This window comes from Mauremys mutica, chromosome 20 (assembly GCF_020497125.1).
Source record: "Mauremys mutica isolate MM-2020 ecotype Southern chromosome 20, ASM2049712v1, whole genome shotgun sequence".
Taxonomy (NCBI): domain Eukaryota; kingdom Metazoa; phylum Chordata; order Testudines; family Geoemydidae; genus Mauremys; species Mauremys mutica.
The window spans coordinates 12,541,167-12,666,902 of NC_059091.1; the positions used below are offsets into that span (position 1 = coordinate 12,541,167).

A 125,736-nucleotide genomic window follows, 5' to 3' on the forward strand; every position below is an offset into this window, starting at 1 on the left:
AGGGGCTGGGGGTTAGAACAGGAGGAGGCTGGCAGCCAGGACTCCTGCAGTCGGTAGTCGGGGGGGGGGGAGGCAGGCGGGTGTAATGGGTGGGCAGCCCCAAACTGGCAGAGGAGTGGGGGTGCCAAAGCAGTGGGGTCTAGCGGTTAGAGCAGGGTGCTGGGAGCCAGGGCTCCTGGGTTCTGTCCCCAGCTCTGGGAAGGCAGTGGTGTCTAGCGGTTAGAGCGGGGGGGGGCTGGGGGCCAGGACTCCTGGGTTCTGTCCCCAGCTCTGGGAAGGCAGTGGAGTCTAGCGGTTAGAGCGGGGGGCTGGGAGCCAGAGCTCCTGGGTTCTGTCCCCAGCTCTAGGAAGGCAGTGGGGTCTAGCGGTTAGAGCACTGGGACACTGGGGGCCAGGACTCCTGGGTTCTATTCCTGGCTCTTCCGAGGCCACCCCAGCAAACTCACATGGTTGCCAACCAAAGGGCTGCACTTCCCCCGGGAAAAGCAGAGGAAGGGAATGCAACTGGCGCATGCCTTCTGCCTCCCCCTTTGAATACACCCCCCAAACTTCCTTCCCCTTCACAGATGCCCCCCCCCAGCCCCTCAGTGTTTAGAACTCTCCCTGCACCGAGTGACTCAGCTGTGAGGGCCAATCTCTGCTAATCCCGCCTGGCGCTGCCTGCGAGTGTAGCTGGGACCCCCCTGTGCCAGGTGCCCTGTGGCAGCCATCGGACTCCCCCCTCCCCCGCCAGGTCACTTTCCCTTGGCACCACGAGCTGTGGCCTCTCGTAGCAGGGGCCCACTGCACAGCTCGAGGTACCAAAGCCTCCTGCTCCCACTAGTGGCATAGCCAGGGCACGGCTGGGTCAGTCACTGATGAGGCTGCTGGACACAGACAGACCCTGTGGGCCCCTCTGGCTGCCCAGCCTGTGCGGTCTGGTGTCGCCATTAGGGGGCTCCCCTAAATCCCAGTCTGGACTCAGCCGTGGAGGGTTACACTACACCCCCGTCAGGTCCTTAAGGGACAGGGTCTTGCTTTCATGGGCGGGGCTAAGATTGGCTCCTCCTCTTGGGAACTGTCCTCTGGCTGAGGAGGGAGGTGAAAACACCCCCCCACACACACACTCCTGTGGGTTGAAGTAGGCAGTGCATGTGCCTTGCTGCCGCCTCCTACCAATCACATCCATCCTCCATGCCTCAGTTTCCCCTCGTGGACTGTGAGCTCTTTGAGGCAGGGCCTGTCTTTCACTCTGCGTCTGTGCAACACCCGGCACAACAGGGGCCCTGATCTTGGTCTCTCTAGGACAGGGGTCGGCAACCTTTACTATCAAAAGAGCCATTTTGCCCCCTCTTCCACTAAAGAAAAATAGTCTGGAGCCGCAAAACATAACACTGCTTATAAACTTTCAAAAGTTTTAATCTTTTTTTAATTTTACCTGTTACAACAACAGAATACAACAAACAGAAGTGCAGTGTGCATGTGTAGGCCTACTTTGAAATAAATTAAACACTGAACTATGCAGGCCTTTTTGAGTCCTTCCCGTATTTGTGTAAAATTAAAATAAAATGTAGCCCACTTTAATATAAAAAAACATATAGTTGCAGCTTAGCAGTTTTAAAAAAGTAAACATAAAATTAGGAACGTTTTTTGACAAGTCCATTTCAGTGTGCTCTCATCCTCTTCGGGTTTCATTCCATTTGTGCTCTTTAGCGAGAGTGGCCTTCTGACGGGCGACTTCTTCGAGATCCGCTGTCAGGCTTTTGAACTTGGACACCCATAAGTCTTTATCCGCTATGTCGGCCAGTTCAATTTCAAGATCGGGCTGACTTATCCCTGTGAATGCGGATATGTTCAGCAGGGATGGGTCGATGTCCAGCGGTGTGACAGGGAAGGACAGAGTGGTTTTTTTCCTTTCTGAACTTGCTGAATCTTTCTCCAAATGCCGCTTGCATTGCCATAATTGCACGGTGTAAATAATCACAATTTATGTGCTTGTTCTCTTCTTTGAACTCTCTCAGGGAGGGGAAGTGAGAGAGCGTACCTCTCTGTACATCTCTGGCAAACACTGTCATCTTGCGCTCAGACGCCAGAACACCCTCCAGCAACTGCAGGGCCGGGCTTCCCTTTCCCTGGAGATTTTTATTCAGCGTGTTTAAGTGACTTGTCATATCCACCATGAAATAAAACTTTTCCAGCCAATTGAGGTCTCCCAGTTCGGGATAGCTGAGGCCTTTGCTTTCCAAGAAGGTTTTCACATGTTCCAGACAAGCAGCGAAGCGTTTCAGCACGTCTCCCCTTGACAGCCACCGAACTCTGTTGTGCAGCAGGAGATCCAAATATGCGCTCTCGACTTCATCTAACCATGAACAAAACTGTCGGTGGTTTAACCCGTTTGCAATTATTTTGTTCACTATCTTAATAACGAGGTTCATCACTTCCACACATTCAGGGGGGAATGTTTGAGCGCACAGTGCTTCTTGGTGCAAGATGCAGTGAAACATCATCAGCTCTCGATCCAGCGACTTTTGAAGTAAATTCACAAAGCCCTTCTGTGCTCCTCTCATACTGGGTGCACCATCAGTAGACACTGACACCAGGTGAGTGGTGTTTATTCCTTTGGCTTTTAGACAACTCAAAACAGCCTCACAAATGTCCTGTCCCCGCGTTTGGCCCTTTAGCGGTATGAGTTCAATCAGTTCTTCCCATCAGAGTTCACATATCTGCATAACAGTGCTGTCTACTCAATATCGTTTACATCACTTGACTCATCACAGGCAATTGAATATGCTTGAGCTGAATTGATGTAATCAATTTGCTTACTGGTGATGTTTGTTGCCATTTTAATGGTCCTGTCCTTGACGGTCTTTGCAGAGAGAGGCATTTCTTTAATTTTCTGAATAATTTCCTGTTTGTTTTTGAATTCGGAGAATAGATGCTCTGATATTTTTATGAACGATTCTTTCATGTATTCTCCGTCTGTGAACGGCTTCCCCCTCCTTACGATTTCATGAGCTGCCACAAAACTAGCAGCTGTAGTTGAGTTTGGAGAGTTGATCCACTTCTTGAAAGTATGTTTGCTCTGCTCAACTTTCCGTAGTAGTTCCGAAATCGCTCTCTTTTGCCCATCTTCAGTTGGGTACTTTTCAGAAAATGCTGAGTGCTTGTTTTGAAAATGTCTTTCAACGTTACATTTTTTGTTGTTTGCTAATTTCTCGCCACATATCAAGCACACAGGTAAGCCAGCATCGTTGGCAGTGAAGGCAAAGGAATCTGTCCATGCAGAATTAAACTCTCTATTTTCTTCTGAGATTTTTCTTTTTTGGGATGTATTCATGGTTAGCTTACCGCGGGGGTCGCACACTCAAGAAGCCGCCTGCAGGTAAAGGCGAGGGCTATAGATGTGGATGTGACGCATATTTTAATTGACAAATTATAAAACTTTTTAAAAATTCGATGTTAAAGTATCACCTCGAACTCCAAGATAACTGTGCAACAAAATAAACAAATAAAATAATATATAAATAAAAATTAAATTAATAAATAACCGTTATTCTTTTTTTTTTTTTTTTTTCTTTTGTCAAGGCCGAAAGGAGCCACAACAAGGAGGCTGAAGAGCCGCATGCGGCTCCGGAGCCGCGGGTTGCAGACCCCTGCTCTAGGAGCTGCTGTAATAATAATAATTCCAGCTGTGGTGGCAAAGTGTAAATGAAGCAGAAGATAAAAGCCCTACTACTGCTGCAGTGAAGGGCAACTCCGCCATTTAGCTTGGGCATCTCGATAGGGCTGTGTTCAATGCCGGACGCTTGCAGAGCAGCCCACCGAGCCACATAAGGTGGCACTCGGAGTTGGGCAAACATCGCCACCTCCCTCCCTGCAGGGGGATTTAGGGGGCTGAATTTCCAGTGGGAGCTGGGAAAGGGGGGAGCCCTCCAGTGCCCAATGGGTTAATTGAACAAGAGAAAGGAAGCTTGGTTGTCTGGTGCCAGTTCACATGCAGGAATCACCAGCCTGCTTTAGGTCAGGGGCCCACCTAGCCCGGTATCCCATCTGCGATGGTGGTCATAAGGAGACCCCCTAGTAGGGCGATTCTAGGACCGCCTGCCCCCAGGGAATATTTCCCCGGGTAGTAGGTAGCAGTTGGCTCAAGGCTCAGATCCCTGCCCAGTAGCTTGGTTCTATTTTAATCCTCATTATTGTACCCCTGGAGAGTCTCCTGTTCTGTATAATTGTCCCAGAGCGCGGTGTTCTGGTGGCAGTGAGTTCCACAGGCCGCCCCCCTCCAAGTTCCTGGGCTCCTGGGGGGATTCTCTGGCTGGAAGAGGTCAAGAGGTCAGACTGGCTGGAAATCTTGGACTTGGGTTTGCCAAGGCCTTGAGAATTTCATCCCCTTATAAAATGCACTGGGTGTTGTCGTCACAATCCATGTCCAACTGTACGGCCTGATGCATGGGGAGGGGGGCTCCCGTGGGGCAGGCTTTGGAGTAGCAGACAAGTGGGCCAGGCCCCCAGCTGGTGTCAATCAGCCGCCACACCCGGGTTCACATGGCCAGAGCATCTGCTTTTCGCGCTGCATCCGCCCAGGCCGGGGGCTGTCCTCCGGCCAGAGCCTGCGCCCTGTGCCCACGGCCTGTTGTGGTGAAGCCGCCCTCACCCCCGGGAACGCCCAAAACAGACACCGCAGAAAGGAAAAAAAAAACAGGAGCTGAGAGCCCTCACCCTCGTCTCAGCCGCCTTCTGCCTTGGCCCTGAACCGGCTGCACTGGGAAGCCAGCCCCGATGCCCCGCACGCCGGGGTGGGGTCATGCCACAGTCGGAGCAGGCCGTTAGCACCCCGGAGGACGGGGAGCGGAGGGATCCCAGCTGGTTACCAACCCCCACCCCACCCCAACACCTCTAGTCTTCATTTCCGGGGGTGACGTTTGATGCTTCCCCCCCCCCCCCGGCGGCTGCCATCCAGGGGTGGTTCTGCAGACAGACAGGGCCAGGAGGGAAGAGATTTTGGGGTGTGGTTGGCAGAGGTGGCGATTTTTAGCCCCAATTCTGGAGCCCGGGGGCTGATCTGCTCCTCCCTGCTTTTCATTGTTGTTATTTAGCTGGCGACAGAGCGGGGGCATCTGCCACCGGTTTCTGGAGCCGCACTACCTGCCTGGCGCCCAGCTCCGGCGCACGGCGAGCGACGGGGGGGGGGGGTGTATTTCCCAGTGGGCCTTCTGCGGTAGCACTGAATGCATTAAGGCCACCTCATCTGCTCATGCACGCACATCTCCGGGGCGGGTGGGGGTGAGCTCTCTGCCCTGGCAGATGTGCCCGGGGAATCACAGGTTTGGAACCACATCGGGGTGGGGCGCCTGTGGAGGGGGGGGGCGGGGGATATAGCATCAGACCATGGGAAGAGAGACAGAAATTAGGGATGGGAGAGAATTGCTGGGCTCTGCCTCTCCACTGATCTCCCCATCGCCATGATATCGGCTCGCTCGCCCCGTCACCCCTGGGTGGGGGAGGGGCTGAAGCTAGGGGGTTGGGGGTGGCAGTGCCTCTTGGCTTGAAGTGCTTTCCGTAGTGTACAGGGTTTACAATGGCTCTCAGCACCTCTGCCAATGCCATGGCCCCCCCCTCGATCTCTGTATCTATCCATCCTCCCATTCCCCCCACACTCCTCGATTTCGGTATCTATCCATCCTCCCATTCCCCCCCCCCGCCCCTCGATATCTGTATCTGTCCCTTCCCCATCCCCGCCACACACCCTTTGATCTCTGTATCTATCTACCCACCCATCCCCCACCCCACCCTGTCTCTGCCCACCCCCTATACCCCCCACACCCTTCGATCTTTGTATCTATCCATCCCCCTAATCCCCCCACACACCCTCAATCTCTGTATCTATCCGTCTACCCATGCCCCCACACCCCTCAATCTCTGCATCTAGCCACCCACCCATCCCCCACCCCAACTCATCTTTGTATCTGTCCAACCCCTATCCCCCCCACACTCCTCGATCTCTTATCTAGCCACCCACCCATCCACCATCCCATCCCATCTCTGTATCTATCCATCCCCCACCTCACCCTATTTCTGAATCTATCCATCCACCCATCCCCCACCTCACCCCATCTCTGTATCCACCCACCCACCCATCCTCCCCCACACCCCTCGATCTCTGTATCTAGCCACCCACCCATCCCCCATCCCATCCCATCTCTGTATCTATCCATCCCCCACCTCACCTTATTTCTGAATCTATCCATCCACCCATCCCCCACTTCACCCCATCTCTGTATCCACCCACCCACCCATCCATCCTCATATACCCCCATCAATTGCTGTACCCAGCTAGGTGCCCAGACAGCAAGGGTGAAAAATCGGGGTGGGAGTGGGGGGTAATAAGCACCTATATAAGACAAAGCCCCAAGTATCAGGACTGTCCCTATAAAATCGGACATCTGGTCACCCTAGTACCCACCCCCCTGTTCTGTTGGGGGTGGGCATTGTCTACATCGGGGCAGTGGGTGGAGCAAGGTGTGGGTCATCCTATTACATCAGGGAGAGAGGGAAATGGGGGGCTTCACCCCACATTTGCTGATAGGGGTCCCCCCATCTCTCCTCTGGTGCCCATAATCTGCTGCCCTCAGGTCTCACCCTCTCCCCCCGATAACGCCGGTGGCCAGGACGAGGTGGATCCGAGCTCGGGAGCGGATCTCCCGGACACAAGGGGCTCTTTCAGAGAGCAGGATCCAGCAGTTTACCCCAGCAAGGGATCTGCCCCATTGACTCCAACGGGGGGGCAGGGATAGCTCAGCAGTTTGAGCATTGGCCTGCTAAACCCAGGGTTGTGAGTTCAATCTATGAGGGGGCCAGTTAGGGATCTGGGGCAAAAATCTGCCTGGGGTTTGGTCCTGCTTTAAGCAGGGGGTTGGACTAGATGATCTCCTAAGCTCCCTTCCAACCCTGATATTCTATGATTCTGTGACCCCAGCCGGGGATCTGGACCCATTGACTTGGGATGAAACAGAGCCTTTCTGAGCTCCTACCCCCATCAGCACCCCGTGCCACCCCCTCGAAACCTGCCACTGGCACAGCGTCCTGGTGTTATTTAGATTTCTGCAGCACTTAGGTTCCAGCTGAGATCGGGGCCCCGTTGTGCTGCCAGGCTCTGCACGGAGCCTGATCTTGAGGGCCCCACTGGGCGGGGCGCTGCATGGACACACAATGAGAGACAGTCCCTCCCTGACCCAAAGAGATTCCAGTTTAAACAAAGGGAGGATTATCCCCCTTCTGTAGGTGGAGAAACTGAGGCACAGAGCAGTGAAACCTCCTGTCCAAAGTCACTCAGTGAGTCAATGGCAGACCCAGGAGCTGAACCCAGACATCCTGAGTCCCAGCCTAGCACCACGAGACCCTCCCTCCTCTTTTTCTGAGCACATGGCCCTGGCAAGACACCCGTTGTCTCCCCCCCCCCCCCGCAGCCCCATGGAGCAGAGCAACGGGCCCATCCTGCCCGGTATCTGGTCTCCACGATGGCTGGGGCTGTCGCCTTTCTCCCAGCAACTGCTTCAGGCTCTCTGCAGACTCAGGCAGGCGCTGATACTGGTAACCCTCAGGTCTCTTGAGTCAACCGTGAAGGCTAGATTCTGGTGGCGACGTTCAGATTGTGACACTGAGTCACCCCAGAAGTAGAGGCCCTGGGAGCGCGCCCCCAGCTGGGGATCTGGTCCCATCGACTCCAGTGGAGCGACACCACTTTACACCTGCGGGGGATCTGGCCCATTGACTGCAGTGGAGCCAGGGCTGGGTTACGCTCGCCGGGGAGCAGGCCGGGGGCACTCCCTGCTACGTACGTCTAGCGGTTGAGATGAGCAGCACTGGAGAAACGGCTGAGATGATTCTTGTCTCTCTGCCATCTTCCATCATCTCTCGCCGCTCCTAATTCAATCATCCTCCCCTCCCCCTCTCTGTTCCCCCGTCCCGTCCCCCCTGCCCCTCTGTAGTTCCTCCACACACCCCTCCCGCCCCCTCCCTCCAGCCGCGGCAACCCCTACCTGTCTCGCAGCCCAGCCCCCGTCCCAGGCGGTGGCTAATTGATATGATAATCCAGTGCAGACTTGATTAGGGAGATAATTGGCTGGTGCCAGGCCGGGGAGCACGGTCCCTGCTCAATTTGGTCGGAGTCCGCAGGGGCCGTGAGAGTTTGGAAAATGCCCTAATCGAATTTCCGCCCCAGCAAACCCAACCCCCGCCCCGGGCACCGCGCTGGATTCGGCCGCTCATGCCTGGGCCCAGCAGCGCCCTCTAGGGGTGAGGGCTGTGGGGCCAGAGCTCTGGGAGTGCCGCTCCCTCGAGGACGACTCACACGCTCGGGGACTAGGAGACTCAAGGTTCAAATCCCCCTTCCGCACTTGGGATTTTTCACCTGCCAGCTGTGATTGGCGGAGCTTCATTCCAGCTTCCTTTTGGCCACTGGTGTGTTGTCCCAATGCCAAACGTGGAGATACAGCTGGGGAGAAACCCAGGAGTCCTGATTCCCAGCCCGCCCCCTCCCCTGCTCTAATCATTAGACCCCACTCCTCTCCCAGAGGTTCACATAAGAGGATAATAGCCTACTACTGCTGCCAGTGAACAGAGTTCCTCCTTTAGCTGAAGCAGTAGAACCCCGCTGGGAGTGCTGGTTGGCGTTCAGGTCTTAGATCTTAATATTAGGTGTATTGGGGGGTGCCAGCCAAGAGCGGGGTGCCAGGTGCTGCACAGACACTGAGCGAGTGAGTCTCGGCCTCAAAGAGCTGCCAGCCTGAACAGAACTAGGGTGGGAGGAGAAACTGAGGCACAGAGAGGGGAGGGGCTTGCCCTAGGTCACCCAGCCAGGCAGCAGCCAAGCCAGGAATAAACCCCGGGTTTCATGGCCTAGCGTCTCCGCCCACTAAGCCTCGCAGCCACGGCCTGCATTGTCTCAGCGCTCGGAGGGGTTAAGCTAAGGCCAGCAGCAAACGTAAATGCAGCCTCCAGCGCGCACAGATCCTGGTGTCCTCCCCCCAACCCGCCACCACCATTCAGCTGGGCCTGTGTGTGATGCTGGCCCTTTAAGACTCCATGGGTCATTGAGTGGCACGGAAGCCTGTGAAGCAGGATGATAAAAGCAAGGGGAGTCCCTGCAGAAGCCAGCCTGGGGCTGGGTGTATTAACGATGGTTAATTAGCGGCATGTGGCCCATCGGAGGCTTCTCGGATAGGACTGAGCCAATCCTTGCGAGCTCAGACTCAATGCTGGCGCACGGGGAGGGAAACTGAGGCACGGGATGAAGCCGTGACTTGCCCAAGGTCATGCAGCAAGGTGCAGCTGGGGAGGGAACCCAGGAGTCTTGATCCCCAGCCCCAACCACTAAACACCACTCCCCTCCCGGAGCCGGGGACAGAAGCCAGGAGTCCTGGCTCCTCCCACCACCACGACCCACTCAGCTTCATTCACATCCGCTATTGGGATAGAACCGGCAGCTCCTGACTCCAAGCCCATCCAGATCTAACCACTAGACCCCTCCCCTGAGGTGGGCATGGAACCCAGGAGTCCTGCCGGCCAGCCCAGCTCCCTCTGTGTATTCCCCGCAGGCCACCTCTGCCACTGAATCCCAGACCCTGGCCCCACATGGCTGCCCCCCAGCTTCCCACACCCAGATGCCACGCGAAACCTGGGAATTTTCCCACCATGTTTGAGGCTGATGTGAGAGACCAAATTCCCCCAAAGCCCTTCCTCTCTGAGCGGTACTGGTGTCTAACACACCCCAAACCCCTCAGCTGAGAGCCCCAACACGTGGCCCCTACTAGCTCACTTGAGCTAAAGGAGGAACTCCACCGGCCAGTAGGAGCTGTAGGCTTTTATCCTCTCTGTGGAGCAGCCACTAGGGGGCAGACTGCAGGTTCTGTGCTGGGCTCTAGAGCTTTTCTAAAGCCGCCACAGAATTCTGGGGGTGTCCCAGAGCAGGGGGCACCCAGCTGGAGACCCCTGGGCCTGATCTCTCAGGGTGCTGACGTCCACGGGAAGCCCGACCCATGGTACGTTGGTTGGAGCAGGGATGAGCTGGGCCCAACCCCCTGGTGCTGAGCGTACCAGCAGGAAGAGACACGGGGAGGGGGAGGCACAAAGTGCCCCAGGAAGGGGGGGGGGTCACAGCTCAGGTTGGGAACCCCATGGTTGAGGCACCCCAGGATCCTTTACCCCGTGCTCCCCCCCCCCCCGGCAAAGGGGTGCAGTTGTCCCTGTTCTGTATCTGTAGCCATGATACCATTGTTCAGAGCCATGGCTCCTTTGTGCCTCCAGAGCAAGCTGGCAGTGGAAGGCTGGGCTTGGGAATAGGCTCTGGACTGGGATCCAGATGATTTGGGGGCAGGTCCCAGATCTGCGCCACCCTGGCTGGGTCACGTCATCCTTCTGTGCCTCGGTTTCCCCATCTGATAAATGGGGAAACTAATCCCTCCTTTGCCTGTTGAGATGGGGACGGACTCTCGCTTCCAGTGGCCCGGCTATCACAGCGCTGATGTGGCCACGTTATGCCAGCGGGAGGGAGCTCCCCCCAGCGACATCATAAAACCAGCTCAACGAGCGGGGGTAGCTATGCCAGGGGGAGAGCATCTCCCGCCAACATGGTGCTGTGGAAACGACCACTTATGCCGGCAAAACGTATGTCTGTCGGGGGGGGGGTGTTTTTCACACCCCTCAGTGACAGAAGTTTTGCTGACATAAGTGCTAGTGTAGACATGGCCTTAGTGTGTGCAGCGCCTGGCACAACAGGGCCCTGATCACGGTCGGGGTCTGTGCAGCGCCCGGCACAAGGGGGCCTTGATCTCGGTCGGGGTCTGGGCAGCGCCCGGCACAAGGGGGCCCTGATCTCGGCCGGGGTCTGTGCAGCGCCTAGCACAAGGGGACCCTGATCTCGGTGGGGTCTGTGCAGCGCGTGGCACAAGGGGGCCCTGATCTCGGTGGGGTTTGTGCAGCGCCTGGCACAGTGGGGTCTTGGCCCATGACTGGGGCTCCTAGACATGCCCCAGCACAAAGAATCACTAATAATAACAGCCCAGAGAAGGGGTGGGGCATGAGGGACTCCGTGGGGGATGGGCTCCCGGGCCCTCAGTCTGGGAAGCTGTCACGTCCCCTGTGTGATCATTTCAGCCCCAGCTCCTCCGTCGGTTCCCTTTGCTGTGGCTGGGGATGGTGGCGTGGGGCGCTCGTCCCGTCTGCGCTGACGACGGCGGGTCTCCGAGTCAGGCTGTTCGCAATCCAGTCACGCCCCCGCCCCAGGGCATGGCTCACCTGCCCACGCCCTCCTGTGTCACAGCCACGGGGCCCTGCCACGGGCCTGGCCGGGCACCTGGGTGCAGGTTTGCTCCGCAGCAGGGCGGGTTCCGGGCCCTGTCGCTGGATCAGAAGCTAGGAAGGAACCAGCCAGATCTGCAGGGTTTTTCCCCATTTCATCAGTGTTTCTAGGAGCAGTGGAGACGTTCCCCCCTCGTGACTTCCCAGGACATTCATTAGGTGTATTATGGTAGCATTTAGAGACCCCAGCTGAGATCGGGGCCCCCTTATGCCAGGTGCTGCACAGACCCCGACCGAGCACAGACCCTGCCCCAGAGAGCCGACAGTCTAAATAGACATAAGAACATAAGAAAGGCCGTACCGGGTCAGACCAAAGGTCCATCTAGCCCAGTATCTGTCTACCGACAGTGGCCAATGCCAGGTGCCCCTGAGGGAGTGAACCTAACAGGCAATGATCAAGTGATCTCTCTCCTGCCATCCATCTCCATCCTCTGACGAACAGAGGCTAGGGACACCATTCTTACCCATCCTGGCTAATAGCCATTTATGGACTTAGCCACCATGAATTTATCCAGACAAGTGGTGGAAGGTGAAACTGAGGCACAGAGAGGGGAAATGAATTTCCCAAGGTACCTAGCAGGTCAGAGATGGAAATAGAACACAGGTGTCCTGAGTCCCAGGCTACTGACCCCTGGTGTCTCCTTTTGTGAATGGAGGGAGAATCTCTGTGTCTCATCATGTCAGTTTCAGCCCTGTTGCATCCTGGGGTTTGTAGTTCCCAGGGGTTCCAGGCATTAGGTTTCCAGCAGGATGAGGACAGTGCAGAGGAAGGGCAGAGTTAAGGGTATCTGGGCAATCTTTGAACTCCCCATTTCCACCCTTGGCCTAGAGCATATCTGTCCACGGGCAGCTCAGAGTTCTCTGCCCACTGCAGCCACAAAGGGGATGGGCATTCGCCCAGTGTCAATCTTCAGTCCCCTCTAGTGGCCACTTGGCACAACAGGACAAGAGCCTACTATTGCAGCTGGGTGGAGGCACCTATCTGTTTCCGCGTGACACTGGCGGCACTTTTGGGGTTCCAGGCTTGCTGACAGCCCAAGCAGGGAGCAGCCTGGCATTGGCAGAACTAATTAGACCCTCTTCCTTCCACCCCCCCGGCCTGTGAGCTGAAAGCAGGTATCCCGGCCTCCCAGGCCCTCGCCACCCGCCCCCACCCTTAATGCCAGATTCATTATTTAAAAGCAGGGTGGAAAGAAGAAAGAAAGCAACCTTCATTATCATATCGAGAAAGTTATCCCCATCCCCTTAACTAGCAATTTTCCTGCCACATAGTTCAGCGCTGACTAGCCCATTAATTATAGAGATGAAAAATCATTTGGAAACCAGAAAGGAAACTAATTGGCTCTTCCCCCAGCTCAAATGAGCCGGTGCTAGCAGGAGAAGGGAGCAGGGATCCCGGACACGAGAGGATCCCGACGGGGTCTCCTCCTTGGGAAGATTTCTCGAGACTCTCCCTTTGCTCGGAGCAGTCTAGGGAGTATGGCATGTGGTCAAGAGGAAAGAGGGGCCTGTGGTTAAGGTGTGGGGCTGGGGGAGATCTGGTTTCACTGCCCTGCCTCAGGATGACCTTGGCTGAGTCAAGTCACCTCTGCGCCTCAGTTTCCCCATCTGTAAAATGGAGATAATAGACCTTCCTTTGTGTATTCAGACTGAGCTCTTCAGAGCAGGGGCTGCCTCTGACTCTGTGTCTGCAGCGCCTGGCACAACGGGGCCCTGATCTTGGTCAGGGTCTGTGCAGCGCCCGGCACAATGGGGCCCTGATCTTCACTGGGGTTTCTAGACGCAAGCATAACGTGCATAACAACAGTGGATCTGAACACTGTCTTGGTTTTAAGACAGCTGGAGTCTAGGTTACTGAGCATTGGCTGAGGATCCAGGACTCCTGGGTTCTACTCCTACTCTGGGAGGGGAGTGGGGTCTAGTGGCTAGAGCAGGAGGGGGCTGGGAGCCAGGACTCCTGGGGTCGTTCCCCAATCTGCCATCGACGTGCTGTGCGTGCCAGGGCCTGCAGCGTGGTTTGCCCACACCCCAGCGCCGAGTGCAGATACTCACCCCACAGAGCCAGCTCCCCAGAGCGGGGGTGGGGCAGCGCATGCCCTCCTCCAGCCCCCCAGCGAAGGGGCATGGCTGGCAGAGCTGCTCTCCGCTGCGAGGCGCAGGCCTGTGAGCGCCAGGGTCATTACAGGCCAGGACCAAGGGGCATTAGCAGGGGCGGCTCTAGGGATTTTGCCGCCCCAAGCACAGCAGGCAGGCTGCCTTCGGCGGTTTGCCTGCTGAGGGTCCGCTGCTCCCGCGGCTTCAGCGGACCTCCTGCAGGCGTCCTCCGACGCCGCGGGACCAGCGGACCCTCCGCAGGGAAACCACCGAAGGCAGCCTGCCTGCCGCCCTTGCGGCGCCAGCAGAGCGCCCCCCGCGGCTTGCCGCCCCCCAGCACGCGCTTGGCATGCTGGGGCCTGGAGCCGCCCCTGGGCATTAGCAGAGCAAAGCCCAGCGAGGAGGAGCCTGGTCAGCACGAAAGCGCGTCAGCAGCGCAGGGATAAGGGAAGAGGCTGCAGGTCGGGAGTGAGGAGCAGCGGCTGAGCTGGGGGAGGGGTTGGGGGGAGTCCCAGTGCTCCTCACTCCCAACCCGCAGCCCCTCCATCCCAGCCCCGGGCGCCCCTGAGCAGGGGACAGGTCCCTTCTCCAGCCTGACCTTCGCTCCGAGGGAAAGTGCTGAGGCGAGAGAACCTAACACCGGGCTGTGGGGACCGAGCGCTGCCTGATCTCCACTCCCCTCCCCTCCTTGTCTTCCAATCCCTCCCCTGGGGGAGCCGCAAGTCAAGGGCGTCCCGGCTCCTGTTTCATGCTGCGGTGTCCCGTGGCCAGGTGAGGCGGCTGGGGTGATGGCCCAGCTCCCCTGGGGTCACCGCGTGATGACTCAGCCCCTCGGGGGCCAGGCCTGCAGCTCTGGAGCTGGGGGGCGGGACGGGACGGTCACTCAGTGTCCTTCCCAAGCTGCTGGGGTTTGGGCCAGGGGAGCAGCGCAGCTGGGGAGGAGCGCGTCTGGGAGCTGTGCACAAGGGGCCCCCAGGCTCCTGGCCTGCAAAGGGGGCCTGGATTCCTGGCCCATGTAAAGGGGGCCAGGTTGGGCCCCACTGGTGTAACAGATGCAAGCCATGCGCCGCGCCTCAGGCTCCGCCATTGTGGCTGCAGCATCTGTAGGGGGCGCTCTCCCCCTCGCCGTCAGTGCTGGCCCCAGGCCAGCTCTAGGGGGTATTGGGCTGGGGGCCGCGTGCCGAGGTTTGGGGGTGGTAAAGCCAAGGGGTCCCCTCCCCCCACCTCAGGGTCTGTCTCAGAAGAGGCTTCTGCCCCCCCGCCCTGGGATGGGCCCAAGCAGCTTTGCCGTCACTCCGGGGGAAGGAGCCTGGTGGGGGGAGATGGTGGAGGAGTCTGGGAAAATGGACCCCAAATGGGGGAGCTGCCTCTTTTCCGGCCGGGGTGGGGGGGGTCCTGCCCCTGCTCCCAAACAGTGGCCCCGTCTGACCCAGATCAGAGCCCGTGTGAGGATGTTGGATGGAACAGGGGCTTCCCGTGGGGGCTGCGTTTCTGGGGGGATCCCCAGGGGGCATGAACAGGGGCTCCCCACATTTCAGCACATTTCTGGGCAGAGCCAGGTAATTGGGGCCGGACCCTGGGCCCGAAGCAGTGGCTGGAAGGACTTCAGTGGGCTTGGGCTCCCACTCCTGTGGTGGAAACACAGGCATAGCCCAGTGTGCCCATCTGCCCCGGCATCCCATCACCACTAGCACCAGCTAGTCCAGTGGAGGGGGGAATACCAGCCCAGGGGAAGCAACTGCCTGACCCCAGTGTTCGGCTCCTGCCCAGAAGCAGGTTTATATCTCTGACCCCCGCATACCTCCCTGCCAGGTGACACATTCCCCTTCCCACGTGAGCCTTCGTTCTGAACCCACTGTGACACCCTGCAGCAGGGAGTTCCACAGGTTGATCAAATGGAGCTGCTTCCAGGAGAGGCCACTTGGAGGTGGTGGCTCGGCATACCTGGGCTCTGTTCTCGTCTGACTCGTTTGCAACCTTGTGCAAGTCCCTGTGCCTTAGCTTCCCATCCATTGTGTGTAAATTATTTGTCAAGGACTGTCTGTCTCACTGGGGGTCTGTGCAGCGTCTGGCGCAGTGAGGCCCTGATCTTGGTCCAGGTCTGTGCTGTGCCTCCATCCCCAAGGTGCTGCTGTGATATAAATAACAATGAGTTTGAAATGTGTTGCCTTTTTGCTGACGCTGTCTTCTCCTGGTTGCTTGCGTCTCTGGAAAGGCACCTTTGCTCTGCCTCCATCCGATCCCAAGTCGGGTGAGATCTGTTCCTGATGGGAGGGAGCATTGAAAATCAGCTGCTTCAGTTGTGGTGTTGTTTGAAATATGGGTTTACCAAAAATGCCAGCGACTCAGTTTCCTTTGTCCCAAGATCCCTGCTGAAGAGAGACAAGAAGTCAGGTGGCATTTTTAGGAAGCAAAAAATATCAACATCTCATCCAAAAAGAACATTAAGGTGGCAAAATCAAAGGGCTACAATGTTGGGAAATGCCAGAATTAAGGTTGCTTGGGTAACCTTAACTCTGCCCTCTGCTGTGTCTGCATTATAAGTCGCTCTTTCATGACATCCAAAGCTATTCTTTTCACAAGACCCCTGCCTCATTCAGTGCACAGGACAGATGGCATTCACTGGATGAGCAGGAATGCCAGCTTTCTTTTTGTCACCCTCATTCAGTGTGTGGCCCCAGGCCCCATTCACTGCCACCGTCCGAACCCAGAGTTATTAATGTCCTCATTGACTTTTCTGTGGCACTCATCCCGGAGGGCTTCTGGGATATGAATGAATTTCTCTTCCCAACACCCCACGAGACGAGTAGTATCCCCACTGCCCAGCTGGGAAACGGCAATGCAGAGATTGAGGTCACCCCTCGCAGTCCCAGCACCCCAGTGGAAGCGGGTGCTGGGATCCTGTCATTCAGCTGCGTTCTGGAATCCTTGTCCCCCCCGTTAGCCATAAGACCTTCCTTGCTATTCACTCAGCATCTTCCAGCTTCTGCAACAGATGAGGCAGGGTCCTACCACAGCTGCCTTCTCTCCCCGCATAAAATGGATCCAGGCCCGGGGCAAGGCCAGCCAGTGCCCTGACTGGGACAGGGTCCTGTGGGTAGAACTGATGTTACTGTGTCACTAAAGAGTGTCTCTTAATGCAGATGCACAAGGCAGCAGGCAGGGCTGGTTCTAGCGTTTTTGTCGCCCCAAGCAAAAAAAAATTTGGCTGCCCCCCGTCCCAGCCCTGGGCTCCTCTCCACACCCCCCTGCTGCCCCAGCCCTGGGCTCTCCCCACCCTTTCACCCCACCCCACTGCCGGTCCAGGCCTGGGCTTCCCCCTTCCCCCCCACCAGTGCCCCCCCCCACACCTCCTGCCACCCCAGCCCTGGGCTCTCCCCCCCCCACACACACCTGCACCCTCCTTCTGCCGCAGCCATGGTAACTCGCTCCCAGGGCGGGTCATTCAGCAGGAATTTTGGATGTGCACAAAACACTGACAGGACTGGTTCCCATATGGTTACAGAGCTGCAGTAAAGTGGAACAATTTTCAGCTTGTGTGATTGGAGGATATCTGGATGCATATTATAAGACTGTCCTACATAATTGAGGAAAAGTTGAGGTGCCTTTATTATTCTTTTGTTCCACTCTTTCTTTCTATGGGGAATTTGCCAATGCAATATCACTGTCTTCCTTTTAAACAAACAAACAAACAAAAGGCAATGGCTGTTGAAAATGGCAATTCCAGTCCTAATAACCACGGGAAGCATTTCTTGCTCAATTTTATCCTACTTTTTCTACAGCAAGTTACAGTGGATCAGTATAATTGATTTGGGAATGAAGTAGCAGCTGCCCAAACTGAGCTTGAGCACTCCTGAATTTTGAGGTGTTCAAATCTGGAAGGCAGGTGCTGGGTGTGTGTGTGGGGGGGAGCTGTGGGCTCCGGGGGGCGGGGCGGAGCACGGCAGCATGTATGCAGCAGCGTGTCTGGCGCTGCGCGGAGCCAGATACGCTGGTCTGAGTGGCACAGTAAGGGGGCTGGAGGGTTGGAGAAGGGATAGGAGGTTACGGGGGGGCAGTCAAGGGACAGGGAGAAGGGGGGTTAGATGGGTCAGGGGTTTGGGGGGCAGTCAGGGGACAGGCAGCGGTTGGATAGGCATGGGAGTCCCAGGGGTTTGTCAGGGGATAGGTAGGGGGTGGGGTGGGGTCCTGGGGGGAAGTTTGAGGGGTCTCAGGAGGGGGCAGTTGGGGACAAGTCAAAAGGAGGCTTAGTTAGGGGCAGGGGTCCCAGGAGGGGGCAGTCAGGGAACAAGGAGCAGAGGTGCTTAGATAGGGGGTGGGGTCCGGGGGGGCAGTTAGGGGCAAAGGTCCCGGGAGGGGGTGATCAGGGGACAGGGAGCAGGGGGGTTGGATGGATTGAGGTTTCTGTGGGGGGGCAGTCGGAGGGAGTGGATGGTGGCAGGTGGGGCTACCCTCCCCTTGGAGTGTCCTGTTTTTTGAATGTTAAAATATGGTCTCTCTCCACTCACAGCACGCTGCTGCATGAGGTCCCCCTCCTTCCTTTCCAGTTGGTAGTGGCCAAGGGAATGCTGGGAAATATAGTTCTTTCCCTGCTCCAGGGCTGGCTCTATAGGCAGGGAGCTAACCAAGGACCTACAGCTCCCAGAGCCCCCTGTTGGTTCTCAGCTTCCCTGCCGCCCCTGCAAATGAGCTGCCCCAAGCAGGTGCTTGCTTTGCTGGTGCCTAGAGCCGCCCCTGGCAGCAGTTACGGGTGCCTGGGTAGCCTCTGTTCTGGTGTTCCCAAAACATGGGTTGCTGCAGGGAGTGGGGTGAGACTCAGCAGGGGGCGCTCTCCGCAGCTGTCAGTGCTGACCCCAGGGCGGCGCTAGGGGGCGCTGTGCTGCAGGGAACAGAGTGGAGGCTCAGAAGGGGGCACTCTCCCTGCACGATCAGGGACCCCCATGCCCCAGTGCTAGGGGGCGCTGTGCTGCTGTCTCCACGTGCAGCTCTGGACGAGAGATTCTGGTTGCTCATGGTCATTAGAGATCGGGGGTGGGGGGAGAGGGGGACGAAGCTGGAGTCTCGGTTAAATCCGGCCGGGGTGATGGACATTCCAGCCGCAGAGAACGGCCCCAGCCAGAGCTGAGAATGAGCCACGACTGACAGTCCAGCCCCATGAACCCCTCTTGTCCGTCCGTCTGTCCACCCCCATCGCCCCCTCCGTCCATCCGTCTGTCCACCCCCATCGCCCCCTCTGTCCATCCGTCCATCCCTATCACCCTGTGTCCATCTTCTCTGTCCAACCCCATCACCCCCTCTGTCATCTGTCTGTCCACCCCCTACACTCACTATGTCCATCCATCTATCCATCCCCGTACACCCCCTCTGTCTGTCTCTCTATCCATCCCATTCACCCCCTATGTCCATCTGTCTATCCAGCTCCAGTCACCCCCTCTGTCCGTCTGTCCATTCCCAGGCACCCCCTGTGTCTGTCTGTCTGTCCACCCCCATCACCCTCTGTGTCCATCCACCCCATTCACCACCCTGTCCATCTATCCATCCCATTCACCCCCTATGTCAGCCTATCCATTCCCAGTCACCCCTCTATCCATCTCTCTATCCATCCCATTCACCCCCTCTGTCCGTCTGTCTGTCCATCCCCATTCACCGCCTCTGTCCCTGTGTCTATTCATCCCCAGTCACCCCCTCTATCTATCTATCTATCTATCTATCTATCTATCTATCTATCTATCTATCTATCCCTATTCACACACCCCTCACTGTAGGCTCTGGTCAGGGCCCCCCACCCTCAGACCCATACGATTTCTGCACCGCGGTGCTGCCCTGACTTGCGCCCATGTGCACCAACGCCAGCAGCTGCCTGTGGCAGTGACTGTTAATCATCCCTCTCTGCCAGGGACGCTCCGTGAGGGGGTTCTCCAGCCAGGCCCTTCCCACCCCGGCCCCTACCCAGCTGGACCCATGCTGGGCACTCAGCACCCTCAGGACAGTCACACAGAGCAGGGCAGGGACAAGGCAGGAGGACACAGTGGTGGGCTGTGGGTCAGGATTGGGGGGCACCGGCAGAGCTCTGATGGAGGAGCTGAGGCTGGGCTAACGGGGGGCTGCGGGTCGGGATTGGGGGGCACCAGCAGAGCTGTGATGGAGGAGCCGAGGCTGGGCTAACGGGGGGCTGCGGGTCGGGATTGGGGGGCACCGGCAGAGCTGTGATGGAGGAGCTGAGGCTGGGCTAACGGGGGGGCTGCGGGTCGGGACGGGGGCACTGGCAGAGCTGTGATGGAGGAGCTGAGGCTGGGCTAACGGGGGGCTGCGGGTCGGGATTGGGGGGCACCGGCAGAGCTCAGGGCGGAGGTTTCTCACTCAGAGCCCCCCCCATTCTCGGGATTAGCAGGATCCCATTTCGCCGGGGGAGGCAGGGACATGTCGCTCCTGCTCAGATTTGTGATTTACGCTGCTCGCTGCTAATGAGGACACGGAGAACGGCCTGTTCCCAGCGAATTCGGCTAATCCTCCCGGCCGCGCTGCGATGCCCAAACAATCCCCCCTCAGCTCCTTCCCGCCCTGACACCGAGCAGCTCCCTCCAGCCCAGGCCCCGGCCGCGGGGCGTCCCACGCCATCTCTGTGGGATCGGCAGAGCGGGGGGGGGGCAGGGCTGCGGGTCGGGATTGAGGGGCACCGGCAGAGCGGGAGGGGGTGAGCCCAGAACCCAAATCCAAAATGTGGATGTGCCATTAACCACCCCCCCGCTTCCTCTGGCTCTCGTCAAACTCTGGCCTCAGCCACAAATGGGGGGTTATAAAGAGCCCCCAGCTGGGGCAGGGACAGAGGTGGGAGATGGAGCAAAACTGCAGAATTTCCAATCCGCACTCGCAGCCCCAGCCCTGCCCCTGCCACAGCTCTGCCGGTGCCCCTCAATCCCGACCCGCAGCCCCCTGCTAGCCCAGCCCTGCCCCCCTCCCCCCAGCTCTGCCGGTGCCCCTCAAGCCTGACCCGCAGCCCCCTGCTAGCCCAGCCCTGCCCCCCCCCGCAGCTCTGCCGGTGCCCCTCAATCCCGACCCGCAGCCCCCTGCTAGCCCAGCCCTGCCCCCCCCCCCCCGCAGCTCTGCCGGTGCCCCTCAATCCCGACCCGCAGCCCCCTGCTAGCCCAGCCCTGCCCCCCTCCCCCCAGCTCTGCCGGTGCCCCTCAATCCCGACCCGCGGCCCCTGCTAGCCCAGCCCTGCCCCCCCCCCCCGCAGCTCTGCCGGTGCCCCTCAATCCCGACCAGCAGCCCCCTGCTAGCCCAGCCCTGCCCCCCTCCCCCCAGCTCTGCCGGTGCCCCTCAATCCCGACCCGCAGCCCCCTGCTAGCCCAGCCCTGGCCCCCCCCCCCCCGCAGCTCTGCCGGTGCCCCTCAATCCCGACCCGCAGCCCCCTGCTAGCCCAGCCCTGCCCCCCTCCCCCCAGCTCTGCCGGTGCCCCTCAATCCCGACCCGCAGCCCCCTGCTAGCCCAGCCCTGCCCCCCTCCCCACAGCTCTGCCGGTGCCCCTCAAGCCCGACCTGCGGCCCCTGCTAGCCCAGCCCTGGGCTCTCAGTCAGTCTGAAGCTGTCTGGGGCTGCAGACATTAACCCTTTCTGTGCCACCCACCGACATCTTCCCCACTTTAGTCTTGCACCGGACCTGGCTCCCCGCCGAGCTGCGCTGGAGGGCTGGGTTCCGGTGCCCATCTGCAGTGGCCTTTGGATGGTGCCTGGTGGGTGAAAGGCTGGGACCAGGACTGGGACCCTGAGCTGAGGGCAGGGTCCCAGCTGCCCCACAGGGGTGCTGATAACAGGGGAACGCCCCCCACGGGGCCCCACTCCAGAGGGGCCAAGCCAGAGCTCTCTGTGGCCCTGAGGGCCTTAGTGATCTTTGCAAAGGCCTTTTGCTCCAGTCTGGTGGCTGCTGAGGCTGGGGGCAGGTGCAGGGAGGCTGCTGGGAGATCCCAGGCCTGTAGCTGAGACAGGTTTGTGCCCCACTGCTGATGGCGCTGGGGGAGTCTGCATGTGACACGGTGCTGTGGATATTGGGGGTACCTGCCCCGTCCTGCACTGCCTGGAGGCTGCTGCCTCTAGCTGCATGGAAAGATTAAAGGGAACTACATTTCCCAGCAGCCCTCTCTCCCTACAACACATGGAAAACTACAGCCCTGCCAATCACTGGCTGTGGGCTCTGAGCTGGCAGCGTAGCCTAGTGGGTAGGGCTCTCCCTTGGGACTCCGGACTCCCGGGTTCTCTTCCTGCCTTTGCTGGGTGACCTTTAGCAAGTCCCTTCCTGTCTCTGTGCCTCAGTTTCCCCTCCATTTAAAGAGTGAGCTTTCGGGGGCAGGGACTGTATCTGTGCAGCGCCCGGCACAAGAGGCCCTGATCTCAATTGCAGCCTCTAGGAGCTCGAGTGAGACTCATTGTGCGAATTGCCCTTTGCTTGGCTACTGCTTCAAGGCCAGTTACAAACATAGATTTCCCCGCCCTCCCCCCCACGTGGCACTGTTTGGCAGGAAGATCACAGCCTTGTGGAGTAGTTGGCAAATCCTGAGAAAGAACATTCCCACGGGGCCCAAAGGGGATTGGCTGGACCATGGCGAGTGGGGCCGGTGGTGCATGGGCAAAATTGAAACTGACCAGCAGCCAAAAGTCCGGGGAGCCCGTCACAACCTCAGGGGCTGCTCCTGGGCCCTTCAAAGCTGCCCCAGCCTGTCCTGATGCTGCAGGGAAAGGTCTCCGTGCTCAGAGCAGGGTGCGAGGGGATGGGCTAAAAGGATCTGTAATAATGCCAAGTGGGGGGGCGGGGAAAAGGGATTAGGAGATTCTGTTCGCTGAAAGGGGCAGATTCAGAACTGACCAAAGAAAATCCCCTTTTCACACCAGGTGGCGTTAGCCTCTGGAACTCTCTGCCACAGGATGTCGGCGAGCCCGAGAGCCTAGCGAGCTTCAAAGAGAGGTTGGACATTTTTTGGAGAAGGAGACTATCCAGAGTTAATCAGTCCAGCCAGCAGCGTATTGGCAGGGAGATAAAACCTCCTGATTTGATGCTTAAGCCGATCTCTGCCTATTAGTGCCCAGGCTAAAACCTGATATGGGCGCAGATTATCTCCCAGCTGCCACTGCAGGGTTCTTACACCTTCCTCTGCAGCAGCTGGCTCCTGTCGGATGTGGGACGCTGGGCTAGATGGGCCGTTCCGGGCTGGAAATGTTTCTATTCATCTCCACAGGAAATTGATTCATAGGTTCCCAGGCCAGAAGGGACCATTGTGATCATCTAGGCCGACCTCCTGCATACCCCAGACCCTGGGGCTTCCCTGGATTCATTCCTGTTGGAACCGGAGCAGGGCTTTTAGGAAACCAGCCACCCGGGGGCCTGCTAGTGTAGACAGAACCTGCACAGCCCAGCCTCGATCAGGGCACTACAAACCCGCCAAGGGTCTTGCTGGGGGATGCCCCTAGCGGGTGATGGGAGGCTGATGTCACTGCCGAGAAGGTTGGGTAGCGAAGGAGAATGGGTGGGGAAGGGATGGCCCAGCAGCTCTGCTCCCAGAGCACGAAGCAACGTGACTCTCATCTGTCCTATGTGGTTCGGTCTCTCTCCAGGGCTAGAGCTGGGTGTGCCGTGCACTGTTTGCTGTGGGAGGAGGGTCTGTTTTATATGCCTGCGCTGCACTTACAGGAGAAGGCTGGTTGGAGGAACGCACCCAGCTCGTGGGGTTGGGCTGGTCCGTAGTTCATGTGGCAGGTAGTTCCGCTGTCCCAACCAGCCCCTGAGAAAGTTCTGTCTCCTGCAGACACCAGCTTTACCCTGAGGTTAGAAAGTTCCTCTCCGCTAAGACCAGTGATCATGCTGGAGGGGGAAACCATGTGATAGTCCAACGGCAGAGTTGGGACATACAGAGATTCCCAGCGGCCAGAAGGAACCATTAGAATGAGATGATCTAGTCTGGCCTCCTGGATATCACAGGCCAGAGAATTTCATCCAGTTTCCCCTTTGATTGAACCCAATAACTAGCCCCGTTCCTAGTTCCCAGGCAAGAACAGCCAAGGCCAGAGACTCCATCCCTGGGCCACTTGTTCCAATGGGAAATTCCCCCTCCTGGTAGAAATTCACACCCGGTTTGGCCCGTTTCAGGCGTTGGATCTGGAGTAGCACAAGCTGGGTGTGAGCAAGCCCTGAACTGGCGATACTCGGCATAGCCAAGCGTGTGACACGCTCGTGGTTCACGATGAAAAATATTGGAGACCAAATATCCAGACGAAGCCAAATGCATAGTGGCTAAAGACAAAACAGCACAGTATGAAAAGACCTTCCCAAGGCCAGATCGGCGCTGGGGGCTGCAACCCGGGGCCTCGGATTTTGAGGACACCCCCGAAATACCCACCATTCACTGCATTGTTCTTCAGTTCCTCTCTCGCAGCATATTCCCCGTGCGTGGAGGATACGCCCTCTAAACCCACGTGTATTTACAGGACACATTAGCAAGCGCCTTACACCTCATCTAAGAGCCGGCCCGCCAGGTTGTACCAGCTCCTGAGCCTGTTCTGGGCTGGGCCTGTCTCCGCTGTGCTTTGGCTGATGCATGCCGGATACCAGTCCGTGACGGTTGCGCCGGGGGCAGGATATTCACGGATTTAGCCTTTGCAAGTTTTCCTCTCCGCTTAGGTCAAATGCTGAGCTGGCCAGTTCCAAGGTATTGTGGGAGATGCCGGTGAACAGCATTGTGGGGAAAAAAAACATCACCCCAGGTCTGGGCACCTCACATTTTGTGGTGTATTTACCCTTCCAACACCCCTGGGAGGCCAGGCAGTGCTAATAGTCCCGTTTGGGGAAACCGAGTCACAGACCGAATCATTGACTTGCCCCAGGAGGCTGCGGCTGGGCAGGAAATTGAACCTGGGTCTCCCACGTCACAGATTCATACTCCAGCCACCGTGTCCCTTTCCTCCTCTGAGAAGTGCTGGCAAATGCTCTGCCAGCCCTGAATTGTTATTGCGAGGTGACGCTTCCGGGACCCTGCCGTACCCAGAGCCAGCTGCACCGTCTGCGTGGTCGGTCGTGAGTGGGTTTCTGGCTGCACACAGAGGCTCCGGCGTGGCAGGTACTGCACAGAAACACAGTCCCGCCCCAACAGCTTTCAGGGAAACTGAGGCACAGAGCCAAGAAAGGACTTGCCCTAGGTCAGAGGTTTCGTGGGAAAAGCACAGCGCCCCCTAGACCTGTTTCCGGAGGGAAAAGCAGCCCCTTCCAGAGCCCCCCGCCCCCTTTTTCCTCACTCTCCCGCCCAAGCACTAACCCCACCCAGCAGCCCCCAGCATGTCACAGCGATAAGAGCGGGGGTCGTCTGCTGCAGGTGACGGCCCCGACCGGGGATCCAGGGACAGGCCGGAGCTGCGAGCAGCCAGGCAGAGACGAGACATAAACACAGACTTCCATACCCAGATGTGGCCCTCAGGCCAAAAGGTTTGTCCACCCCTGAGCTGGCACGTCAGAGCTGGTCTAGACTAGGTGTATTTTAAAAACGGGTTAGCTCCCATGTTTTAGAAGTCCAGTGTGGACAGACCAGGTTGTATTTTAGCTCCTGCTCTCTGCTTTGCTATCCTAGGCTTCATCCTGACTAGCTAATGTCGGTAAAAATACAACTTTCCCGGTCTAAAAGATGTTAACTAACATGGGTTAAAACAAGCCTTCTAGCCCTGTCTAGACACGCCCTTAACTAACAGATATTAGTGAACACGTTTTAACAACAGGAATCGAAATCAGAGAAAACAGCTTTAACTGGAAGGGCAAGGGGGGTGAGGTGTTGCTTCTTTATCAGGGACTTATTTTCTCCCAACTGCTCCTTGGGTGTTTGAGTTCAATAAACATCACCAATACTAAATGCAAACTCTGCTCCTGGTTTATCCAGGACATTGGGAGCTCACTTGCACCAGTGTAAGGGGAGTGTGAAGAGGGGACAGGACTCCTTACCCAGCGAGGTCACATTCTCATAGTTCTGCTGCATGACATCCCTGTAGAGGGCTCTCTGAGTGGGGTCCAGCAGAGCCCATTCCTCCATGGTGAAGTACAAAGCCACCTCCTCGAAGGTCACTGGCCCCTGAAAGAGCTAGAGTCCAACACTCAGTACCTGCTGCCCCACTCACAACCCCACTATTCACGGAACAGCAGCACCAGGGAAATGGAAGCTCCAGGAGGCACATGTTAACAGAGTCCCACCCCACCTAGCTTAGAGCAGCCAGGAAGCATCAGAGGGTAGAAAGAGAGAACCTTTGTGTCTCCCAGCTGACAGACGGAGGCAGGGTCATCACATTTATCACATAGCTACTAGCCAGAGCTTGATATAGGAGATGGGTCCAGAGCCAGCCCTTACTGGTGTCTCCCTGGTAGGAATCCCAACACTCTCCAAATAAAATATATGGAAGAAAGGGGAAGTCAATAGTAAAGAATAGAAGTTAGAAGGTCAGAATTGTAGAAAACTGGTAAAGAAAGCTATCAGAAATCAATGACCAATCAATGAGAAGAAGAAGGAAGATTTTAAAAGTATATTAAGTGCAAACTTAATCCTAACAATGGTACTTTACTAGATAGAAATGGCAGAATTATCAAAAATAATGCAGAAGAGGTAAAAGTCCTCAATAAATATTTCTCTCCTGGATTTGGAGAAAAACAGATGATGTACTCGTATCATAAGATGTTGACAACGACACTCTTTCCATTCTGACAAGAAGTCATGAGGACATTAAACAGCAGCTATTAAAGTCAGGCATGTTTAAATCAGCGGGTCCGGATAACTTGTATCCAAGACTTTCTAAATGACCTGAAGTCTGACATCTATACTCATCAAGAGAATGGAGCAGCCAATACTGGATTTCATTCATTAATAAAGAATCAAAGAAGGGTAATATGATTAGTGCCCACTAACAAAGGTTTAGAGAAAATAGAGCCTATCAAACTAACGGGATATCCTTACCGGAGGAGATCAAAAGTTTGGTTGCAGCTAAAAGTATTGATGTAATATACCTAAACTTCTGTAAGGGATATGACTTGATCAGCACAATATTTTTACTAAAAAAACTAGAATGATACAAAATAAACACGGCATACATTAAATAGATTAAAAACTGTGATAGTAAATGGGGAACCAGGGTCGAGTGGATTTCTTTCTAGCAGGTTCCCGCAGGGATTGGTTCTTGGCCCTGTGCTATTTAACATTCTTATCAATGACCTAGAAGAGAGTATAAAATCATCACTGATAAAGTTTGCAGTTGCCACAACGATTGGGGTTGGTGGTAACTAATGAAATGCCAGTAGATTCAGGCTCCAGCACTGGGAGTCTGGGAAGTTGTCCCAGCCCTGGCTGGAGGGTTATTTCCTGTTCCACAAAGAGGGGAAGTTCCATTCCCAACTCCTGTGCCTTGAAATTAGGCCCTATCTGACACTACACCCCCATATTCATCATAGTGGTATGGTTATAATATGATTAGGACATAATTATGATGTATTTTGTACAAGATGCATTATGTGTGGTGTCACTGGAAAAGTTATGATTTGCTGAATATGATTATCCTATTTGTGTGCACATATCATGTTCCTATCTGAAGTTATGGGTATTGACTCTGTATCTGTATTTCAAATGTGCTTACTCTGGGTAACACCCACAACGAGCCTTTCAGGTACAACAATGAAGAAGCAAGACAGTGCTGATGGCTCATCAACAAAGACAATGGACTGTGGAAGAAGTATGAACAACAAGGGTAATGTCGTGGTGGGAGTCTGCTACAGACCACCGGACCAGGGGGATGAGGTGGACGAGGCTTTCTTCCAGCAACTAACAGAAGTTGCTAGATCACAGGCCCTGGTTCTCATGGGTGACTTTAATCACCCCGATATCTGCTGGGAGAGCAATACAGCGGTGCACAGACAATCTAGGAAGTTTCTGGAAAGTGTAGGGGACAATTTCCTGGTGCAAGTGCTGGAGGAACCAACTAGGGGAAAAGCTCTTCTTGACCTGCTGCTCACAAACAGGGAAGAAATAGTAGAGGAAGCAATAGTGGATGGGAACCTGGAGGGCAGTGACCATGAGATGGTCGAGTTCAGGATCCTGACACAAGGAAAAAGGGAAAGCAGTAGAACAGAGACCCTGGACTTCAGAAAAGCAGACTTTGACTCCCTCAGGGAACTGATGGGCAAGGTCCCCTGGGAGAACAACATGACGGGGAAAGGAGTCGAGGAAAGCTGGCTGTATTTCAAAGAAACCTTATTGAGGTTGCAGGAACAAACCATCCCGATGTGTAGGAAGAGAAGTAAATATGGCAGGCGACCAGCTTGGCTTAACAGTGAAATCCTTGCTCGTCTTAAACACAAAAGAACAGCTTACAAGAAGTGGAAGATTGGACAAATAACCAGGGAGGAGTATAAAAGTATTGCTCAGGCATGCAGGTGTGAAATCAGGAAGGCCAAATCACACTTGGAGTTGCAGGTAGCCGGAGATGTTAGGAGTAACAAGAAGGGTTTCTTTAGGTATGTTAGCAACAGGAAGAAAGTCAAGGAAAGTGTGGGCCCCTTGCTGAATGAGGGAGGGAACCTAGTGACAGAGGATGTGGAGAAAGCTAGTGTACTCAATGCTTTTTTTTGCCTCTGTCTTCACAGACAAGGTCAGCTCCCAGACAGCTGCACTCTGCAGCACGGTATGGGGAGGAGGTGACCAGCTCTCTGTGGAGAAAGAAGTAGTTCGGGGCTATTTAGGAAAGCTGGACGAGCACAAGTCCATGGGGCCGGATGCGCTGCATCCGAGGGTGCTAAAGGAGTTGGCCGATGAGATTGCAGAGCCATTGGCCATTATCTTTGAAAAATCATGGCGATCGGGGGAGGTCCCGGATGACTGGAAAAAAGCTAATGTAGTGCCCATCTTTAAAAAAGGGAAGAAGGAAGATCCAGGGAACTACAGGCCAGTCAGTCTCACCTCAGTCCCTGGAAAAATCATGGAACAGGTCCTCAAGGAATCAATCCTGAACCACTTAAAGGAGGGGAAAGTGATCAGGAACAGTCAGCATGGATTCACCAAGGGCAAGTCATGCCTGACTAACCTAATTGCCTTCTATGACGAGATAACCGGCTCTGTGGATGAGGGGAAAGCAGTGGATGTACTATTTCTGGATTTTAGCAAAGCTTTTGATACAGTCTCCCACAGTATTCTTGCCAGCAAGTTAAAGAAGTCTGGGCTGGATGAATGGACGGTAAGGTGGATAGAAAACTGGCTAGATGGTCGGGCTCAACGGGTAGTGATCAATGGTTCCATGTCTAGATGGCAGCCGGTATCAAGTGGAGTGCCCCAAGGGTCGGTGCTGGGGCCGGTTTTGTTCAATATCTTCATTAACGATCTGGAGGATGGTGTGGACTGCACCCTTAGCAAGTTTGCAGATGACACTAAACTGGGAGGAGTGGTTGATACGCTGGAGGGTAGGGATAGGATACAGAGGGACCTAGACAAATTAGAGGATTGGGCCAAAAGAAATATGATGAGGTTCAACAAGGACAAGTGCAGAGTCCTGCACTTAGGATAGAAGAATCCCATGCACTGCTACAGACTAGGGACCGAATGGCTGGGCAGTAGTTCTGCAGAAAAGGACCTAGGGGTTACGGTGGACGAAAAGCTGAATATGAGTCAACAGTGTGCCCTTGTTGCCAAGAAGGCTAATGGCATTTTGGGTTGTATAAGTAGGGGCATTTCCAGCAGATCGAGGGATGTGATCATCCCCCTCTACTCAGCACTGGTGAGGCCTCATTTGGAGTACTGTGTCCAGTTTTGGGCCCCACACTACAAGAAGGATGTGGATAAATTGGAGGGAGTCCAGCGGAGGGCAACAAAAATGATTAGGGGGCTGGAGCACATGACTTATGAGGAGAGGCTGAGGGAACTGGGATTGTTTAGTCTGCAGAAGAGAAGAATGAGGGGGGATTTGATAGCTGCTTTCAACTACCTGAAAGGGGGTTCCAAAGAGGATGGATCTAGACTGTTCTCAGTGGTAGAAGATGACAGAACAAGGAGTAATGGTCTCAAGTTGCAGAGGGGGAGGTTTAGGTTGGACATTAGGAAAAACTTTTTCACTAGTAGGGTGGTGAAGAACTGGAATGGGTTACCTAGGGAGGTAGTGGAATCTCCTTCCTTAGAGGTTTTTAAGGTCAGGCTTGACAAAGCCCTGGCTGGGATGATTTAGTTGGGTTTGGTCCTGCTTTGAGCAGGGGGTTCGACTAGATGACCTCTTGAGGTCCCTTCCAACCCTGAGATTCTATGATTCTATGATAAGAACTTAGCCTTCCTCTGAATGTTTCAGCCAGCCTATTAGTCATGGATACTATGACGCAGCAGGGCCTGTGACCAGACCACATGACACTAAACTCCATTTTAGTACCTGTATTTTTCCACAAACTGGACTGGGAACTGAGTTTGGAACAAAGGGTTCCCGCCATATGGAAAAGCTACATAAGGTGGGGTGTGACGGCATCTCTTGGTCTCATTCCCCACACAAGAGAACTCCTGGGAACACCTAAGAAACAAAAACTGAAGTGGGGGAAGTGCTGGTCCCAGGGTAAAGAGTTTTCTAGCTTGTGTATGGAAACTTGGTGGACTGCTTGTACCATCAGTCAGGGTGAGAAACTGCTAATTCAAATTCTATCCAGATAGTATGTTAGGCTTAGTTTGAGTTTCGGTATTTGCTAAATAATCTGCTTTGATCTGTTTGTTATCACTTATAATCATTTAATCGACCTTTCTGCAGTTAATAAACTTGTTTTATGCTTTATCTTAACCAGCATATTTTGAGTGACGTGTTTGGGGAAAATCTCAGCTTGGTTAGCACAAACTTGCTGTGCACATCTGTCCCAGATCGAGGGGAAGGCGAACTATATTAATGAGCTTACATTATAGAGATCCCTGTGCACTATAAAATGGTATAATTCTGAATTTATACTACAGCAAGTGTGCAAGGCTGGGGAGCTGAGAAATTGGCTGTTGTCTCTATCTGTCCTTGAGCGGCTTAGGTAAAGCACTCAGGTCGCTTAGTTGGATGTATGGTGCCACCTGCTGTCGTGTTGGGTGATAACAGGGCCTGGAGAGGCTGGCTGAATCTCCAGCAAATCAGTGTGAGAAGGGCCAGCCCAGCTTGAGGGTTAGCGGGCACAGCGGTTCCCAGACTGCCCCCTGGGGGTGACAACCCATCACACCCTAAACTACACTAGTGTCAGCAGGTTTGTCACATCCTGTCCCCTCCTTTTCTCCACCCAAGATATTTCCTGCCTCCTACCACCTCTAGCAATTCCCACCCTCCTATGCATTTACTGCTCCTCTCCCTCCAAGCAGAACCCACCACTAGCTCCCTGGTAATCCCTTACCTGAGCCAGCTCCACTGCAGCCATTTCCTTCCCCCTGTGAGGACAGGATGATCTGGAGCAAAACATGGACATTATTCTGTAGCCTGCTAGGGTGAAAAGGGCAAGGTGTAAGAATTCAGACGGGGCTTTTGTCCATTCCACAAGCCGATTCCCCCCAGGTTTTCCCCTGCTAATGGACATTCTAGGTTCTGCCACACTGTGAAGCACAGACTGACCTTATTCCAGTACAGGCCTAGCGCCCTCCCACCAGGGTGTAACCCTCTGACACATGGTGAAACCCTCCCAATAACAGTCTCTCTGTTACGCTTATCAAGTTTGCGGACAATACCAAGCTGGGAGGGGTTGGAAGTGCTTTGGAGGATTGGATTAAAATTCAAAATGATCTGGCCAAACTGGAGAAATAAGCTGAAGGAAAGAGGATAAAATTCAGTAGGGACAAGTGCAAAGTACTCCACTTCGGAAGGAACAATCAGAGACCAGAGAAGAGCAGAATCCAAGGAGTCACTTTGGGGGATTCTCCCTGTCATTGTCCCCAAGGCAGCTCTCTCAGGCTGACAAAGTTGTTCGATGTTCCGGCCTTTATACAGTCTCTCCTGGGAGTGCCCCTTTCATCAGCTGGGCCTAGTTTTAGTTTTCGGTAGTTAGCAATCTTGGTTTATTGTTTATCTAACCAGTGTGTTTGGATTAAAGTGTGTTGGAAACTCCGTTTGGGCTAACAAGCTGGTGCATGTCCTTTCCCACTGATGAAATGACAGACTTCATATGAGCTTGCGTTGTTCAGCAGCGTGCTGGACAGTGCAAGACACACATTTCTGGGGGAAAGTTGGGCACTTGAGAATTTGCTAGTTTTCTCCTGAGGTGTAATTCATGAGTGGCTGTCTAGCAGCACTCAATACTGTGTAGCTGGGAGAGAGTTAGATGCTGGAGACTGTGTGTTAATTGGCCAAGAGGGGCTGTTCTCACGGGAAAACAGTGGAAAAGGCACCCCAGGTTGGAGAACTGAGGGAACACAGCTATTTACCCAGAGTACAATCTGGACTATTAATGTCACAGACCCTCATTATGACAGAGCCTCTTACAACACAGAGAAAGTAAATCCATGTCCCAGAAATCGAAGACTCCAGACAGAGGGCAAGTGTCCCTGGCACTGCTTCTTGCTGACAGAGAGGTTTAGAGACAGTGAGAGAGTCCTGGGGAAGCTGGGAACAGGAAGCATGGGCTGGTGGGGTTCAGTGGAGAAAGGGAACAGGAAGGGCAGGGATATCTCTGAATGCAGGATCTCAGCAGTACTAGATGACAGGATAGCACATAGTGCAGCCCATTGGAAAACATAATCCCAACTATACATACAGAATGATGGGGTCTAAATTAGCTGTTTCCACTCAAGAGATGGATCTTGGAGTCACTGTGGATAGTTCTCTGAAAACATCCACACAACGTGCAGCAGCAGTGAAAAAAAGCGAGCAATGTTGGAAATAATTAAGAAAGGGACAGATACGACAGAATATATCATATATAATATTTGTAAAAACAGCAAATAAATCCATGATACACCCACATCTTGAATACTGCATGCAGATGTTGTTGCCCCATCTCAAAAAAAGATATACTGGAATTGGAAAAGGTTCAGAAAAGGGCAACAAAAATGATTAGGGGTATGGAACAGTTATGCCAGACCTAACCCCCAGTTTCACTTGAGCAAACAGGAGCTATTTGACACTGTGAGATATGGCTCCTGTGCTCTGTTCCCAAAGTGTTCTGCAGCAGGGGAGGGTCTCTGGTAGTGTGTGTGTGTCACTGGCATATTGGGGTGATGCTGAAACAGGACAGAGTAGAGGTGGCATTGCGGGGCTGGCGTGAACCTTATCTCTTCATTTCCCCTTCCAAGAACCGAGGGGACAGGAACCCTTACCCAGCGAGGTCACAGTCTTATAGTCCTCCTGCATGACATCCCAGTAGAGGGCTCTCTGAGCGGGGTCCAGCAGAGCCCACTCTTCCCTGGTGAAATGCACAGCCACCTCCTCGAAGGTCACCGGCCCCTGAAAGAGCGAGAATCCAACACTCAGGATCTCTTTCCCCACTCACAGCCCCACTATTTGTGGCAGAGAGGAGCCAATCAAATGGAAGCTCTGGGTGGATCGCAGTCAACAGAGTCCCACCCCGACCCCGCTCAGCATATCCAGCAAATACCAGAGTGAGAGGACGAAGAGAGAGCCCCTTGTCTCTCCCAGCAGATCCATCACACACCTACTAGCCACTGACTGATACAGGAGATGGAGCCCCTAGCAGGGTCCAGGGAGAGCTCCCTGGTAGGAAGCCCAATAACCTTCTCATTGTGAGGAGCGGGATATGAAGGGAGAGGCAGCTCCAATAAGCCTGACTCATGGGTGCCCCCTTCATATCTCACAGCAGCCGCTGGTTAGTGAGGTCAGGCTCCAGCACTGGGAGTCTGGTCAGTTTGACTAGCTCCATGTAGGTGGGCTATTTTCTTTCTTCACAAATTAGGGCATTTCCACCTCACAACCTCCTGGGTCTGTTCCTAGAATCTAGGCCACTTATTAAATAACTCCCAGCAGATTTGCCACACCCTGGCCTCCTCCTTTCTCCACCCTGTGAATTTCCTGCCCCGCTCACACCTCCAAACCAAACTGTGCAAACCTTCCCATCTCCGGTGTATTCGCTGTCCCCCTCCTCCAGCAGGAACCCACCAGCAACCCCCCGATAATCTCTACCTGAGTTGGCTCCACTGCAGCCATTTCTCTTCCCTGTCCCACGGCAGGCTGGGATGAGCTGGAGCAAAACATGGACGTCATTCTGCAGCCTGTCTGGGGGAGAAGGGCAGTTGTGGGCATCTTACAACCAGTTTTAGTTAATTTCACATCAGAATTCCCCCAGGTCCTTTCCCTGCACACAGACTTCCTAGATTCTGCCATACTGGGAAATGCTCAATCTGTTTATTACCACGTAGTCCTGGCCCCTGCTGCCAGGCTAAGCCCAGAGAGACATTTTTAACCTCCCTTCTCCCTCCCCTCACCCCGTAACAAAGTCTCTGAACACAAGGCTAGAAAAGAGCAGAACCAAAGGAGTCACTGTGGGGGATTCCCTTGGACACTGACCCCACGGCAGCCACACCCCAGCAGGGGGAATATGGAGTCAGGAACTGGCTTTTCCTCTGTCTGATCCTTTTTTTGTTCACTGGAAAGTGGTTCTGCCCAGGGATTCAGCAATACATGTGTCTGGGTGGACTAGAGAGCTGGAAATCTCTCCTCCCTCATTTCTACCACTGCCCCTTTCAGTCTCTCCTTCCCCTGTCCTCTCTCCCTGCCCCTCTGGCTGGGAAAGTCCCATTCCTGGGGGCTTTGCTCTCCCATGGCTGGATTTTCTCCTGGCAATTGCTACTGGGAGGAGAAATGAGGAGGGGCTGTTTGTGCAGAGTCACTTTCTTGCCAGTCCCCAGCACTTTCCCTGAGGTCTTTCAGTTACCTGGAGACTCTGGCTCAGAATTTAGTATTAACAGGGCCCAGGGCTGCCCTAGGGGGCGAGGACCAGCTGGAGAAAGTCATCCCCTGGGCCAGGCAGAGAAGCAGCTTTAATTAAGGTCATTTCCCAGCACAGAACCCCACTGGGGGAGCAGCAGCAGCTAAGCCTCATCTCCCAGATCACAATGGAGGCTGCAGCATCTGACCCAGGAAGCTGAACCCCAGTATCCTGAGCAGAGAGGGACAGAGCATTTGAGCAGCTTCCCTCCTTTAGCTCTCTGGGGAGAGCAGCTAATGAGAGCCCCTCCTCACAGGGAGAATTGCAAATCTCATTTGCCCCACTGTCCATCTGGAGTCACTCCTTGTCTTTCCATACAGTGACTCTGGATTAACAATGGTCTCAATGAAACCAGATTTCAGAAAGACTGAGTCCAGAACGCTGTGGAAGAGACCATTGTGTGGCAGTGCTGACCCCCTTCCCACCTCCCTCACCCCCAGATCTAGGACAAGGACTGGGGGGCGGGGTGGCATTTTCCCAACGGAACCAGAAGTTCCTGCAGTTTTCAAGAGGGGAGAAAAGCAAAAATCTGTGATTTCACCTCACAGTGTTTGATAAGTGGATAGAAAGTTATCACAGTGACTGGGCCTGGCCGGGGAATGTCAGGCAGTGCTTGGAGCCAGGATTCTGGCATAAGCTAATTAGGGAGAAGAAGCGAGGTCAGGAACAGCCCCCAGAGCCCCAGCCAGTCCCCCCCCCCAGATATTCCCTGGGACCCAGCCCCCAGAGTCCGTAGCCAGGGACCTCAGATACCCCTCAGATCCCCACCGGCCAGAGAACCCCCACCAGACCGTTACTGCCAGGTTGGGAATCCCAAAGGGTTTTCCCCCTCCCCCCAAGAGACCCCAAAAGCCAGAGACCTCCCAAAAGGGACCCCACCACTGGGAACTCAGTCCCTCGCTGCCTGCCTAGGATCGCCCCCCCCCCGCCCTCCAGCAGGATCTGCCCTGCCCTTTGCCTGGCACCCCCTCCTCCCTCCTGCCCCTGATGCTTTACAGGGGCACCCCCTGGCCTAGCATCGGGGATTCTCCCACACACACTCTGTGCACTGGGCATGGCAGCGATCCCAGGAGTCTGCGGGGGAAGCCCAGAGCCCCTGGCACAGCACCAGGCTCCCTTTAACCCCCTGTCCCGCCTCCCCAAGAGACGCCCACCCCTGCTGTTCTGCAGCCACCAGGCCCCCCAGCGATACGCACCTCCAGGACCCATAGCCTCAGGGCTGGGCACATCACAACCACTCCCTGAAATCCCAAGTCTCCAGAACCCACCAACCTAACTAGGGTACCCCCTGCCCAGCCACCCAAACACCTCCCCCTACCACAATCCCCCTTCAGCTGCTATCTCCCCACACAGCCCCAGCCCCACCCAGCACCACTCTTACCTCACAGTGTGTGAAAAGTGGATAGAAAGTTGTCACCGCCCCCTGCTGGCCAGTCACACAGGCAGAGGAAGCCCTGAGGGATGTCTCTTGAACTGGAGTATGGAAGGCCTGGAGGAACAAAATAGGTAAAAAATGTCCATGCCTGTCACTAGCAAATAATGGCCACCATGGATCCACCCCAGAGGTGGCTACATCTTAGCACTGCGGGAAGCAACTCCTCACAGAGGCCATTTGTCATGGGGTTTTGGATACTTCTGGACCCACACTGCACTCAAAGTGACCTCCTCATCCCGTGCCAGCTGGAGAAAAGAAAAGAGTCCAGCCAACTCTCTCGTTACCACTTGGAACCACTGATCCCCCAAACATGGAGAGGACTCTGGCTTTGATGTGTATTAAAGATGTGGCTGGTTTCTTTCATCAGCAAACATTTTAACAGAGATAAAGGAGGGACCAAATTGTTGGTGGCACCAGGCATGGCCCAGTGTTAACAGAGGGGTGAAAAATAACAGTGCCAATAAAGGCTCCCTGTATTAGGCCTCTGCTTGTCCGAACCGCTTTTATGTTTAAACTTTAATTAACCCCACAGGCCAGATGAAAAGAATGGAATGTGTGGCAACTAGTTATCAGTACCAGGAGGCAATTATACAGCCTGCTTGCACCTGGCTGAAAAAAGTAAAACAAAATAACCGGTCAAAAAAAAGTTACTAACGAAATAATATGGTTTTTGCCAAGTATGACTTAACTGCTTCATGTGATTGCTATTGCAAAGTGTATTTGCTGCATGGAAATGAAAGGTGGGGGGGAGAGGAGGAGTGTGAGGAGTGATGGGAATGCTTAGTTAAAATCATGTATAAAAAGAAAGAGAGCTGTTTTGTATCGGTGTGCAGGATTTGAGAATGCTTTTCTCCCTGGCACCTTTTTGGGCTCAAATAAACCTGGTTTTGCTTCTCCACCCTGGTGTAATAATTAGTGCGACGCACACCGGGCAACGAACCCTGCTGTTGCTCCGCCTCGGGCTCTTTGAGCCGGCAACAAAATGATTCGCAAAGGAGTCGGGAAAGATGATCTCTGGGCAATTTCACCCCCTACAACATCCAGGATGGAGAAGAACTCAGGGCAACAGGTTCCCTCGAAGGAAGAAATTGCTGGGATTTAGAAACATGGGGAACAACCCCAAACCCGAAAGGATTTTTAACTGACATTTGATAATGACATAGAAAGAGACAAAACCTGAGGTTTGAGAGCAACGTTCAGAAATGAAAGAGAAAGGGTGGAAATCTGAGAGATTTTGGATCCATTTTGCAAATTATAGAGAGGAAAGTGGAAAATCAGAAGGATTTTATATCAGTTGTTGATAGGAGGTAAAATCTGAGTGTTTCACATCAATATTTGATAAATGAATAAAGAGGAAATGGGCAACATTTGCAAACATTTTATATCCAGGTTCAAGAATCTGAGAAAAGGTGTAAATCTGAGATTTTCTTAGTATTTTATAATTAGAGAGACGGGGAAATCTCAGGGCATATTCAATTAGAAACAGACAACTAGAAAGAATTGCGGCAAACATTTAGGTTATTTTATATGAATCTTTGAGATTTGCAAAGAAAATGTGTCACAAACTGCGTATTTGATAACATGAGAGAAAAACACCAAGATCTGAGGGGATTTTATATTGCTGTTAACCAACTGGTGGAATAGGGGGACTGTTGGACTGGATTTTATACGACTGTCCAATACATAAACACAAAATAATGATTCTCCCCACCCCCATCATTGCCATGGGCAGCAGGGAGCCCTTTGAGGAGCTGATTAAAAGGGCAAGGGAGGGGGAGCTGAAAGGTTCCTGGATAAAAGAAGGGGGCAGCAGTGGGGGATGGACAGGTGACTGGCAACTGATGGTTGGGGGCAACTGTGTTGGTAGTTAGGGGACAACAACTGGGATTGGGAAACTGGGGTCTGGGCAGTCCCCATGGGGGACATGTGCGCCTCCCTTCCCTGCCCTGGCAGAGAACAGGCATCTCATAGAATATCAGGGTTGGAAGGGACCTCAGGAGGTATCTACTCCAACCCCCTGCTCAAAGCAGGACCAATCCCCCACTAAATCCCCAAATGGCCCCCCCTCAAGGAGTCAGCTCACAACCCTGGGTTTAGCAGGCCAGTGCTCAAACCACTGAGCCATCCCATCCCCACTCCAGGGGCAGCCATGTTGTGGGGAATGACTCAGGGCAACAATTTCCCACCTAAACAAGGACAAATCGCTGCAGATGAAATGGGTGGGAAAATGCCCCTCATTAGAAAAGATTTTATATTGACATTTGAGACTCATGGGGAGAACGGGGGAAATCGGGGGAGATGGGAGAGCTGATCATTGGAGGGGAAAGGGGTGAAATCGCCCCAGATTTTATAGCCCCGTGTGAGATACTAAGAGAGAAAAGGGGCAGAACTAGAGAGAATTTGTATCAGGGCGAGAGGCAAGTGGCACAAACAGGGGAAGGATCCAATTAACTCACCTCCCCCCTTCACCTGCCCGCCACTCCCCCCCACCCCGGAATTTCCTGGCTGCACAGAGACAGTTCAACACCCCCCCCCCCCCGCGTCCCACTGACCTTCCCCCTCCCTACAACTCCAGCTTTTCCCCTCCCTGCCTTACACCCCCCATCCCCTCCCACACCACAGGGGATCCCCCCGCCAGGCCCCAGTCTCTGCCCCCCAAATCCCAGCGGTGCCAGGGGCAGATCCTGCTGCAGCTCCACTGGGGCTGAGCCAGCTCTGAGGCTTCTCCCAGGTTCCCTGGGGCAGAGTCACTTTCCTGCCCAGCCCCAGTGCCCCCCCCCCCCGGGGTCTCTCACTCACTGGGGGGCTCCGGCCCAGAGGGCTGGTGCGGGCAGAGCCCGGGGCTGCCCAGGGGACTGGTCCCAGCTGGAGAAAGACCCCCCCACCCCCCGGCCGGGGTAGGAATGTGCTGCTGGCAGCAGCCTGGGGCTGGACGGAGCTGCTGCACACCTTCTCTGAGAGCAAGAGGCTGACCACGGACAAGGTGCAGTGGGGGCTGGGGAGGGGGCGATTGGGGAGTCCAGGCCTGAGGGACAGGGGAACCCATCCCACTGCCACTGATGGGGAGGGGAGGTTGCCATGCTGCACCAGGAGGGGCTGGCGGTTGGGTGCGGGGAGGCTGTCCCATTGCTCCCAGGGTTTGCCTATAAAGGGCTAAGAGATGTATGTGGAGCCCCCTGCCCCCCAGCCAGAGCTCTGGAGCTCCCCACGGTGGGGGAGGGCAGAGGCCCATGGGGTGAGGTCATACAGCAGGATCGGGGCCACGCAGGGAGAGCTGCAGAGAGCCAACGCTGGCATCTCCCCGGCCTGCTGCCGATTTACACCCTGGGGGGCACTCGGGTTGCGGGGCTCCCGGCTTATTCCAGCTGGCCTGAGTGTCCCGCCCTGGCCCTGGCACGCGTGGCTGGGCTGCTGCGGCTGTCCCCAGGCAAGGGCTCTGCCCCGCAGGGGGCTCCGTGCACTGGGAGGGGCCAGGATCTCACCACCGCCTCCCGCCAGGCCAACGTCAAGGACCTGTCGCAGACATAGGTGGCAGGTTCGTATAATTTTTGGTGGGGCCCAAAATGGTGGTGTCCCCCTCCCCGCTCTCACCCTGTAAGCTGACATAAAATGAAGCTACAATGCATCAGCACCACAAGATTACAAGGGTCAATTAAAAGTGGAAAGTCAGAAGCAGCACTTGCCTGCTTCAATATACGGTATTAAATTTTGTTGCACCTGTTGTGACAAAGTGGGAATGTTCTTAATGTTTTCTCTGAATACTGTGTGGGTGCCTCAGTTTCCCCTGCAAAGTACCAACTGACGGTGTTGGGGACAAAGAGATCAGGTGGCCTCCTTGTCCGGAAGAGACACAAAGGCCAGATGAGGGAGTGTCAGTTTGGAGCTGGCTGGGGAAATGGGGAGAGGCCCAGAACTTGGGTCTGGGCTCCCCACCCCCCAAGATGGACCTGACTGAGGGGTCCTGTTTTCTGTACCTACAAGCTCCGTTTTAGACTGTATCCCTGTCATCTAATAAACCTTCTGTTTTACTGTCTGGCTGAGAGTCACATCTGACTGCGGAGTTCGGGTGCAGGGACCTCTGGTTGCCCCAGGACCTGCCTGGGCACACTCGCTGCGGAAAGTGCATGGTGTGGAAGGGCATGCTGAATGCTCCGAGGTCAGACCCAGGAAGGTGTAAGCTTCTTGCCCTGGAGACAGTCTGCTCAGAGAGGAGGCTCCCCCAGAGTCCTGATTGGCTTTGTATGGAGTTGTTCCAAAGCATCACAGCATCCCCTTCCACGCCATGCCCTTCCCAGAAGTCCGCACAGGCACTGACACTCCCTCCTCTGGCCTTTGTCTCTTTTCCAGGCATTAGGAGGCCACCTGATCTCTTTGTTCTCCAACACCTTCAGCTGGCACCTTGCAGGGGGGTGGCCATCAGTTGCCTGGAGGCAGGGTTGCAGCCATTATCTGTGCAGACGGCATCACACTGGCCCTCTAGGGATTTACAACAATCACACCCCCTTATCCCACCATCTAGAGCCTTAAGAAATGCATTGGGGAAACTGAGGCACACAGACAGTATTCAGAGAAAACACCTGTATACGACCAGTTACATACTTTGAAGGGTGTAAAATAATCAAATATTGTGCTAAATACAATGATACTCCAAACTGACCACCAAATTTAAGTTGCATGTTTTTCCCCTCGGGTGAGGGTTCTGGGGTGGGGCTGGGGATGAGGAGTTCACAGTGCAGGAGCGTGCTCGGTGCTGGGGGTGCAGGCTTTGGGGTGAGGCAGGGCTGAGGATGAGGAACTTGGGGTGCAGACAGGCTGCCCCAGGGCTAGGGCCAGAGAGGACTCCCCATCACCACCACTGGCAGCAGCAAGCTCCAGGGGAGGGACCCCTCCTCTCCCCCCCTACCCCCCAGAGCACACTCACTCTGCACCACAGTCACTGCACATGTTCCTAGGCCCCCTCTCAGGTCCAGAAAGCTAACTCACCTCCCCTATGATGGGTACAAGGGGGTGGGGGGTGGGGGTTGCCATCACAGGTGGCCTTCCATGTTGCTGCCCCTCACCATAACTTCACTGTGGATGGGACTGCCCCTTGCCCAGCATGGGGCAGAAGTGGGGTCTGCACGGTGATGGCTATGGGGCAGGGGAGCAGGGTGTCATAAAATTCACCCAAGCCCCAGCTGCTCAGGTAGGTCTATGAATCTCCTCCCCCATCTGCCCTGTGATGGGTGGGTGCTGGAGGGGAGGGGCACTGCCTTCACATATGGCTTCCTGCCTCCCTGACCCCTGCTGCAGGCTGCAGCCTGCTGCCCCTCACCGTAGCTTCACTGGGGGACGGTGGGAGGGGATGGCATGGGGCTGCCCCTTCCCCAGCGTTGGGCAGGAGTGGGGGCTGGGGCTGGGGGGGAATCATAGGGTCAAACACTCATGGAAGCCCCAGCAGCTGCTCAGGTGAGTGAGGTCAGTCTCCGAGTCCTGGCCGGAAGTCCCCTTTGCGTCTCCTCCAGGTAGGGGGAGGGCTGCCAAGCATGGCACAGCCCCCTCCACTCCGCTCCCCTCCCCTGGCCGGTGCTCCAGCAAGCAACAGCAGCTTGCATTGCTGTTATATTAGCCCTTAGGCAGCAGCCGGCAGCAGCAGAGGCAAGGGAGAGAGACACGCTGTCTGCGTTCAGGCAGGGAAGCTCCAGCCTCCGGGGCGGGGCGGGGCGGGGAGGAGGAGAGGGCTGCCGAGCAGGGCCCCCCCCTCCCCTCCCCTCCCCTCCGAGATGCTACAGTCAGCAACAGCAACTTGCACTCACTGCTGTTATACTAGGCAGCGGCAGCAGCGGCAAGGAAGAGAGACACGCTGCGTTCAGGCAGGGAAGCTCTGGGGCCGGGCGGGGAGGGGAGGGGGGAAGCTCCAGCCCTGGTGGCGGCGGCGGCGGCGGGGGGGGTGCTCCAAGCAGGGGAGAAAACATTGGTGGAGCAGAGCCCCTGCTTGGGAATATTCCTGGGGGTAAAGCCCCAGGGAGCCCATATAAGTCGACGCCTATGAATGCTACATATTTAGGGAATGTGAGGGCAGTTCACAGTCTGTGCCTCACGCTCCCAGTCTCCTGCCCAGGCCCTAGCTGTGCTGCAGGGATGCTGTAGGTCAGACACTTGCTCTGGCAGTGGCCACACGCCCTCTGGCTCTAGGTGGCAGGATCCTTCTTCCCAGAGTCAGTCCCCCCGTCAGGGTTATGATCCCCCTCCAAGTCTGGCCTGCAAGGCCTCTTGGCTGGGGGCATCTCCCTGTGCTGCGCCCGCTGCCCAGGGTCCCCCCTCGCTCCCCACAGTGCTCACTGCTCCAGCTTCAGCCCCAGCACTAATGCTCTGCCTCCAGCTCCCTGGGCTGCTCTTCTGGCCCCTCTGGCTCTGGTTGCTGCAGCTCTGCTCCCAGCACAGGTCTGCTCCCTGGGCTGCTTCAATTCATAAGGTAAGTTTGAGTGTTTGCTCTGAAACTGGAAGCCCCCACGGTGAGGAGAGAAACATCACCAGGTTGGAATGCAAGTTTGCCGCAGGAGCTGTCATCTTCTGGCCAACACAAGAAGGCCCCTGGACACCAGACAAACCCTTGTGGAACATCAGAAGACAAAGGACTTTTTTGATTGCTCTCCCCCCCGCCCCCCAAAGAAGGGATGTGCACATGGACTCGTCCCATCACCTTGAACTGTGGGGGAAGGGAATAAAAATCCCCGACAAGAAGAAACGGCACCTTTGTGGCTGTTTGAACTCTGAAGGGCCAGAGACTTGAAACTGAAGCCAGAGATCCCCAGGGGCTGCCTCCTGGGGTGCCCTGAAAGATGCTTTGAATAGACAGATCAGGACAATTCTGTCACTCTCAGGAGTTAGATGGTAACTCATTGGTTGTACAAGTTCGCTTGCTTTGACCTGTAAATGACGCTCTTAGTCCTTTTCCCTAATTAATAAACCTTTAGCTAGTTTCTTACAGGATTGGCTACAGGCATCACTTTGATGCAGGATCGAGGGTGTCAAGTGATCTGGGGTAGGTGACTGGTCTCTTGGGTCTGGAAGCAACCTGAATGTGGTGTCATTTTTGGTGTAAGCAGGGGAGGCTCCAGGCACCAGCATGCCAAGCGCGTGCCTGGGGCAGCAAGCAATGGGGGTCGCTCTGCCAGTTGCCGCAAGGACAGCAGGCAGGTTGCCTTCGGCAGCATGCCTAAGGAGGGTCTGTTGGGCCCACGGCTGAATCCGCAGGACCGGGGACCTCCCGCAGGCAAGCCGCAGAAGGCAGCCTGCCTGCCTGCCATGCTTGGGGCGGCAAAATACCTAGAGCCTCCCCGGGTGTAAGTGACCATTTATCACTAAGTCCAGTTTGTCTGGGTGGCAGGATAGACTGGAGAGTCTAAAGGGACTGCGTGTGACTCCATGGTAAGGCTCGTATAGTGATCCAGGTGTTCACAGTTACTGGCTTGGTGAAATCTGATTGTAGAACACACCACCAGCTTGGGGTGTCTGCCCTGATATTGGCAGTCTGCTCTGAGTTAGGCACTCATGGTCATGAGCCACTCCAGACATGCACTGCACTCTGAATTGACACAAGCGCTCCTGGTGAGGATGCGCAGAGGTGACCGGGAGCATGTGTTCAACTTCCCATAATGCAGTGTTCTGCATCCCATAATATTTCACACCTCGTTTCAAAATCCCCAAAAACCTGTGTGTCCCTTCTCACTGTCTACCATCTCTGACAGAAGCATGGAGCATGCACAGCTCTGCACTACTCTCGTGAGTATTGTGAGCACGGGGCACCTGAGCCTGCAGAATTTGCAGAGTGTGACTCATTTCAGCCCCATGAGGCACTTCAAAAACGTCCCTAATCACTCTGGGCTGGAATGACAGTGAGTGGCACAGTGGGATAGCTGCTCATGGTGCACTCTGCCTTGATACACGCACTCCTGGTGAGGCCACGCACCGCTGACTCAAGGAGTGCAGTGTGCACACGCACAAGCAATGTAATAACTGCGATGGCTGTATGCGTGGGCGGCAAGATATATACCCACATTGTGCCCAGGCACCAGCAATATTCAGAGCCCAGGGGCCCAGCTCCACCAATGTTTGAGGCTGGGTCTCCCCCCAGCCCCACCTACTGCCCCCCCCCCCCGCACCTCCTGAGTGTCCTCCGCTGCCCCCCGCCACTTGCTGACCCAGGAGCAGGGCATCCCTGCTTCTTCTGTGCAGCTCCATGCTGCCCTGCTGCAGGGTCCTAGTGCCCTCCAAATCGACTGCCAGGGCAGACTCTGAGCCTGCCCTTCTACCTCAGACCCTTCCCTTTTCCGGTGGGACCTCTATCAGCACAGGCTCCCTCCACCCACAGTCACCACTCCTGCCCCATGCTGGGCAAGGAGGCAGCCCCATCCCCCGCCCCCAGTGTGGCTACAGTCAGGGAAAACAGCAGGGGAGGGGCAGCACGGAGCACCCCCTGGCACCCACCATGGGGGAGGCGAGGGAGATTCCTGGACCTGAGAGGGGCTCTAGGAGCACATGCAGTGACAGTGCTGGGGGTGAGTGTACTGCTGGGGGGGTGGGAAAGGGGGGCTCCTTCCCCAGAGCTCGCTGCTGCCGGCAGGGAAAGGGCTGGGGGGAGTCCTCCTCTCTGGCCCCTGTCCTGGAGCAGCCTGCCTGCACCCCAAACTCATCCCCAGCCCTGCCCCACCCCAGAGCCCCAAGCCAGAGCTTTCACCCCCCCACCACATCCTCAACCCTAGCCCTGAGCCCCTCCAGCAGCCCAAACCCCTCATCCCCAGCCCCAGCCAGAGCCCTCATCCCCCCACACCCAAACCTTCTGCCCCAGCCCTGAGCCCCCTCCTGCATCATGAACCCCTCATCCCCAGCCCCACCCCACAGCCCTCACCCCAGACCCCTCCCCTCTGCCATAGCCCTGAGCCCCCTCCCACATCCCAAACCCAGCCCCACCCCTGCATCCTCTGCCTTCTCCAAACTCCCTCCCAGCGCCTGCACCCTGCACCCCTCCTGCACTCCAGACCTCCTCCCCCACTCAAAATCCCTCCCAGAGCCTTGGGTAGGTGGGGGGCAGAGTTTTGGGGGGGGCAGAATTTGGGCGGGGGCGGGTTCTAGGCAACACCAAAATGTCTACAAACCTGCCGCCCATGCTCCTGTATGCATAGAATAGATATGGCAGCATAACCTCCCAGTCATTCTGGCGTCTATCCACATACATTTTCAACATAGACTTCAGGGTTCCATTGAACCGTTCTACTAGACCGTTAGTCTGGGGGTGGTAGGAAGCAGCTTTCAGGTGCTTCACCCCAAATAACTCCCACAACTGCTTGAAAACAACCGACATAAAGTTAGACCCACGGTCAGACAACATTTCCATGGGAAAACCCACTCTGCTAAAAATAGAGAACAAGGCCACTGCCACTGTCTCTGCCTCAATATTAGCCAAGGCTACAGCCTCAGGATATCTGGTAGCAAAATCTACCAACACCAGGATGTATTTCTTCCCATTTTTGGAAGGTTTTGGGAGTGGCCCTACAATATCCACAGCCACTCTGGCAAACGCCTCCCCAATAACGGGCAGAGGCTGGAGGGGCACCTTGCTAGGCCCCCTTTAACGCCTTACGCTTCTGGCACAGTTCACAGCTCCTGCAGTAATCTCTCACCGACCCAAAAAGGTGAGGCCAGTAGAAATTTTGTTCTAGCCTGTCACATGTTTTGCCTAGACCCAGATGTCCTGCAAATGGACCATCATGAGCCAACTTCAACAAATCATTGCGGTGACTCTCAGGTACCACAAGATGTTTGCGAACTGCTGCTTGGGAATTCTTCCTTCCCCTGGGCGGCTCCCTATACAACAGCGCACCCTGCATGAAAAACCTGCCTCTCTCTTCACTGGCTGGGACCTGACTCTCTCTAGAGATACATAACTTTGCTGAGCCGCAATGAATTCACTCTGGGTTTTGTTTGAATTCAGAACCATCTCTGATATTTCAGACAAACCCTCACCTGATTCATCTTGAGAGACACTCTCTGTCTGTTTGCCGTTCCCCTCACTGCCATCAGTCAGGGTATTTGCCACAGACCCAAACTCCCTCTGTGACCTGGTCACCACATTAACTTGGCCAGGCACCACCAGTATGTTATTTCCTACCAAAACATCCGCCGGAATTAAATCCCGGACAGCAGCCTTCACATCCCGTTTAAAGCCATCCCACTCAAGGTGGATTCTAGCCATTGGCAGGTCCACAGAGTACTCAGATAGTGCCACTATCGTCACATATTCCCCAGGGAACATGTCCTCTGGCTTCACCAGATGTCCCTTGACTTTAGTTACATCCGAGCCCGTGTCTCGCCATCCCATGCATTCAACGCCATTGACCTTTGCCTCCATAATAAACCTCTCACTCCCTTGCCATGCCTTAGTTCTGACATAACTGGTGAGCTCATCACCTCCTCCCATACCACTGGAGACGATGGGGTTGGCATTAGCCAGTGCTTTGCTTGCACCTGAACTTAAGGTGGTGCTGTTGAGGCTTGGTTCAGCCTGAGTGCTCAGGGTAATGGAGTTGGCATTTACTGCTGGCTTTGGGCTGCCCTTCAGTGTCGGGCAATCTGGTCTCATGTGGCCGAGCATGCCACAGTGATAGCAGGTAACCTGTTCCGTCCTGGGATGCGAGTTCCTACCCTCCAGGCCCCTAGGGCTCCTTTAGAAGAGTCAGGGCCGGTTTACTTTTAAATCCTTCCTTCCTCTTGAACTGGGGAGAATGGTGATTATTTTTCCCCAGGGGTTTACATCCTTCCCGAGCCCTGTTTTGGGTAGGGGCATCCGCAATCTCTGCCGCCCGTAGGACTGACTCAGGGTCCCTATCACACACAGCTGCTCTAACATGGTCAGGCACAATGTCTAGGAACTGTTCCAAAGTTATCAAATCCAGCAGTTTTTCAAAACTCCCATGTGCCTTTGCTCCCATAACCCACTTTTTAACAAAACCCATCAGCTTATGAGCACATTCTACAAAAGTCCAATCCTTAGACATTTTAAACTCTCTAAATTTAACTCTGTAAGATTCAGGAGTAACCTTGAACCACCTTAACACAGAATCTTTAAACTGCTCATAATCTAAGGCTTGTTCCCCCAATTCATTAAATACCTCCCTGGTTTTTCCAGTCAGTCTGGTCAGCAGGACAGGCATTTGCTGACCTTCTGGGATCTGGTACAGATTGCAGAGGCAATTAAAGGTAGACAAAAACTCCTCTATATCCTCAGTATCACTGTAAATGGGACACATCCTTTCCCAGTTTTTCTCATGGTGGTGGGGAAGTGGAGTACCAGGGGGCGATGATTTTCTCTGCTCTTCCATTACTTGGAGCTGAACTTTGGCCATCTCCTGTTCCATCTTGTGAGTCTCCTGTTCAGCAGCCAGCAGCTCCAGACGCCCCTTACGAGCTCTCTCTTCTCTCTCATCAGCCTCCTTCTTTCTCTCATCGGCCTCCTTCTTTCTTTTATCAGCTTCTTTCTCTAGTTCAGCTATTTTTTGCTTCTCCAGCAATCGAAGATCTGCTAGATTCCGTTCATGCTCAAGTTGCAGTTTACTTGTCGTCTTTTGCCCTCTAATTCTTTCTGCATCTTCTGTATCCTCCGGTAAGGGCTGCGCTCTTGCCCCCTGATCACTGGCCATTAACAGATTTCTGAGTTCTTGATTTGTTGATTTCTTTCTAAAGCTTATCCCCTTTTCTGAACACAAATTTTCCAGGGCTTTTTTGTCAAGTCCCCCATATGCTCTTTGCTCAGCCATTGCAGCAGCTCTTTAACCAGTCAAACTCTCCAAACCAAAATTCAGATTTATATAGCGTGGGGTTATGACCCAAAGCTTAATTGACATGATTCTGTGGATCCAAGCATGACTACGCCACTGTGACAGTGCTGGTTCTGGCGGGACCCCACTGAGAGTGCCAATTCAGGACCAATTGCTTAAACAGGGTAGTTACAGCCCAAGGCTGGGGTTCTTCTACAGAACAAGTATTGAGCTAAGTCTTAGCCTAATATCGTGAGACCTGTAGAAGCAGGGCTCACGTCAGAAGCAAGTGGAAAACAGCAGAATAGTCAGTGTGACCTAGGCTTGAGATAACAATGTTTTGAGAAGAGCAAGTGAGAAAATACTGGAATAGATAGCAAATAATCTAAATAAAATGTAAATGTTTTTAATTAATGCACATCACAAAGAGGTATAAATGCTTGTGTGATTTTGCTTGTACTTTGGAGAAACTGAGGCAGAGATGCTCTCTGCCAGCTGTATTCTTCCCCTGCAATTGCCTGAATAAAGCTGTCTCTGATTTGTTGCCTCCAGCCTGAGAGTGGAGTTTTGTTTCTTCCACATGGGATATATGTATTCAAAACCAGTAGAGGGAATTTACGATATTGTACTTACACACAATAAACACAAACTGAGAATATTCTTAATTTGTTAAAACTTAAGTTCTCTTTCCGTGCAGCAGGAAAGTGAACATTTACTTCTCCCTAGATGATGCCGGACAGTAGTGCAACTTGTGCATTTTACAGTTGCACCTCTTACTGTAATATAAAATTCACCTGTTATCACTATAGGTCTCAGTGAGAATATGCACAACTGGTAAGCTGTGACTCTTACTGATGCATGCTGTCTCCGTGTTTAGCACTTCAACATGCAAGTTCTACACTAAGAGAGCACACTTTTGCTGGAAAAAATACGAGACATGCTTTGCTGCCAACTTCCACCTAGGACATGCAACATCTGTACTGGTGCATACCTGTTTAACTGGAATATGCATGCTAATGCAAGCTGATTACTGTAGCATTTAATATTTGCACTAGTACAGATCCTGCTCAGAAATATGCAAAATCTTTCTTGGTCAAATGAGTCCTGTACTAGTTACAAGGTTTATAGGCTTCCAATTGGATTTCTTAGTTCCACAAATCTTTTAACTAATATAAAAACCAAAATTCAATATTGTCTACTCTTAATCAAAAAGGCAATATCTTCTACTTTATTTAAAAACAAACGCTTGAATGATGTTAATGTTATAAAAGGCGTCTGTCAGGATCTGCTGCATGCTTAAAGTGTTTGAGGAGATGAATATCTAATGAATAACTGACTGTGACTATTTAATCACTGTAGGTGATTGACATCATGAGGGTGAATGTGGACAAGGTTTTGGAACGAGATCCAATGCTGTCAGAGTTGGATGATGCACTGCGGGCGGAATTTGAGACCAATGCTACCAAGCTGAAAAAAAGTATTGGTGGAAGAACTGTAAGGTAACCATGACTCGAGTATTTCCAATGCAAATTAATGTGACTAAGAACTATAAGTTGTTGAATACTCCATAAAGGGGAAGAAATCCAAATAACTTTGGCCAATTTCTGCAGCGTTTACTCATGGTGAATAGTATTTAAGATTACAACATCTGGTCCTTAATGAGCATCTGGATAAGTGAAGTAGATGAACTTTCCAAAAGTTGGGTGTCCTGGCCAAGTTCCTTTACACAAAACATTCTCCAAGACACAAATGTGGCTAAGGAGAAATGAATGTACTAGTTGAAGGTGTTGGAGATCTAGAAGGAAGAAATTCAGTGATATGGATTGAATGACGACAAAACACACAACAGCACGGAGAACCTTTAGTCTCTGACAGTCACGTGTGCTAATTACAGGAAGGCCTGGAAGCCTACTCTTTATTTGCTGAGAAGCCAAGACAGAGTGGAAAACATTAATTTGTAAGGCAGGGGAGCAGTAGTTGAGTGTAGAGAAGAAGCTTTTGCCCTCTTTTAAAAATATCTAAGTGAGCTGTTTGTACTAAATTATGTGCTTTTTTTTAACAGATATGGGCAGTGTTGATAGCATTTGTTCGCATCATCATCATCACCATCACTGGTATGTGTTTAGCTAAAGTACTATTTTGTCAGTAGGACTAGAGTACATGGGGCATAAGCTGTAAATCGAATGCAAAAAGTTGTTAATGTAACACACTCTGGTTGTGACTGCTAGTACGTAGGTCATAATTTTCAAAAATTAAGGTTCACACAGTAATGCTAACTTAGCCATATTGCATGCTTGACATATGCAGTAGTTCAAAGTAGTACTTACACTGCTTAACTGATGTTTGAACATAATCTGTGTGATGTGGTGAAGTTATGGCTTCTGTGGGAACCTTAACGGTTGAATCTCAGGCTTTTTTGCATTGAGCAGAAATGGGATCATGCAGGAGACTGGGACCCCTGAGTCCCAGTCCCAGCTCTGCTAGTGACTCTGAGTGTGACCAGGTCACGGGACCACTTCTTTGCCTCAGTTTTTCCAATCTTTAAAATGGGGATAATGACGCATACCTCACAGGGGTTTCCAAAGAGTAACATGAAACGTTTTGAGAACTTAGATAACAGAAGCTGTGGACATACACCTTTCTCAAATTCATCTTTCATGGTATTTCTACATTTATTAATCCTTTAGACTCCAGGTGCAACACCCACATGTAACTTTTTGTTCTTGCAAAGCAGTCTGGCCCTCTTCTATCGGGTCACATCCTTTTCTTAATCCCCAAATGGGTACTCCAGCCAATCAGAGTCCCCTTGCTGTCTTCCAGCCCAGAAGCCAGGCAAAACAAAGAACAAAAAAAGTAGGGAAGCTTCATATGAGACTCCTTCTCCAATCCTCAATAGTGCCAAGATAGTAAGGTAGTTAGGCCAGGTCTACACTTTAAACTTACCCCTGCATGCCATTGATAGAACAATGTGTGAAAAATCCACACCTGTGAGCGACGCAGTTACACCTACCTAACCCCTATTGTAGACAGCGCTATGTGGCCAGGAGAGCTTTTCCCCTTGACATAGCTACTGTCCCTCGTGGAGGTGGATAAACTATGCCAATGGGAGAAGCTGTCCCATCAGGGTAGTATTGTCTTCACTGAAGCGCTACAGCAGTCCAGCTGCACTGGTGCCACTGCTACACTTAAAACCCTGCCCTTAGACTCAGTCCAGGCAAGAGCCTTGATCTGACAAGCCTCACTTGAGTGCAGAAAACACCACTGACTTCATGCACTAGCTTTCCTGCAGGAGCAGAAGCCTGGGAGAGGAGGAGGACAGACAGTTCTCAAGGATTCATCACTGCTGAACAAGCTGTTTAAACAGAAGTATATTGCAGTAGAAGCTGTAAGAGAAAAGAAATTCATGCTCCCTTGTTTGATATCCAGATTTCACTTGTCCCAATTTCTGAATGTTGGCGGATGTACCCGTATGTATACAACAGCCACAAGCCCATCATTATAACTGGTAACAAACCTGTAAATACAAATGCAAGTGGAGATGTTTCTGGTGAGTGCAAGCAGGGCCAGCTCCAGGTTTCTGCTGCCTCAAGTGGCGGGGGAAAAAAAAAGCCAATTGGCAGCACTTCGGCGGCAGCTCAGTAGTGCCGCTCCATTCTTCGGCAGCACTTTGGCAATGGGTCCTTCACTCCCTCTCTTCCTCTTCGGCGGCACTTCGGTGGCAGCTCTAAGAGGAAGAGAGGGACTGAGGGACCCGCCGCCAAATTCCTGCCAAAGACCTGGACTTGCGGCCCCAATAGTGGATGGAGTGCCGCCCCTTTGTATTAGCCGTCCCAAGCACCTGTTTCCTTAGCTGGTGCCCGGAGCCGGCCTTGGGTGCAAGGAAGACTGTGGATTCATATTCTGGTGATAGTAGAGCCAGGGAGCTTATGACTAGTTACACTGCTTGGTGTTCAGCTGTTTGAATTTGTGATGTAGCTGTTAACAAGCTTTCCAGCAGGATTAATTTACTCTCCAACTCTGACAGCATATTCATTTCTCATCTTTGGGCCTGTTTGTAACAATCTACAGCAACTAATTGTAATGCTACAAACAGAATTGTGACCATAGGTGAGAAATACCCAGGACATGAATTCTAAAAGCCAATCCTGTGCAAGAATGAAACTATGGTAAAACAAACACAGGAAATGATTTAGAATTTCCTTTTGTTGAATACTTTGAGTGTTCCGTAGCTCAAGTCTTTAAGTTGCACAATTGTTTTATGCCTCTTTGATGTGGGGCAAGAGGTGTGGAAGTAGGGAAAGAATTAACAAAGATTTGAAGGGGATTTTAATGCATGTCAGTCAGTTAGCAAGTCAGGCTAGTAGTTAGCAAGAGTTAGGCCACACTGTAACCCTAATGACGTGAGACTTGTAGAAGCGAGGATGGTATGAGGCGAGAGGGAAAGAAACGGTGTAAGAAGTTATTACGACCTTGCATCTGATAACCAAATATGTAGACTGGCGTCTCCTAGAAGTGAGAAAAATAAGATAGCAGGATGGCTTATGTGTAAATAAAAATGCAGTTGTTGCTCATTATTGTCTGTATTATTGCTTGTTATTGTCTGTAACAAAGGTATAAATGCTTGCTGTAATTGTTTACCTGTTGAGAGACCTGTCTGGGACTGGGGCGACCCTGTGTCCTAAGACACTCTCTCCCTCTATTGTAATTACTGAAGAAATAATAAAGTATCTGATTTTGCTGCAGAAAAAAAAAAAGCGAGAACTGAGTTTTTCTCTGACAGAGGACTGTCGCTTTTCCAATCCTTATTTTTCTGTTATAGTCTGGAGTGTATCCTCATGAGTTACAAGAAGAAATGCAAACCAGTGGAAGCCATCTCTCTCCTTCAAACCTGCTGTATTCTCAAGCTCTCACCTTCTGATATATAAAGCAAAATTATTTCGATTAGTCATGTGTCATAGGTTTATTCCCCACTTTGAACTTTAGCGTCCAAAAGATGGGGACCTGCATGGATCCTTCTAAGCTTAAATCCTAGCTTAGATCTGGTTCTGCTGCCACCAGCCAGAGATTAGTGTCTGGCACACTTTCTGTTCCCCCAAAACTTTCCCTGGGAACACAGATCCAAACTCCTTGGATCTTAACACAAAGGGAAATAAACCATTCCCCAACCTTCTTCTCCTTCCCCTAGTCGTTGGGAGAGATTACCTTGATTCAGCTCCTTGAATCTAAACAAAGAGGGATTCACCTCCCCCCCACCTGTCCCTGGTGAGTCAAACTAAACCCCTGAGGTTTCAAACAAGGGAAAAAAAACCAAACAGGTTCTTAAAAATAAAAGCTTTAATTAAAGAAAAAAAAAGTAAAAACTATCTCTGTAAAATCAGGATGGAAATGCTTACAGGATATACAGCTTATAAAACTAATTACTGCACCACCAGAAGGGAAGGGCTGGGGCAGGTCTCTGCACTCCACATGTCACACGCAGACAAGGCAAAACAAACCATGTCACAGAATGAATCAATTGCAGAGCCTCGACTAGAACCCAGGAATCCTAACTGCTAGCTCTCTGCTCTGACCATTAGACCCCACTCTGCTTGCAGTCAGGATTGAACCCAGGAGTCCTGACTCCTAGACCCCCCCTCCACCATTCCTCTAATCTAGTGATTCTCAACCAGGGTTACATGTGCCCCTGGGGGTACGCAGAGGGTCTTCCAGGGGTACATCAACAGGCTACATAAAAAGCATTAGTGAAGTCAGTGCAAACTAACATTTCCTACAGACAATGACTTGTTTATACTGCTGGGTGTGTTTTGTTATAGGATTATAGTCTGTTAAAATATGTGTCTATTAAATTCAATGTGTAGTTTGTAAAGCTAAAGCAGCAATCCAAGATGGAGTCTGAACTGCCACCTTGTGACCGCCATCTTGTTGTTTACTGTTATCATGGCCCAGTCCTAACTGGATCCAACCGGTTTTTCCCCCCATTGGCCACTCCAAGGACAATGTCACCCTTGCTGGGACTGTACCATATTTTCCCGCCACTAAAGGGGACTGAGCTCCCTGCCGAGTGGCGCAGTCCATCCCAGTGACTGTGTGCGCGGCTCAGGCCTGCCCAGCACGTTCTGCCCGAAGTGACGAGTGAGGGAAGGAGATTCCATCGAACCCGCTCCTGCTCCTGGTACAGCCCGGGGCCTGGCTGGGGGGCTGGGTGGAGGTGGGGGGGCGAGGGGCCTGGCTGGGGGGCTGGGTGGAGGTGGGGGGCGAGGGGCCTGGCTGGGGGGGGGGCTGGGTGGAGATGGGGGGTGAGGGGCCTGGCTGGGGGGCTGGGTGGAGATGGGGGGTGAGGGGCCTGGCTGGGGGGCTGGGTGGAGGTGGAGGGGCGAGGGGCCTGGCTGGGGGGCTGGGTGGAGGTGGGGGGGCGAGGGGCCTGGCTGGGGGGCTGGGTGGAGGTGGGGGGGCGAGGGGCCTGGCTGGGGGGCTGGGTGGAGGTGGGGGGGCAAGGGGCCTGGCTAGGGGGTTGGGTGGAGGTGGCGGGGCGAGGGGCCTGGCTGGGGGGCTGGGTGGAGGTGGGGGGCGAGGGGCCTGGCTAGGGGGCTGGGTGGAGGTGGCGGGGCGAGGGGCGTGGCGAGGGGGCTGGGTGGAGGAGGGGGGGCGAGGGGCCTGGCTAGGGGGCTGGGTGGAGGTGGCGGGGCGAGGGGCCTGGCTGGGGGGCTGGGTGGAGGTGGGGGGGCAAGGGGCCTGACTGGGGGGCTGGGTGGAGGTGGGGGGCGAGGGGCCTGGCTAGGGGGCTGGGTGGAGGTGGGGGGGCCAGGGGCCTGGCTGGGGGGCTGGGTGGAGGTGGGGGGGCGAGGGGCCACTCTGGGGGGGGCTGGGTGGAGGTGGGGGGGCCAGGGGCCTGGCTAGGGGGCTGGGTGGAGGTGGGGGGGCGAGGGGCCTGGCTGGGGGGCTGGGTGGAGGTGGCGGGGCGAGGGGCCTGGCTGGGGGGGGCTGGGTGGAGGTGGGGGGGCCAGGGGCCTGGCTAGGGGGCTGGGTGGAGGTGGGGGGGCGAGGGGCCTGGCGGGGGGGGCTGGGTGGAGGTGGGGGGGCAAGGGGCCTGGCTAGGGGGCTGGGTGGAGGTGGGGGGGCGAGGGGCCTGGCTGGGGGGGGCTGGGTGGAGGTGGGGGGACACAGCTGAGGGGGGCACTGGTTGGAAGGGGGACTTGCAGCTCGGGGGGGGGCTCTGACCGGAGTGAGCTGAGGCCCCACTACCCGAACCCCGTCCTCGCTTTAAGCCTGCCCGAGGCCCCTGCCTCCCTCTGTGCCCCACGTGACCAGGTGGGGGTTCAGTGGGGACCTGCGTGGCCCTGTCACCAGGCGCCTGCCCATGGGTGCCCGGGCCCGGCCCCCACAGCGCCAGAAGTGGGGGGCTGCGGCGTTCGGCCGTCATCAGCCTTGCAGACATCGACCCACCAGCACCTCAGTTGCTTTATACTGAAATCAGTCACTGGGGGGGCTGGGCCCATCCATCAGTGACACTAGGGGGGGCTGGGTCCATCCATCTGTGAGGGGTCACAGACACTCCCCAGAGCACGGCAGGGAGAGGCCAGGGCGCGCACAAGGGCAGGAACAGAGCAGGGGCGGAACCCAGGAGTCCTGACTCCAGCCCTGCCCCGTGCACAGCTGACTCCCACTTCCCCCCACAGGACTCGAGTGGACGTGACAGGAGGCGAAGATGGCTCCATCCGGGTTGAAGGCAGTGGTGCGTGAGAGTAAGTGCGGAGCCGGGGGCAGGGCCCAGTTGGGGAGGATTAGGTGTCAGTCGGAGCAGAGAGCTCCCCCCATCACCTGCTTGTCACACAGCAGAAGGGGAAGGAGGGTGTCTGCCCCACCCCCAAGGGCTGCCCCCTGCCATAGGAGCTGCACCTTGGGGGAGCATCTCTTTCCATTGGGGTGACTCCCACCAGGGCCAGTGGAAGGATATTTTGTGCCCTAGGCGAAACTTCCAACTTGCGCCCCTCCCTCTCCCCATCAACCACCTCTGAAAACTAGTAATCTTAGTGTTATAAACAGCCTGTCAGAACGGGTAATGGCTGCGTGCGAGGAGAAAAATGACATCATAGCCACTTTGTACCATAGTGAAGCAGTACGCTTCAGCCCAGCCCCATCGCAGAGCTGGCCTAGGCTATAGCTGTAATGTAGGAGAGAACAAGTTAAAGCCTGACACTCGATCAGCATGGCCTCTGCTGCCTTGTGCATGCTGGACTCTGAGGTGTTTGTTAGTCCTTGTCTTCTCACAACACCCTGACCTGCTGTGAGGGCTGCGTTACTTCAGAAGCCCAGGCCACTGCTGAATCTCCAGCCCAGGCTGCAGTGGACGGGGCCTGTGGCTAAATCCAAACCACACACCTGGGGTTTAAAAGGCCAGGGCTGGGCCAGGGCACCGTGAGGCTGAAGAGCAGCTGGTCTGGGGGGCTCTCCAGGTCCTCGGCCACCAGCATGTTGGGGGTGAGGGGGGTGAGCACGAACTGATCCACCTCGGCCACCAGCAGCGCCGCAAAGCCCAGGGAGGAGGCCACGTTCTCCGCGCCACCCCACAGCTGCATCATCACCTGGAAGTACTCCCGCTCCACGCCGCCCAGAAGCTCCACCCGCATGGGGACAGAGTCGCAGCTAGGCCAGGGCTCGGCTGCCGTGTGCTGTTAGCGGATCCCATGTTTGGGGGGGAGCCCAGTGCTGGGATGGCAGGGGGTGTGGGTGGGTGAGTGGAAGAGAGAGCCCAGTGCTGGGGCTGCAGGTAGTGTGGGTAGGGGGGCACTGGTGAGTGGGGGGGAGCTCAGGGATCTGGGGGGGGGGGGGAGCCAAAATTCTTTTGCTTGGGACGGCAAAAAACCTAGAGCCGGCCCTATCTCTTGCTGCACGGGGTCAGATCCTTAGTTCAGCTGCGCTCGTATCTGGCCTGGCAGAAAGGAAAGGTTATCAGAGCCACGGCCCATCTAGCCTGCCAGCCCACCACGGTCGGTGACTGGGGGCTCTGCTAGGAGCACATCATTAGCTGGCCTGAAAGCAGCCTCTGAGCCACTTCCCCGAGGGGTCTTTCCACCAGCCAGTGGGTCCTGGCTCAGGGCACAGCCATCTTGTCCGAGCCCCACCACTAATCCCCGTCTCTTTCCCTCGCAGAGATCTTCAGCGTTGTCTTTCGCAGCGTGAAGAAGGAAGGAGAATGGAAGGTAAGCCGGCCGGGCCTGCTGCCCTGGTGTCCCCCTGGGGATATGCTGTATCCATATATTGTGCTCCTCCCCCTCCAGCCTCTTGGGATTCATTAGAAACCTGAGGTTTTCCAGGCTGGATCAGATCCCTGCTCTGTCTAGCCCATCATCCGTCTCCAGCTAGACTTGGGTATGTCTGTCTTCCCCAGCTTGTCCAGCTAGCCCCATATCCCCCCCACCCCCCCCACCCCCACCGGATCAGACCACTGGGCCCAGTGAGCCAGCCTGGGTGGGAGGAGGAACAGGAGACGCCAAGCATGGGGGCAGTATGCACCATTGGGCAGGCAGGTTATTGAGCCCCCGGCATGGGCTGGGCTGGGGTGTGTGGAGCAGTGGGCTAGGCCGGTGCGGCAGAGGGAGCACAGGGGACTAGCTTTCCCAGTGGCTGGAACTGGTACAGAGGGATGCTGGGCTGCACAGAGCAATGGGTTCATTCGGCACGGAAGGAAGGTGGTGGAGATGTTGGGCCGATGGCCTACAGGGCTTTCCTAGGGGAACATGGAGACTCCTCTCATTCCATTTCTCCGTGCCCTGATCCTGGTTCTGTCCGAGGGCTGGGGACCGGGTATGTGGTGGATCAGAGCAGGGCACTGGGAGCTAGGACTCCTGGGTTCTGTCCCTGCCTCTTGCACTCACCCTGTCACCTGGGCGAAGAGGCTGATCTCCTCCAGTCTAGGAGGGTAGAGCCATTCCGAATGGCCGGGGGTCCCAGGTTTGTCTCCGTCTCCTACATCTCATACCAGCCACTCTGCTCGGAGCCGCTTTCCTTGTCGCTCCTCACGCAGTCCTTAACACGGTCAGCTCAGCCAAGTGCAGGCTTGGTAACGGCCCTGCTGCTCTGCTGTGGAAGGGCTGGGCCGGGAGCCATCGGCTCTGCCGTTAGCAGTCGCTCTGCTCCCTTGGCTGTGCCATGGATGATGATGGTGGGCAGCTGGGCTCAGGGCAGTGACTAGCTCCCCTCTCGCTACCTCAGGTGCTAATCATGGACCACCCGAGCACGCGCATCCTCTCATCATGCTGCAAGATGTCCGACATCGTGGACGAAGGCATCACATGTGAGTGGCCCCTCCCTCCCGTCTGATCCCCCCGCCAGGGCTCCCCTCCCCCTTGGACACACCTCATAGTCGGGGAGTTGACTTGTCTACATTCACGTTTGCATCTAGTTTCCTCCCTTTGCAGCCCCGTAGACGCCCTCCTTGCTATTGGTACCTTCCCAGCCAGCTCTAGTTCCCTTAGCCCGGCGCTTTCAGCCCCTGGAACGTCTTCAGCGCTTTTCTCAGCTCCCGTTAACTCCTCGCTGCTCCTCCCCCACGCTGCAGGCAGGGTCCTGGCTGGGGAGGGGGAATGCTGGCTCCCTGCTCCAGGGTGGAGGGCACAGAGCTGAGCCAGGACTCTAGCGGGGTGTCCCCAGCACAGTACAAAGAGATGTTCCCTCCCTGCTCCATACTGTGGCAGCATCGCAGCCCATGGCCCCACATCAAAGCAGCTGCTGCATTGTAGCCTGCAGAACCCCCCAGCCTGCTGCCAGCGAACATCCCTGTTCCCCTTGGCTTTCCCTCCCCCCATCCCGGTGGAGAGCAGCTGGGGTGGGTGGCTAGGACGCACTGACCCACACCCAGTGTCTGCTCTCTCCTAGCTGTGGAAGATATTGACAAGTGCCGGGAGCCAATCCCCAGCCTGGAGGCCATCTACCTGCTCAGCCCTGTGGAGAAGGTAGGAGCTCGGGCCTGAGGCAGGTGGATGGGGAGCAGGGGAGACCCCGGGGCAGCTCCTTGTGCTGCCTGGAGGTGGCGCTGTCCGGGGGGATGCGCAGCACGACCTCAGGATGGGAATGGGGCTAGTAGGGGCCCCCCAAGAGGCTGCTTCCCCGGAGCTGGGCTTCGTGTTCTTTGCCATGGGAAGCACAGATTGTCCCACAGACCTCTCCGCAGTGCAGTCCCATGGGGGTTGGATGGGATGATGCAGCAGGTGGAGAGAGGCAACCTCAGCTAAGCTGACCAGATAGCAGGTGTGAAAAATCGGGACAGGTGTTGGAGGGGTAATAGGATCCTATAGAAGAAAAAAACGCAAATATTAGGACTGTCCCTATAAAATCGGGACATCTGGTTACCCTAACCTCAGCTGAGACTCAAAGCGAAGGAGAATCGCTGAGGCAGAGGCTCATGTAGCGGGGACTGTGGGGGAGGAGGCTCCTGCATCTGCTGCAGGGAGGTGAGTGGAGGGAGACCAGGGGCAGGGGGCACTGGCGGAGCATGGTGCAGCCCAGAACCCACAGGTGCTGCCCGCGGACGGAGCGCTGGAGTAGAGGCCTGCGAGCTGGGGGCTGGGGCTCGGGACCGGTGTAATGATGCTGGTTCTGGCGGGACCCAACTGAGAGTGCCAATTCAGGACAAATTGCTTAAAACAGGGCAGTTCCAGCCCAAGGCTGGGGGTTTTCCACCTCTAAGGCAAACCAAACCAGCCAGCCAAAGGACTTTGGTCTTACCCCAGTGGCTAACCACAAGTCACACAAGGAATTCCCTTAGACACTCCAGTCTCCCAGTATCACCACAAGTGCCACTCGTTATGGGGACAAATGGTTATGAAAACCAATGCCCTAATAAAAGAAAAAGGGTTCTCCTGATCCCTAAGGACCAAGCCGCAGACCCAGGTCAATATATAAATCAGATCTTACCCACAAATCATGCTGTTGCCAGTCCTTTAGAATCTAAAATCTAAAGGTTTTTCCATAAAAGGAAAAAGATATAGATGAGAGCTAGAATTTGTCAAATGGAATCAATTACATACAGTAACGGCAAGGGTCTTAGTTCAGGCTTGTAGCAGTGATAGAATAAACTGCAGGTTCAAATCAAGTCTCTGGAGTACTGTACATCCACAGCTGGGATGGGTCATTCGGTCCTTTGTGTAGAGCTTCCTTGTAACAAAGTCCCTCCAGAAGTATGAAGCAGGACTGAAGACAAGATGGAGATGAGGCATCAGCCTTTTATAGTCTTTTCCAGGTGTAAGAACACCTCTTTGTTCTTACTGTGGAAAATGACAGCAAAATGGAGTCTGGAGTCACCTAGGCAAGTCTGCCTACATATCTGCCTTCTCTCAATAGGTCAGTTGTTTAGCTGATGATCCTTAGTGAGCCATCAAGCAGGCTAGGCAGAGCTAACTCCAACTTGTCTGAGGTGTCACCCAGAAGCATAGCAGAAGTTTGAAATACACACAGTCTAGAGCCAATATTTGTAACTTCAACTACAAAAATGATACACATATACATCCAGCAAACCACAACCTTGTCTTAGACACCCTATTTGACCCCATTTATACAAGATTTGGTTCCACTACATCCATGTTCTATATGGTCCCTGTTCACGTCAATAACGTCACAACCGGGCAGCCAGGTTCTCACCTGTCACAATGGCCGGTCACGTGGTCCGAACAGCTTCCGAACACCCTGCCTGGCTAGCTGGTGTGGCAAAGCTGCAGGTGCCCAGTGTGGCACCGGGGAAGGGAGCGGGCCCTGATGGCGGCTGCCTGGGATTGCTGCTTGGCCGGCTGTTCCCTGGGCACTGCTCAGAGCCCACTTAGTTCAGCAGCAAGGCCAATGCCAGGTCCCGTCTGTGGCCGAGCACGGACACTTGTGTGCCAGCGAGAGACGGGGCTGGGCCCTGAGGCTGTCCCGGGCACATGGGCACATGCCCTGCTCCAGGTGGGGAGGGAGCCCAGAGCCAGGGGGGTGAAAACCAGCCCACCTCCTGACAGCATCATGCTGGACCCTGAGTCCCCAGGGGCTGGGCATGGGCTGGGCCCTTCGGGAAGCAGGGAGGGGCCTCGGCTGGTGCTGACAACCCCCCTCCCCCCTTTGCAGTCGGTGCAGGCTCTGATCAGTGACTTCCAGGGCACCCCCACCTTCAACTACAAGGCGGCTCACGTCTTCTTCATCAGCCGTGAGTATCAGGAGACAGCGGATTCCCCAGCTGGGAGCCTGGCCAGCGGCACAGTGGGGGTGGGGGGTCTCTCTCTGCCAGCAGGCCAGTGCCCCAGCAGACCAGACCGAACGACCCCACCTACCCCTTCCCCCCTTCTCCCCCACGGGCCTGCCTCCAGCCAACACGGCTCACAGCGTGCGCCCAGAATGGTGGCCTCTGGCTACCATTCCCAGCATGCATTGCTCCATCAGTCCCAACTGGGGTGGGGGGATGGGACACCACCAGAATACTCAGTGTGTCAGGGTCACATCTGCTTCTCCCCATTACAGCGGCAGGGGGAGCCCAAGTCTCCGTTCCTCCTTGTGCATCATCCTGAGCTGAACACTCCAGTCACTTCCCCCTGTGGAGGGGCTGAGGGAGGGTGTGAGACGGGGCTGCACAGGAGAGATTATGGCCCCCCCTCGCTGCTGATGCTGCAGAAGGCGAGAACCCGGGGTGACTCTGGTGGGGCTGGATTCATCGTTGACTCCTGTGTGTCCGCGCTGGCTTGCCCAGGTTCCCCACAGGTGTGCAGCACTACTGCCCCTGCTGTGCCCATCCTGGCCCTGTCTGGGGGGGCTGGCGCTGTGCTGGGGGTCCTGAGCCCTGTGCCTGTCACCCCCACCCACTGCCTTTGCCTTGCAGCCTGTCCTGAGCCTCTAGTCAAGAAGCTGAGGAAGTCACGGGTCACCAAGGCCATCAAAACCCTCAAGGACATCAACGTGGCCTTCCTGCCCTACGAGAGCCAGGTGAGGGGTGGCCGGGCTTTGGAGGAGCTGGGCTGCGGGGCAGACAGTGACGTACGACCCCCCACCCTTAGTGTTCAACGGGGGTGGGGGGAACCTTTCCCTTCTAGGGCCCTAGATTTGATGCCAGCACAGGGCAGCAGGGACTAGCTGGCTGCTCACACCCTGTGAGACGTGGAATCGCTGGCTTAGATGTCTAGGGGAGGAGGGCCCTGCCTCCCCGGCTTTACCAGCTCTTACCGATGGTTTATACCAGGCCTGCAAGACAGCCCGATACTCCACACGCCTGCCCTTTGCCCAACCGCCCCATCCCCTCCTTGTGTCGTCAGTGGATTTCCCCCCTCACGCCCCTGAGGGGAGGGCTGTGTTGTCAGCCCCATTGCATTGATGGGGAAACTGAGGCACAGAGCGATATGAGCCTGGTCTACACACAAAAGCTTTGTTGGTCTGGGTTTGTTATGGGGACATAAGAGAAAAAATCCCCCCAGTAACTGATGCAGCTGTGGTGGCAGAGCCCCTGGGTAGATGCCGATATGCTGGCCAAGCAGTCCTTTCGCCACTGTAGCTTATTTCATCTGGGGTACCGGTGCCAGCTGTGCCAAGAGAAGCTTTGGCAGGTATAAGCTGAGTGTCCGTCAGGAGGCTTTGCTGGTTCACCCGTCCTGTTGCGCCAGCAAACCCTTCATGGCCGATACTGTTTTATTGGTGTCCAAGCACGTTTGCCCCAATGGCTCGTTCTGTTTGGCCAGTGAAATAAGCGACAGCAGCAGACGCGCGTTGATGCCAGGTTTGCCCGTGGCTACACTGGGGCTTTCACCAGACTAGAAGCGTGGCCAAGCCCCCTCCCCCAACATTGACTTCTCCAGGGCAGAGACACACCCCGAGGGCACCTGGGAGTCTGCAGCTCAGTAAGGACCTGAAGACGGGGAGTCTTCATCCCAGGCTGGTGCATGAATCTTTGGGCCACTGTCCCTCTGCCACAACAGGAGTGGCTCTGGCAAAGGGATCTCCCTCACTAGGGGCTCGCTATGGCTCTGCCAGGCTGGTCTGGTCCAACAGCACATCTTAGGGGCGTGGTATGGGGCACAGCTGGCCTGGCTGCGAGCGGTTGGCACCAGGGTCTGATCTCTGCTCCCCTCGCCCCCCAGGTGTACTCCCTGGACAGGCCACAGACCTTCCACATCTGGTTCAGCCACTACCGCGCCTGGGAAAAGAACAAGGAGCAGGAGATGCTGGCAGAGCAGATTGCCACGTTGTGCGAAACCCTGGAGGAGTATCCAGCCATCCGCTACCGGAAGTGAGTGTGCCGGGGGAAGGGGTGTGACGAAGTGGGAATGTTCTTAATGTTTTCTCTGAATACTGCGTGGGTGCCTGTGACGCAGCAGGGAGAGGGGAGTATTGACCTGGGCAGGTTGCAGGGGAGTTTTGCTGGGACTGTCTGCATTGGGGATGGGAAACTTTCCTTGAGGCCAGATACCTGAGCATGTAACCTGAGAACCAGGAGGGGGGTTGGAGCCAGGTGACACCTTTACCCAGGAAATGGACAAAGGCTGGAGGAGGAGTCGGGGGGAGGCTGGGTGAGATGGCTGGAGGGAGTTTCAGTTTGGAGCTGGCTGGGAAAATGGAGGGGAGCCTAGCCAGGGTGCTGGCCTCCCTGGCACCCCCAAGATGGACCTGACTGAGGGGGTCCTGTTGTCTGTACCTGAAAGACCTGCCTTGGACTGTGTTGCTGTCATCTAAACAAACCTGTTTTACTGGCTGGCTGAGAGTCATGGTGAGTCACAGGAAGCCGGGGGTGCAGGGCCTTGTCTCCCCCACACTGTGACAAGGGGAACCCAGCTATCTGCTTCAGGAAGTGAGTGTGCCCGGGGGAAGGGGTACCCAGCTATCCCCTATAGGAAGTGAGTGTGCCGGGGAGGTACCCGGCCATCCGCTACAGGAAGTGAGTGTGCCCAGCGGGGGAAGGGTACCTGGTCATCTCCTACAGGAAGTGTGTGTGCCCTGCGGGAGGAGAGGTTTCTGACCCATAGGGTTTGTCTTTGTTGCAGGGACCATGAAGAGAACTTCCACCTGGCTCGCGCTGTGCTGGCCAAACTCAAGGCGTTCAAGGAATACGAGCCCAGCATGGGAGAGGTGAGTGAGCTGTGCCGGCCATGCCCTCGCCCTGGGACAGAGCCGTGTGGGGAGCACATGAGAAGTAGAAGGAAGGAGGAGTGATTTCAAACCTGCTCGGAGATCCTGGCGAGGGGAGGGGTGGGGTCTAGACCTGCTTGGAGATCCTGAGGGGTTGGCAGAACAATAGCATTCCCTGTGTGGGGACTAATGGCCCCAGCCCTTCTCTAACACTGGCCGTGGGCAGATCTCAAAGTGCTCTACAAAGGCCAGTGTCCTTATCCCCTCTGTACAGATGGGGAAACCGAGGCACCGCCTGGGGAAGTGTGTGCCCAGCACAATCTCTCTGTTTATAAACAGGGCAGTTCGGTCACAGAACTAAGCTTTGCACACGGAGCCTCTTCCACACCTGGACACTCCTGTCTGTGTGTGCTCCTACACCCATCCCCACGGTATCGGAACCTCACTAGTGAATTCAGCCTCCCAGGGGAGGCGGGGTGGCCTGTGTTACAGATGGGAAACTGAGGCATGCAGGGAGTCTGTCAGAGCAGGATTAGAACCCAGCTCTCCTAAGCCTTAGCCACAAGTCAGCCCTGGCCTGTGGGCTCCCCCCAGCTTCTGCCGTCCCCATCCCACCCCCAGCAGAGGGGAGCTGCAAACCCACCCTGCCCTGGATTCTCGCACAAGAAACTCAGAGGTTCCTGTCCCTCTAGGAGAAGCAAAGTGATGTAAAATCCAAGGCCTGCCCAGATCTCTCCCTCCTGTTGCTTCTGCTCTTGCTTCCAGCCTTTGCCGAGCTGCTGGGAGACTGTGCACCTGTGACCAACTGGGAATGTTTGTAATATCTTTTATGAAGCCAGTGCATGCCTCAGTTTCCCCTATATGTTGCATGGCTTCTCTGGTGGGACATGGGGGGGAAGGACTCTCAGGGAAGGTAAGAATCATGGTGTGTGAGGGGCTGTCACCTCCCTGTCTTGGTGAAATGAAGAGAATCCAACCCAGATCAGTCTGGGAGCCAGAAAGACCGTGCCAGCTCCAAGGGCTCCTGGCTGGACACTCCCAGCAGGGAATCGGAGCAGGGCCCCCAGCTCGAGAACACAGAGTTGGAAAGGTTTGAGCTGGGGGATAAGTGAGGGAAGCTGGGAGCTCTCGCCTGAGAACTGACCAAGGTCAGACTGAGGCCTGGTCTACACGAGGCAATTGGGTCAGTGTAACTGTGTCGCTCGGGGCATGAGAAAGGCGGCGTCACTGAAGCGGCGCAGCTGCAGCGGTTTACATGTAGACACAGTGGTGAGCTGGAGCCGGTTCGCGGGAACCAGTTGTTAAATTTAGAAGCCCTTTTAGAACTGGTTGTCCTGAGTGGGAAAACCAGTTCTAAAAGGGCTTCTAAATTTAACAACCGGTAAGTTTAAGTGACCCAAGAGCTTAGCTTGGGGGGAGCAGCCGCTCCCCCTCAGCACATTACCTAAAAGTGGCACCTTAGGCGCCGACCCCGTGGGTGCTCCAGCTCCCCACCCCAGCCCCAGCCCCAGCTCACCTGTGCTCCGCCCCGCTTCTCCCCCACTCCCCCCGCTTCCCGCAAATCAGCTGTTCACATGGGAGGGCTGAGAAGCAACCAACGGCTCCGCGCACACCTGGCTGCCCAAACCGTCTACACAGGGAAGGGATTGACAGCATGCTTGTTAACCACCGGAGCTACTTGCTGCAGACTCCTGGCTCCTATTCCTGCCTCTGCCACCTACTCCTGGCACGCTGCTCCATGCCTCAGTTTCCCCCGGGTAACATGGGTTAGTGCTTACACCTATGACAGGATATCCCTGGGGGGACTCACAGGAGTAAGAGCAGCAGGGTGTGCACGGAGCAGGACTTTGAGCTCCCCAGCACTGCTCTCAGCTCCTGAGAATAGCACAGATCAGACAGGGGCTGCAGGCTGGACTGCCCAGCCCCCTTCAATAGAATCCAGACAGCTCGCCCACCGCAGGGCCGGGAGTGCTGACTCAAGCCCCTGCTCCATGCAGCACAATCCTGGCTGGCTAGTCCAGTGTGCCCCCCACATTGCCAGCTGGCGCAGAACCCCAGGGTCTCTTGGAGCATGGCCTCTAGCAGTCAGGTCTCCAAAGCCACCCAGCCCCTCGTGACAGCGCCCTGGGGCCTTGTTTGCACTAGTCCCTCTTGCCTTGATGTTTCCCAGCTGCCAGCCCTGAGGAGTAGCTGGCACAGGCAGAGCACTAACCGCCCCTCTGCTCTGGGCAAGGTGGGGTGACCCAGTGGTTATGCCAGCCCCCATCTGCAGTCGGGGATCCCTCCAGCAGAGTTGAACTGACAAAGGTGTGAGCCGAGTCCAGGAGGTGAGGCGGGGGGTGTGGGGCACGCTGGGCATAGCAACCCACCCAGGCTGGGTAGGTCTGGACAGCAATGATGGCGCCAGCTCTGGGTTCATGTCCCTGCTCTGCCACAGACTCCCGGTGTGACCTTGGGTGAGTCACCCAGCCTCTCTGGGCCTCCATCCCCCTCTGCAATGGGGTGACAGCGCTGCCCAGCCCCACGTGCATGGTTTGGCGGGGGGAGGCAGGATGAAGCAATGATAGTGCTACAGTGGTGGGGGCCAGATACTCCTCCAAGAGAGGCACCTCCCCATCAGCCTCAACCAGGGTGACCAGAGAGCAAGTGTGAAAATCAGGACAGGGGGTGGGGGGTAATAGGAGCTTACATACGAAAAAGACCCCAAAATCAGGACTGTCCCTATAAAATCGGGACATCTGGTCACCCGAGCCTCAACCCATTTACCCAGAGACTGTGGAGATCTGCCAGCGAGTGGGTGATGACTGGTCCGAGGTTCTGCTCCCAAGCGTGGCTGAAAATCGGGCCATGTACTGAGGTGGGACAGTTGGGGAAGCGTCAGGGGCTGTACGTTCCCCCCCCCACTCCGACTGTCTGTGCTACCCAGCGAAGAGCAGACACAGCCCCTTGCCGAGGTGCTCCTGGGTGGGCTTGGGTTCCACTGGGGCTGCTGGAGCTGGTCTCAGAGCCGTCTGCCATGGGAGCGCAGGGCTGGTCTCCTATCGCCACCTGCTGCGCCAAGAGGGCAGTGCATGCTGATCAGGCAGGGAGCATGGGCTGGGCCAGCGCCCATGATGTGGGTCTGAGATGCTGACCATTTGAGTGGTCTCTGTCCAACTGGATGCTGGGGGGCCACCCAGGCTGGGAGTGGGGAGCTAGAGCCTCACATGGGGTCCCAGCTCAGATGCAAGGTGGGGCATCGGGATAACGTCCCATTGTCCCCCTCTGGGACCTTGTATCAAAGAGTCTCTGGGCCTGGTGTTGGTTAACAATAGACTAGCCAGGGCCTTCTGGTGTAGTTCCCCCCGCCCCCACGCAGCATATGGGGCAGGGGGCAGTCGGGGGGCTGCCTTGCAAGGGGCACGCTCCCATTGGTGGAGAGGCACGAGCAGAGAGCGTGTTTAGGGGAGGGGAGCATTGCTATTTGCAGGAGGGGCAGGTGGCCTGTCCCTGCAGGGGGCGTTGCAGCACAGCTGGGTGGGGAGCTCTCCCTGCCGGTCAGGGCAGGACCCCAGGGCACGTCCCAGCTAGCTTGGGAGGTGTCTCTTGGCTTCCTGCTGGGGTTGGGGGCTGGGCCGCAGAGAGGGCGGGTGGTGAAGTTTCAGGCCACCAGGACCCATTGGATTGTGCCGTGTGAGCCAGGCCAGGACCCCTCTGCTGGAGCAGGGGGTGACGGGTCTCTCTCCTTTGCCCCAGGGCCCCGACAAAGCCCGCTCTCAGCTGCTGATTGTGGACCGGAGCTTCGACCTGGTGTCCCCACTGCTGCACGAGCTCACCTACCAGGCCATGGCCTACGACCTGCTCAGCATTGAGAACGACACCTTCAAGTAGGGCCTGGCTGCCAGCAGGGGGCACCCCGCACTCCTCCTCAGGCGGGCGCGGGGGGGGGGGATGTGACCCAGGCACCTGCACTGCTCTGCAGCCCCCAGGCTTGGGGGAGGGGTGCCGCAGCCTGACCCCATCTCCCCTCCCCCACAGGTACGAGACGACGGGGACCAGCGACTCACGGGAGAAGGAGGCGCTGCTGGACGAAGATGACGAACTCTGGGTGCAGCTACGCCACATGCACATCGCTGACGTCTCCAAGTGAGCGCGCTCAGCCCTGCCCCTGACACACCCCTCCATGCCCCACCCATCCCTCGGACACTCCCCACCGTGCCCCACCCAGGGCCAGAACCCATCTCCCCCTCCCCCCAGGATACACCGCTCTGTGCCCCAACCAATGCCTAGTGCTGGGACCTGCTACCCACCCCCATGCTTCAGCACACCCCTCCCCTCCACACCCACTGCAAGAACCTCTCCCCTCGAACACACCTCTCCCACCCAGTGCCAGGACAGCCCACCCCCTTGACACACCCCTCCCCCTATTTTCCAGTGCTGGGACTTCCCCCATCTGCCCCTTCAGACACACCCCTCCCCTTCCCTTCCCACCCAGTGTTGGAACCCCGCTCCCCCTTGGATACACTCCTCTCCCATCCAGTGCAGGGACACCCCCCCCAACACACCCCTCTCCTGCTCACTGCCAGGACTCCCCCTCCCCCTCCCACCCAGTGCTGGGGCCCGTCCCTCAGACATGCTCCTTTTTGAGTGCTGAGACCCCCTGGCCCCAGCCCCTCTCCCCAAAGGACCCCTGAGCTCTCCCTTCCAGAGCCACTGTCTGCACCTCCTCTCGGAGATCCCCCTGGACACTGTCTTCCCCCGATCCCAGGATCTCCCCATGCGCCTCACAGCCCCCTTGAGGGAGTCCTTCACCGACCTCCTACTGGGCCTGCTGCTGCCCCCAGACCCACCCAGCAAGGCGCCAGGAGCCCCCAGAGGTGCACTGAACTCTCTGCCTTGGAGTAACTTGGGAAGAGCCCCCCACACTCCCCCGGCCCCATCTGAGGCTCTCGAGGCAAAAAACCCTGTTGCCTGTGGGGCGGGGGCTCTATCCCCTGTAGCATAGGACAGGGCTCCCCCTACCTTCAAGGCAGTGCCTGGCTCCGGCCTGACCCGTCTCCCTGCTGCAGGAAGGTGACGGAGCTGCTGCACACCTTCTCTGAGAGCAAGAGCCTGACCACGGACAAGGTGCGGCGGGGGAGTCCGGGACGGGGGGACCCATCCCACTGCCACTGATGGGGAGGAGGGGCTGCTCTGCTGCCCCAGGAGGCCTTGGCGGGGGGGGGGGGGCTGTCCCATTGCTCCCAGGGTTTGCCTGTAAAGGGCTAAGAAGTATATGTGGAGCCCCCTGCCCCCCAGCCAGAGCTCTGGAGCTCCCCACAGTGGGGGAGGGCAGGGGCCCATGGGGCGGGGTCAGACAGCAGGATCGCGGCCGCGCAGGGAGAGCTGCAGGGAGCCAGACCTGGCATCTCCGCGGCCTGCTGCCGCTTTACACCTCAGGGGGTGCTTGGGTTGCGGGGCTCCCATCTCATTCCAGCTCGCCTGGGAAAAGCAGGTCTAACCCAAGCCACAGCCATGTGTGGCCTGAGTGACCCGCCCTGGCCCAGGCGAGGCCTCTGCCCTGCAGGGGTAGGGGGTTCCATGTGCTGGGAGGGGCCGGGATCTCACCACTGCTTCCCTCCAGGCCAACATCGAGGACCTGTCCCAGATGGTGAAAAAGTTGCCCCAGTACCAGAAAGAGCTGAACAAGGTAACGGCGCTGGAGCTGTTAGTGGGCAGGGGGCAGGGCATTCAGTGGGGTAATGGGGGGGGCAGGGTGCTCTGTGGGGCGGGTGAGGCACATTAGGGACTCTCTGGGGGGCAGGACACTCTCGGGCACTCTGCTTTACTGCCTGATGAGAGCTGCTGACCTGTCCCATCGGGCAGAGCCATTTTCCCCCCAGGTGCTGTGTGGCACCATGGGCAGTAGCAATGCCCCAGCAATGGCAGCCCTTGGGTAATGCCCACGCCTTGCTGCTGCAGCTCTCGGGAGAGGGCCTTGGTGGGCTTCCAAACTAGCCCGTTGGAGCCACTCCTGGTGCCACTGGGCCATGTGCCAACGGAAAGCTCCTGGCCACTGGCACAGGTACCCCGACACCTGCTGGTCTCCAAGCCCCCAGCCTCGTGGTGACTAACAGAGAAACCATGGGCTGCTTTGGAAGCTGCTTCCTCCGCCTGATCCTCCCCTCCAGCTGCCCCGCTCCACCCCAGAGGTGGCAGCACGTCAGTGCTGGGCAAAACAATCCCTATATACTTGCCTTATACAGCCGGTTGGGGCTGCCCCTCTGGCTGAGGGGCCCTCCTTGCGGGTTGGGGCGGTGCAGGTGCTCTGGACCAGCCGGTGATGCGGTAAACTCCCCCATGCCCTGGTCTCTCCCCGCAGTACGCCACACACCTGAACCTGGCTGAGCACTGCATGCGGCACTTCAAAGGATCGGTGGAGAAGCTGTGCGGCGTGGAGCAGGTGGGTCTGTGGGCAGAGCCTGGCTGGGGGGCAGAGTCTGGCTCATGACTCAGCCCGGAGAAAGGGGTCTCAGACCCACAGGCTCGCTGGAGCCAGGGCCAGCCCCACCATGCAGCACCAGGGGTGCAGAAAGGGGACATGGGGCTCAGGTTACTCTCTGGAGGCACATTGCGCACCCCAGGGGGAGCCGACCCCAGGGAGGAGGGGGCCCTGGCACAGGGGGTAGACGAGCTGTGGGTCATGGGGCCATCGCGTCTCCCATCCTGTTGCGGGGGTGGGAGGAAGCGGAGCGGCCTGACCTGGGCCTTGTGTGTGCACCTCCCTCGCCCCCCAGGACCTGGCCATGGGGATGGATGTGGATGGGGAGAAGATCAAGAACCCCGTGAAGATCATCGTGCCCGTCCTGCTGGACCCCAGCGTGCAGGCCTATGACAAGCTCCGTATCATCCTGCTCTACATCTTGAACAACGGTAACGCCACAGGCCTGCAGGGGGCAGCACTGGGGGGATGTCGACACACACCCTGAGCAGCCCCCAGCCCATTCTCTGCAGGGAGGGGAAATGGAGACACACACCCGGAGCAGCCCCCCGGTCCATTCTCTGCAGGGAGGGGGAACATCCCTCCCTTCCTGCAGGCTGTTCAGACACCATGTTCTGCCTCTGAGCCCCCTGCGACCAGCTCCCTGCCCACCCCTTGTGTCCTCCCTGGACCAGCTCCCTGCTTCTTGCTGCATCCAGCCCCTTCCCCCAGCTCACCAGGGCCTGGGGAACCTCCCTGCCCCTGACATTGGCACAGTCCCTCTTCCCCCATCGGTTCCTGCCCCATGCTGGCTCAGTGGGCCAGGGCCCTGCTCCGGGACCCTTCCTGTAACCCTGCTCAGGCACTGCCCCTGCGCCCATTGCCCAGGCCAGGTGCCCTCATGTGGCTCCTCTGGCTGCCCAGTTTCCTGGCCAGGGGGTGCTGTGGAGTTGCCAGGCCTCCCCCTCTGCACTAAGCAGCAGTAAATGGTTTTGGGGGGGGTTGCCCTCCCTCCAGCTCAAGGCCTCACAGCCTTAAAGAGCCAGACCATGGCTCTGACACTGCACCTGACTGGCCACAAAAGGGGGAGCCCAGATCAGGGGGAGGGGGGCTCCCACTGCACTGCCGGGGGGAGCTAGAGAGACCCCTGCCCCCAGCGCCCGAGAGAACCTGTGGAGGCAGGAGCAGCAAGAACCTGAATTCAGTCATTAACTGTGTGGGATCCAGTGGGTTAGAGCGGATGGTGCTGGGAGCCAGGACTCCTGGGTTCTACCCCCAGCTCTGAGAGGGGAGTGGGGTCTAGTGGTTAGAAGGGGGCTGGGAGCCAGAACTCCTGGGTTTACCCCCAGCTCTGAGAGGGGAGTGGGGTCTAGTGGTTAGAGGGGGGCTGGGTGCCAGGACTCCTGGGTTCTGCCCCCAGCTCTGAGAGGGGTGGGAAGAGCAGGATCTCAGGATTTGATCGGGGAACTAGGACTCCTGGGCCACGGACTGAATGTGCCTGGGTTGTGGGTGCGTCCCAGGGGTGCTAGCGCTGACCTGTGTCTCCCCATGCAGGTGTGAGCGAGGAGGGCATCAGCAGGCTGATCCAGCATGCCAGCATCCAGCAGCAGGGCAACATCATCCACAACATGGAGCTCCTGGGCACCTCCCTCAGGTGTGGGGTAAGGGACTGGGGCCAGGGGCCGGTAGCTGTACCCATGCCAAGGGGCAGATCTGTGCTGCACAGGGGAGCCCAGGACATCCTGGGGGTGTCCCCCTATGGCAGTGACCTACTCCCAGCACAGAGGTGGCCTCTGCCCCTGTACAGTGGGGTGACGCCCTCCCCATATGAGGGTGACCCCTGAGTTACTCCCCATCTGGGGTGACCCCTTCTGCCCCTGCAGAGGACCCTGGGGGTCAGGACCTCAGATCGCCAGGGAGCTGGAGCTGGTGACTACTGCATGGGGTGAAGCGGCTCTGTCCTCCCACCAGTCTCTCTCCCCTCCTCTCTCTCTCGCTCAGTGATCCATTCTGTTCTTTTCTCTGCCTCTCCCCTGCCAGCCCGGCTGGAGCGACTCAGATAGGCCGCGCTCTCCCTGTCTGCCCCCATTCCCACCCCGCACCCCCTCCCTGCTGCCTCTCACCCCCTCTCCCTTCCTCCCCCAGAGCGGGCAGCTGCAACCCAAGAGGAAGATGAGGCTGGAGTCCACCTACCCGCTCTCCCGCTGGACCCCCAGGCTCAAGGACGTCATGGAGGTACCCGGCTGTCTGCTTCCTGGCCTTGGGGGTGGGGGTCACACCTGGCAGGCTGGGCACAAGGGGGAGGGGTTGCTTTGGGGTCAGCCATGTGTAGAGCCCTGCATATCCGCGCACCATTTCTGCAGATAGTGGATCGGCTGCAGATACAACCAGGTCAGTCTCTACTCCCCAGCAGCGCCTGGCCCACAGCATCCGGCTCATGCAGCCCGGGGGGCGCAGCGCGCTCGGGGCCGCCAGCCAGCAGCCAGTGGCTGTCCGGCACCCATTTGCCCCACTGCGCTGCTTCCTGTGCTGCAAATCGAGCAGCACCAGCCTCCCCATCAGCTCCTGGGCAGCAGGATTTGGGATTGGAGCGGGCGGGGCCTCGGCGCCAAGGGTGACCAAATGTCCCGATTTTATAGGGACAGTCCCGATATTCGGGACTTTTTCTTATATGGGAACCTATTACTCCCCACACTCTGTCCCGATTTTTCATACTTGCTGTCTGGTCACCATACCAGGCTCTAGCCATGTGAGGGGCTCAAAGAGCCCTCTCCTGCTGCCATCCTTAGGGTCTTAAATCATAGACACGAGTGCCGGGGAGTTGTCTTACCCGGTGCTGCGATGCTGCCACCTCTGGGGTGGGGCACGGGCGGTTTATACAGGGGTCCCTCACTGGGCCTGAATTCTTTCTGAGGAGTGGCAGGCAGCTGTTAACAGCCGCACAGCAACACTGCCTGGGAGTCTAGTGCACAGGGGCGGCTCTAGGATTTGCACTGCCCCAAGCACGGCGGCACGCCGCGGGGGGCGCTCTGGCGGTCGCCGGTCCCGCGGCTCCGGTGGAGCATCCGCAGGCATGCCTGCGGGAGGTCCTCCCGCGGGATGCCGCCCCAAGCACGCGCTTGGCGCGCTGGGGTCTGGAGCCGGCCCTGCTAGTGCAGGAGGTGATCAGTGTGTGGGGCTGGAAGTGCAGGGGATCCAGGCAGCACACTGTCATGACTGGCACTGGAATCTGAATGGCCGGCAGGGTCCTTGGCCTAACCTCCAGTGAGGAGCAGCTGTTTGACGTTCATCTGAAGGACAAACTCCTGCAGCACAGTACTGGTCACTGACTGACCGGGGAGCGCGCCCCCTGCAGAGCCTCCCCACTCCCTGCAGTACAGAGCCCCCTAGCGCCGCACTGGGGCCAACACTGACTGACTGGGAAGAGCGCCCCCTGCTGAGCCCTCCCCCTCCCCGCTCCCTGCAGAACAGAGCCCCTTAGCGCCGCACTGGGGTCACAGAGCACCCTCTGCTGACTCACTAGCACCCCCCAGCACCCAGTGGCTTTTCCTTAGAGGTCTCCTGTCCAAGCACTGCCTGGGCCCAAACCTGCTTAGCTTGTGAGAGGTGACATGGTCGCTCCTTCCCCCCACGCTTGCTGGGGCCTGAGCCCCTCGTCGCCCTGCCCTGTGGGGCACTCCTCAAGGGGGTGAGGGGAGCACATTTAGTTGCCTTCAGCCTACTGGCTTGGGGATCCTCCAGGCCAAGGATTAACCCCGCTGCCCGAGCTCCTGTCCCTGGTAGATCACAGGCGGGAGGCTCCCAGGCCCCTGCTCCAGCGCTGTGATGGTTCCTCCTGTGGGATTTTGGAGCAGGCAGTTGCGGTAGCCTCAATCCCATGGCTAATCCAATCAGGGGCGCTGCCCCCCGCGCCAGCCGCAGCTCGTCAGGCCTTAAGCTTCCCTGTACAAGTCAACGCAGCGGATTCATGTAAAAGCCCCTATTATGTGGCATTCGGCTGTATCACAGCCTGGGCCCCCTGCGTGGCTGGGACACACCTCATGGGGCAAGAGGCAGGGCCTGGATCTGCCTGCAGCAGGGAAAGGGCACTGAGGGCAGCCTCCCCCCCCAAGTGAGGGGCCCTGGATCCAGCTGCAGGAGGTCTCTGCCCTCCCCATAACGATGGAGGGGTGGGGAGTTCACAGCAGGGTACTGAGCGGCTGAGGGGGATGTGGGGAGATGGGGGGCATCACTGGAGGAGTCCGTGTGCTCTTTGCTGGCTCCCCATGCGCCACCCCAGAAAGGGGGCCCCAGGCTGCTCCCCCCAGGGAGTGTCAATCATTCAGTGAGGAGCTGTCCCAGCCCTTCCCCCCAGTGGGGCCTGGCTTGGCCACCAGGTCCAAGGTTCCTGCTGCTTGGCCCCTGCTGACCTGCCCTCCCCCTGCCCTCCCCACCAGGACATCACTGAGGACAGACTGGACAGGGAGCTGTGGCCCTTCCTCTCAGACCCGGTCCCTTCCACCAGCTCCCAGGCTGCTGTCAGGTAAGGCTGAGCCTGGCTGGGCTGTGGGGGGGCAGAGCCCTGACATCCTCCCCCCTCCCCCCCCAGGGTGTAGGAGCCTCTGTGCCTGGGAGTGTGTGGCCAGGACCCTGCCCTCTACAGGGGAGGGGGTGCCCAAGAGCCTGGAGCCCTGGACCCCTCTCAGCATGTCTCCCGCCCCCAGCAGTCCCTCAGCACACCAGGGCCCAGGATGGAGGAAAGGGACTGGCCCAGCTTCAGACAGCACCCCCAGCCCAGGGCAGGTGCCACCCTCCCCTACTCCCTCTTGCCGGCTTTGGGTCTCCTGTCCCACGGCCTTGGGCAGGGCCTGCCCCCCAGCCTCCTCGGGGCCCTGCCCTTCCATCTGGCATCCCTCAGCGAGCCCCTGGTATCCACACTGCCCCTCTCTCCCCCCAGCACCTGCTTCGGGCAGTGCCCACCCCTCCGCCTGGCATTCCCTCAGCGAGCCCCTGGTATCCACACTGCCCCTCTCTCCCCCCAGCACCTGCTTCGGGCAGTGCCCACCCCTCCGCCTGGCATTCCCTCAGCGAGCCCCTGGTATCCACACTGCCCCTCTCTCCCCCCAGCACCCGCTTCTGGCATTGGCACAAGAACAGGCCAGCGGCCGAGAACCTGACGGGCCAGCGCCTCATCATCTACGTGCTGGGTGGGGTGTCCATGTCTGAGATGCGCTGCGCCTACGAAGTGACCCAGGCCAGCGAGGGCAAGTGGGAGGTGGTGATCGGTGAGTGGGGCGAGTCCTGGGGGGAGGGTGGCTGGAATGCCCAGGTCAGGGACAGTCGGGACCCTCTGGGAGGGGGAGACCCTAGAACCACCTGCCCAGCACCCACAGGGCGCCCATGCCACCCTCTGTCCTCCTGCACTGGGGGGGGCCTGGGAACAGATGTGCTGGCCCCACCTGCCCGCAGCCCCACATGGCCTGTATCTAGCCACCTGAGCTCCTGGCCTCTGGCTCCCCAGGGCTCTCCTTGCCCAGGGATGTAGACGGGTCAGACTCACCCCCGCGGCGCCTCCTGCTGGTGACTCCGGGAATTAGCTCGGTCCAGCGCTGGAGCGCCCTCTGCAGGCTGGTGATCCGCCTGTCCTCTGGCCCCCCGTGTCCCTCCCTGGACCCGGTGCCCTTTCACATGGGGTGCTGCCCCTGGCAGTAACCCCTTTCTCTCTGGGTCTCCCCTCCTTGGGGAACCCCCACCCTCTATCCCCACCTTGCCTCAGTATAGGCTACTGCCAGTCATTGTCTAGCCCCACACTCTGGGGCAGACTGCAGTATCAGCCTACTCATCACAGGCAAAGGGGTTTGGACCTGCTGCCTTGGCTTACCCCTGGGCTGCCCTCTGCAACCCCCAGTACCTGTTGGCCCTTCGCTAGGCCACAGCCTGGGGCTTTCTAGGCTGGAGCTCCCCAGCTCCTCTGCCTTTCCCCAGCCCTGCTTCACTCAGGTATCCAGTCTCAAGCTCCCTGCAGCCAGGCCCTTCTCTCTCTGAAGGCAGAGAGAGACTGTCTGGGCTTCTGGCTTCCCTGGCCTTTCTATAAGGCCCTTGGCTCAGTTTGGGGCATGGCCCCAGCTGCAGCCACTTCCCCAATCAGCCCAGCCTAGAGCAGCAGCTCTCAAGCCCTGCCAGGCCCTGCCAGGCCCAGGCAGGAGCAGGGGTTTCACCCTGCTACAAGGGACCATGTGTGGGGGCCCAGTCAGACACCCCCAGGAACACCCATGGGGATATGGCTCACCCCCTGCACACACCCCTCTGAGACCAAGGGTGAGGAACACTGTCAGCGGGTGGATTCTTGCCTGGCCATGCAGGGTACAGCGGCACGAGGGGTGCGGTGCCAGGCCGTGGGGGGGCAGGAGACAGCCCCTCCCTCCCTGCACTAGAGCAGGGTCCAGCTGCAAGGATGGGGGCGATGGTGATGCCAGCCTCATGCCTCCCCCACTGTGCCCACCGCTACCAACCACCTGTCTCCCCCCCCAGGTTCCAGTCACATCCTGACCACCAGGCGCTTCCTGGATGACGTCCAAACCCTCGACCAGCTGGCCCCCGAGGAGGCCTAGAAGCAGCCCCTTCCTCCCAGAGACTCTGCCCCCCACAGCTCGCTGCCCCCAGCTCCACCTGCTTTTCTCAACAAGGCACCTTCCCCCCTACTCCTGGCTGCAGTGTCAGTTCTTGGGGGAGGGACGGGAGAGGGGCTGGGACCCCCCAGGCTGCTTGGCTGTTAGGGCAGGGGGCAGGCCAAGCTCCCTCCCTCTGACACAGCGTCTAGGGTTGTCACCCTTTGTGCCCCATGGCCACCCTGCCCCCGATGGGTAGGGGGAGAGTCAGGCTCTGTTATCTACCAGCTTCAGCCATTCCTACCCTGCCTGGGACCCAAAGCACAGCCCCTCCCCCTCCCTCTCCGGTCACCCCTCTGCCAGCGATGGGGGGTGCACAGAGGCTGCTACCAGCGTCTGGCTTTGGGGGGATGTGATCCAGCCACTAAGCCCCAGGCTGCGTCTGTCCAGTCTGCAAAGGGTTAAAGAGAACCCCCTCCTTCTGCCCCCATATCATTCCCCTTCACCGCCTAGGGGTGCTGGCCCAGCCCTGGCTCCCTGCACCCCTCCCACCACAGCCTGGCACCCTGGCCTCTCGGCCCCGTCCCCGAGTGGGGAGCTCGGCTCCAGAAGCGGGGAGGGGTCCTAGGAGGAGTTGCAGTCAGAGTGCCCAAGTAAGTGGGGGAGGAGCCAGGACCGCACAGGAGGCGCGTCCAGGGCTGGTCCGCAGCAGGGCAGAGCCGGGCTGCACCCAGGGCCCCGCAGGACTCAGGCTGGGCTCGTTGCCCCAACAGGCCTGGATCAAATGCCCCTGCCAGGGGCAGACACCTCCCCAGTGCCTTTCCCTGGGTATCAGAGCCACCCCTGGGCACCTGGAGCCCCAGCTCCATCTGAGGCAGCCAGCTCCAGCCCCCTTGGGGCTGATCAGGCCCTGAGCCAAGCCTCACCCCCTGCATCCCACGGGCCCTAGAGGCTCCCTCCCTCATGCCCGCCAGCAGGACTGTGCTGGGGCAAGCGCTGGCAGGAGTGACCCCAGGTAAAGGCAGTGACCTCCTTTACTGGGAGTGACCTCTGGGGGGGAGGGGAGATTTTGTGTGTTTGCAGCTCTGAGCCCCCCCAACCCATTATCACACAGTCTGTGCTGGCCCTACCCCCGGCTCCTGCCCTGCTGGGCACGTGCCTGGGCCAATGAGGTGCGATGCCAAAGGCTGGCCGAGGTCTCTGCTGCTGTTAGGTTTAGGTTCACTCCCTCTGGGGCATGTGGCACTGGCCACCGTCGGTAGACAGATACTGGGCTAGATGGACCTTTGGTCTGACTCGGTTCGGCCGTTCTTATGTTCAGTTCTGTTTTCTCAGAATCACTTCCACCCGCTGCAGCTCAGGATGTGATTCACCCTATGAAAGCCGCCACGCGCTGGCTGGGATGTGGGGGCAGCAGGCACCATGCTGGGGCCACTGATGCTGTGTCACCCTCCAGGAGAGATCGGCCCCCCTGCACCAGGCAGCCCCATCTGCAGGCAGGGGAGAGGGCACAGGGTACAGCTATGGGGGAGGGGGTAGCCTGGGGAACTCTCAAGTTCATCTCCTTACTGAGGTACTGTTTGGCTACCCCGCTCTGCAGCTGCCCTCCCTCACCCCCCAGGCTGCTGTCTGCCCTGGCTGGCTGCAGAGGGGATTGTTCCCCCGCACAGCGCATGGACCCTGCCCGCAGAGTCACGTGCAGCCCTCAGCCCGCATGGTGCTGCGCTGCCTCCTGCTGGCTGCACGGGGGTCCTGCCCGTTCAGGGAGCCATGGGGCTCACCTGGCCAGTGTGGATACAAGAACCTGCCCCAAAGCTTCGCTGGTGAGTGCACGGGGCAGGGAGAAGCCTGTGACTGCTGAGCTCTGTGCAGGTCCTGGGGAGGCGAGCGCCCTGGCACTGCCCTTCAGTCTAGGCTTCCACAAGGATGTAGGTGCCTAACTTCTAGGGGTTCAGTGGGACTTTGGTGCCTAAATCCAGCCCTTAGTCTCCCATGCCTCAGTTTCCCTCACATGATGAGGGTAGTGGCCCTGCAGTTGGGGGAGGGTTGTGAGGATGGGTTGAGCAGGGGTGAGCTGCAGACGGTTCGCAACGGTTCACGCGAACCGTTTGCTAAAATTAGACGCCGGACAGCGAACCGCTTGCTAAAGTTCTCTGTCCGGCGTCTAATTTTAGCAAACAGTTCGCGGGAACAGTTGCAAATTCTGCCTCCACCTCCTGCCATGAAGCTCCTCCTTGCTTCTCCTCCCCCACGGCTTCCCGCGAATCAGCTGTTCGCGCGGGAAGCCTGGGAGGGCTGAGAAGCAGGCAGGCTTCCCCGGCCCAGGAAGACGACCCTAAGGTAGGAAACGGGGGCGTGTGCCCCGGCCGGTCCCTGGCCGCGGCCCGTCCCCGCCTCCCCGGCCGCGACCCTGCCCGGCCCACGTCCCCGACTCCCCCCAAACCCCTCCCCGGCTGCCCGGCTCCGGCCGCACCCCCCCCCGCCCTGCCGTGCCCCCACCTACCGTCCCCGGGTCCCCCCCCCGGCGTTCCCGGCCGCGACCCTGCCCGGCCACCCGCCCCCCCGGGTCCCCGCCCGACCCTCCCTGGCCGCATCCCCCCCCCCCCACGGCCCTGCCCGGCCCCCCGTCCCCGGGTCCCCGCCCGACCCTCCCTGGCCGCGTCCCCCCCCGCGTTCCCAGCCCCGCGTTCCCGGCCCTGCCCCCCCCCGGCCCCAGGTCCCCGCCCGACCCTCACCGGCTGCGGCACGGCCCCGCGTCCCCGACCCCCCCCAACCCCTCCCCGGCCGCCCGGCTCCGGCCGCACCCCCCCGGCCCTGCCGTGCCCCCACCTACCGGGATGCTCGGCTCTGGACACGGCCCCCCACCTCCAGCCCAGCCTGGCCCCGTGGCTCCAGCCGCCCCTGCTGTTTTGCCAGGGGGCCGGGCTCCGGCAGCGCGGGTCTGGGCGTGGCGGCGGCCCCGGCTGCCCGGCTCCAGCTCTGGCCGCAGCCCTCCCTGGCTCCACCCGGCCAGCCACCTGGCTCCGGCCACTGGGCTCCTGCCGCATCCTCCGGCTCCGGCCGCGCGACTCCTGTCCTGGCCCAGCCACGTCCAGGCAGCGCGGTAAGGGGGCAGGGAGGGGGTGTTGGAGAGAGGGTAGGGGAGTTTGGGGGTGGGGGGGTCAGAGGGCAGAGAACAGGGGGATTGAATGGGGACAAGGGTCCCGGGGAGCAGTCAGGAAAGAGCAGGGTTGGATGAGGTGGTGGGGGCACTCAGGGACAGAGAGAAGGGGTAGTTGTATGGGGTAGGGGTTCTGGGGGGCCATTGAGAATCAGAGGAGGGGTTGGGTGGGGCGGCAAGGGGTTAGTCAGGGGACAGGGAAGGGGGGGATGGGTCAGGGGTCTCGGAGTGTGTGTGTCAAGGAACATGAGGGGTTGGATGGGGCACGACCCCCCCCCCGGAGGGGGGGGGAAGGAGGGAACCCGTTGTTAAAATTTTGGAGGGAGGAGGGAACCCGTTGTTAAAAATTTGGCAGCTCATCACTGGTTGTAAGTGACCATGTGAGGTGGCGCATTAACACTGCTGCAGGTGCAGGAGAACAAGGGGGCTGGTGGGTTACAGGTGGTTGTAATAAGCCAGAGAGCCAGTGTCTGTTTAGCCCATGACTTTCAGTGTCTAGCACAGGGGTGGGCAAACTTTTTGGCTCAAGGGCCAGGTCTGGGTGAGGAAATTGCATGCCGAGCCATGCATGTAGGGCTGGGGCAGGGGGTTGGGGTGCGGGAGAGAGGGGGTGTGGGAGGGGGTGCGGTGTGCAGGAAGGGCTCAGGGCAAGGGATTGGGTTTATGAGGGGGCTCAGGGCAGGGGGTTGGGGCGCAGGAGGGGTGTGGCATGGGGCTCAGGACAGGGGGTTGGGGTGCAGGAGGGGACTCAGGGCAGGGGGTTGAGATGTAGGGTGCAGGAAGGGTTCGGGGTTTGGGCTCTGGCCCGGCACTGCTTACGTGCAGCGGCTCCGGGGTGGCAGCAGTGCACAATAGGGCTCAGGCAGGCTGCCTGCCTGCCCTGGCCCCAAAGCAGAGGGCACCACGTCCCTGTGGCCCTGGGGGGGAGGGCAGAGGGCTCTGTGTGCTGCTGTCGCCTGCGGGTACTTCCCCCAAAGCTCTCATTGGCCGCAGTTCCCCATTCCCGGCCAATGGGAGCTGCAGGGGGGCGGTGCCTGCAGATGAGGGCAACATGGAGAGCCCTCTGCCCCCCCCCCGCCCCCTGGGGCCCGAGCCGGCCACTTCCGGGAGCAGCGTGGGGCCTGCAGCGCCATGGGGGTGGCAATCCCACGGGCCAGATCCAAAGCCCTGATGGGCCGGATCCAGCTCACGAGCCGTAGTTTGCCCACCCCTGGTCTAGCAGTTAGGAATTGAGGCAGTAACCCACCAGCCCCCGTTTGTCCTATGTTAACGGGCCACTCTACCTCGCCTGCCCCCTTCCAGCAGGTGCTAACGGCTCACGCTGAGCAATCCCGGCACCTTGCGCGTTGCTGTGACGCGCGGCCGGCCGTGCCCGGCCCTGAAGCAGGGCTCGTGTGGCTCCCACCTCGTCTCTAGGGGTATCGGTAACAGCTGTAGTGACAGGCAGCTCCAGGGCACGGGGCAGGGACAGCCCCCTTCCCACTCCCCCCAGGAGAAGGCAGCATCCCAGCATCCCCTGGGGCAGGTGTTTCTGTGACTGCTCTGCCCTGGAGAGAGCCCCCAGCCCTGCCCGCCCACATGCTTCACCAAAGCCCAGCCACTGGGAGCGGGTCCCCTGGGCTGCCCACCTCACAGTGGCCCAGACCTGCAGGGCTGGGAGAGACCCTGAGCGTTGCCAAGGGAACCCCCCTCTCCCTGCCCAGCAGGATGCCCAGCCCCATGGCCTGCAGCCTGGAGAGAACTCTGCAGAGCCGCCCCCATCGGGAGCCAGCCCAGGACAGGGGCTGGTCCCAGTGTCACCTGCAGCCCCTCCACAGCACGGCACACGCTGCTACTGCTACCCCCAAGCCACTGCTGCCCCCTTGCCCTGCCAGCTCCATCCCCCGTGCTGCCCTGCTAAGGCAGGACGGGGGCGGGGGAGGCAGAACAAGGCAGGGGCTGGGTCAGTGCAGGTCTCATTTCATCCTTCTCCTCTCTGAGTCAGCCAGTTTTTCCAGCCTCCCCCAGCCAGCCTGGGCACCGTCTCTTGCTGGCAGTGTCTGAGGCTCCCGGCCCAGGGAGAGAGGATTCCAGGCATGGAAATGCAGGTTCTGGGTGGGGGGCACTGGGGAATGGAGCCCCCTTGAGCCTGGCAGACAATCCCTCGGGCACCCATCCCAGGATGGTGGTGGGATGCTCAGTGCACTCTGGAAAGCCATGTTATTGATGTGGGAAGCTGTGTTCACCTCCCCAGGCAACAGAGCCAGGAAATAGAACCCAGGAGTCCTGCCTCTCAGCCCCTCCCACTTCCTGCTCTAATCACTAGACCCCACGCCCACCCCAGGGCTAAGAATAGAACCCAGGAGTCCTGGCTCTCAGCCCCTCCCCCTCCCTACTCTAATCACTAGGCCCCACTCTCACCCCAGAGTTGGGAACACAGTCCTGGAGTCCTGATTCGCTAAACCATCCACCCTCCCAGCAGTGAAGCAGGCAAGGGAGACTTGACAAGGGGATTCCCTCTACCAGCTCTCCAGCGCCATCTGCTGCCCCAGCAGCCTGGTTTGTTTGTATTCTCAAGCTGAAAGTTTTTTAATTAAACACAAGAACAAAATCAAAACAAGTGTTTATATTGAAACAGATTCAGCAAAACAACCGGAATTAAAACTTATTGCAGCCTTTTTTGGAGGCAAAATGTTTAGTCTCTTATTTTGATGACCATCCTTTGAGGAAAAGGAAAGGGGGCATTTCACCTTTAGCCGTGCTGTGTGCTGGGTATTCGTTGTTCCCAGTTTTAAGCCAGACAGACCCACGGTGGGGGAGAGAAAGGACAGAAATGTGGGGGAAATACAGCGTTTGTTGCTGTTCTTGGACCACAGGACGGCAGGCTGCTTTAGGCTGGCAGGTCGGCCACAACACCTGGTCTGGTCTCAGGCTCACATCCTGTCAGGGACACCATCTGGCTGGGTCTGTTCTCCTCAGACAGGACTGGGTGGTCTCGTCTCGCTGTGGTGATGCGCGCAGTGCAGCTGATTTCAGGAGTCGCGGAAAAGCCGAGGGAGCGAGAGAGAGGACCGGCGGGAAGAAATAGTGGGGCAGACAGTAACCCAAAGGGGACGCAAGGTTCTTACACGTCCCTGCAGCGCTGCCCATCGGCTGTCCCCACTGCTGGGCTGGGGAAGAAAGTCCTCTGGTCTGGTCGGCTCCCTCTGCCCTGGGGGTGGGCAGGATGAGATGACGCAAGCTGGGCAAGATGAGCTGGGATGCTGGGATCCAGGTGTGGGTCCCGGTGAGAGCTTAGCTGGGATTTTTTTTGCCTTCTCTTTTTAAGAACCCCACAAGGGAGGCCGGGGGCGGGGGGCACAGTTCCTCTGCTCAGTATTGAGTCCACCACTTAACCCTAATACTCACACCACCGATTTTGGCCCATTACTTTCCGGCCCCATCGCTTGTTTGTTAAGTCCGATTTCAGCCCAGTTCTTGAGTCGCCCCAGCCGGCCGTGCTTCGCTTGCACTGACTCAGCCTCCCACGTCTGTTTGCCCTGGTTCATCACATTGATTGACCCCACTTGCCTTCTGTTTCCATGGTTCATCTCCAAACAGGCAACGAACCACAGGTTCTTGTGCCATGAGAGCAGCAGCCCTGGAAGACAGGACAGAGCCTTGAACCCTTCCCCTCCTCCTGGTCAGCCAGGCCCCTCCCCTTGAGCACTATGGGAAGGGCAGGGAGGTGATGACCTCTCCGCTAAGAGCCCTGCCCTAGCTGGAGCAGAGCAGCAGGCAGACCCCAGCCCTTCTGGGGTCCCTTCGCTGCTTTCACTGCAGGCTCCCTGCCCGCAGGGCCCTGGGAGGGTGTTGGGATCATGAGCCCCCACATCGCTCAGAAGGAAACTGAGGCGCACGTCCTTGGAGCTGGTCAGCTGAGGGTCTTGTGTCTGCACAGGGGCCGACGAGTCGAACAGGCCCAGAGCTGGCCCTGCAGGAAGCCACCCTGTGCCCCATGGCAGAGGAGCCGGTTGGTCTGGCCTGTCCGTCTCCTCCTGTGTGTTCTGGTGCCATCCTGAGCTCCCTCAGGAGCCGGAATCCCTCCCCCATAAGCGGTGTGCAGGGCTGCATAGAAATTCATGACCCTCTGGCCCAGTCCTTCCCTGCCCCGTTCCCCCCCCCCGGTCCTTCACCGCCCCCGTTCCCCCCTCGCCCCCATCTGGTCCCATCCGGTCCTTCCCTGCCCTGTTTCCTCCTCTGGTCCCATCCCGTTCTACCCTGCCCCCGTTCCCCCCTCTGGTCCCAGCCCATCCTTCACCACCCGGTCCCTCCTCACCCCCTCTGGTCCCATCCCATCCTTCACTGCCCTCGCTCTGTGTCCCGTCCCGCCACCCTTCCCGCCAACCCCTCTGGCCCCGTCCCATCCTTCCCCGTTTCCCCCCTGCACCCCGTCCCATCTTTCCCCACCCCCGTCTCCTCCGTGCCCCATCCTGTCCTGCCCTGCTACCCTCCCGCCTTCCCCCTCTCTGTCCCCCCCCTCGCTCTTCTGGCCCCGTCCCATCCTGTCCTTCACTGCCCCCGTTCACCCCTCTGGCCCCATTCCGTCCTGCCCTGCCCCAGCCCCCACCTTCCCCCCCAGCCCCATCCCATCTTTCCCTGCCCCCATCCCTGCCTTCCCCCTCTGTGTCCCATCCCGTCCTGTCCTGTCCTTCCCTGCCCGTCACTGCCTCCTCCCCCTGTGCCCCATCCCGTCCTTCCCTACCCCCGTCCCACCTCTTCTCCTGTCCTTCCCCGTCCCCACCTCCCCCCCTGCACCCCATCCCATCCTTCCCTGCCCCAGTCCCCAGCTTCACCTCTCCCCTCTGCGCCCTGTCCCGTCCTTCCCTGCCCCCACCTGCCCCCTCTGCGCCCTGTCCCGTCCTTCCCTGCCCCCACCTCCTCCCCCATTTTCCTGACATCTCCATTGGCCCAGACAGCAGGAGCAGAAGGGACAGCTCTTCTGTCTGTCCGTCCGTCGTCCTCCCCCCCGCCCCCCCCCGTTGTGGGTTACAGGCACAGGGCCTGCCAGCAGGTGCTCCCAGCTCAGGGGAAGCAGCAGCTGCTACATGAACTACGCCGCCATCCTCCTGATTTCCAGAAAGGCTCAGGCGGCGCGGGGCCCTGCTGCTTGGCAGAAGAGGGTGCGGGCTTGTCTACACTGGCACTTTACAGTGCTGCAACTTTCTCACTCAGGGGTGTGACAGAACACCCCCCTGAGCACTGCAAGTTTCAGCACTGGAACATGCCAGTGTAGACAGTGCATCAGCGCTGGGAGCGCCGCCCCTCGGGGAGGTGGGTTTTTTAGAGTGACCACACAAGCCACGTTAAAGCGCTAGCGCAGGGCTGGTGTTAAAGGGGTGGGGTGGGACAGGCTGCGCAGTGCCTGAGGCCAAGGAGCCAGGCCATTTCCTCAGGAGCCAGGGGTGCTTTGCCCTGAGGGAGGCTGCTGTGCAGGGGCATGCAGATCCCAGCTCCCCCTCATGCCCACAGGGTGGGCTGCGCTCTGCCATGGCTGGGGAGGGGTCGCTGGTGTAAGGGGTGGGCTCAAACCCTCCCTGCAGAGGTCACTCCTGTCCCCTCTCCCATGATGCCACAGGGCCAGGCCTACCAGGGCAGCATTTTGAGAGGTAATTGCCACCTTGTCGCCCTCCCAAGCCAAAGCCAATGGGGAGTCCCCCAGGGACCCAGAAACAAACCAGGCACTTTAAAGCTCATCCTTCCATGCCCCAAACTAGTGACCCCAGTCACCCTGCCTTAGAATCCAGCCTCGGCTCAGCTCACGGGGCAACATCCACCCCAGGGCTCAACTCTGTCCCCCCCCCACCCTGCTGGCTCCTTGTATCTGCAGTAACAGGATAAGGTCTCTGGCTTGCCCTCGGCAGGGCCGGCTCCAGGCACCAGCTTATCAAGCAGGTGCTTGAGGCGGCAACTCCGGAGCTGGGCGGCACTTTCAGGTATTTGGTGGCAAGGGAGGGTCCCTCACACCCACTGGGAGCGAAGAACCTCCCGCTGAATTGCCGCAGACTGCGATCGCGGCTTTTTTTTTTTTTTTTGGGCTGCTTGGGGCGGCAAAATCCCTGGAGCCAGCCCTGCGCCTCGGGCCATCAGCTGCAGCTTACCTCAGGAACAGGCCTGCCCTAGCGCTCACTGATTATGGATAAATGCCAAATTAACAGTTGGGTTGACACTTTATTTTTGCAATTAAGAAGTATTCCTGCCAGCCTCCTTGGTGGGGATTATTCACTCCACCGTGGAACGGGTAGTGGCTAAATGCTTTTATCCTCTCAGGCTGAAACACAAACACAGAGGCTGAGAAAAGCAAGTCTGCAAAGAACCCAATTTAAACAAGTCTGGAAGCAAAGCCCAGAAGGAGATTGCACAGCCAAAGCCTCCATTGCAGCCTTCCAGCCACAAAGCGCCTCGCAAAGCAAGAAAAGCAACTCTCGGCCCCGCGGGGAGCCTGCCGCGTGTTAGGAGCGAATGTGAGGGCTGCGAACGCTGCCCGCCCTTCAAAGCTCCCAGCGTTGACATTCTGAAATAAGGTTTCCAGCAGGCGGTCTGTATTTCATGGCCAACATGAAATAGACAACACACAATTTGCTGAAGGTATTGACAGAAATATGCCGCTTCTTAAGGTGCCATAAAGGGGTCAACAGCATTTGAGATGCTTCTCCAGCCTGGTGGGAAGGATGCTCAGCTTCCAGGCTGCTCTAAGTGCTCCGCACATAAATAAAGAGGATTTCACACTCCTATCTGACAAGCACAGCTGCAGGCCTTGGAACCGTCTGTGCTTTAAAAAATTTAGTCACAGGCAGCGAAGATAAACAAGGAGTCACTTGCATTGTGAGAACCCCAGGACTGCAGGGACCTGGGCGGGGTTATTAAAAAGTTTATTTCCCCCCCTCCCCAAATCAGACATTTTTACCTGGATTAATTCTGGCAGGTGCTTGAAGTGTTTGTTTCCCTTTGCAGGACCCAAACCACAATTTTGAAACTATTTTAGACTGACAGCTAAAAAACACGATCAAAGCAAAGGCAGCAGAGCTAATGCACTGCAGCACCAGGGAACTGAATGCTTTCTTAAAGAACCTTCCCAAACCAGAATCATCCCAGGGCCCATTCAAACTGAGCTTTCGCTTCAGCTCAAGTTCAAAGGGCACAGCACTAACCACCAACAGAACGAACCCATCCCAACGTAAAAGTTCTCTGCTTCTGAAAGCCAAACTCGTGTGACATGCACGGCTGACTCATAACCCTGGGTCCTGCAAACGTGTATTTAATGCTATGTGCGGAGTCCCATTCAATGGGACCACACGTGTCTACAGAAAAGCACGTTTAGATAAGCCTTTACACAACCAGGTTTAAGTCACCTTCTTCGTTAGCTCTGGGCCACAGCTGGCTGCCGGTACAGACTGCCATTGCTCCAGTGTAGAGCTCTGACAGTTTCCCCTAGCTGATGTTGTCCTTCTGTTTTAAATTTTGCATCACAGGCTTCAAAATTATGCAGATTTTTTCTTTCATTCATGAAAGATTTTAGAAATAGCTTCCAAAAGAGAAGTGTTCAAGGAACAGTACTTTGGACCACCACAATCTGTTTACATTAAACTCAAGTTTCTCGTTCACTTTTGAAAATGGGATTTAGGTCTTGACTATCAGGGGAATGCCATGAAGCTGACTGATACCATGTTTTACAGACTGCCAAGGCTGGAGATAGGTTAGTCACTGTGATTGGTATTTTGTTTACACCTAAGGTCAGTGTCAATGTTATGCTTTACCATAAGTTATACACACTGATGAAGATACTGTAGCTATTGCACTTCAGACTCAAAATTAGCTTCATTAGAATTGGTAATTTGGCTCAAGCTAAGGCTGGGGGTGGGGGGTGGTTTTGTGATTCTGAATTAGGAGTGTTGCTGTTTTACAAGACAATGGAATTTACGTTTAAATCTTAATTTTGTATTTCCTAATACTGTATGCTTTGGAAACTGAGAAATGAGTGATGGGCATGACTGGAACTCAGATCAATGCAGCTGTTTAGGACTAGTGATGCCAGTGGTGTAACCCGCCTGCAGGGGCACTCTTATTCCAGTAGAAGAGTGGCTTAGTGGGGTGGTTTAGCTTAAATCTCTTTTCAATTGATATAAACCAAACCAACAAAGGCCTTTTGGATACTGAACTCAATGTCCATGAGCTTCAGACCCATGCAGCTCAAATGGCTAAAATTCAGACCTTCACTTAAACCAAGAAATCTTTTCCAACACTGACAAGGCCAAAGGCTCTTAAGTAATTTAAGCATTGGAAATGTTACCTACAGCCTAAAACCTATTTGTGTTGTTCTAGGTTGCCACTACTGGGGGCTCATTTTCCTGTTGCAAGACTGGATCAATTACCTCCTTAAATCAGATTTTATTCTCCAATGCACAGCCTCGTTAAAGGCACACACAGCTCAGTCACACCAATCTCTCTACAATCTAGAATTCACCACTTGGTGCTGGAGGTAATGTAATCTACCATTCTGAGATGATGGAATTCTTCAGAGCAGACAGGGCTGCTTATAGGATTAGAGAGAGAGAGATGCTATAAAGAGGTTCTCTTTCTTCATTTTTGTGTGGGAAGACAAAGGAAAAGGAAATAAAATGGCCTGCTAAAGTGGTGTAAGAGGACAAGGCAGTCTGAGCAACCCAAAACACAGGTTTTATTGAAATACAAACAAAATTACAGCCAGGGACAGCTTTTAGGAACAGCATTTCCAAAACATGGGAAACAAAACAAAAGCTCCTGGGTAATCTTGAAAATCTGGTACCAAGTTGTGGGACCCCCGTTTTCAGAACTGCACCTAACTAGTGCAGGAATGGTGGCCCAATGGCTATTAGCTAGTTACATTGTTGCTAATGGCCCTATGTACCCATAATCAGACTAGCAAATTGTAGGTTTTCAGTCCAGCCTGAACACATCCAAAAATAAAACTTTAGCTCAAATGCACTTTTTTTTTTAAAAGAGGAAACCAGAGAGTAACTTTCGCCAACAGGCTTCTCAAACTTCCCTTTGTTTCTAACCCTGGAGGAGCATCAAGTTGCTGGGTGGTCAGGTGAAGCTTTCTTGTAAGGAAAACCACCACTGATTTATCCTGCGTACAGACATTCTGCCCCAGCTCACTGCTGTCCTGTGCCTTGAGACAGTCACTCCCACCACTGCAAAGCTGCTGTGACAAGCCACAAGGGCACCAATGAACTGGGTCCTGTGTCTCACTGCAGGAGTCACTGTCCAAACACCAGATCTGGCTCCGTTAGGAAAAGGGCTGTATTTCTGCACAAGGCAGAAGATGCTGGGTGGTCTCTGACAGCATAGCCCTGGTTTTCAGCTCAGGTACAACTGCCTTTGGAGGGTCCATTTCAGCAAGAACACAGCATTTTAGAGTTAGATATTCTGGACCAGATCCTCAGCCGTTGTAGACATACATGGCTCCACTGACGCCGATTCACACTAGAGGAGGATCTGGCCAATTGTACACAGTTCCTATGTGTACCACTAGTCACAGCTGCATCTGGGTGCCAATAGGAACCACTATTTTCAAGGGATTAAGATTCAGTCACAGTTTTGGTCCAGACTGAAACTTGGTCACAGGCAAGCACCTTCCAGCTGCCAGTTTGAGGGTGACAGACAGAAGAGCTTCAGATATTTTCCCACACTTTTTGAAGTGGTCCCCCTGTTCATTAGGACATTCCCCAGGCCATTCCCCTACAACCTCAGCCAATGCCCATGGGGCTTTGAAGACATGCAACACAACAGCTTTTCTAAGCAAAGCAGCTACAATTTTTCTCTGAGTTCATGTGAGATTGAGACCTCATAGGGGAGTGCCTACACCACCAGCACTGCTAGAGGCCCTGCTAGAAAGGATTACAGCCCAGTTTCATTCTGGAGCACACTTTCCTAAGTGCCTTGAAAGCCTTGAACAGGGCCAGGCTTCAGCACAGCTCAGGGATACGCTGCTGTCCTGTGTTTTAGCAGAGATGGATCCCTCCAGCACTTGGTGGGGGTGACAGACTAAATGAACTGACTGCTCACAAACCAAGGATAATGAACGTGGAGAGTGGGTTGAAAAGAATCAAAGGGATTGATTCCTCACAATCCAAACCCACAAATAAAAAAAATGCAATAAAAAAAACCTGGGGGTGTTAGAGCAGCAGAGAGTTTGTAACCTCAAGAGCAGCTGAGTGCAGAGTTCAGCAGCGCTTTGCCTAGCTCTGGCGGAGCAGAGGAGACATCGGAGTAAATGTCCTCTTCTCCAAGATGTCCCCTTTCAAGTTAAGGTCTTATCTTTCAGAGGGTTAAGAACAAAAACACCCCTGCAGTTGCAGTAACTTATCTGCAACCTACTAGATAAAGGTTATAAACAGCTTGCTTCTATTTCAGTTAGGCGCCCCCACGCTGCCAGACCCCTTTTGGGTATGCTTTGAAAGGGGCGTGGGTATGTTGGTTATTTATTGCATGGATCTTTTAGATCAAAACTCAACCCAGATTCTGATAACAAGTTAGCTGTAAGGTCACAAGTACATGTTGCTAACACCCTACTAAGATGAAAGGGCAGAAGGTGGGGCAGGCAGGGTAAGGTCAGAGCTTGTCAGTAGGAGTGCTGCAGGTGACAGGCTGGGACAAGACACAGCACTGACTGACAACAGGGGATTATTTCCATGATCACATAGTGGGGGGACGGGGTACTCTGCCCTAAACCCAACTGAGAATTTCCTTGCCCTTTAACACTAGAGAGCGGGAGTTTGAGACACATGCAGCTTTGGCCTAACTGCTCCACTGAAGCCAGTGCCTCCCACTAGCATCACCTGGAGCAGTCAGGGTCTCTGCATATGGAAGTTTCCCCAGAATAGCTACATCTGTTTAAGACCCTGTGTAGACGTTCTGTTCTAGAATACGAGTGCCTTGTTCTCATTTAGCTTAATCCACTTTGGATGTGGATTAATCTTTAAACTAAATTAGAAAAGGGTTCTCTTACTCAGCAGTAAAAGTCCACACAGGGAGTTCATCCGGAACAGCTATTTCAATAACTTTCCCACTGTAGACAAGCCTGAAGGCCAACACCAAGCCCTTTGGGTGATCCCAGAGGTAGCTCTTTCAATGCTGTTTCAATTCCTGCCCTGGTGCTGATGGGCACGCTCAGTGTCTGAGGTCTGTGCACCTTCCTGCCTCCACAAGTCTTTGAGGCAATGCATCAGAATAGTTAGCCTAAAAGCAGTCCCATGACATCTGCCCTCTGGAGGAGAACATGCTGCCCTAACAGGACACTGCAGAATGCATTCTTTAGAGGTGTTATAGACTGTGCCAATCTGGAGCGTGGAGGTTAGAGACATGCTGCCACTACATACAATTGTTAGGGAGCGTTATTCTGCATGCACTGGGATTTTCACAGACTAGTTTTAATGGCCAAATTAAAGATGTATAGTTTGCTTTGCTGCTAAGAAGTTGACTATTTAACTCTGCCCTCAAGAGAAATACTTTCAAGTTGCAAAGACTTAAAAAAAAACAACTACCCAACAAGTTTTATAACAGAGCTGATGCTAATAGAGGGGAAGGTGCTACTGACCCATTATCACAAGTTTTCAGACATTTCTCTCATCGGGTTTGCAAGTGGGACCTACTAAACCACAATGCCAGGCGTGGAACACCGAAATCCCTACCAAGAGAGTATCTCGTGGATGCAGCAATGGGTGCAGGAAGAGCTCACTAACTAGAGCACATTTTTATTTCTTGTCAGAATGGCAGGGTGGCAAAAGGGGATTTTGCTACACTTGCTTTCTGACCAAACACACTTCACTCCCTATATGTGTTTCCATGGTGACAAGCGGATGTCAAGCGCAGGATTATCCTTCCTGTGCAGGATCAAGTAGTGATGCTAGGCGAAGAGTGAGGAGGGGCCTTTGCTCTTTACTTAGAATATCAAATCTCTTTTGTGCAGTGGAGGGGAACAGGACAAGGCAGATTTGACTAGAATGTGATGGGCCAGATCCTGTGTCTGGCTGACACGCCGATGCTGGAGCCAGCCGGGGACGGAAATATCTTCTAGCGTAATTAATGCAGCCTAAGGACTACTTGAAACTATGCTGACTACAGCAGTTCTCCTGAGACTGCTCTTTGGGCCAAGAATGGTTGGAGTGTACCATGCTTTAGGGAGGCCCACTCCTGCACTCCTTTGCCCCAGGAGAAGGGGGCAGGTAGCATGAAACCCGTTATGCCAGCTTGATGTCAGGGAAATCCCTGGCTGCCCTCTGTCCCCTTTGCTCTGCCGGACAGACACAGATGGGACAGAGCTATGGACCAGGATCTGGCTGGATATTCTCATGCTTTAATGTTATCCAGCTCACCTGACACGAGGTGCTGGACCGGGGGGACATTCCAGCATGCATAATACTCCTGACACCCCAGTCCTTATAGAAATTAACATTCCCTCACCTTCCCCATGAAGTCCAAGGACACCTACACACACTCCTGCTCAAAACTAAACACCACTGAGTATAAAAGGCCCCACTGCACAAGAGAGTCTGAGCGAGACTAGAGAGGGGCGCCAGGCCAGAGGTGCTCAAACAGCAGCATGCACTGGGCACCATGTATGAGGTGCGGTGTTAGGGCCCAGTGCAACTGTTTTATTGATAAGGCACCATTTCAAGAGACTCAGACTAAACTCCCTCTGTGTTGGCTAAGCACTTGCCACCCTAACCTTCCTGAATCCCCCATCCCAGCTCCCTTACAGATGAACTTTTAGGCCTAATCAAAACAGCAATGAGAATATTTTGTTTAAAAGGCTTTTTGCTTCGACTCCCCCATACACCATGTACAGTCTGAATGGCAGCTCCTTTTCACATCTAGGTGGATGGGCACAACAGGCAGCCTTAGAGCTGTGGCTGATCTGACCCTGGGACACCCGAGGACTAGTACACATTCAAGGTCTCTAGAGGGAAACTTAGAGGGACCCAAACATTCAGATGCCTAACTCCTCATCAGGGAGAGCCGTACCACTTTGAGAGCTTACCCCCAGTGTGAGGGGGCCCACATGGACCAATGGCCTGACCTGGCACTGCAATCCCTATGAGAGAAACGCACCATCAGTACCATGCAGGGGTAAACAGCCACAACACATTTTAATGCAAAGACATGCAGGAGTCCAGTAATGATTAATGTAAACACCCTACAGGAGGTAACTTGTAGAGCATTCGGATTCAGACCGTTTGAACTCTGCTAGCTCCTTGGCACCAGCGTGTATGGAGTTAGTTTTTGAGAATCTCTGGTATCAAGGGTTAACAGCATTCTGTCCAATTACCTTGGTCAGGATGATTTCAGGACAGCAGCCAGATATGTGAAGGACAGTTCTGCAGGAAGGTTAGGGCTGCGAGTGCTTAGCCAACACAGAGGGAGTTTATCTGAGTCTCTTAACCAGCACCTCACATTTCTAAAGGAAACAGATGATGAGCATTCAATAGCAGCTTCTTCTCTTCTCTGGTCTTCAGTTACCAGCTCCTGCAATTAGATTAAAAAGCAAGACATTGTAGATAATCAATAGCAGCAGCTCTAACATCATCCCCCAGTTGTAAGCATCAGACAAGCTGCTTCGGACTCAATGTAGGTGCACAAGCTACCACCACCCCCATCCCCCACCGCCAAGTCAATCACTGTGTTGAAACTTTGAGACACTTGGACTGTTCTTCCACACTCGTGCTCAGACCCAGGCGTTTGCGGTCTCACCAGGGCAACAAAGCAGCACTCCTCATGCTGCCACCACAAGAGCACAAGCAACACCTGTACTAGCACAGAGGAGCGAGTGTTTTGCTCCTTGGTCAGCATACTAGGGAGCAGGGGGATGGGGCTGGAGGCCTGGGGGCTCTTTTATATACACAGAGAAGGAGGGAATTTATTCTCCACATTAGACAAACTGTTCTGTTTACAAGCAACATGCAGGAAAAGCTTCCTTAACTGGGGGAAGCAGATGTCTCACTGCTCCATACAAAGTCCCACTGTGTGGTGGTGCTGCTGTTATTCCCGCCCCTCTGGCTGTGCTCATGCAAGGGCAGGACTAGTGCCCAACCCGAGTGAGCTCAGCATTAGTTCCTTCCCCAAATAGACCCAGCCTGTCTGGCTGGAGCTCCAACACCTTCAGTGGAATCAAAACCAAGCAACCGTCCTTACTGCTGTGACTTTACCCAGCAGAACAAGGCTGATCCCGTGCATCAGCCCATAGTGCAATGATTCATTAGGAAAGATCAAATATGAAGCACAGGTTCATTCTATAGGTCTCTGGGAAGCCCTGCTAGACTGGATCCTCACCACACCTTGGCTAGAAAGCTGGCTAAAGCTTTCTATGACCAGCTGCTCTATTTGGGCACGTTAAGGGTGGTTACCGCACACTTGGAATAAGTCCTTCTGCTTTAACTCACCCTCAACCAATCCAATGTACACAGACACCTCTGAATTCATCTCCAGTGGGTGTTTATCAATGCTGTGACCTTCAGGCATTGAGCTAAGCCATTCCCCCTTCCCCTCAAGTATCCTTCTCAGAAAACCTCATCTCACAAGATTAATGTACTAGAAAATCTAATCAGATACAGGTGCGCACAGTCCCATGGTGGCCTGCCCATACAGTGACAAGACCAATTGCAGGTTTTTTCTGTGAAATGTTCCAGTACCTGTCCAATGATTCCAGGTGGAGAGTCCACATGTAGCAGGATACCTACCTTCCAGCATCTGGAAATGGTCTATTATTCCATAAAACAGCCAGCCAGCCCATAGTGATGACTGTAGCAAAAGCTGATGAGCCATTGTTTTTCCAAGTACCAATTTCCCATCCATGCACCTCTGCATTAAAAAAAAAAAGCAGAGGACTGCCAACAATGCATCCTCTACTCCCTAGACACATGCACCAAACAGGTTTTATTGTGAAATTGGTACAAGATCCTGGGCTGGCTGGCTGGCTGTTTAAATGTGGGAGGTGATTAAGCATCTGGTTATACCCAACAGGTTTGGTTAAAAAGGAGTCCAAAAGAGGAGTGTTTTGAAGGCAAAATGCAAACTTCACTGCTGCTCTAAGTACATCCACTTAATGGGACATTTTTAAAGTATAGCACTGGCTTGAAAAATCTAGGATATTAGACAGTTCCCTTTATTCTGACCTGCTACTTAGGTGCATTTGTTTGTTATCTTTCTGCTTACTTTACTGACCAAACTACTTCTGTTAGCACTGCAAAGCCAGCACAGCTGAGAGTGAGAGCTGGCTTGTGTATAGCCAGATTAGTCAAACTGAGTTCCAGGTGCAGAATTTCTAATTCTTGGCAATTCACAAGCCAGCGTGACTTTCAGATTCTTACTCGGATTCTAAGCTCTTTGGGGAAGGGACTGTCTTTTTGTTCTGTTTGTACAGCCCTTAGCACCATGAGATCCTGGTTGTAACAACAATATAAATATCATCACCATGAATTTGCAGGCCTAACAGCTGGGGAAACCACATTTCTTGGGAATTAATCACATCTCTCTCAGCTCCCCTCCCCCATAGCATAATGTATTATGATTTTTAGATTTTTCTTAAATGAGAGTATTACAACCAGACTGTTAGACATTATGCTTTTGAAACGTATTCATCACTCAACACTTCAGAGTTACAGTTACATGAATCCTGACCTGCTAGCTCAAAATACAGTGATAAAAATAAAGGGTGCGAAAACTACAGAAATAAGCTTCACACCAAGCCCCCATTCATGTGGAGTGTATTTTGCACTGCAAATAACTGCGCTCACGATGCTGCATCCTCCGTTCATTCATGCTTTTGCCTGGCAATTTACAGCTGGTATCAAGTAACGGGTGTACTTCAATGGGGATCTCCTGCAAAGTGGAGGCCTGCTTTTTTTAAAGCTGGCCAATTCCTACTCAAAGCATAAACCCTAATAATGCTATTTTGTGCTTCTCCATCACCTTTCATCTGAGGATGCTTCATAAGTTACATGTTGATCTTCTCAGATAGCTAGTAATACTTAGCTTGCAGGATAAGTATTACTATCCCTCCATTCTATAGATGGGGAAACTGAGGCACAGAGAGCTTAAGTAACTTGCGCAAGATCAATTAGATGGTCTCTGTAGCTGGTGGGGCTCACACTGGAAACAGATGCCCACATCACAGAAACTCTGTCAGATACTCAGAAGTAAAAGACCATAATCCCCCCTAATGTTTAAACTAATGGCCATTTGAAAGAGAGCAAGATATTGCAAGAGAATTCCTTTGAAGCCTCAGGCATCCCCAGAACAGGACAGCTTTATGGCCAGGACGTCACAGCTACAGTTTGACAAGGGGACCAAGACAAACGCTCAGTGGGTCACACTTCCTTCCAGTTAGGGCTTGTTGCTAAGGGGTAAAAGATTTTCAAGTAAGTACGGGGCGAGTACATGAAACTCCCTCCATAAGATCCAAATGGCATGGAATACAGTGAGGCTGTTTAATAATAGTTACCCTGAACTCCATGCTTTGGGGATCGGGCTATTAGGACACTGGGCAACTGAATCAGTTTTTAAAAGAACAAAACCTTGTGAAGAGTCATATGTGGCAGAGTTCATAAGAGCTGCCATATTAGGTCAGATCAAGTTCCATATCGCCCAGTATCCTGTCTCCATTGGTGGCCCCTACCAGAGCTTCAAGGGGAATAAACAGAACAGAGCAATTATGGAGTGATGCACCCCTCTCTTCCACGCCCAGCTTCTAGCAGTCACTGATTTAGAGTCACCTAAAGCAGGGGGGTAACATCTTGGCTAATAGCTATTGATGGATCTATCCTCCATGAACGTATCCAATTCTTGCTTAAACCCAGTTACACTTTTGGTCACCACAACACCCAAAGTCAATGAGTTCCACAGGTTAGTTGTGCACTGTGTGAAAAAGTACCTCCTTCCATTTGTATGAACCTGCTGCCTATTCGTTTTATCAGGTGACCCCCTGGTTTTTGTATTGTGTGAAACGGTAAATAATGCTTCTCTATTCACTTTTTCTACAACAGTCATGATTTTATAGGCCTCTATCGTAACCACCTTAGTCATCCTTTTAATCTCTCCTTGTATGGAAGCCATTCCAGACCCTTGATCATTTTTGCTTCTCTTTTCTGAACCTTTTCCAGTTCCCACAACCGGACATCAGTTTCAGAGACCCCCATCCCCTCCACTGGCATGATGTGTAGCTGACAGGAAAGCAGGACAGCCATGCAGCAAAGGGCTGAGATAGGCCATTCACAGTAAGACATGGAGCTGAAGCCCAGGGTCAGACTCTGGGAGGGGTAACAGCCATTTCAGCACATCAGGGATGGGGGTCTTGAGCCTACACTCCCCAACAATGACAATAGACTCATCCATAGACACTGCTGTGCACAGACCCAGGCTTGTATATAGGGGACATTTTCCAACATTTACTCCAGGAGGAATTTTGAGCCACAACACAATGCAGAAATTAATTCCCCACCCCCTGCCAGCAGAATTAGCCAGCAGCTCTGCAGCACCAACCAGAGCCTGGCTCTCCAACTTGCAAATACATGACACTGCCAGGGGGACGGGGAGCTGGACTGTTCCATGCAGGTGCAGTTCCCAGCATGTCCTGAAGGAAGGAAGTGGCATGCAGGAAACTCTGTACAAGCCTGGGATCCAGCATCAGGCTGTTTCTCCCTCTCAGTGGCATAGCCAGGTTCTAACATCAGGGGGAGCGAACACATTAAAAAAAGGCACCACCCGACATATCAAATTACTAATTACATACTTTTAAATTCATTATACATATTTATTTTGTACTTAAAATAAAAACACAAGAATGATCCAGGCAACAGAAGTATTTGCACAGACTATACTTAGATATTCTTTAGATTCTAGAATGTAAATGACAATACAGTAGTTTATAACTGGCTGGTATTTTTTTTAAACCTGAGACATTTTTTCCAGGTGCTAATTTCATTTTAAATGAATCAATGAAATGCACTTTATTTATAATAGATTGTAATACTAAAGTCACCAAAAAGGCATGACAAATACAAGAATGAGAATTGGTGAGCAAAGATCTCATAGCTCTTCGGGGTTGGACAAAGCAGTAATTTCCCCTAAAGTAGCTTTATTCATGGGTTTGGTTTTTTTTTTTTAAACAAAAGACATCTCTACGACACAGGTTGGCAGTCTAACATTTTTGAAACACTGAGTCCTGAAAGTTAGGGTTTTTAACCAATTTAAGCTGTGTACCTACCCCCCCCCCCAAAAAAAACCCCACTTCTTCCTGCTTTCCTATCACCAGTTCTGTTATTACAGGAATGAAATCTAGACATCTCATAAAATAGCTAGTTCCACATTGTTCTTCAAACCTCAGATCAGTGAAATGCAGCTTTGCATTTGAGATACTATATGACTTTAGTACATTTTGCACTGCCTGCGTCTACACTGACATCAGGACAGAAGAGGCCATGACTGGCCCTAGCATATATGATTTAAAAAAAAAGAAGAAAAAGGTGAGACACACCCACCCACTATCAATGCAACAAGAAGGGAGAGCAGTAGCTGGGGCCAAGAGATAGATGCAATGAAACCCTCCTGTACCCACAACCAATATCTGAAAAGCATCAGTCGCTCTGCAGATCAAAGAAAGAAAGAACAGCCAGTATTCAGCCAGATAGGATCCTTATGACCTATATAGGAGAAGTGCACTCTCAAGTAAACTGTAGCAGTTTCTCAACAGAGTTTTCTTATGGACTTATTTATTAAGCAAAAATTAAGATTAGGAGTCTGATTTAAATTATGTAAATTTTCAGTTTGAGTTAACTGTGGAACTATTGCAGCTACTTTTATTTTACTCCTGCCTTCATAAAAAGCTACCGAGTTATAACAGATAATTACAAAGACTAAAGTACATGCTTTAATATAATTAGGACCGGGCCACCCAAGATGAAAACTATACCATGGAAGAGTCCAACCAGGTATTTGAGGCCAATCCCCTTATCAATGGAATCCTCAACCAAACTGTGAGGAAGGAGAGGCGTCCATCCTCTAACTTTTGACAATAATTCAAGGTCAGCCAGCCACCAAGAACAGCACCATTCATTTCTGGTTTTGGATAAAACACCTGATCTTGCCTACATCATAGAAACCTTCCTCCCTCCAAGCCTATACCCCACTACACCCTTTAGCAATAAAGTAACCATTAAACAAGTTCTGAATCAATCGTCTTTCTTCCCAATTTAGTTTTAACAAAAAAAGCTGCAATGTAAGTAGCTATGGGAGATAACAGTGCAACTACTAGGTATCCATGGGGGAAGTGTGCTAGTTATGTCCTGGATACACTGGTCTGTTAAGTGTTATTGCTTTTAATATGCTAATGCAAACACTGTAATAGAGTATTAGTGTCCCAATGTACTGTAGGTTGTTTTAACTGACCGTAATACTAGAAGTGGTGCATGTGAAGCTCTCTAAAAGTTGACACTACAGCAGTGATATTCCCAAACCAGTATGCATAGGGCTGGGGGTGGGGAAGGGGAGTGCATCTAGGTATAAGTAACATCTCACACACCAAACAGGAACTTCTCCACAGTTCACTGCAATTTGGAAGTGTGATTATTAACCCTTGTCTTACAAACACCAAACACCATTACATATGCACAAGGTCAATAATTCCCCCCTCTCTCCCCATATACAAGAGTTGTGCTTCTGGATATAGTATCTGTCTGAGATTAATATTGAGCTCCCAGCTCTTCAGGAAGCAGTGAAGAGTCAGCAGCCAAGCCACAGGCTGAATCCTATTGCAAACAGTGTGGGTGACGCATGAGGCATTCTGAAGCAAGAGGAGATTACTGGAAAACTTTAAATAAGACACAGAAAGAATAAAGTTTTCCTAGGTTTTGTTTCTGTCAGATTTATTGTATGATGTATAGTAAGTGTTTAATATAAAAATCAGGTAGTAGGGTTTAGAATGTTACAACAAGAGATTATGCTATTACCATTATCCAGTCCACTTGCACACTACTATTTTGAATTAGTGATAATTCACAGAGAGAGAGAGAGAGAAAGAAAGAGGGGAGGGGGTTAAGCACGGGAAGGGGGGCAATAACCCAAAGTCTCTCCTTTGCCTCCTGGTCCTGCCACTCCCTCAGCCCCCTCCGTCATCCTCACCTCCCTGCTCCGCTGGAGCGACTTCAGTGCACAGAGACAGCAGTGGCCGGCGTCCCCGCGCACCCCCCGGAGCAGAGCGGCCTCTCAGCTGCAGCAGAGTCATTCCCCGGGCTGCCGCTGCTCGCAGAGAAAAGACGCCACTGAAGAGAAACCACGAGAAACACCCCCGCCCGCCTTTTTCTTTCCTTCGCCACCTCCTCCATCGGCACCAGCTGGGCTTCAGAGCCACCTTACCCACCGCGTGGCCGCCTCGCTCTGCATGGGGCTGCCAGGGGCCAACGGGGCTGCTGCTTCTCAGCCCCCTCCCACCGTGCTGCCGCCCCTTCCCCTCCCGGCAGAGCCCACCCCTGCCTGGGCGGCATGTGCCAAGCGGGGCTCAGCTTAGCGAGCGGGGCAGCTGCGGGTGGGCAGGCAGGAGCCTCCTCCTCCTCATCCTCATCCCCGGGAAGCCAGGCAACCAGCCGCTGTCGCCGGCAGCCTCGGAGCAAGCCCGGCTGGGGATGTGGGAAGGCAGTGCAGAGCTGAGAGCCAGCCGGCGGCCACACACAAAACCCGGCTCCGGAGTCCAGTGCTGGCTGGAAAGGCGCCACTTTTGGAAAATGTGCTGGGGGCGGGGTGTGCAGATGTCTGGGCTAGGGGGGTGCCCCACAGCTGGATGCTGGGGTGTGGTGTCAGACTGGAAGAGCAGAGATTTCTCCCAAGATGTGTCCAGCTGACACGTGTGACACACTCAGACAGGTGCCCAACAAAAGCGTAACAGAGAAACAGGAACTGGGCTGTTGGAGGAGTTTCTTTGACTCTACTCCTGGGGGAATCTTTTTTGCTGGCTGACAGGTATTTTGTATTAAATGACCAAAATAACTGAAACTGGTGTGATTATATTGTGTTATTTTGATAAATAAAATATGCAGATTTTTAAAATATTGTGTGCAGAATGTTTAATTTTTTAGCGCAGAATTCCCTCAGGAGTACACATTACTACACCACTATGCGGGTGGCTTCCTATGTGAACACCTATTCCAAATAACAAAGGCCTTTTCAGTTTAGGTTACATCCCCTTGGAAGTAATACTGGTAGGTTTCCTTGGACAGACACACCCTAGCTATGGGATTTTAATCAGGTTTTGCAAAACCAAACCAAACGCTACAGCTGCTACACACGTGTACAGCTTCCACTGACTCCCGTAGCAGCTACACCTGAAGAACTACAACTGTGTTGAGCTCCACTGTGCCAAACTCAGACCTGTTTGTAAGCCTCGACTTTTGTTCAACCAATAGCAGTGAATAATAATCTGACATTTAGATGTCAAAGGCCATAGTAATGGGGGCAACACATGGAGCCAGACAACCTTTGCCACAATGCCACCTACAGTGAAATAAAACCTGGACACAGAGGATACTCCACCCACCACAGAAATGCACCTGCTTCTAGGGAGGACTGTGTTACAGAGCTCTCCATCTCCACTTGCTGATGGTGGGAATAAGAGCATTTCAGTTTATGTAGGAGAATGCTGACACACGGAATACAAATACAGAGAAAAGTTATCCCGTTCCACTTTGAGCTAACATGTAAGCCCCAGCTTACAGAATGGGGAGACCACCTGCCTTTGCACTTACTGCTTTTCCAGGATAGGCTATATGGCAAGGACCTGGGTGCTCTCATGCCTGGCATTAGGTTATTCTTTGGTTCCATCACTACGCTGGACCCAGGGCTGAAAGAGATCAAATAAGAATTATCCTACACGTGTACTTCTTCTAGCCAAGTATCTTTTACTATAAATATTTGAGTATTTTTCTAACATTGAAGAAGACAGAGTATGTTAATTTAAACAAACCTTCATGCAATCAGAACAGTTACTTCTCCTCGCAAAGGCTAGACAAAAGTGTAGAATATGGTGATGCCATTTACTTTTTGACTAAAATCCCCAATTAATCAGTTATCCAAACAAGAAATAAATAAGCCAAAGACAGCAAGAAAAATCAGAGTTAAAGCTTGATTATAAATATTCTGCCCTCAACTGTAAATGGCATCTCAGCACACATGCCCTAGTCGTCTCTATATACGCAGACTTCATGCAGATGTCGAACAGTGAATGCCAGTGTAAATGAGGTAGGATCAGAGGCTAAAACAGGGAAAGAAAAAGTTAAAAATTACTTAGACAAGTTGAATGTCTTCAAGTCGGGAGGGCCTGATGAAATACATCCTAAAATACACAAGGTGCTGACTGAGGAGAAATCTGAGCCATACACAATTATCTTTGAAAAGTCATGGAAGACAGGAGGGATTCCAGAGGACTAGAAAAGGGGCAAATATAGTGCCAATCTAGAAAAAAGGGAATAAGGACAATCTGGGGAATTACAGACGAGTCAGTTTAACATCAGTACCTGGAAAGATAATGGAGAAAACAATTAAGCAATCAAATTGCAGAATCCTAGAAAATAAGGCGATAAGTAACAGTCAGCATGGATTTGCGAAGAACAAATCGTGTCAAACCAACCTAATAGCTTTCTTTGACAGGATAACAAGCCTTGTGGATGGGGGAGGGGAGTGGTAGATGTGGTGCATCTTAAGTTTAATAAGGCTTTTGATTCTGACTTGCATGACCTCCTCGTAAACAAACTAGGGAAATACAACCTAGATTGAGCTACTATAAGGTGGGTGAATAACTGGTTGGAAAACTGTTCACACAGAGTAGATGGTTCATAGTCAAGCTGGAAGGGCATATTGAGTGGGGTCCCACAGGCATCAGTTCTGGGTCCAGTTCTGTTCAATATCTTCATCAGTGATTTAGATAATGGCATAGAGCACATTTATAAAGTTTGCAGACGATACCAAGCTGCAAGGGGTTGAAAATGCCTTGGAGAATAGGATTAAAATTCAAAGTTATCTGGACAAACTGGATAAATGGTCTGAAGTAAATAGGATGTGCGACACTACACTCCATATTCATCATAGTAATATTATTAGGATATGATCATGGCATAATTATGAAGCATTTTGTACAAGATGGGTCATGTAAGGAGTCATTGGGAAAATTATGATTTGCTGAATACAATTATCCTATTTGTATGCATGTATTGTTTTTGTATCTGAAGTTATGAATATTGACTAGGTATCTATATTTCAAATGGGCTTACTCTAGAAAACACCCACAGCCAGTCTTTCAGATACAACAATGAAAAAGCCAAAGAAGGCTACTGGCTCATCAACAAAGACAACGGGTTGTGGAATAGCTTAGCCTTCATGGAAGGCCAGCCTGTAAGTTATGGCTGCTACGATTTTGCAAGGGCGTGTGACCAGATCACATGTCTCTGGACTCCATTTTGGGTACCTGAATTTTTTCACAAACTGGTCTGGAAACCAAGTTTGAAACAGAGTTCCTGCCATATGAAAAAGCTATATAAGGCAGAGAGTGACATCATCAGCTGTTCTTCACTCCCCTACAACTCAACAGACAGAAGCTCTGAAAAGAAAAAGTCTTGGAACGGGGTACGAGATCCCAAGCTGCAAAACAAATGCAGCTTGTCCCTTAAGAATCTGCAAGCCTGCTTATATTGTCAGCCAGGGTGAGAATTTGCTAATTCATATCCAATCTTTCTAGAATTTTAGGCTTAGTTTGCGATTCTGTTTATTTACTAGGTAATCCGCTTTGGTCTGTGTTCTATCACTTATAATCACAAAGCAAAAAACAAGTTTATTAACTAGAGAAGATAGATTTTATCTAAACCCATGTGCCTGTGACCAAAGTGTCTTGGGAAAAATCTCAGCCTGCTTAACACAAGTATGCATGGTCCTCTCCACATTGAGAGAGTGGAAAACTGGGTAATAAATTCATACTGGTCGATGTTTTGATCAGAGCAGGATGGTACAACTCTGGGGTCCCAGGCCGGGGGTTATTTTGGCTGTAGCCTCTCTACTGTTTGTTCATGCAGTGGCTGTCCAAAGCCTGCATGAACCTGCAGCTGGGTGTGTCCCTGCCTGTGTGAATGCTGGTGGGAGCGGTCTATAGCTTGTCACAGCAGCACAGTGCTAAGAGGGAGCCCAGGCTGGTGAGTCACAGGGCTCAGTGAAACCCCAGTTCCAGGTGGCACCCCGGGGGGAACCAATCACAGGATGAAATTCAATAAGGACAAATCCAGAGTACAGGTCTGTCGCATCTTACGTGCATTTAACATGCGCAAATTCAGCTTTACAGCGGCTGGCAAAAAAAGAGAAAACTAATTTAAATACTGTTCCTGTAGTGCGGGCGATTCCGCCTGCCATTCAACTCAATGTAATTTTGACTATACGCGGTTTTCACTTTACGCGCTGACCGCGGAACGTAACCCCAGCGTAAGATGACACAGACCTGTACTCCACTATCAGTTGCACACATACAAAATGGGAAATGATTGCCCAGGATGGAGCACTGAAGAACAAGATCTGGGGGTCATAGTGGATCACAAGCTAAATATGACTCAACATCATTTTGAGATGCATTAGCAGGAGTGTTGTAAGCAAGATCCGAGAAGTAATTCTTCAGTTGACATTTAATCAGCATGGAGTAGAGCAGGGGTATTGTGTCCAATTCTGGGGGCCACATTTCAGGAAAGATGTGGAAAAATTGAAAAAAGTCCAGAGAAGAGCAACAAACATGATTCAAGGTCTAGAAACATGACCTATGAGGGAAGATTAAACAAGGCCATTTTTTTTTTCAGTCTGGAGAAGAGAAGACTGAGAAGGGACATGATAACAGTTTTCAAGTAGATAAAAGGTTGTTACGAGGAAAAAGGAGAAAAATTCTTCTCTTTAACCTCTGAGAATAGGACAAGAAACAATGGGTTTAAATTTCAGCATGGTTTAGGTTGGACATTAGGAAAAACTTCCTGTCAGGCTGGTTAAGCACTGGAATAAATTGCCTAGGAAGGTTGTGGAATCTCCATCACTGCAGATTTTTAAGAGCAGGTTAGACAGACAGCTGTGAGGGATGGTCTGGATCAGTGATTTTCAAACTTTTTTTCTGGTGACCTAATTGATCCAAGAGAGCTGGGGATGAGGGGTCTGGGAGGGGCTCAGGGCTGGGGCAGAGAGTTGGGATATGGGGGTAAGGGCTGTGGGGTAGGGCCAGGAATGAGGGATTCAGGGTGTGGGAGGGGGCTCTGGGCTAGGGCAAGGGGTTGGGGTGCAGAAGGGGGGGTCAAGGCTCTGGGCTGGGGCCAGGGATATGGGGTGCAAGAGGGAGCTCTGGGTTTGGGGGGCTCAGTGCTGGGGCGGGGCACGGGGTTACCTCGGACAGCTCCCGGTCAGTGGCGCAGCAGGGGTGAAGAGGAAGGCTTCCTGCCTGCCCTGGCACCACGGACCACGCTGCGCCCCAGAAGCAGCCAGCAGCAGGTCCAGCTCCTAGGCAGAGGCGTGCAAGTGACTCCGCGTGGCTGTCGCCCACAGGCACTGCCCCCCACCAGCTCCCAGTGCAGAGCTGGTGCTCAGGGCAGGGGCAGCACATGCAGCCCCGTGGTTCTCCCCCAACCCCGCCACCTAGGAGACGGACCTGCTGCTGGCCACTTCGACGGTGCAGCACAGTGTCGGAACATGTAGGGACTAGCCTGCTTTAGCTGGGCAGCACCGCCGACAGGACTTTTAACAGCCCAGTCAGCAGTGCTGACCAGAGCCACCGCAACCCAGTGCCTTCTGTTCCGTGACCCACTTCTGGGCCACAACCCACGGTTTGAAAAGCACTTGTCTAGATAATATTTAGTCCAGGCCCCTGCACCCGTGGCAGGACTAGATGACCTCCCGAGGTTCCTTTCAGTCCTTCAATTCTGTGTCACTGTTACAGGCTGTAGAAAGTCGTACGTTGACGACCTTTGATTAGACAGGTAAGGCATAGTACAATGATTTGGTTGTTCTGTCTCACCCCTGATAATGACCAGACACATTATGCTTTATTTTCCAAACCTGCATTGTGATTACACTTCAAAAATAAAATTATTTCTGACTCAGGGCTTTAACTGCCTGCAAAAATCTCCTGCCTGTTAAAAGTTACTTGCAGCAGGTCATGAGAGATTAGATTAGTGTCAGAAGTTTAAGCCTAAATTGCCTAAGAGCTGACATCAGTCTGAATTTCTATCATGCCCAGCATAACAGTTTAGTGTTTAATAACCCCCCAATAAATATATAACCAGTGGGGATTGAATCCAGGACCATCAGCACTAATAGTACTACAGTAGAACTAGAGGAGTAACCATTATCTGGTAGCAATAGTATGTTCTTATACTCTCCTATGGATCTGCAACTAAAAGGAGACAGGAAACACTGACCAAGAGGCATAGGAATGTTGATTCGTACCAGTGGGAACTCCCCCACCAACACCCCAAAGTAAATTGCATCTGCCCATCAACACAGCAGCATGAGTTACAAGTAGTTTGAAAGCACATCATCTATGAAAAGCACTGTCACAAGAAATACACCTTTTGTTACCTGTTGTTTATGCCACTATTGAACGTGCCCCAAACGAACACAGAATCTGATTGCTCTTGTAGCTCTGCCAAAGGAAACAGACATCATTGTGGCTCAGTACTGAGTAACTTCTGCAAGCGTCATAGCAACACAAAATGAGAAATATGGCAGAGACGCTGCTAGGTTTACAAAATGGAATGAGAATTGAGCTAAGACTTGGCATAAGTGACAGCAAAGCAGGCATTTAATTGAGAAATATAAAGTGTAAAGATCATCATCAATTTCCATTTTCATCGAAGCACAGATGGTGCAACAGACTACATGGAAAACAACAGATGTTTTGTAGAGAATAGCAGGCATGTGGTAGATCCTGTGAAGCAGGAGAACTTAATTTGTTCAGGGACAGTATAACTGGGTGTCCCAACACATGATCTGTGCAGAAGGATCTATGGAACCTCTCTCTTAGTCCATGTAACTTCTTTGGGGGCAAGAAGAAGGGAATAGCAGGGGCTGACAGCCACCTTGTGTCATCAACCTCCTCACCTTTATCCCAGTCTTCGTCACATGGGGACGGCTGCCACATGCTGACAGTGTTCATCTCTCTGTGGCAGTTATTCGACTGACTCACTTAAAGCAAAGAAAATTCTTAGTGAGAAAATCTTTTTGGATAAAATACAATCCTATTTTAGGGACATTAATCATTTTTTGACCTAGCTGCAGAACAGCTCTAGGCTTTGGAGAGGAGCAGCATACGCTGGAAGCTGATCAGTACTCCCCTAGTCTTAGCAGCAAAAAACTCTTTAGGCCAGGGATGGGCACCTTGAAGGTAGCAAAGGGATACAAAATCCATGAGACCCCTTTGGTGGGCCATACCTTAAGAGGCTATACATTGCCCAACTCTGAAAGTTTGCTACAACACAGAATGTTTGGCAGGGTGCTTGCAGCCCCCCATTTGCCAATCCCTGTTTCAAGCCTTTTGTAAAGCTAAACAATTCTGCACACGTTTTTCAGCAATGGTGCAGCTGCTCCAACATACGCATTGGGAGAGGGTTCATGTGTGTTTCTATTGTTATGCCACAAAAATCTGCTCAGGGTTTTTTCACTACTATCATGCTCCAAGCCCTGTCTGCATGAACATGCACATCATTGCTAGCTTCAGTACAACTCTACTTTTGCCAGAGAACAGGTATGTTTTCCAGTGTAGTGATAGCCACATAGACATCAGTGGGGGGAGACATTGGAACACGACCCACATAACCAAGTGATTTAGGTGCTGGGGTGACAGACCTGGACAGTGAACTCCTCATCAGAGCCGACAGCATGGGCAGTGGTAGGAAAGCTTCCCCATAGTCCCCTCCCCAATTTGCCCCACTCTGAACTGGAAGAACCCACCTTCAATTGGGAAAGTTACTCAGCCTTCCTGGCCCAGTCACAGAAGTGAGGATTGTTATGATCTGGACACTTGTCCATTAAGAACTGGACTGAGACCAATTTATTTCACATATGCCACTAGACAGATTATGAAGATTTTTGGTCACTATCAGGTCAGATCTGCATTGGAGACCCACCTCTCTCATGGCCACTATCTTTCCGCTCTAAGCGGTCCAGATTACCAGCTAGATCTCATTTCAGCACACACAGTTTAGGGCACAATGTACAGTTCCCATTTTAACGCTAAAATCTCTGGCAGATAACACATGTAATGCAAGCCAATTGCCTCTCAGATGCTTAGGAGAATTTGCATGGACACAGAATGAATGAAACTCAAGTCTCCCAGGGCTCCTGCTGCTTCTGTATCACACAGCACTATAGGTAAAGGGCTGCTTATGGAATAATAGAGTATTAAAACAATCTTTAACAGCAAAAATTAAGTTAGAACGCTGTTAGCCCAAGAGTTCCAGAAGTGACTTTACAGAGCCAAAGGAGTCTAATATTTTCTCACCAATGTCTTGCTCAATGCAGCTTTTGTCATCACAGCTTGATATATGACGTCTGAGCTCAGCTCTGGGAACCTGATGGCGGGCATTAAAGGGGCATGTGGCTAGCTGCTGTGCAATATCAGGGTGGTTCTAGAGAAACAGAAAAAGTACGTGCTATCTCACTGAATTCATCCTAGCCCTTGTATTTTCTAGTCACTAGTGAAGGGTTTGTGCAATCTGCATCCTGAAATAGGTTGAAAACATTTAAACAAGGAAAGCCAAAACTTAGTTCAGGTCCTGAGCACAAATGCAGTGTAGAAACAGTGAAGCATATGCATCCTTTATGATACATGCTATGGTTGTTCATTTTTACATTTAAACACCACCCTGAATTTCTCTCATTGAAGATCAGCCCCAGAACAAACACAGTGAAACCGTTGTAGTGTCATCACTGGCATGGTTCGATGCACAGATGAAATTGCCCTAAAAAGCCTACATGGGGAGTAAGTGCCTTGAAACCCTAAATAATTCAGCCACTTTATTTTTAAATTAAGTAAGCAACAAACTAGAGAACAAGTTCCTGCCTGCACTAGAGCTTAAGTCTTTGCAGTAAATTTAACTCTCCTGAAACAGGAAGGAAGTTACTCAATGTTCCAGCTGAGGCCACATCTATATTGGGGGCATTCTGCCAGTATAGGTAAACTAGTGTGGACACAGAAGAGCCCTACTATCCCCCACTGAATGAAGAGCCTTTACCCTTAGAAAAGAGCAAGGCAACAGAGAGGAAGAACACACACTGCTCAGGCCTGCTCTGCACAGTTTTTATATTACTATAGCTATGCTGGCTAGGGGTGTAATTCCTAACCAATACAGTTATACCGTACTTCATCTTAACATGTGGATGCAGTTATACCTGTATAAGTGTGCTCCTATCAGTACAACTAATATACACTAGCACTGGAGGGATTAAAATAAGCTACTGACTGAGAGGACAAAAGAAAGGAGCAGCTTCTCCTGTTAAATATATAGCATTCTAGCCCAGAATAGAAGACTGAAAAGAGATAAAAAGTTTCAGACCGATGTACATTGAATAGAGTTATTAGCAATATAAAAAAAAAAAAGATGGTTTACTTTGCAATCAGAGCAGTGCAGCTGCTAAAGAATTAGCTGCAACATCAGATCATTTTTGCTTTGGCCAGCCAGAAGGCATCCATATAACACTGGTTGCATCTGCTCCATGCCCTAAAGTGGGAAGCAAATACCTGGGTCCCATGAGTGAACTGCTGGAAGAGAATACGATCCCCATCACTAACCTAGGTATTCTGAAGAACCTATATCACCTTTCTTCAGGGCAAATGCACTGATCTGAAGTGCATTACTAAATATGAACTGGATGCTTTTACTAAGTGGTAAATGGATGACAGAGATATAAATATGAAATAAAGATGGCTTCTTCCAGTCTAATAGCAAGTGAATGCATCCTTCTAGCAAAAGGCAACAAAGCATACTGAGCTCACCATGCATTGGCATTTACAAAAATATGATTTCCCAAGTGCATTAGAGACCTTAACATCCTGTCCTACCTTCCTGCACTTTATAAGATGATAGGGAAACCGACAGGCTCGGATTTGATGATAGCGATCATATGGACATTGTATTAACTTCTCTGGATCCAAAGCATCAACTGGAATAAAAAGACAAGAAAACATTCTGCCAAACAAGATCTAAGAACATCATCAACACAATTAACAAGTGTGGAAACATACTAGGTACTGGAGCTTTCCTCTAATGGGGTTAAGCCATGAATTTTTAATAGCCTAGACAAAAATTTAAAATTGCTACGTTGGCACTCATTGTGTACACCCAACCAAATTCACTTTGGACTTTTGGTGAATGGAATATTAAATTAAAAATGAGGAAAGTGTAGTCAGTAGTGCAGAGTGGCCAGTACATATCAATGAGTACACTTATGCAGAACAGTGAGCTGGAAATACACACATTACTATAAAAACCCTTGAAGCTACCAAATTAGCTAGCTGTAGAGCAGTGACATGCTAAGGGTCAGCAGAAGCATGGCATTCTGAAGTAAATCCTTTTGCATTTATCTTCAATGCTCAAAGGCCATCTCTGCTAGAGTAAGAAAAAAAAATCAAACTAAAACAAACATGGCTGGAGTTAAGGCTGCAATTTGCACTACAGAGCACTTGGCCCTATAAAGTGCAGAGGTTGGCAGGTGCTTAAGAGCCCAACACCCACTGAATATAGCGAGGGCCTAAGTCACAGGCACTTTTTGAAAATGTTCCCTCCTAGTCCACACTAGGACTCAGAGAGGCACGAGTCACCTTAATCACTTAAAAGTTACATAGAAGGGACAAAGTAGGTGAGGACCAACTTCCAATAGTGAGAGAGACAAGCTTTCAAGCATACACAGATCTCTTCTTCAGGATTCAGTTTGTGTTTGTGCAGCAGCTTTCCTGCCACTACAAATGTGTCTCCCCTCACACCTTCCATGCTATTTACCCACATTTGTATCAGTGTACAGAGGGCATGCACACAAAGGAACAAGGGACAACAGACTGTGGGATGTTCTCTAGAGAGCTGGAAGTAAGGGGAAGGGCCAGATTGATTACATAAACCAGTGTTTTTAAATTTTTTTGATACCAGGGACCAGCTTGCAGCCTTTCTAAACAGTGTCAGAGAGACCAGAGGGACAGGCCACTGAGAAAGACTGACACAGGTCACTAGGACAAATGGCTACTTTTGACAAAGTGTGAATTGTCAATGTTTGTATGAATACTGTGTGCACCTCAGTTTCCCCTATGTGTTGCACAAGTATCTAGGCGGTGGGATAAAGGTGAGAGAGCTTTGCAGATACCCCAAGAAGGAAGGTACAAGTGCCATCTAGCTACCTGGGCCCAAACAATGGTTGGACATTCTGTATCCTGAGGCCCATTCTCTGCAAGAGCCAGTCGGAGGAATTAGAGAACAAAGAGGTGGAGGCCAGGTGACCAGTTTGCCTGGGCAACAGCATACAGGATGGAGGAGGGGCAACTGGGTGTGACTGAGAGTGAGCTGCTGAAAGCTGGTCAGTCTCCTGGTTTGGGACTGAGCGGGAGAACCCAGGGCTCTGGGTCGCCTTAAGATGGACTTTGCTTTAACTTCCTGCTTTCTGTGCTAACAAGATTCTGCTCTATGATTTGTTTCAGACGACTAATAAACCCTTCTGTTTTACACCGTCGGGGGTGCATGGCCCCTTAGGGGGGCATGCAAGGTTTCCCCAGGTGTTCTATTCAGGTGGACTCGCTGCAGGCAGCTTATGGCGTGAAACAGGGATGCTGAACGCTCAGAGGTCAGACCCAGGAGGAGCTGAAGCCCAGGCGGTTTGTCCTAGTGAGCGTGCGCCCATGGGCGGCAGGTTATATATTTGTGTGGGGCCCGGGCCCCAGCAATATTCAGGGCTGGGCGCCCTGCTCCAGCAATAGTTGGAGCTGGGTCTCTTCCCGCCCCCCCCGGTCCTGCCTGGATCGGCCCCGGCCACCGCAGGTCTCCCCCCGCCGCCGCGACCCTGCCTGGAGCAGGTCCCAGCCCCCGCCTGCCACCCCCCCTCCGCGTGTTCCCCCCCCCTCCGCCGCGTTGTGTTGCGTCCCTGCCTGACAGAACGCAGCGCGCCTCTCCCCTGCCTGCTGCCCGGAGGGCTCCCAGCAGATTTGCTGACTGCTGCCGCAGGGTCCTAGTGCCTGCCCTCCGCCAGTACTGGCAAGGCAGGCTGCCCTTACCCTGAGCCTCTCCAACCCCAAACCCTCAGCCCCAGCCAGAGCCCTCATCCCCCCGCACCCTAATCCTCAGCCCCAGCCCTGAGCACCCCCACATCATGAACCCCTCATCCCCCTGCACCCTAATCCTCAGCCCCAGCCAGAGCCCTCATCCCCCTGCACCCTAATCCTCAGCCCCAGCCAGAGCCCTCATCCCCCCGCACCCTAATCCTCCGCCCCAGCCCTGAGCGCCCCTACATCATGAACCCCTCATCCCCCCGCACCCTAATCCTCTGCCCCAGCCCTGAGCGCCCCCACATCATGAACCCCTCATCCCCCTGCACCCTAATCCTCAGCCCCAGCCAGAGCCCTCATCCCCCGCACCCTAATCCTCTGCCCCAGCCCTGAGTGCCCCCACATCATGAACCCCTCATCCCCCCGCACCCTAATCCTCTGCCCCAGCCCTGAGCGCCCCCACATCATGAACCCCTCATCCACAGCCCTCACCCCACACTCCAAACCTCTGCCCTAGCCCTGAGCCCCCTCCTGCATCATGAACCCCTCATCCACAGCCCTCACCCACAGCCCAACCCTCTTCCCTAGCCCTGAGCCCCCTCGCATCATGAACCCCTCATCCACAGCCCTCACCCCACAGCCCAACCCTCTTCCCTAGCCCTGAGCCCCCTCCTGCATCATGTACCCCTCATCCTCAGCCCCACAGTCCTCACCCTGCACTCCCTCCTATCCCCAAACTCCCTCCCCCTTCCCACACACCCCTTCCCAACCCCAAACTCCATCCCAAAGCCTGCACCCTTCACCTCCTCCTGCACACCCACCCCCTGCCCCAGCCCAGAGCCTGCACACAGCACCCTTCCTGCACCCTAATCCCCAGCCCAGGATCTGCACCCCAGACCTCCCCCGCCGAGCCCCCTCCCAGAGCCTTAGGTAGGTGGGGGCGGAGTTGGGGGGGGCGGAGTTGGGGGCGGGTTCTGGGCCCCACCAAAATTTTTACAAACTTGCCACCCATGCGTGCGCCCCGAGGGGTGGTCACACTACAAGAGGGTCCTGTCTGATGGCTAGTCTACACTACTGCGCTGCTCTAGTGAGTCTGGTGAAAACGCACTATGCTGACTGGAGAGCCCTCTCCCATCAGCATAATTACTCCACCTCAGCAAGAGACGGAAGCTATGACAGCAGGAGAGTGTCCCCCACTGACTTAGGGCTGGTGTGGACAGCTCAGGTGATGCGTTGATCAGGGGGGTGGCTTTTTCACATCTGTGACCGACATAAATTATATCGACTTAAGAGGTAATGTAGACAAGCCCTGAACTTCATCCAATGGTTCCAGAGCACCAAGCCTGTGTACCCATGAATTAGTGTGTGTGTGTGTGGGGGGGTGTCATCCCCAGTGCATCAAACCAGTGCCATATGCCAGGCTAGGCCTCTGAAGAGGGCAGCTCCCTTACCCGACCATGGTACTAACTAGGACTGTATATTAATCACAATTAACTCATGCGATTAAATAAAATCACAATTAAAAAATTAATCACGATTACTCGCAGTTTTAATCATTGCACTGTTACACAACAGTATGCCAACTGAAGTATAAAATATTTTTGGATGTTTTCTACAATTTCAAATATATTGATTTCAATTACGACACAGAATACAAAAGATACAGTGCTCACTCTATTGTTTTTATTACAAATATTTGCACTGTAAAAATGATAAATAGTATTTTTCAATTCACCTCATACAAGTAGTGTGGTACAATCTCTTTATTGTGAAAATGCAACTTACAAATGTAGATGTGTTACATAACTGCACTCAAAAACAAAACATAAAACTTTAGAGCCCACAAGTCCACTGAGTCCTACTTCTTGTTCAGCCAATCGCTAAGAAAAACAAGTTTGTTTACATTTATGGGAGATACTGCTACTCACTTCTCATTTACAATGTCTCCTGAAACTCAGAACAGGAGTTTGTATGGCACATTTGTAGCCAGCACCGCAAGGTATTTACATGCCAGATATGCTAAACATTCATATGCCCCTTCATGTTTCAGCCACATTTCAGAGGTCATGCTTCCATGCTGATGACACTTGTTAAAAAAATAACACATTAAATAATTTGAGACTGAATTCTTTGGGGGAGAATTGTAGGTTTCCTTCTCTGTTTTACCCACATTTTGCCATATATTTCATGTTCTAGCAGTCTCAGATGATGACCCAACACATGTTGTTCATTTTAAGGACAATTTTTAACTGCAGATTTGACAAAATGCAAAGAATGTACAAATGTGAGATTTCTAAAGATAGCTACAGCACTCAACCCAAGATTTAAGAATCTGAAGTGCCTTTGAAAATCTGAGAGGGATGAGGTGTGGAGCATGTTTTCAGAAGTCTTAAAAGAACAATACTCCAATGTGTAAACTACAGAACCCAAACCACCAAAAAAGAAATTCAACCTTCTGCTGGTGGCATCTGACTCAGATTATGAAAGTAACATGCGTTGGGCCACACTGCCTTAGATCGTTATTGAGCAGAACTTGTCGTCAGCATGGACACATGTCCTCTGGAATGGTGGTTGAAGGGACATGAATCTTTAGCGCAGGGGTCAGAACTTTTCAGAAGTGGTGTGCCGAGTCTTCATTTATTCACTCTAATTTAAGGTTTTGCGTGCCAGTAATACATTTTAATGTTTTTAGAAGGTCTCTTTCTATAAGTCTATAATATAGAACTAAACTATTGTTGTATGTAAAGTAAATGATGTTTTTAAAATGTTTAAGAAGCTTCATTTAAAATTAAATTAAAATGCAGAGCCTCCCAGACCAGTGGCCAAGACCCAGGCCGTGTGAGTGCCACTGAAAATCAGCTCACGTGCCACTTTCGGCACACGTACCATAGGTTGCCTATCCCTGCTTTAGCGCATCTGGCACTTAAGTATCTTGCAACGCTGGCTACAACAGTGCCATGTGAACGCCTGTTCTCATTCCAGGTGACATTGTAAACAAGAAGTGGGCAGCATTATCTCCTGCAAATGTAAACAAACTTGTTTATCTTAGCAATTGGCTGAACAAGAAGACTGACTATACGTGTAGGCTCTAAAGTTTTAGATTGTTTTAGGATGCAATTTTTTTGGTCCATAATTCTACATTTGTAAGTTCAACTTTCATGATAAAGAGATTGCACTATATTATTTATATTACATGAACTGAAAAATACTATTTTTTTACAGTACAAACACTTGTAATAAAAAATAAATATAAGTGAGCACTGTACACTTTGTATTCTGTGTTGTAATTGAAATCAATGTATTTGAAAATGTAGAAAACATCCACATATATTTAAATAAATAGTATTCTCTTACTGTTTAATCGTGTGATTAACCTGTTTAATCGTTTGACAGCCCTAGCACTAACAGGATATTAACCATGTTTTGGAGCCAGTCACTGGTAATAAAGTAAATTATTAAATGTGGCATGGATAGGGCCTTAATAAGAAGTCACTTTACTGGGATGATCCCCAGGAAACTGATTTAGGCCCTGTCTGCACCAGACATGACTGTAGTTTTGTAACCAGTTTGTACCCCACACAGCAAATCTGCTAGTTGGATCGACCATTTCTCCAGACTGCTGACATGCTGCAGCTGGAGGACATAGTCCACTAGGTCAGTGTGGGAACCCACACACACAGTGGAGGACTGTAAAATGACAACTTCCTGGAGGCCTTCATGCCTTGAACATTACTGATAAGAACGCTGTGGCTTAGCCAGATTGCATATGCTATATAAATAAAATGAACCCCACACAGCTGAGTTACACCCCCACTCCAGACTTCCCGGCTCACAAAGGTTGGGGCATGGTGTTGCGTGTCTGCACCCAATATGCTGCCTAGAAGAGTTTGTCTCAGTACACCCAGTCACCCACCCAGGAACTACATATCACCCAAGCAGTCTCACACCCCCTTGCAAAACCTAGGTATGGTTTCTTGCTGTGATATTGACCCACATCATCTTTTAATTGCCTCTAAAGTTTGTGTGGTTTTGAACTGCAAGAAGACCACAAATTCTTTCATTCTGGGACCCAAAATCAGGTGCAGTGAACCACTGCTCTAATACACAGATGCATATATCCACCAAACTTAATGCCTAGAGGGGAAAGTTACTTCCCTAGAAGCCACTCCCTCCTTTTAATCAAGTTTAAGATACTTTAATACTTTCAAAGATCTAAGCTGTCTCTCACTGTATCTTTGCAGGAACCATGAATAGAATCAGAATTGTAGGACTGGAAGGGACCTCCAGAGGTCATCTAGTCCAGACCCCTGCATGAATGTTACAAGCCAGCAAAGAAATACTTACCATAGTTGTCTTCTAAATCCATTTTAATGATGCTGAAAGAACGCTGACTTAAGTTTCGCTGGAGGACCCTTTGAGCCAGTCTCTGAGTGTCACTCTCTTCCTTAAAATATCTACCCTATAGACCAAAAATGAAGAGATTCACAGATTGCTAAGGCCAGATGATCATAATTGTCTCTTCTAAGAGGTTTCAACCTGTGATCCGCAGACCCATGGGCGTCCACAGACTATATCTAGGATTTCCAAAGGGGTCCTGCACCTCCATTCGAAATTTTTTAAGAGTCCACAAATGAAAAAAAGTTGAAAACTACTGATTTAGGCTGACCTGCATAACACAAGGCATAGGACTGCCCTGACTTAATTCCCATTTGACCTAGTGCAGATCCTTTAGAAAGGCATCCAATCTTGATTTCAAAAGTTTGATGGAGAGTCTACCACAACAGCTGGTAATTTTTCCAATGGTTAATTACCCTCATTGTTAAAAATAAGCCTTATTTCCACTCTAAATTTTTCTAGCTTCAACTTGCAAGCACTGGAATAAATTGAAATAACTTTCAAATTATTCATCACAGCTACTAAGGGTCAATGATCAACTGCATGACAGCAGCCAGTAGACTTTATATCTATGCTATGTATGCTTAGGACACAAGCTTATAAGGTGGCCCACGTATAATGTAGGGCACCTGGAACCTCATATTCTTCTGCCACACACAGAAAGGTTTCTTCCAAGATGCTAAAATCCAAAGATTTTTGTCTGAAACATCCTCCTTGCCCAATAAATTTAAAAGGGTTAAAAGAACCAGTTCCCAAGAAAAGTTAAGCCATGTATTTTGAGAGCTCAGTTATCTCTTATACACAATTTAGTGCTCCATCCTGAGCCACTCCACCTGCCTGACAGGTCAACACTTTTACACCTATTTTGAAGAAGAAAGTAGGATCTGTATGAAGAAGAAAAAAAAAGGCAGAGAGTTAGATTCTCTCCTGTCTTCACCGCAATTCATACAATTTGAATGCATCACTCATCTAAAAAATCCTTCCTCACAAGATTAAATTGGCTTATTTAGATTTATAAAGGACTGCACACACTCTAGAGACAATCTGAATCTCAGATTTGGTTGCCCGCCAGAAAATATGGTTGCTGCTTTAAAAAAAAAAAAAAGCCAAAAAGGAGATGCCTAATAAAACTGGCACACATGGGCCGCCTGTGTCAGCTGCGTATCCCTCGCTAAAGTGGAAGCTGCAGATCTGACCGGCACCAAAATGTCCGAGGTGCCTTTGACAAACTGGTTGGTCTGGCCTAGGGCACCCCCGCAAGGGCACTGGTGTGTCCTACCCCACCTGCCCCCGGGGCACTATGGGGGCAGCCATCAGCCACAGGACACTGCGGGGGGCACGGACCACAGCCTGGGGGTGGCGCAGAGCGAGGCTGAGGCGCGGGCAACCAAGGACCCGGGCTCTCCGGCATCCCCAGCGGCGCGGGCCGCTCCCGCCACACCGCGAGCCGGGGCGCCGGGCAGCACGATCCCCCCGGCCCCGCGCAGGCTCGCAGCGCCCCGCACAGCCGGGAGCAGGCGGGGCACGGCAGCCGGTGTCAGCCCCGGGGCCCGCAGCAGGGCCCGAGCCCAGGCCCCCCTACGCGGCACGCGGGGCGCCCCCCCCCGAACCACCGGCACCAAGAGAGGCGAGAAGAGCCCCCCCGCATCGCCCCTCCCCCCAACGACCGCACCTAGCGAGAGAGAGGCGAGAAGAGGCCCCTCCCCCCCAACGACCCGGCCGGGGGCACCTGAGGAAAGGGGGAGGAAGCTCCCCCCGCCCACGCGCGGCCCCTGCCCGAGCCGTTACCCACCAGGCTTTGCGCCGAAGCAGCGCGTGGCCTTACTGCGAAGGCGTCTCCGAAGCAGCCAGTGCGAAACTCCTCCCGCCGCCGCTGTGAGACCACAGCGAGGCTCTAGCCCCCCCCCCCCCAGTTTCGGGCACCATAACGAGGCTGCTGAAGTCACCCCGCCCAGCTGAAGGGGCGGGGCTAGCCGGGCAGCGCAGGGAGGGGCAGGCTGTGAGGGAGTTGCCTGGTCACTCTGTGCTGGCGGCAGCGCCCCCTGGGGTTGGGGTTGGAATTGGAATGGCGCAGGGCATGTGGGGAGGGCGGGGTGCATGGTGGGAGTGTGGCTGAGGGGCATGGTGCATGCTGGGACAGCAGTGGCCCCTGGGGAGGCAATGCAGCCTGCATGGGCAAGCAGGGCATGATGGGACTGCACCCTGAATAGGGGCAGGGCATGCTGGGGACATGGCTCAAGGTGGAGCAGTGTGTGCTGGAACAGCAGCTGAGGGGGGAGCAGTGCATGCTGGGAGTGCAGTTTGAGGGCTGGGGAGCTGTATATGCTTAGGGTTGCCAATTTCCTAATCACACAAAACCAAACACCTTAGCCCTGCCCTTTCCCTGAGACCCTGCCCCACAATCACTACATTCCCCCTCCCTTGGTGTCTCACTCTTCCCCACCCTCACTTTCACTGAGCTGTGGCAGGGGATTGGGGTGTGGGAGGGGGTGAGGGCTCTAACTGGGGGTGCAGGCTCCAGGGTGGGGCCAGAAATGATGAGTTTAGGGTGTGGATGGGGGCTCCAGGCTGGGACAGGGAGTTGGGGTGCAGGAGGGAGTGAGGGGTCTGGCTGGGGATGCGGGGTTTGGGGTGTAGGAGGGAGCTCCAGGCTGGGGCCAAGGGATTCAGCATGCAGGAGGGGGCTGCATCTTGAGGCAAAGGGTTGGGGTGCAGAGAGCATGAGGGCTCCAGCTAGCAGTGCAGGCTCTGGGGTGGGGCCAGGGATGAGAAGGTTGGGGTGCAGGAGGGGGCTCGGTTTGTGGGCAGTGCTCAGGGCTGGGGTACGGGCACAGGCTTACCTCAGCTGGCTCCCAGTCAGTGGCACAGCAGGGCCAAGGCAGGCTGCCTGCCTGCCCTGGCTCTGCGCTGCACCCAGGAAGCTGCCAGCAGCAGGTCCAGCTCTTAGGCTAGTGGCCAGGTCTCTCTGTGCACTGCTCTCACATGCAGGCACTGCCCTACCAGCTCCTATTGGCCATGGTTCCCAACCAATGGGAATGTGGAGCTGGTACTGGGGGTGGGAGAAACACAGCCCACAGAGCCCCATGGCCCCCCTAACTAGGAGCCAGACCTGCTGGTCACTTCTGGGGCATAGCACAGTGCCAGGACATGTAGCAACTGCCTGCTTTAGACCCGCAGCACTGCCAACTGGACTTTTAACAGCCTGGTAGGTGGTGCTGACTGTAGCTGCCAGGGTCCTTTTTGACCAGGTGTTCCTAACCCTATGCTGGGAGTGTGGTCAAGTAGGGAGGGGCACATCCTCATGAGTTATGGGCTGCCCTGCTTAGATAAGCTGCGCAGCACCTGCTGGGGCCCCTGAAAGATGTCACTTCAGTACTATAACATGCTTTTGCTCTGAAACATGACTGTCTAAAAATGGCCTCTCCTCTGCTGGCCTGGCCTGGCCTGGCCTGTCTGTGAGAGAGAGAGAGAATCAGAGCTGTGACAAACATGGGAAGGGGAGGATTTGTTGCATTTTGATCCTCTTAACTCTGCAGAGCCAGCCCAGGTACAGGAGGGAGAGCTTGGGTCTATTCTACATCATCATTGTTACGATTTATTTGTCTCAGCATAGTACCCAGGAGCCCTAGTCATGGACAAGGATCTGTTGTGCTAGGCACTGTATAGTGTCTAATCAAATGCAACATTAACAGAATTAATATATTGCCTCTATATAAATCCATAGTACATCCATATCTTGAATACTGTGTGCAGATAGATTTGTCCTATCTCAACAAAGATATATTGGAAATGGAAAAGGTACAAAAAAGGCAACAAAAATGACTAGGGGTATGGAACAACTTCCATATAAGGAGAGAATAATAAGACTGGGACTTTTTAGCTTGGAAAAGAGATGACTCAGGGGGATATGATAGAGATCTATAAAATCATGACTGACCTGAAGAAAGTAAATAAGGAAGTGTTATTTAATCCTCCTGTAAGCCTCTGGACTCACTGCCACAGCACTTGCTGCTGGTGACTTCTGGGAATTAGCTCATTCCAGCTCCAGAGCACCCTCTATAGGCCAATGATCTGCCTTACTTGTGGTCCCATGTCCCTCCCAGGACCCGTGCCCCTTTTACCTGGAGTGCTGCCCCTCTGGCAGTAACCCCTCACAGCCTCAGGGTCTACCCCTGACAGGGGAACCCCCACCCACTATCCCCACTTCACCTCAGTGGGTGGCTACTGCCAGTTCCTATCTGGCCCCCCACTCACTGGGGCAGACTGCAGTGTAAGCCACTCATCATAGGCAAAGGGGGTTCAGACCTGCTGCCTCTGCCTACCCAAGGGCTTCCCCCTGCAACCCAATACCTGAGGGGCCTTCAGCCTGAGGCTTTCCTGGGCTGGAGCTCCCCAGCCCTGCTCCACTCTAGGTTCCCTTCTCAGCACCTTTCACAGAGGCCCTTCTCCCTCTACATGCAGCAAGAGACTGCCTGGGCTGCTGGCTCACAACCTTTTATAGGGGCCAGCTGGGCCTGATTGGGGCATAGCCCCAGCTGAGCCTACTTTCCTCCAATCAGCCCAGGCTTCTTGCCCCCAGCTGCAGCCCTCTCCTGGGCTGTTTCAAGCCCCACATGGCAGGAGCAGGTAATCACTACACCTTCGCATAACACAAGAACTAGGGGTCACCAAAGAAAGTAAGAGACAGCAGCTTCAAAACAACAAAAGGAATTATTTCTTCACACAACACAGTCAACCTGTGGAATTCCTTGCCAGGGGATGTTGTGAAGGCCAAGACTAGAACAGGGTTTTAAAAAGAACTAGATACATAAATGGCTATTAGTCAGGATGAGCAGGGATCCAAAATCATGCTCTGAAGTGTCCCTAGCCTCTGTTTGCCAAAAGCTGGGAATGGGCGACAGGGGATGGATCACTTGAGGATTACCTGTCCTGTTCAGTTCCTCTGAAGCACCGGGTATTGGCCCCTGTCAGAAGACAGGATACTGGGCTAGATGGACCAGTGGTCTGACCCAGTATGGCCATTTTCACGTTCTGATTGCTCAGAATCTTAATCAGTTACTACTGTGCCAACTAAGCACATGTGTCCTTGAAATTGACCCACAGAACAGTTATTACAGGCAATGATGCATGAGGAGAAAAGCCCAGCTTAACTCTTTGATCCTGGCATTAGTTTGCAGGGTGAGTAGAAGAAAACCTCTGCTTCCTTGCAAGGTGAGCGCATTTACTATGGCATCTCAGAGAGATGATGGACATGGGCCCCCTTGATGAAATTTAGACAGTCTCTCTTTTCAGAGTCAAAAGCACTTTGAAGACAATAGTTCCTGCCGTATGGTTCATTTGATGCAAATTAGTTGCTTTCTGCTGGCTCTGCTCGTGTCTCCTGTAGCTTTGTTTAAAGTTGCCGTGGAAAATGTAAAGTTCCCAAACGGCTGTCTGCTGGCTTATTACAACCCCTTCCATGCAGGCTGTGCATGGAGCATCTTCCCCATGTCTCCATCAGATGCATCTAAATACGACGTTCCATCTTCAGTCTGTAAGCTGCGATAATCGCAGTGAAATTGTTCATACTGATCTTCGCTGACCCATAAATGTTATCTGTTTAGATCGCAAACAGATAGGACTTTCTATAGAAAGAGATATAGGGCCTCCTAAACAAACACACCAATGTCAGGCTTCGTTACATTCAGTAATGGCTGTCTCAAAGCGGTGGTGCCTGACAAATCTGCTCTGTTGTGAACTCGGCAAACAAGCCTGATGAGTGTTCAACAGCCCAGAAACGAGTGACGTTAGCTTTGACTTTCAGTAGAGGTTAAAATATTGGACCTGATTCTGATCACACTTGTACTGGCATGATCAAGTTTAGCACCTTTGAGCTAGATGCAGTGTCTCATTTTCACTGAGTTCCCCACTTAATTTTTAACATGAGAACGGCCATCCTGGGTTAGACCACAGGTCCACCTAGCCCAGTATCCTGTCTTCGGACAGTGGCCAATGCCCCAGAGGGAATAAACAGAACAGGTAATCACCACGTGATCCATCCCTGTCACCCATTCCCAGCTTCTGGCAAACAGAGGCTAGGGACACCATCCCTGCCCATCCTAATAGCCAGTGATGGACCTAATTAATTTTAAATTAAATTATTTCCTAGTTATCTTTAATAAGATAAAAAAAAGCCAAGGCCTGGCCCTTATGAAGCATTGGCTCAACTAGGATCACGTCTTGGGAATCTTCCACAGCTGTAATCACAGCACCCAAATTGCAAACGGGTTGCCCAGCATCTGCATCAGCCCCAACTGAAGCCAGGGAGGTCCAGCATTTTGAAGGTCATTGGCCCTTCATTAGAATTTGACCAAGGGATGGGTATTTGGACCAATCTGTTCCCATTTGGGTGCTTTCAAGTTTGGTACCTACATCCCTATTTAGGCACCTAAATAAGTGGGCTGATTTTTCAGAGGTGCTGAAATCAGCAGGAGTCCAGTGTCTCCAAATAATCAAGCTGCTTCTCAAGGTGCCTAGAGCTGGCTTTAGATACTGGATGTTAGGTGCTTTGAAAGCTTTGGCCATAGTTTTTCACCCCAATGCTGGGTTTTGGCTAGTGGGTCTGCCGCGTTCAGCCCCCTTTCTTATATGCCCACTGGGGCTTTGGGTTGAGAGCACCAAATTGCATATACAGTACAGGCAGCTGGATGGCTCCCAACACGAAGCGCAGGTAGTTGGGGCAGGATTCCCTCTTAGCATGGAACAAGCTGGGGATCACAATGGATGAAGTGGCCACAGACCCGTTGGACTGGCAGCAAAGGACAAAGGACAAAAACCCTGGAAAAGTGGTTCGGTGTTGCTGCGTGGTGTGTGATTTGCCCTCTGTTAGCCCCCTTGCTGTGCTGAGCACTGCCTGCACGTATAGAGACGAGGGTCCCTGCCCCAAAGAGTTTACAGTCTATGGAAAAGACCAAGGGTGGAGTGAGAGGGATAAAATAGAGAGTCAAGTGTGTCTCAGCTCTTCCCCTTGGGGCCCCTACTTGGCCAGGGCTAATTCCTTGTCGGGGGTTGGGGTGGGGGCCGGGAGGAAGGATTTCAAGGAAAGTCGAGTGGCTTTATAGATCTGTTCTTGGAGGACGTTCTATGCATACGGACAGCATAAATCAATTGGAATATAACTTTTGTACTTACATTTCAGTGTACAGTCTATAGAGCAGTAGTAACACGTCATTGCCTGTAGGAAATTTTAGTCTGTACTAACTTTGCTAGTGCTTTTGATGTAGCCTGTTGTAAAACTGGGCAAATATCTAGATGAGTTAATGTACCCCCTGGAAGACCTCTGTGTGCCCCTAGGGGTTCGCGTCTCCCTGGTTGAGAACCAATGGGCTCCTGGCTGAGAGGAAGTGGCCACCATTGAAGGGAAGGTTAAAAGGTGACTTGAACTCAAGTACCTACACAGGGAGGAGATTTCCAATTGCAGAATGTTCTTCAATGGAGCTGACAAAGGCAGAATGAGGGCCAATGGTTGGAAGCTGAAATTAGAGAGATTCAGACTAGAAATAAGGTGCAATTTCTTAACAGTGAGAGTAATTAACTACTGGAACAACTCACCTTGGGTCATAGTGGGTTCTTCATCCCCTGAAGCCTTTAAATCAAGACTAAAAAAGTATCTTTCTAAAAGTGATGGATGTGATGCAGGAATCACTGGGCGAGGTTCTCTCTGACCTGTGCTAGGAGGTCAGACCAAATGGTCACAATGGTCCCTTGGACCTTAAAATCTATGACTGAGACTCCTCCTTGCTACCACAGTACAAATAATAAGACTTCCTACTACTTGTATTTGCTTATACGAGACAGCTGTCAGGTGAACCCTATCCATAAGGTACCTCATGTACACAAGGGCCAGGTGAATTAGTCCACATAGTGGCCATTAACACCTGCCAAAATGTTTAGGACCTAGAACTGCCAACTTCCCAGACCGGAAGCTCTCTGGGGCACGGGCCATCTTTTTGTTCTGTGTTTGTACAGTGCCTAGCACTATAGGTTCCTGATCCAAGACTAGAGCTCCTAAGCACTACAGCAATACAATCAATCATATTAGTATGTAGGTGTATTGCAGTAGTGCCCAGGAGTGTTAGGCATGAAGCAGGTGTCACGGAGTCCCCGGGCGATGCTCTGGAACTGCTCCCCACAAAGCCAGGCAGGATTTTGGAGCCTCCTCTCCCATAGAGCAGACTGTCTTCAGGGCAAGAAGCTCACACGGCTTCACCTTCCTGGGTCTGACCTTGGAGCATTCAGCATCCTCTGCCCCTCCGTGCACTTCCCACAGCGAATCTGCCCAGGCGAGGTCCTGGGGAAGCCAGAGGGTCAGACGTGACTCTTAGCCAGCCAGTAAAACAGCGGTTTATTAGATGACAGGAACACGATCTAAAACAGAGCTTGTAGGTACAGAGAACGGGACCCATCGGCTGGGTCCATTCTGGGGCCCAGCGAGCTAGACAACCCCGTCTGCCCTCACTTCCCGTCCCCAGCCAGCTCCAAACTGAAACCCCCTCCAGCCCCTCCTTCTCTGCTGAATTCCTTTCCCGGGCCAGGAGGTCACCTGACCTCTTTGTTCTCCCACACCTTTAGCATCCCCTTGCAGGGGGGAAGGGCCTGGGCCATTTGTTGCCAGGAGACAGAGTGTCAGCCATTTATGCATGCTGGAGACTTAAGAAATGCATAGGGGAAACTGAGGCACCCACAGGGTATTCAGAGGAAACATTAAGAACAGTCCCACTTTATCACATCTCTCCCCCCTTCGAGATTGAACTGAGCGAGGTCACTTTAGCCAGTGACCTGGGGAAGTTCAAACCCACCCACGTTCCCATGGATACCCCATTATCTCTCCCATTCCTTGGTGGGAGTTACACCAGGCCCTTCCAGTTTCACACCCTCCCGTGGGTCTGTTGTGCTTGATGGCGCCTGCAAGCTGCATATGAGAAGGTTTATGCGGCCCGTACCCTTTTCCCACCCCAATACCCCTGGGGTTTAAACTGAGATTGAGTCTTTTCCCAGTGCTCCAGTTTGGAGGGCTGCAATTTGGGCTCTTTTGGTTAAGAGCCCCCATCTTGACCTTGGCCACCCTCTGAACAGGTGTCTCTGTCCCCAGCAGCTCGGTTTCAGCCCCTTGCATTTGATGCCGCCACGTTGGAGGAGAGTAGTCAGTATACACAGT

General features: G+C 53.9%; 2 protein-coding genes and 1 long non-coding RNA gene across 6 annotated transcripts; 2 read left to right on the forward strand and 1 right to left on the reverse strand.

Moving 5' to 3' along the window:
- Positions 1-48,956: 48,956 nt before the first annotated feature.
- LOC123354027 lies at positions 48,957-52,504 on the forward strand. Its single transcript, XR_006574598.1, has 3 exons — positions 48,957-49,091; positions 49,655-49,706; positions 52,412-52,504. It is a non-coding gene; the product is annotated as an uncharacterized LOC123354027 (long non-coding RNA).
- Positions 52,505-53,631: 1,127 nt separating this feature from the next.
- Positions 53,632-76,751, forward strand: LOC123354017 (syntaxin-binding protein 2-like). Its single transcript, XM_044995614.1, has 20 exons — positions 53,632-53,764; positions 55,269-55,334; positions 56,743-56,792; positions 57,805-57,886; positions 58,468-58,544; positions 60,688-60,766; positions 61,433-61,536; positions 62,682-62,830; positions 63,582-63,666; positions 67,402-67,532; positions 67,684-67,791; positions 68,715-68,772; positions 69,269-69,334; positions 70,007-70,087; positions 70,422-70,557; positions 71,660-71,766; positions 72,251-72,340; positions 74,542-74,627; positions 75,212-75,369; positions 76,616-76,751. Exons 2-20 carry the CDS (start codon positions 55,298-55,300, stop codon positions 76,693-76,695), a joined length of 1,764 nt encoding a protein of 587 aa, XP_044851549.1. The 5' UTR covers positions 53,632-53,764; positions 55,269-55,297; the 3' UTR covers positions 76,696-76,751.
- An 11,772-nt stretch (positions 76,752-88,523) lies between these two features.
- On the reverse strand, positions 88,524-121,007 carry LOC123354019 (gametocyte-specific factor 1-like). Of its 4 annotated transcripts, none has more exons than XM_044995620.1 (9): positions 120,891-121,007; positions 116,490-116,604; positions 109,962-110,062; positions 108,402-108,528; positions 107,003-107,086; positions 106,481-106,544; positions 101,641-101,735; positions 100,025-100,141; positions 88,524-93,376 (listed from the first exon to the last, which is right to left on the reverse strand). In XM_044995620.1, the coding sequence occupies exons 2-9, from the start codon at positions 116,509-116,511 to the stop codon at positions 93,363-93,365; spliced, it is 624 nt and encodes a 207-aa protein (XP_044851555.1). In that variant the 5' UTR covers positions 116,512-116,604; positions 120,891-121,007; the 3' UTR covers positions 88,524-93,362. The 4 variants fall into 4 exon arrangements, with proteins under 4 accessions (XP_044851555.1, XP_044851554.1, XP_044851556.1 ...); XM_044995619.1 differs by lacking the exon at positions 120,891-121,007 and adding an exon at positions 118,333-118,456; XM_044995621.1 differs by lacking the exons at positions 100,025-100,141; positions 120,891-121,007 and adding an exon at positions 118,333-118,448 and having other exon boundaries at positions 101,629-101,735.
- Positions 121,008-125,736: the final 4,729 nt, after the last annotated feature.

Coding starts and splice junctions, on each gene's coding strand:
- LOC123354017 (XM_044995614.1), top strand. CDS start 55,298: ATGGCTCCATCCGGGTTGAAGGCAGTGGTGCGTGAGA. Junction 58,545..60,687: donor TGCTCAGCCCTGTGGAGAAG/GTAGGAGCTCGG, acceptor CCCCCTTTGCAG/TCGGTGCAGGCTCTGATCAG. Junction 68,773..69,268: donor AGAGCCTGACCACGGACAAG/GTGCGGCGGGGG, acceptor GCTTCCCTCCAG/GCCAACATCGAGGACCTGTC.
- LOC123354019 (XM_044995620.1), bottom strand. CDS start 116,511: ATGGATTTAGAAGACAACTATG. Junction 110,063..116,489: donor GGATTTAGAAGACAACTATG/GTAAGTATTTCT, acceptor TTTTTATTCCAG/TTGATGCTTTGGATCCAGAG. Junction 107,087..108,401: donor CTGCATTGAGCAAGACATTG/GTGAGAAAATAT, acceptor CTTTGCTTTAAG/TGAGTCAGTCGAATAACTGC.